Source organism: Pristis pectinata, chromosome 1 (assembly GCF_009764475.1).
Source record: "Pristis pectinata isolate sPriPec2 chromosome 1, sPriPec2.1.pri, whole genome shotgun sequence".
Classification (NCBI taxonomy): Eukaryota; Metazoa; Chordata; class Chondrichthyes; order Rhinopristiformes; family Pristidae; genus Pristis; species Pristis pectinata.
Window position 1 is genome coordinate 135,279,405 of NC_067405.1, and position 132,585 is coordinate 135,411,989.

The following is a 132,585-nucleotide window of genomic DNA, read 5'->3' on the forward strand; positions in this document are numbered from 1 at the left end:
CCAGGTTCAATTCCAGCTGCTGTCTGTAAGGAGTTTGTATGTTCTCCCCGTGTCTGCATGGGTTTCCTCCGGGTGCTCCGGTTTCCTCCCACATTCCAAAGATGTACGGGTTAGGAAGTTGTGGGCATGCTATGTTGGTGCCGGAAGCGTGGCAACACTTGCAGGCTGCCCCCAGAACACTCTACACAAAAGATGTACTTCACTGTGTGTTTTGATGTACATGTGACTAAGAAAGATATCTTATATTAGACACTCAATTATATTTTAAAAATCTCTGTCTTGTAGGCTTGCATCTTTCTGGGAGATACTGTAGCGGCTAGCTACACTACTATAGAATAAAGACACGGAGTCTGTTGCTTAGAGTCAGAAGTCGATTGCTCGACAGGGGCGCGATGCACTTTTTAATACCGAAACTCTTCCCGCGCTTCAGTTTCCGCGCTGACGTCATGCGCGGGTCACCTGACATTCCGGTGCTCGGGCTTTCCTAGCCCAACGATGGAGAAGAAGGATGGCCCCGCGCCATCTTGGGTCGGGGCCTCCGACGACGCTCACGAGCTCGGAAGCCGGTTCGATACCGGTAAGGTGAGTCGCCACAATATCAACATAACATCTTGTAAACAAAAAAGCACCATTTGATTGCTGAGTGGTCATTTAAAGTTGGGTGCTGATCTCAGCACATCACATCCTATATTGCATGGCAATTTACAGATAAATCCCTTGGATTGATGACCTTTCCATCAGAATTCACAGTAGTTAGAAATGAAAAATGTTCAAAGTTTCAAAGGAAGTAGGAAGGCAGGGGAGAGAACAAAATGTGATGTGATGGAGATCAGATTAGATTGAATGGCACAGATGTTAGTGGTGGTAAAGTCTAGTGAGTAGCAAAAGCAATGGTTGGAGGAGGTTTAATCCAGAGCCAATGAATGATATCAGAAGAGAGAGAAACAACGGAATGCAAGAGGTGAGAGACACAAGGATGGAACTGATGATTATTGGAAACTGTTGAATTCAGTTTTGGGTATTTAAGGCTGTAATGTGCTAAGTCAGAAGGTGAAGTGTTGGTCATCCAACTTACATCGAGCTTTGTTGAACGTACAGGAGCATAAGTATAGAGAGAGGGAATGGGATGTACAGTTAAAGTGGCAGCTGACCAGACGCTCAGGATCAACCTTGCAGACTGAATGCAGACGTTTTCCTAAGGGTTCACACAATCTGCATTTCATTTCCCCAATAGTGGTAGGGCCTGGAGAGTGTTGTAGAACAGAGAGACCTTGGGGTACAGATGCATAGTTCCCTGAAAGTGGTGACACAGGTAGACGGAGAGGTGAAGAAGGTGTTTGGCATGCTTGCCTTCATCGGTCAGTGCATTGAGTACAGGAGTTGGCATGTCATGTTGCAATTGTGCATGTCATTGGTGAGACCACACTTGGAGTATTGTATGCATTTCTGGTCATTCAGCTATAAGAAGGATGTCATTAAACTGGAAAGGATGCAGAAAAGATTTTCGAGGATATTACTGGGACTGGAGTGCTTGAGTTATAAGAAGAAGTTGGATAAGCTGAGACTGTTTTCTCTGGAGCATGGGAGTCTGAGGTGTGATCTTTCAGAGGTATATAAAAAAATGAGGGGCATAGATAAAGTGGATGATCACTGTCTATTTTCCAGGGTAGGGGAGTCTAAACCCAGAGGACATTTAAGGTGAGAAGTGAAAGATTTAAAGGGGACCTGAGGGGCAAGTTTTTCACATGGGGGGGTAGCGGGTATATGGAACAAGCTACCAGAGGAAGCTGTAGCGGTGGGTACAATTACGATGTTTAGAAGGCATTTGGACAGTACCTGGATACAAAAGGTTAAGAGGGATATGGGCCAAATGCAGGTAAATGAGACTAGCTGAGATAGACATCTAGGTGGGCATGGACGAGTTGTGCTGAGGGGTCTTTTTCCGTGCTGTATAAGTCTATGACTCTATGAGTAATGAATGTAGAAAGAAATGGAAGAGCACAAGTAACTTGTACCATGCTTCACCTGTAAGGAGTGTTTGATATCAAGCACAACAAATCTAGATCACTTTAGAAATGACCCTGTTCAGTCTTCTTCAAACTTATTTATTAACATAATGAATTGATATGAAATATAACATCGTTAATAAAAATGAATGCAACTATTGTTTATATGATACCTCTCACTCAAATTAGTTCAGCACAACATTGTGATCCAAAAGGCCTGTTCCTGTGCTGTACTGTTCTATGTTCTATGTTCTAATAAAGAAAACCAGCACTTTTCAAATGCCATTTTCTTCAGCGAAAGTAAGTAAATCATAATACTAACTTTAAAAATGTTTTATGAATAATTGGGGATAATATATCACAGTACTCAATAAATTCACCATGTATATAAAAATATGGAATTGTATTTAAATTATTTAAATTCCATAATATAAGGTTACAACCATTACAACATGACACAAAGAAACTACAGTTTGTACACAGTTCAGTGATTTATTCTACTACAAAGGATAAGGAACTGAACCTTCTCCTTCAAGATATCGGACTCTGTAAACTTGACTAAAGTCGGCAAATAGGAATGTGTTGCATTCAAAAGATCTGATATCTGGGCATTGAAGGGAACAACTTATTCCCTTAAATAAAAAGAATATGTTTTAATCTGATGTTTACAAATTCTGTTTTGGTATGTGTGGATTTATTTTGTTTCTGCCACTTTAAAAATGGGAGAACATATTACTTTGGAGACTCAAGAGACCGCAGATGCTGGAATCTGGAGCAGGACCAAACTGCTGAGGGATTCGAAGACACAAGAGGTTCTGCAGATGCTGGAATCCGCAGCAACACACACAAAATGCTGAGGGAACTCAGTGGATCAGGCAGCATTTGTGGAGGGAAATGAACAGTCGACATTTTAGGTTGAGACCCTTCATCTGGACTGAAAGTGTAGGGAGGAGGTGAAGGGAAGGCATGGATCAAGAGCTGGCAAGCAATAGGTGGATCCAGGTGAGGAAGGATGATTGACAGATGGAAGAGGGAAGAGTGGAAATAACGACAGAAGCTGGGAGGTGATCGGTGGAGGCAACAAAGGGTTTCAGCTGATGGAATCTGATAGGAAAGGAAGGTGGGGCATGGAACCAAATAAAGGAGGTGGGCTTTGCAGATGGGAACAATGGGGGGAGGGGACCCAGTGGGAGGAGTGTGCGGGTGATGGGCAGATGGAGCAGGGGAAAGACACAGGTTGTTGGGTGTGTGTAGGAGGAGCTGGGTAAACCAGGAGCAGAGAGAAAGGGACAGAGAGCAGGTTATCTGAAATTAGAGACTATCCGGTTGTAGACTACCCAGACGGAATATGAGGTGTTGTTCCTCTAGACTGCAGTTGGCCTCATCCTGGCAGTGGGGGAGGCTGAGACAGACAGGTCAGTGTGGGAATGGGGAGGGGAGTTAAAATGGCTAGCAAACAGGAGCTCCAGATGGCCATGAGAGATGGAGCCCAGGTGCTCGGCAAAACGGTCAATGGTCTGCGCTCGGTCTCCCCAATGTGGAGGAGGCCACGTTGAGAGCACCAAATGCAATAGACAAGGTGGAAGGAGGTGCATGTGAATCTCTGCCTCACTTGTAAAGACTATTCAGGGCCCTGGATGGTGGTGAGAGGGAAGTGTAGGGACAGGTGTTGGGGCAGGTGTTTTATACCTCCTACCATTGCAGGGGAAAGTGCTGGGGGAAGGGAGTGGAGGAACGGGTGGGACGAGATGAGTGAACCAGGGAGTCATGGAGAGAATGGCCCCTGTGGAAAGCAGAAGGGGGTGGGGAGGGGAAAATATGCCTGGTGGTGGGATCACGTTGCAGCTGGTGGAACTGTCGAAGAATGATGTGCAGGATGTGTAGGCAGGTGGGGTGAGAGATAAAGACAAAGGGAACTCTATCCCTATCCTGTCTGGGGGCAGGTGAGGTGAGAGCAGAACTGCAGGAAATGGAGGAGATGCGTGTGAGGGCTCCATCGATCACAATATATGTGTGTGTGTGGCGGTGGGTGGTTGGTGGTGTGGATGGGAGCCACAAAGGAAATTTTTTTCAGGGAAAGAAAGAGACCAGGTGAGATTGAATAACACAAGTGTTTGTGGTGCTAACGTCTGGTGAATAACAAACGCAATGGCTGGAGGAGGTTTAATTCAGAGCCAATAAATGAAATCTGAGATATCAGAAGAAAGAGAGAAACAACCGAATGCAAGAGATGAGAGACGCAAGGATGGAACTGATGGTTATCTGAAACTGTTGGATTCAGCGTTGGGAACTGAAGGCTGTAATGTGCCAAGTCAGAAGGTGAAGTGCTGTTCATCCAACTTACATTGAGCTTGGCTGAAACACCGTTGGAGCACAAATATAGAGAGAGGGAATGGGATGTACATTTGAAGTGACAGGTGACCAGATATCTATATGCACAGATGCAGCAAAGACAGAAAAACTGAGAGAAAGGAATGGCGTCCTTACAAGAGACAAGGAGGCAGGAGGTGTCGTCTTCTTCGTGGGCAGTCCCTCGGGATTGAGGATGACTTGCTAGTGTAGCGGTTAGTGCAACGCTATTACAGCGCCAGCGACCTGGGTTCAATTCCGGCCTCTGTCTGTAAGGAGTTTGTACGTTCTCCCTGTGTCTGCGTGGGCTTCCTCCGGGTACTCCGGATTCCTCCCACATTCCAAAGATGTACAGGTTAGGAAGTTGTGGGCATGCTATGTTGGTGCCGGAAGCATGGCGACACTTGCAGCCTGCCCCCAGAACACTCTACACAAAAGATACATTTCACTGTGTGTTTCAATGTGCATCTGACTATTGAAGATATCTTATCTATCTTATCACTCCGGTTTTTGAAAATAAAATAAAAACACACTGTGGAAATCTAGAACGAAAACAGAAAATGCTGGAAATACTGAGCAAGTCAGACCGCATCTGTGGAAGAACTTGGTTTTGTGTGTTCTGTGATGGTTGACGAGGCCAGTGTGGGGATGGCAGAGTCTTCCACATATGGGACACTCAATGCATGATGGAACAGATGGATGGGTAGTGAGGTGGTGCTCCCAATGCATCGACTTGAGTTTCTCGATCTTCATTCTGAGTGGTCCTTCGTATGTCAGGGATTCCCAAGAGTCAGTGGGGATGTTACATTTTTTCATGTAGGTTTTCCCTGGTAATTATCACTGGAGATTACCACCTGGCAATCTCTTCCCATGACAGAGCTCAGAACAGAGGCTCTAAATCAGGAATTTTGTGTTGGATATGCAAGCAACGTGACCAACCCAAAGGATTGGCAGTATTTTGTTGTTGGACTATATTATTTTGGGATGGATGAACCTGCCGACAAAACTGGGATAATTAGAAAATGGGGAGCTGATTGCATCCTCAATTTCACTTGTGTATTTCAAGAGGTTAATGGTGAGAGGTGAAAGATCTGAAAGGGACCTGAGCAGCAACTTCTTCATGCAGAGGGTGGTGAGTATATGGAACGAGCTGCCAGAGGAAGTGGCTGAGGCAGGTACAATAACAACATTTAAAAGAGTTTTGGGTAAGTACATGGATCGGAGTGGTTAGAGGGATATGGACCAAATGCAGGCAAATGAGAATCACTTAGGTAGGCATCTTGTTTGGCATGGACCAGTTGGACCTGTTTCTGTGCTGTATTACTCTATGTCCACTATCCATCATCAACGAAAACCATCATCTGGGCCATGCCATCTTCTTACAGCTACCATCGGGCAGCAGGTACAGAAGCCTGAAGTCCCACACCACAAGGTTTAAGAGCAGCTACTTCTCTTTAACCATTTGGTTCTTGAAACAAGATATAAGATATTTAGGTAAACAACCGGCACAACCCTCATCACTACAGCTTAGCAACATTCGGACCGCTTTGACTACTTTGCACTAAAATGGACGTTGATTCTTTTGTTCTAATTGTAATTCTTTCTTGCATAAATTTACGTTTAATTTATGTTTTTCTTGCGAATGCTGCTTAAATGATGCTATGTGCCTGTGATGCTGCTGTAAGTTTTTCATTGCACCTGTGCATACATGCGCTGAGCATATGGCAATAAACCCAACTTTTCAACTCTGTGACAGCGAGTACGTTCCATGTGAAAACGTCCCCAGCCCAAAGGATCTGCACCTTTTGGACTCTATATTTTTTGTGGGGGGGGGGGAATGGATGAACCTGCCGAAAAAATTGGCATAATTGGAAGATGGGGAGCCGAACGCTTCCTCAGCTTCACTCGTGTGTTTCAATACACCGGTGCGAAGAATTCGCCGTCCCTCCACAGCAGTTGCTGATGCGTTCCCAGAATCCTTGCTCCCAAGATGGCGGCGGTGAAAGTGGTCTATGCGGCCCCGCTGCGGCACCCAGGATGCAGTGCGGCGGGCGGCTGCTGACGCCGACAATATGGCGGACGTTGAGTTGGCAGGACGATGGCGGGCTGAGGGCGAGTGACGGCTCGGTCCGGCCCGGCCCTCACCACCACCGCCGCCGCCGCCCGCCTGATCGCTCTCCCAGCGCCGGCCTCCGGACGCCTCTCTCCCAGCGTGGTCACACCGGTGGCGCAGGCTGCGGCCACCCCGCGCTTCCCCCTGCCCGAGTCGAGTGGCCCTGCCGGACGGGTGTCCCCTCTGAGCCCCGCACTGCCCCCCACCCCACCCCACCCCACCCCCATCATGTCGTGGTTGGGGGGCATCAGCTCGGGCCTGGGGCAGGTCGGCGGCAGCCTCTCCTCCCTGACAGGCCAGCTCTCCAGCTTCACCAAGGACATGCTGGCAGAAGGCGTCGAGGAAGTGCAAGGTGAGCATCCCAAAAAGTTTGCAAACAACAATCAAAAATCGCTGTTATTATTATTATTATTGGACTGTTGTCGTCCTTTTCACTCCTGATCTTTACAAATGCACTTTCGGTTTTAGGACATGCATGCCCACAGCAGTTGTCACTGCAGCAGCTGTTAAAGGCCTTTGTTTGTTGTCTGCAGTTGTCTTGCTCTGGAAAAACCCGAGGAGGTTGTTGTATAATTGGGTTATAAATAAATGATCCCGTTTAGGAGTTGTCAAGATCGCAAGAATGGTGGTTTATATGCTTATTTGGTGCCTGTGATTGGAGATTACATTTAGGATTAAAACGACAGGACGCCGGAAGGTCCCGCATGGTAGGCTGGCCTGGAAGGTTCGGTCCCATGGAGTCCAGGGAGAGTTAGTTAGGTGGATTCAAGATTGCCTCCGAGGTAGGAAGCAGAAGGTGGTGGTTGTTTCTCGGAATGGAGGCCAGTGACTAGTGGTGTGCCATAGGGGTTGGTGTTGGGACTCTTGTTATTCGTTATTGGTTTTGGTTTATTATTGTCACTTGTACCGAGGTACAGTGAAAAGCTTGTCTTGCATACCGATCGTACAGATCAATTCATTACACAGTGCATTGAGGTAGTACAGGGTAAAAACAATAACAAAATACAGCCTGGAGGTCAGAAGATCACCAGCCCTGTAAGAAGATTTAAAAGAACATTATTAGTTATATTTAGTGACATAGAATTTGAATTTAAACGTGTGGAACGATTATAGTAAAAGTAATGAGTAGATCTGCAGAGAGCAGCTTGCAATGAGTCGTCATGCTCTGGCGCCATCTTGGATACGTGTGTGATATGATTTGGATGCAAATGCACAAGGCTTGATCAGTAAGTTTGTCGTTGACATGAAATTAGGGGGTGGTGTTGATAGTGAAGAAGGTTATCATAGATTACAGGGGGATCTTGATCAGTTAGACCGAAGGGTGGCAAATGGATCTCAATACAGATAAGTGTGAGGTGATGCATTTTGGAAAGTCAAACCAGCGTAGGAAATATACTATGAATGGTAGTGCACTAGGGAGTGTAATGGAACAGAGGGACCTAGGAGTACAAGTGCACAGTACATTGAAAGTGGTGTCACAGGTAGACGAGGTGGTGAAAAAGGTGTTTTACCTTTCAATCAGTGTTTTGCCATCAGTCAGGGCATTGATTAAAGAAGTTGGAATGTTATGTTGCAGTTGGTGAGGCCACACATGGAGTACTGTGTACAGTTTTGGTCACCCTGTTATAGGAAAGACGTGGTTAAACTGGAAAGAGTGCAGAAAAGATTTACAATGATGTTGCCAGGATTAGAGGGCTTGAGCTATTGGGAGAGGTTGGCCAGGCTAGGTCTTTATTCCTTGGAACGTAGGAGAATGAGGGGTGACCTTATAGAAATGTTTAAAATTGTGATAGGCATAGATATGGTTACAGTCTTTTCCCCAGCTTTGGGGAGTCCAGAACTAGGGGTATAGATTTAGGGTGAGAGGGGGAAAGATTTAAAAGAGACTTTTTCACACAGGGTGGTGAGTATATGGAACGAGCTGCCAGAGGAAGTGATTAGGGCAGGTACAATAGTATCATTTAAGAAGTACTTGGATGGGTACATGGAGGGGCAGAGCTTGGAGGGATGCAGGAAATTGGGACTTGCTGAGTGAGCACCTTGTTGGCATGGACTCAATGGGCTGAAGGGCCTGTATCAGTGCTGTATTGTTCTATGACTCTATAAGAACTCAGCAGGTCAAGCGGCATTTTGGAGGCAAAAGGTGTATGCCACGGTTTTGGGTTGAGACCTTGCATCAGCACCGAGAGGGAAGAGGAAAGATTGCGAGTAGATTAGCAGTATGAGAAGGGGCCATTTTGGCCCATCGTTAACTTAGCTCCTAGAAAAGCAATCCCATAAGTCATAGAGTCACAGAGCTGTGGCATGGAAGCGGGCTCTTCAGCCCAACTCATCCATGCCAACCAAGTTGTCTACCAGAGCTAATCCCATTTGTCTGTGTTTGGCCCCTAGACCTTCCTTAGCCATGTACCTGTCCAAGTGTTCATATTCATTCCCCAGCTCTCTTCAGCAAATTATTCTCTCTCAGATGCCTTTCTAGTTCCCTTTAAAAGGCACTAATCCTCGTTCTTGATAAACATTGGTGTTGGAATTAGCCATTTGCAATCACGTGTCCAACCTGGTAAGAGAGGAAATTATAAATAGTGTTTTGGGCCTTAAGGTGCTTGCCTTGCTTGGATCATTGGAGCTGGATGCTGCTTGAATATGTGGAACCTGAGGCATGATGAACAGCACATATTTTGTTTTGAGTGAGAAGCTAATAAATTGTTTGGTACAGAAGGAGTAAAGAGATCCATAACACCATAAATCCTAGGTTGCAGGCTTTATTTTACTTAGTACAGTGAAAAATGGGTAAAATAAGAATTCCATATAATTACTGAGGAGTTGACAACGTGTGCCATTGAAATTGTTCGGGAAACGTTTAGTGCGCAGAAGACCAAAGACTAGCAAATATTTGTATAATGGCACCATCAAATAATCGATTTAATGTCAGGGTGTACAGTCATAGTGTGTTGTTTGGCTGTGTGACTGAATGTACTTTGTCTATGTTTGGTATCAAGCCAGGTGTTTATGGCGTTCTCAACATGGCAGCAATGAGAGCATTAAGCTTGTGTGCTGGACTTTGTGGGAAAGTGGATGCAGAGCACAATTGCTTGCTCATGTATAGTGTAGTGAAATAGCTATTCATCTACGCATTCATCTCTGCTAAGCTGCTCATTTAAGTCAGAAGGTTCTACGCTTGAGTCCCAATCCAGAGGCTTGAGTGCCTTCGATCACTGTAGTATCAACTGCTTTTTATCCACGAATTCTTCTAACATGGGGTATAAATGCTACCAACTGTGCTACAGCTGGTAACCAGAAGATTAAAGTTAATCTTCTGGTTACCAGAATTAACACATTAATGTGTTAATTCCAAACCAGTTTCATGCCGGAAATTCTGTAAATATTCAGCAGGTCAGGCTGCATCTATAGGAAGAGGAACAGAGCTAACGTTTCAAGTTACTGATCCTTTGTCAGAACTGAAAAGACAAAAGAATCTTATAAGGTTACAGAGAGGGTGAAGTAGGGGGAATGTCTCTGATAGGGTGACCATAAAGGTAAGCTGTAAACAAGGTTATCTGGTGAGTGAATGAGAGCAGTTAGAGAGTGAGAACATAGACAAAAGAATGTGGGAGTTGCACATTGCAGAGCAGGAGGCCATCCCTGGCAGGTCAAGCTTGGCACGTCCTCTTCTCCCAGAGAAAGAAAAATAAGGAACAAAAAAAAAACTAGGCTGAGCTCGTACCACAGTGTTCTTTCCCCCCAGGAGTGAAATCCTTTAATCAACTGTTTATCCCTCTCTTTTTCCCCTGCCACCAGAGTTTCAGTTTGCTCTTGTCAAAGCCATTAATAACATCCTATCTGATTGTGATAAAGATAATCTGTTCCTTCTTGACCTGTGTACAACAATTGACCGAACAGCTTTTGGTTATCTGTCAGGTCAGGTCATAGTCAGTGAATCACCATCAAATGCTTCTCTACCTGCACTTGGTCCAGAACCACCTGGTGTATCCTTGCCCTCCCCCCTTCTTTTTGTCACCTATATACTACTCAGTGACATCATCTGAAAACATGGTGTAACTGTCCACATGTTTATTGATAACACTTAGCTTTACCTGAACATCACTTCTTGTTCCATCCACTATCTCTAAGTCATCAGAATGTTGGTTCAGCATCAAATAATGGATGAGCATAAATTTCCTCTGGCTGAATAATGGGAAGACTGAAGCCATTGTCTTTCATCCCTGCCACAAACTCTGATCCCTAACTGTCCTACTCTCTAATTGTTCTCGTACTGAACCAGACTATAATCCTTGGCTCGTGTACCTCTTTCCAAGATGCTGCCAGATCTGCTGATATTTCTGTGATTTACAGTTTGGATTTTGAACTGTGGGCTACATACCTGTGCTAATGCTAAGGCTACCTATTCTATTCTGCCCTGCCTCAGCTCATCTGCTTGAAAACTTCATGCTTTGGTTGCCTCCAGTCTTGACTATTCCAATGCACACCTGGTTTTGTCATAGCTTGCATCAAGTCCTGTTCATCCATCAGCAGTTGAATGAGATAGGTCAGCTGGCTGAGTGTCGTCACAACAATAACCTTGTGCTCAACATCAGCAAAACCAAGGAACTGATTGTGGACTTCAGGAAGGGGAAGTCAGGTGAACACACACCAGTCCTCATTGAAGGGTCGGCGGTGGAATGAGTGAGCAGCTTCAAGTTCCTGGGTATCAACATCTTAGAGGACCTATCCTGAACCCAGCACATAGATGCAACCATGAAGAAGGCACACCAGTGTCTCTATTTTTCTTTAGAAGTTTAAGGAGATTTGGCATGTCATCAAACACTCTGACAAACTTCTACATATGTACAGTGGAAAGCATTCTGACTGGGGTTCCAGCCTGGAAACTTCAATGCACAGGAACACACGAGTCTACAGAGAGTAGTGGACGTGGCCAGTTCCATCACGGATAAAGCTCTCCCCACCATCAAGGATGTCTACAAGAGGCGGTCTCATGAAGGCAACATCCATCATCAGGGACCCCCACCATTCAAGCCATGGTCTCTTCTCGACACTACCATCAGGTTCTTAAACTGACCTGAAAAACCCTAACACTACCTAGGACAATATTTCTTTCTCTCTCTCAACTTGCGCTAATGTTGTTGTGTTTATTTTGTCATGCAGGTTATATATAATTTATGTTAATCTATGTTTGTCATGTTTGTAATGCACTGCTGCTGCTGCAGAAAGCTAATTTTCATGGCATTTATACCCCGGGTATGTATACCCATGACACTAAACTTGATCTTGCTTCAGTCAAGGAACCCTCCAAGGCATAACCCCCCTTGCTCAATCATTCCTGAATTAAACTACTCCCGATACACTCATGACTGCATGGCCAGATTCGACTCGAACCCCATCTACAAGTTTGCAGATGATACCACCCTAGTGGGCCGTATCGCAAATAACGATGAGTCGGAGTGCAGGAAGGAGATAGAGAGCTTAGTGGAATGGTGTCATGACAACAACTTTTCCCTCAATGTCAGCAAAACAAAAGAGCTGGTCATTGACTGCAGGAAGGGGGGTGGTGTACATGCACCTGTCTATATCAATGGTGATGAGATCGAGAGGGTTGAGAGCTTCAAGTTTCTAGGAGCGAACGTCACCAATAGCCTGTCCTGGTCCAACCATGGAGATGCCATGGCCAGGAAAGCTCACTAATGCCTCTACTTCCTCAGGAAGCTAAATAAATTTGGCATGTCCCCTTTGTCACTCACCAACTTTTATCGATGCACCACAGAAAGCATCCTATCTGGATGCAGCATGGCTTGGTATGGCAACTGCCCTGCCCGTGACTGCAAGAAACTGCAGAGAGTTGTGGACATAGCTCATCACATCACAGAAACCAGCCTCCCCTCCATGGACTTGAAGTCTATACTTCTTGCTGCCTGGAGAAAGCAGCCAGCGTAATCAAAGGCCTCACCCACCTGGGACATTCTCTCTTCTCCCCTCTCCCATCAGGCAGAAGATACAAAAGCCTGAAAGCATGTACCACCAGGCTCAAGGACAGCTTCTCTTTCACTGTTATAAGACTATTGAATGGTTCCCTAATACGAGATAATGGACTCTTGACCTCACAATTTACCTCATTATGACCTTGCACCTTATTGTCTACCTGCACTGCACTTTCTCTGTAGCTGTGACACTTTACTCTGCATTCTGTATTGTTTTACCTTGTACTACCTCAATGCACTGTGTAATGAATTGATCTGTATGAATGGTATGCAAGACAAGTTTTTCACTGTACCTCGGAACAAGTGACAATAATATTCCAATTATTCCACCATTGGAACAGGGCCTTCTCCTGCTGAGGTGGTAATCTCTCACGCTCTCTCTCTGTCCTTCAGCTGTTTCTTTGCCATATCTTTTACCAAGGTTTATCATCATCTACCCTTATAATACTACACCTTTGAAACTTGGAGATATTTCTGCCACATAAAGAAGTGGAAGTTCCAGTGGTCTCTGATCTACCTTTTGACCCGTTGCATGACAAAGATAGTTATGTGTATGCTGGTTCCAAGAGGAATGCAGAAATCTGCTCTCTTAAATTTTAAATGTTTGGTGCATATATGTAGAACTATCTTCAGCCCAGATGTGCTTGTATAAATTTGGGATAAGTTTGTGTTCAGAAGGATCTAATTGTACTACTTTTAATAATGCACTCTGTTGACTCTATGCATTGCCTAATCTAAAGGGTGCGACTCTCTTTCAACAGAAGCCTTGCCATTGCTGTCCTGAGTTAGATTGACATCAGACATGAAAGTTGTACTGCAATTGTGACATTGCTGCAAAATACAGCAAAGTGTGGCTTCAGCAATGCTGAAGTTGCATAATAAAGGGAAATATTAAAGGATAATGTGATACCTTTCTAAGTGACAAAATAAACTCATAGGATGGAGGTATTCAGGGAATGGATAATGTCCTGGATTACCATAAACTAAACAGTTAAAGCAATAACTTAAAGCATTAAGTTTAGTGGCAGTAAAAGGCTGGCACTAAGCAGTTTCAGAATAAACAGGTTAAATTGCTTGTTTGAGAAAGAAACCAGAAGCGTGGACTTTATTTTCAACCTCTTCTGTCCTTACAACAGTTTGAACACATTTTAAGTGGGAATGTGAGTGAGAGGGGAAGCTGGGATTGAATGACTTTTACTTGTTGCTCCTTTTTCTGATGTTGATGAATTGTCTGATTTTTTTTAATGCTGGAGTTAAATGTAATTTGGGCAACACATTTCTTGTCGCCTACAGTGCATGTGTACTCTCCAGCTTACTGGCCTGATCTAGTTACTGATTTATGGGTGGGGGCTCCCTGCAGAAATTGTTACATCTAACCACACCTGCTTGGTGGTGATAGTTGCCAAAGAAAAATTATGTTATAACCTAAGGAAATGTTTCCCATGTTGCTGGTAAGTTAATGTATAGGAATCTGGAGAAACCTCTCACCTAACTCAACAGCAATGCTACTTTTATATGACTGGAAATACATTCTCTGGTGCTTGAGACACCATGTTTGGGAACATAATTTGAAATTCTATATGGCTGCAGTGAACTTCTCCAAAAACAGTTTTCAAAGTTAAAAATCTTGATCATTTGCTTTCATTTCTGCTGATCAATTGGTGTATTCACTCCTTTCATTTTTAGACTGTTGTCATTGCTTGAGATTTAGCATTGACTGCCTAGCATCTTAAAATCAAAAGCATAATATGAGAAACAGTCATTGATTATATCTTACAGAATGTCATGAACCCCACATTTTAATATTTTGAAGAAAAACTCCACGTTTTCCATGAAAATCTATCTCAGTGCACCACCTGTTTCACTAAGTAACCTTACAATATGCTCTCAACTAGCTACTTATGTGGGTTTATTTTGAAGCATTCTAATTCTCTCAGCATCTTTCCTGGAAGTCAGTTGCATGTACTGAATGCTACAAAAAAAAGCAATAAAGTCTAAGGTGAGCATTGGGAATTTGCACCAAAAAGCATTCATTCTAGTTGCAGATAAGAGTTGGATTATCTGTTGACTTGGCATAGTATCCGTCCACTAGATTAACAAATGACTTTTCTTAGGTTGATGGTAACAACCCAAATTATTCAAAAGGTATTGTCGTACCTGCTTTTGGGTTGCTCTGTAATGCTGCACGCATTACCCTTTATAACTAATAGAAAGTATAATCTTGTAAAATCAAGATAAGTGCAAAGGTGAAAATAAAACATTGCGTGTCTAAGTATGGCAGATATTTTTGCTAGTTCTCCTTATGCAATGGTTAATCTTTCATTCTAATCAAGTTGGCACTATGTCATCATTTAAACTTTCTTCATCCACATAACTGGAAAAACCTCAATTATCGTTAATGTATAGATTTAAGTACAATTTATTTTTGAAATTATTAAATGTTGGAATCTTAATTAGGGAGTTCTCTTTGTGTCACTACTGATATTTAAGTGCTGCTGCACTGAACATTGCATTGGTTTTATTAGTGACAGTTTCATTGATTTGCCCCAATTTTTAGATTTAAAGGGATGTTTATCTGGTGGTTGTTTGTCATACATTGAAATTAGAACACTTATTCTGCAGTATTGCACTGAAAGGTGATGTATCTGAAACATGTTAAGACTGAAATGACTTTACTGATGTTTACGATTTGGCACTGAGAAGGCTATTACTGAAATCTGCAAGTTTAAAAGAGAAAAAGATATCAGTTACTAGAATGTACCTTGTTGACGTATCTGGAAAGAGTTTTTTGCTTCTATACCGCCATGCATCACTTCTGAATATCCCAGACTCTGTTGCGGCATTGAAGTATTTTGGACGTACAGTCGCTTGAAGGGAACTCGGCCAACAATCCTTACACAGCCAGCTCCCATAAACAAGGTGCAATAATAACCAAGTAATGTGATTCAGTGATCCTCACTGAGGGATAAATGTTGGCCAGAAAAATGGGGGTATCTTTCAGCTCATTGAAATAGTCGCATCTAAGACAATAAACGGGACCTTGGTCTAGCGTCTCTTCTGAAAGATCTTGGAAGGAAAGGGAGTAAGAAAGCATTGAGTGGAATGATATTGAGAACATGCACGGACAAAGATACAGGGCTACAAAACACCCTAAAAATGCAATTATAATGGTGTAAAACCATGTAAGTGGCTGGCCAAATTAGAATGGGGGCCTAGAGTAGTGAAACAATAATGTTACAGTAAATTTGTATAAGGTTATTAGATATTGAGTGCACATTTGGGTGATTAGTTAGAACATCCATTGTAGACTTAGTAAGCTAATGTTTGATTTTGGTTGAGACTGGGATGCTTTCCGCCTGGTGGAGGAGAGGTGTTGGAAAAAACTTTATTTGAATAAAAAAAAGAAAGATTTTATGCATATTAAGAAAGGCTATGCATTCTGTTTAAGGTGCTAGTGAATTTAAAATCTTCACAAAGACTGAGGCGAGGGAATGAGTTTTTTCATTGTCATGTACTGTGGAATGCTTTGCTTCTTAAAAAGTTGAGCAAGTAACTGTTTTTAAAGAGTAGTTGGTTGAATTAGACAATTTGCAGTAAAGCAACTTGTGATACCAAGGTAATTTAGTGATGGCAAATCTCAGTACAGTGGCGATAAATTTTGCCCCCCACAAATCTCAGGAAGAAAACCTGCTACTTTTGCATGGCTGCATTGTGCAGGTGCGAAATTTTTTTTTGAAGGGAAGCAGGAGCTTCTGGCTTTGATCTGATGCACAAGAGGAAGGAGTGCCCCACCTCACAAGCTACACACTTGTCCATTCTATCCATCACCTCCTGCCCCATCTTTGGAAGGGCCTGCGGTTCCTATATTGGTCTCGTTCACCACTGCAGAACCAACAAGACAAGAATGGAAGCAAGTCATCCTCAGTCCTGAGGGACTGCTTAAGAATGTTGTGTGCCTTATATATCCTTGTGTTTTGCCAAGCAAATAGTTTGCTCTTGTGCTTCCCTTTTTCTTGATTGTTCATGTTGGTCTCATGGGGATCCCTATGCAGTACACTTATTAAATGAGGACATTCATACTAAGTTCCTGGGGGCTGTATCTGTCTACCCTGATTTTCTCTGTAGTGACTGTCTGCTCCATTGTGATTCTGGCATCCAGCATGATTAATATGATCCTAAACACATCTGCAGTTCACAGATGATTCCTGCTAGAATCATTAACTGTAAACTTACAATTTGCATTTCAGTTTCCTTTGTTGAACACATGCAGCATGAGCAGGATGTTTTAAAAGCAACTCCTCAGTGTTCACAAACAAAACTTACTTTGGGATAATAGGATCTGTCATTCCCAGCGCAGGAAAAACTGGGAGTTGAGTTCCTATTCTTTTCCTCCATTTTTAATTTCGGGTTTTTAAATGTTATGATAAAATTGCTAAGCATCAAGTTCTACAAAATTGTTCCTATATAAGGAAAACTCAGAATTAATTATAATAAATAGTTCATTAAACCAAAGCCTTTTCAAGGTTATGGCATCTTAAAGTTGCTATAATTTGTGAATAAGGGAAGTGGGTTTATTGTTGCAATGTGATTTGTGATATTACATGTAGTTTTGCTGTTTATTTATAATCAGAGTCCCATGCAGAATGGATTTATTGCAGCCATTTACTGAAGTTTTCAGTTTCAACACTTACTTCAAGACTCAGCAGTCTCTTTAACCCAGTCTTTGTACCAGTAGCATTTTGAAATTCCACCCTTCCAACAAATTCAAAAAATTTCCCTCCAGGTCTGATGGAACTCTTAATTTTCCCTTCACCAATCCTTTATGTAATTTGCCGGCTGCAAGCTTTCATCTGGCTTAAGTATAGGGATGGCACCATGTGATCAGCAACTGTTGAGGCCTCTTGTTCAAACAAAAAGACGATTAAACCTGGCAATTGCAGGCTAGTCAGTTCAATATCAGTAATGGTAAGTCTTCTAGAAATGGTGAACTGGGAGAAAATCAAGTCATTGGACATATATGGACTAATGAAGAGTTAATTATGTGTGATAAATTTTATTTGTTTTTATTTTGGGAAGCAATTGCAGTGGCCTGTGACTTTCAAGAGGTGTACCATAAAATAGAATATTAGAAATTTAAGCTCATGGGAGCAGGGATAAAAAATCCGATGCAGGATTGAATTGAGAGGGAATCTTTATAGCAGACAGGAAGTGATTTAGTCCACATCAAAAACACGAAGGCATCAGTTTAAGGTGAGAGGAAGGAGTTCTAAAGGGGAAATAGGGGAACGTTTTTTAAACGTACTGCCAGAGGAGGAGGTGGAATCAGCTACAATCACTATGTTTGAGGCATTTCAATAGGCAAGGCCTAGAAGGATCCAGATCTAATACAGGCAAATGGGATTAGTGTAGATTGGGAGAAAGGTCAGCATGGATGTGATGGGCCGAAGGGCCCATTTCTGTGCTGTAGGATTCGATATGACCAATCCCAGCTCTCTGCCAAAGCCACCTACTGCGTCCTATTCCCAGGTCTTTTCCTGCAGCCTTCCATTTTTCTCTACCTTAAGTATCTCCAAATCTCAAAGCCACAGTTGAACCTGCTTCCAGCTTTCGGGCAATGAATTCCAGTTCAAGATGACTCATTGCTTAAAGAAAATTTACCCTTACCCTTACTACATTCTCTTGGTTCTTAAACACTCCACTAATGGAAATGGTTTATCTATACTCTCCTGTTTTAGATGCTTGGTGATTTTGATTGGTGGATGTAGAGACTCACTGATATTTGGACATACTAGGACTCTGATATTTGCAGATGACATATAACTTGGAAATAATGTTGGAAATATCATTCTCTCTTCACCCATTGGGCAGAAGATACAAAAGCCTGAAAGCACGTACAACCAGGCTCAAGGACAGTTTCTATCCTGCTGTTATAAGACTATTGAACAGTTCTCTAGTATGATAAGATAAACTCTTGATCTCACAATTTACCTCGTTATGAGCTGCACTGCATGTTTTCCCTTGTACTATCTCAATGCACTGTGTAATGAATTGATCTGTATGAACGGTATGCAAAACAAGTTTTTTTTCACTGTACCTTGGTACATATGATAATAAACCAATTTAAACTGTGAAGATACTAATAAACAGGCTAGTTTTCGAAAATAAGTCTGCATGGTGTAATTACTTGGCAGATCTAGCAGTAACTGTTGAGAGAGAAACATGTTTAAAATAATTGACATAAGAACCAGAGGCAACATGTGGAAAAACTTATTTACATGATGAATGATTAAAATTTGGGAAGCACTGCTGAAAGGGTGGATAGGAGCCTTCAAAAGGGAATTGAGTAGGTACTTGGAGAAAAAAATTGCAGGGACATGAGGAAAGAGCTGGGAAATGAGACCATTTGGATAGCTTTGGAAAAACTGATGCTGAGTTGGTGGGTCAAAATGCTTCCTTCCCTACTGTACCTTGACATATTCACCTTTTTAAAAAAAAGTTTCAGAAAAATCCCACACAGGGTGGCACAGCTCGCAGTGCTTGCTGCCTTGCAGCTCCTCAACCCAGGTTTGATCCCAACCTCTGGTGTGAAGTTCACATGAGCTCCCTCAACTGGCATTGGTCTCCTGATGAGCTTCGTTTACCTCCCACATCCCAGGGACTTGCAAGTTTGTAGGTAAATTGCCCATAGTGCCCAGGTGAGTAGTAGAATCTAGTTTCAATAGATTATTGGGCAGGCACGCTAGTGTCAGTGCCAGCGACCCAGGTTCAATTCTGGCCACTGTATGTAAGGAGTTTGTATGTTCTCCCCATCTCTGGGTGCTCCGGTTTCCTCCCACATTCCAAAGGCGTAAGGGTTATGAAGTTGTGGGCATGCTATGTTGGTGCTGGAAGTGTGGTGACACTTGCGGGCTGCCCCCAGAACGCTACGCAAAAGATGCATCTCACTGTGTGTTTCGATGTACGTGTGACTAATAAAGATCTTTTTTTTAAGTTTGCTATTAGGTTTCAGAACAGAATTGTAATGCTTGTTCTATAACTAACAGTGTAACAGTTCTATAACTAACTAAATGTAGACATTCAATTTACAGTTAATGATTTTGAACCATAGAACCGTACAGCACAAAACAGGCCCTTCAGCCCACCATGTTGTGTCGTCCATCAAACCCTCACACTACCTAACCCCTTCCTCCTGCATATCCCTCCATCTCACATTCCTCCATATGCCTATCCAACAAGCTCTTGAACCTGTCCAATGTATCTGCCTCCACCACCACCCCAGGCAGTGCATTCCATACACCAACCACTCTCTGGGAGAAAAACCTCCCCCGACATCTCCCCTGAACCTCCCACCCGTAACCTTAAAGCCATGCCCTCTCGTCTTGAGCATTGGTGCCCTGGTAAGGAGGCGCTGACTGTCTATCTATTCCTCTCAATATTTTATATACCTCTATCATGTCTCCTCTCATCCTCCTCCTTTCCAGTGAATAAAGCCCTAGCACCTTAAGCCTCTCCTCATATTCAATACTCTCTAATCCAGGCAGCATCCTGGTAAATCTCCTCTGCACTCTCTCCAACACCTCCACATCCTTTCTATAATGAGGCAACCAGAACTGAACTCAGTACTCTAAGTGTGGCCTAACTAGAGTTTTGTAAAGCTGCATCATCACCTCGCGGCTCTTAAACTCAATCCCGCGATTTATGAAAGCCAACATCCCATTGGCCTTCTTAACTGCTCTTTCCACCTGTGAGGCAACTTTCAATGAACTGTGAATATGAACCCCCAGATCCCTCTGCTCCTCCACACTGCCAAGTACCTTGCCATTTACCCAGTACTCTGCCCTGGAGTTTGTCCTTCCAAAGTGTACCGCCTCACATTTCTCCGGATTGAACTCCATCTGCCACTTGTCAGCCCAGCTCTGCATCCTATCAATATCCCTCTGTAAGCTCCGACAGCCCTCCACACTATCCGCAACACCGCCGATCTTAGTGTCGTCCGCAAACTTACTAACCCAGCCCTCCACCCCCTCATCTAAGTCATCTATAAATATCACAAAAAATAGAGGTCCCAGAACCGATCCCTGCGGGACACCACTAGTCACTGCCCTCCAATCCGAGGGCACTCCTTCCACCACAACCCTTTGCTTTCTACCTGCAAGCCAATTCCTAATCCACACAGCCAAGCTTCCCTGGATCCCTTGGCCTCTGACCTTCTGAAGAAGCCTACCATGAGGAACCTTATCAAATGCCTTACTAAAATCCATGTAAACCACATCCACCGCACTACCCTCATCAATCTTCCTGGTCACCTCCTCAAAGAACTCTATCAGGCTTGTGAGGCAAGATCTTCCCTTCACAAAACCATGCTGGCTGTCCCTAATCAGTCCATGATTCTCTAGGTGTTCATAAATCCTATCCCTTAGAATCCTTTCTAACAGCTTACCCACCACAGACGTGAGACTCACCGGTCGATAATTCCCTGGCCTATCCCTATTACCTTTTTTGAACAAGGGGACAACATTCGCAACCCTCCAATCCTCTGGCACCATCCCCGTGGACAACGAGGACTCAAAGATCCTTACCAGCGGTTCAACAATCTCCTCCCTAGCCTCTCGAAGCAGCCTGGGGAAAATCCCGTCAGGACCCGGAGATTTATCTGTCTTAATATTATTTAACAACCTCAACACATCCTCTCTCTTGATATCTACAACCTCGAGAACATTATCCCTACCAGCACTCCCTTCCGCATCATCAAGACCCCTCTCCCTGCTGAATACCGAAGAGAAGTACTCATTGAGAACTTCTTCCATTTCCGCCACCTCCAGGCAAATTCTCTCACCTTTGTCCTTAATCGGACCTACCTTTACCCTAGCCATCCTCCTACCCTTCACGTACTTGAAAAATGCCTTGGGATTTTCCTTAACCCTACTAGCCAACGCCTTTTCATGTCCCCTTCTAGCTCTCCTCAGCCCTTTCTTAAGTTCCTTCCTCACTACCCTATATTCCTCACGGGCCCTGTCTGAACCTTGCTGCTTATACCTCATGTATGCTACCTTCTTCTCCCTAACAAGTCGTTCCACCTCTCTCGTCACCCACGGTTCCTTCACCCTGCAGTTTCTTCTCTGCCTCACCGGGACATATTTATCCCTAACATCCTGCATAAGATCCCTGAACATCGACCACATCTCCATGGTACATTTTCCTTCAAAAAGGACATCCCAATTTACACTCCCAAGTTCTCTCCTTATAGCCTCATAGTTCGCCCTTCCCCAATTAAAAATCCTCTTGTCCTCTCTGCACCTGTCCCTGTCCATGACAATTTTAAAGGTTATGGAGCAATGGTCACTGTCCCCCAAATGCTCACCCACCAATAGATCCTTCACCTGTCCTGGTTCATTTCCTAAAACTAGATCTAACATGGCATTCCCTCTAGTCGGCATGTCGACATACTGCATCCGGAATCCCTCCTGGACACATTTAACAAATTCCATCCCATCTAAACCTTTGGCACGAAGCAGGTTCCAGTCTATATTTGGGAAGTTGAAGTCTCCCATTATAACTATCCTGTTATTTTTGCTTCTCTCCAAACACTGCTTGCCAATCTGCTCCTCTATATCTCTAATGCTACCGGGGGGCCTATAGAATACTCCTAGTAGAGTAACTGCTCCTTTCTTGTTCCTTAATTCCACCCATACGGACTCTAGAGATGATCCTTCTACAACATCCATCTTTTCCACAGCCGTAACAGTGTCCCTGACCAGTATCGCCACCCCTCCTCCTCTTCTCCCCCCTTCCCTATCCCTCTTAAAACACCGAAAACCAGGAATATTCAACATCCACTCCTCTCCTGACGTCAGCCACGTCTCAGTAATAGCCACGATATCATAGTCCCCCATACTTATCCAAGCCCTCAGTTCATCCCCCTTATTCCTGACACCTCTTGCATTTAAGTAAACACACTTCAGTCCATCTACCTTACTACTTTTATAGCCTGTATTCTGCTTCTCCTTCCCCAAAGCCTCTCTACCTGTTTGATCTAACTTTTCCCCATCCCCTTCTTCCTCTGACCTACTCCTCCGTTTCCCTTCCCCCTCACAAACTAGTTTAAACCCTCCCGAACCACCCTAGCAAATCTCGCCGCAAGGATATTGGCCCCCTTCTGGTTCGGGTGTAACCCGTCCTCTCTGTACAGGTCCCACTTTCCCGAGAAGAGATCCCAATGATCCAGAAATCTAAAACCCTCCCTCCTGCACCAGCTCCTCAGCCATGCATTTATCTGCCACCTCCTCCTATTCCTGCCTTCACTATCGCGTGGCACTGGCAGCAATCCCGAGATTGCTACCCTTGAGGTCCTGTTCCTCAATTTTCTGCCTAGCTCCCTGAACTCACTCTTCAGGACCTCATCCCCCTTCCTACCTATGTCGTTGGTGCCAACATGGACCACAACTTCTGGCTGCTCTCCCTCCCGCTCAAGAATCCTGTGGACCCGATCAGTGACATCCCGGACCCTGGCACCTGGGAGGCAACATACCATCCGGGATTCATGCTCACTGCCACAGAACCTTCTATCTGTTTCCCTGACTATCGAGTCCCCTATCACTACCGCATGTCTCTTTCCCACCCTTCCCTTCTGAGCAACAGTACCAGTCCCAGTGCTAGAGACCTGGTAACTGCAGCTAGGCCCCTGCAGGTCATCCCCCTCAACAGCTTCCAAGGCAGAAAACTTGTTACTGAGGGGAACAGTCTCCGGGGTTCCCTGCTCTGTCTACCTGCCTGACTACTTCTTCCTCTTCCCTCCCCTGACAGTCACCATTCTATCTGCATCCTGAACCTCAGATGTACCTGCTCTAAGGGGGGTGACTGTCACCTGATGGACCGTGTCTACATAACTCTCTCCCTCCCTTATGCTGCGCAGTGTTTGTAGCTGTGACTCCAGCTCATCAACTCTGAGCCGAAGTTCATTCAGCCTCAAGCACTTACTGCAGATGTGGCCATCTTGGACCGCAGCAACATTTCTCGACTGCAGTTATAAAATTTGAGGTTTGCTGCGTACTGAATGTATATGCAGATGAATGTAACCTGGTTTTTACCAAGGGTTTCTGTATTATTTTCATGGGAAATGGACATTCTGGCAAAGAGAACATCTATTTCCCATCTCTATTTGTCATTAATGTTTGCGCTACCTTGGCTATTTGGTAATCCAGTTGAAAGTAAACGTTGGGTCTGGAACGGTATTGACCTGACCAGGCAAGGCTGCCCTAAAGGACATGAATGAACAATGTATCATGTTAACCATTTAGAACATGGAACAGTACAACACAGGAACAGGTACTTTAGCCAACGGTGTTGTGTCGAACTAATTAAGCTAATGACACCTAATCCCTTCTGTTTGCACAAGGTCCATACCCCTCCATTTCTAACTCTAAATCGGCCAAACTTGATGGACCAGCTGCCAGAACCTTTCCATTGTTACACGGTGAGGAGCTGTAATGCTGTTGTGTGGGTTCTCTGTACAAGCTCCATCTACTGAATGGCTGAAAAATGGCAGTTTTTTTGCCTGTTAAACCTAAACATGTTAAACATGGGTGTCCCCAACTTCCTGATAGTTACTGGCTGGCAGATTAATATGGAGTTGTTGACATTGCCCTGCAAGTTCAGACACTTTTTCTTCCTTCATTAGCTTAACTGAACTTAAATTTCCACAACTGGCTTTGTGTCTCCTGATTGATTATTGTAGACCTCTCGATTGTTAGTTTGTCAATATGACCACTACATCCCACTTGATGGAATGTAGTGGTTTTGAATGTGGAATAGGCAGTTTCTGTTTTACCTTGCTTGCTAAAGGAGTATCTCGGCAGCCCAATAATTCAGTATAAGCGTATGATTTGAGAACTATAACTATGAACCCTTTTATTATCCATTTCAGATTCTGTGATCTCACCTACGAACTATGTACATTTCCATCAATTGAAAGATAGCCCTGTCACCCTAGGGTGCAGACTGATCATTGTCCTATGAGCTTGTAAATTCTACACCAAATATATAATTGAGCACAAGATATAGTCTTCAGTGAAATTGGATCCATAACATTAAAAATAATAAATTCTTGCTCTTTGTCTTTTGACATTGCCACTTTAGAAATCTGTGTTGCTGAATTGACTGGAACTCATTCTCTGCTCCAAACTTAAATCTCCAGCACTGTGCCTATTTTTCACCTTGAGAATAAACTGAAGAGCTGATTTATGTTTTCTTACACATCTCTCCTTCTCCCTAGACTCCATGGCAAATTAGCTCACAGTTACTAATCAATTTCTCACTTTCGATCAGAAGCCTTGCCAGTTTGACGAGGTCACCTGTAGGGCTTTGCAATTCACACCAATCTGACATTGTTTAAATTTCCCTGGAATGTGTTAATAACCCTTATTGTCTTAAGCTGATATATGTGAGAAGTACATTTTTGTTTCATGACTTTCTCTGCTCCCTTAGCCAATGGACCCAAATCATATTCTGATTAAATTAATCCATTGTCTGCCCAGATTTATTTATAGCAACACAGTTAATTTGAAATGAAAATCCCTTTTTTTTCTTAAATTTTATCAAAACTGTGTTCTGCAGGGATCTGTTCTGGGACCCCTGCTCTTTGTGATTCTTATAAATGACTTGGATGAGGATGGGTGGGTTAGTAAGTTTGCTGATGATACAAAGGTTGGTGGTGTTATGGATAGTGTAGAAGGTTGCTGTAGATTACAACAGGACATTGATAGAATGCAGAGCTGGGCTGAGAAGTGGCAGATGGAGTTCAACCCAGATAAGTGTGAAGTGATACTCTTCAGGAGATCGAATTCAAAGGCAGAATACAAGGTTAATGGCAGGACTTTTAGCAGTGTGGAGGAACAGAGGGATCTTGGGGTCCACGTCCATAGATCCCTCAAGGTTGTCACACAGGTCGATAGGGAATGTTGGCCTTCGTTAGTTGGGGTATTGAGTTGAAGAGCCGCGAGGTGATGTTGCAGCTCTATAGAACTCTGGTCAGACCACACTTGGAGTATTATGTTCAGTTCTGGTTGCCTCATTATGGAAAGGATGTGGAAGCTTAAGAGAGGGTGCAAAGGAGATTTTCCAGGATGTTGCCTGGATTGGAGAGCATGTCTTATGAGGATAGGTTGAGTGAGCTAGGGCTTTTCTCTTTGGAGAGAAGGAGGATGAGAGGTGACTTGATAGAGGTGTACAAGATGATAAGAGGCAAAGATTGAGTGGACAGTCAGAGACTTTTTCCCAGGGCGACAATGGCTAATACGAGGGGACATAATTTTAAAGTGATTGGAGGACAGTATAAGGGGGATGTCAGGGGTAAGTATTTTACACAGAGAGTGGTGGGTGCGTGGAATGCACTGCCGGCAGAGGTTGTGGGGGCAGATACATTAGGGGCATTTAAGAGACTCTTTAGATAGACACATGAATGATAGAAAAATAGGGGGCTATGTGGGAGGGAAGGGTTAGCTAGATCTTAGAGCAGGATAAAATGTAGGCACAACGTCGTAGGCCGAAGGGCCTGTACTGTGCTGTAATGTTCTATATGCTGGTTGCTTGTACAAAGTGTGCACAAAAACCAGGGTTGTGTTACATTGGCAAAATGTGGAGTACTTTTCACTTCTCGAGAGCTTCCTCAGTGAAGTCTGACATCAATGATAAAATGCACCATTGCCTTTAGTGAAATGGCACAGCCTTTGGTCGATTGATGAAAAGGGTGCTTCAAGGTCAAGACCTCCAGCCTTAGTTCAAAATTATGGTCTGCAGCAGGCAGCAGTGATCCTTGCCCTCCAGTATCCTTCTGAGATCTGGGATACCTATAACATTTGCCTCAAGACACTGGAAAGTTAACATCAATGCTTCCTTCACTAAATTGTCCAAATTCACTGAAAGAACCTGCAAGCCAGCATTAGTGCCCTTTCTGTGTTGAGGCTGTATTTACACTTGGCCCCTTTGGGCAGGCTACATCGTTGGTATGCCCAAAGCAGATACACTATTCTAATCTCTATCATGGAAAGAGATGTCTAGACATGGGAAAAAGATTCAGGAGATGCTCAAAGTTCATTTGGAAGAGATTGCAATATCCCCTCTTGCTTCTGGGAATCTCTGGCCTGTGACAGCTCAGAGCGGAAAAAGAGCATTCCGAATGGCACTGAGAGCCTTGAAAGCATCCAGCAGAACATATAGGAACCCTGTGTGGAAGGCAGAAGAGGTGCATCACCTCACAAGCTACCCATCCTCCAGACCCATCTATGGAAGAGTCAGCAGTTTCCACATAAGCCACCACAAAACCAGATGATAAGCCAGTCATCCTCGATCTGGAAGGACTGCCTAAGAAGAAAATTGTTTTAAGAGAAAATATTACGTTTGTTTTGTTTTTAAAGAGGTATAAGCAAAATAAGTCCCTCTATAACCAAAGAGTTTGGAAACTTAATCAAATTGTATTCTTTTAATTTTAGACAGAAAGTCATTCCCTTCAATGTCCATATAACATCTCACAATGTGACAAATTCATATTTGCCAACTTTAGTCACTTCCACACTGGCATTGTTGTTTCTGAGGTGTGTCATCCTCAATACTGAGGGACAGCCTAAGGAGAAGAGGAGATATTAGTAGTCATTTCAGTGTTACCTTGTTTTTTTTTGTTGTTGTGTGGTATAGGAAGCAGAGTTAAAATAAATTCCAACAAAATAGAGCTAAAACTTAAAACACAAGTGACGAGCGACTCTTTCTGATGGAATTCAATGTACCTGCGATGTGTTTGATATTGTGTAAACCCGTTTCTGGTGTTCCTGGCTGTGACTTCAGTTCAGATTCTTGGGAAAGAAGCTGGAATGAAACAATCATCGGAAACAAATAATTATCAAAGATCTAATAATGAAGTCCACTGGTTTCAACCTACCCGGGAAGGAATGTTCATTGCTCAATCAAATTTGAAGAACAAAGGAGCAAGTGTTGGAATTGGTTTATTATTGTCACATGTACCAAGGCACAGTAAAAAAACTTGTTTTGAATGCCATCCATACAGATCATTTCATTTCAACAGTGGATTGATATAGCTCAAGGGAAAACAATAACACAATGTAGAATAAGGTGTTACAGTTACAGAGAAAGTGCAGGCAGACAATAAGGTGCAAGGCCATAATGAGGTAGATTGTGAGGTCAAGACTCCATCTTACCGTACTAGGGGACCGTTCAGTAGTCTTACAACAGCGGGATAGAAGCTGTCCTTGAGCCTGCTGGTACATGCTTTCAGACTTTTGTCTTTGCTGCATGATGGGAGTGGGGAAAAGAGAGAATGTCCTGGGTGGGTGAGGCCTTTGATTATGTTGGCTGCTTTCCCAAGGCAGCAAGAAGTATAGACTTTGAGTCCATGGAGGTGAGGCTGGTTTCTGTGATGTGATGAGCTGTGTCCACAACTCTTTGCAGTTTCTTGCGGTCATGGGCAGAGCAGTTGCCATACCAAGCTGTGATGAATCTGGATGAGATGTTTTCTATGGTGCATCAATAAAAATTGCTGAGGGTCAAAGGGGACATGCCAAATTTCTTTAGCCTCCTGAGGAAGTCGAGGCACTGGTGAGCTTTCTTGGCCATGGCATCTCCATGGTTGGACTATTTTTGATGTTCACTCCTAGGAACTTGAAGCTTACCATATACGTGGAAGATTTAAAATAAAATCTCCATTCTGTGTTAAAGTTAAAACTGTCCCACATGTCACACAACACTCTCCATAAAACGCCTTTGAAGGCGATCTAATTGAGTTCAATCAACTTTCATGCCTTCAGTGAGCATAATTCTGTGGAAAATATTTATGATCATGTCTGTTCACATCATAGTCTTGGTGCACAAGACATCAACTGACAATGTGTAAAATAGGGTTTCCCCTAGTCTAGGTGGAAATGCCAGTTTTGTATGTCAGACTGAATAGTCAGCATGACTAATACTAGAGTTCTGATACTTGATAGCAAAAGATACTTGCAAACGTGGAGAGTTCACAGGTGATTAACAGCTAACCACTGGACTTTGCAACTGACATTCACATGACAAACAAATGATATGGGTGTGAACATTTATTTTAATGAAACATGGCTCACGTTCATATTAAACTATGCAAAGAAACACCTTTTTTAAAAAAAAGCATTTGGATAAAGTTGGCAATAAAGAGCAAAAAGACTGGCTCACATCACAGGTAATTGAAGCCTTAGAAATAACCAACACTGGATCCATTTCCAAAACAATAAAAGAATGTTTTTGCCTGAAATCCACAATTTACACAACAAAGGATGGATTGTATATCAAGGGCTTTGAGGCATTCTAAGGGGCATAGTGAGGTGGCAAAGAATGCAAGTCTTTTCTGTATTTATAAAGTTAATATCCATTTCAAATAGCTATTGAACGATGCCCAGATCTGGCTGAGTGTTGGCTTCCTTCAAGAAATGTGGTTGAACTAACTTTAGCCAGCTCCATTTATCCACTTGATATTGGATCCCACAAACAGACATTGAGAATATCACATCACTGAATGATGCTTTGAGGTGAGGCAGAATAAGACAATAATGTAAAGGCTTGTTCTTCTCTCCCTACCCAGTTGCTTTTTTCTAGTGGTTTTGTATAACTGATTTTTATATTAGCATCTATTCTATAGGAAAATATAGCATTCTGTTTTTAAACAAGGTTCCACAGATATCTAAGACACATTTAAGGGAAAAATGCTGACTGGGACATCAGGGTAACTCCCAGTTTTTATTGGAGCATAATGATGAGATCTTGGATGACCACCTGGGCATAAGGATGGATTAGTGATTCACTGTGTTGCCTGAAAGAATTCACCATCTTCAGTAAAGCAGTGTCTCAGTGCTGCATTCAAGTATTTACTGGATTAGTTACAGTACTTAAGACTTTAGTAGGCTTTGAGCCCTCAACATTAAGACTTGGCCAAGTTTAAAACTGTAAATTTGAGGAATCTTAATTTGCAAGAGACCACTTTGATTTTGATATATGCCCAAATTGCCACTTTGCCAAAGGATTTAGTACATCCTATGAGAGTTTTCCTTCAAGTGCAGTTATGATGTAAGTACTAGTATGACGCATGAGCTCTGATGGAATAGTATGAGAAAACTGCAGTTATTGCTGTATTCATGTCATTCTCTGATCTCTTTGGACTGGTAGAGGAACCAGACAGTAGTTTAAATGGTTTCATATACAAAAGAAGGAAGAAAGAGTTGTATTTATATCACACATTTTGTGGTTTTTGCTTGTCCTAAAGTGTTTTACAGCCAATTGGGTGTGGAAATCTTTTTGCCCCTACTGTAATAAGGGGCAACAAAACAGCCAATTTGTTCTCCATATGCTCCCACCAACACCAATGTCACAATGACCAGGTAATTGCTTTGGTGAGGTTTATTTGAGGAATCAATATTGACTAGAACACAATTATTGTAGTCTCCTGAATTAACAAATGGGCCTCGAGTTTAATGCTTCATCGATAATCTGTCATGTCTCCTGTTTTTATTCTACTCAATGTACCTGTGTGGATCTGGGCCATAAACTACAGTGCAAAAATGCATCAAATGCAAGAATGGCTGGGGTGATTGAGTCTAGATTGAACTCTAATGGATAAATGTGAGGAATAACAAGCAGAGTGGTGAAAATCTTATTGTGCATTACAGGCTACCAAACAGTGGGCAGAATATAGAAGTGATTTCAGACAGTTCAGGGAGTTGAACAGCAAAAGGGCAATTGTAGAATGATTTGGACATCCCAGAATGCAATGGAATATGTTGTTAAACTGCTTTCAGAGTGCAGTCATTACTGCTTTATTGAGCAGTTTGTATCAGCATAACCAGGGCAGAAACATTGTGTAATTTGGTTGTAGTGAATGAGTGATGGAGGAATGCGAAGTGGACTACGTTATATTTGTTGCATTGAAATCTACATGAGTAGAAGCTGGTAATGAATGGCAAAATGTTAGGATACTGGGCTGGGAAATATGAAGGTTCAACAAAACTTGCCTGAATAGGAACATTATCAAGGGGTTAAGTGGTCAGTGGTGGGAGATATGAGAAGAGTCCCCAGGGTCTGATTAGGATCTATCTCAGTTATTGAGAGAGGCAAGAGAGGAGATTGCTGGGGACTTATCAGAGTTCTTTATATCCCTTTTACCCACAGGTGAGGTCACAGAGGATTGGAGAATAGCCAATGTTATTCCTTTGTTTAAGAAGGCCAATAGGGACAAACCAGGAAATTACAGGCCGGTGAGCCTTGCAACAGTGACAGGTAAATTAATGGAGAAAATTCTTAGGGATAGGATTTACTCGCATCTGAAAAAGCATGGACTTGTTAGAGATAGTCAGCATGGCTTTAGAATCATAGAACAGTACAGCACAATACAGGCCCTTCGGCCCACCACGGCTTTGTGTGGGGGAACATCATGTCTTATGAAGGACTGAATTTTTTGAGGAGGTGATGAAGATGATTGATGACGATAGGGCAATAGGTGTTGACTACATGAATTTTAGTAAAACATTCGACAAGATCCCTCATGGTAGGCTGATCCAGAAGATTTAAGGCACGTGGGATCCATGGACACTTCGTAGGTTGGATTCAAAATTGGCTTGGCCATAGAAGACAGGGCAGTGGTGGAGGTCTGTTGTTCTGACTGGAGGTCTGTGACCAGTGGTGTTCTGCAGGGATCAATGCTGGAACCTCTGTTGTTTGTGATATATATAAATGACTTGGTCAAAAATGTAGGTGGGCTGATTAGTAGGTTTGCAGATGACACAAAAATTGGCAGATATAGACTCGTGCAGGATACCTTAAAGGTTAACCACGAGGTCGGATCGGTGGTAAAGAAAGCGAATGCTATGTTGGCATTCATTTCTAGAGGTATAGTGTATAAAAAGAAGTGTTGATGAGGCTCTACGGGGCACTAGTGAGGCCTCATTTGGAATACTGTGCACAGTTATGGGCCCCATATCTTAGGAAAGATGTGCTGATGTTGGAGAGGGTTCAGAAGAGATTTAAGAGGATGATTCCCGGAATGAAAGGGCTTATGTATGATGAGCGTTTCTCGGCTCTTGGACTGTACTCACTGGAGTACAGAAGAATGAGAGGGGACCTCATAGAGACATTTAAAATGTTGAAAGGACTGGACAGAGTAGATGTGGTCAAGCTGTTTCCCTTGGTGGGTGAGTCCAGGACCAGAGGGCACAGTCTTAGAATTAGAGGGTACAGGTTTAAAACAGAGATGAGGAGAAATTTCTTTAGCCAGGTGATGGTGAATTTGTGGAATTCCTTGCCACGTACAGCAGTGGAGGCCAGATCATTGGAGGTGTTTAAGGAAGAGATAGATAGATATCTAAATAGTCGGGGTATCAAGGGAAATGGGGATAAGGCCAGAAATTGAGGTTAGGCTATTTTTTCGGCCCCCCCCCCCCCCAATTTCTCATTTCTTTTTCTTTTTTCCTTTTCTTTGGAGCAGACTTGATGGGCTGAATGGCCTACTTCTGCTCCCTTGTCTTGTGAGTTGGAAGAAAGGGTGGAGAAATGACATATGGAGTTTAATCCTGACAACTGTGAGGTTTTGCATTTTGGGAGGTTAAATGTATAAGGAAAGTATACAGTAAATGGCAGGACCCTTTGGAGCATTGATGTACAGAAGGATTTTGGGGTGCAGGTCCAGAGCTCTGAGAGTGGCAAAACGGGTAGATAAAGTGGTGAAGGACTTTGCCATATGGACAGTGAAGAAAGTTCTTTAAGAGTATGCTTGCCTTTATCGGATGGCAAGTATAAAAGTTAGGAAGTCATGTTGCAATTATATAAAACTTTGGTTAGACCACATTTGGTATATTGTATCCAGTCACCGTATTACAAGGAGACTTTGGAGAGGGTGCAGAAGTGGTTCACCAGGATTTCTCTGGATTGGGGAATATTAGCTATGGGGAGAGATTGGACAAACTTGGATTTTTTCATCTGGAGCGCGGAGGCTGAGGGACAACCTGATAGAAGTATGTAAAATTATGGGAGGCATAGATAGGATAGATAGTTACAATCTTTTTAACCATAAATCAAATACTAGCAGGTATAGATTTAAGGTGAGAGGGGGAAAGTTTAAAGGATATGTGGGAGGCATGTTTTTTTTGCACAGAGAATGGTAGATGCCTGGAACGCGCTGCCAGGGGTGGTGGTGGAAACAGATACGATAGTAACATTTAAAAGGCATTTAGACAGGCACATGAACTGGCAGGGGATAGAGGGACAGACACCATGTGCAGCAAGATGGGATTAGTTTAAATAGACATAATGGTCAATATAGACATAGTGGGTTTCCAAGGGGGAGTAAATAAAAGGTAGTGCATGTGGTGAATGTTAGGAATTTTTTAAGACTGCTCTGTTCTATGGATCTTTGGGGATCTTGAGGATTCAAAGCCAAGACAGTCAACTTGCCAGCATGACGGCAAGTATGAGAAGCCAGTTACAAGTAGAGACTTGAAATACTGGGATTATTTCCACTTGAGTAGAGAAGGCTGAAGAGAATTTAATAGATACTATTAGAATTTATGAGGGTTTTGATATTGTGAAGGCAGGAACAATTTTAATGGCTGGAGAGTTGGTGATAATTTAACATGGCTGCTGAGTCTTTGAATTTCTTAATTTAGATGATTTATGAGGCATGAAGTGCTTTCCTTCAGTAAGTTGTTGCAGCAGGCATCAGTATCTTCTAAGGGGATTATGGACAAATATTTAAAGTCGTGGGTGATAAAATTGAGGAATCTGTCTCATGATACTCGAAACGGGAACCATTACAATTGGGTCAGCTTTTCTTGTGCAGCAAACTTTAATAATTTCAATGGTTTTATGATCTTCAATATGAATGTGCAAGTTGTACTCTTGCATTTGTGCAACCTTCATACATTTCAAACATTTAAAGAAAATTTGCTGAAGTTTAAGGCTCAAGAAAAAGTGCTGATAGCATGAAAAAGATACTCAACATTAAAACTCCAATAATCTGTCACGCTTCGAACTTTGGTGCCAGACTGGCAGATTTTCTGGACTATTGGATGCTATTTCTATTAATAATCCAATACATTTTTAATTCACTTTTCTTGTATGTTATAGACTATTATAGTAAATTTTCGAGTGAAGTGGGTAAATTTAAAGGGAGCACAAGAAATAGGACCTCAGTGATTGGACAGGGAGCACCACAGATATCACCTGGTGAGCCTGATGCGGCACTATAGGGATTTCCACGTATTCAGAGAGCAGATTTGTCAGAGTTTACTATTTAAGCAGTAGACCTGCAGAATAGCTACATTTTCTCCCCCACTGCAAAAAAAAATGACCATAATAAGAAGCAAAGGGTGATTGGTCATCTCATTCCTCTTAAGATGGTCCTTAAGACCCATCTCTTCGACCAGCATTTGTCCTTGCGTCTCTTCAGGTATTTACCGTTTTAAGAGCACCGTGTAAATGGAAATTGTTATTGCTCCTGTATTGTGAAAATGCACGTTCATTGCTGTGCTTTGCTTGAATTTCAGATGCTACCAGTGAACTGCATGTATCCAATTCCAAACTGAGGGACATTGAAACAGCTTACACTGCACAGAAGTCAGAGGTTGGTATGTGATTTCTTTGTTAGAGACACTTAACTAAAGAGACTTTGAGGCATTGCTACGGAACTTTACCAAATGATGACCTGCTTGCCTAGTTTGTGAAAGTAATTGGCCATTCACAATTTCTTGGTTTGAAACTAATGAAGTTGCAACTATTTTGAAAGACTGACTTATTTCAGGTTGTCTATTAAAAGATGCTCAGCTGCTATTGTCTTAGCACTAATTGCCCATGAGACACAAGAATGGTGTTATGTTTATTTAATTAATTACTTTTTAGGATCTAGCTGTTGCCAGCAAGTCCAGCATTAATTGCCATCAGTGTTTTCTGGTGGAGGTACTTCTGCATTGCTGTTGGGTAGTAAGTTCCAGGACTTAGACCCAATGGCAATGAAGGCATAGTGACATACTTCCAAGTCAGGTGGTGTGCACCTTGCAGGTTGTGATATCCCCATGCATCTGCTGCCCTTATCCTTCTTGGTAGCAGAGGTCATGGATCGAGAAGGTGCTGTCACAATAGCCAGGCGAGTAACTGCAATGCAGTTTTGGTATGCATTGTAGCCGCTGTGTGTTAATGGTGGGAGGGAGTAAATGTTTAGGGTGATAGAGTACTAATCAACAGGCTGCTTTGTCCTGAATAGTGTTGCACTTCTTCGGTGTAGAAGACCTGTGCTGATCCAGGCAAGAGAAGAGTATGCCATCACGCTCCTCACTAATGGCTTGTAGATGGTGGAATGGCTTTGGGATGTCAGGAGAGGAGGTACTTGCTGCTGTTATCCAGCTTCTGACCTGCTCTTGTAGCTGCCATAATTATGTGGCTAGCCTAGTTGAGTTTCTGGTCAGTGGTAATCCCCAGAATGTTGATGGTGAGGAATTCGGCAATGGTAATTTCTCATTTTTCTTTTGCTACATCGGAGGAGGACATACAGGTTCTCAGAGCATTCTCATCAGTCAGTCCTACTCCCCCACTTATTTCCCTGTAACCTATTCTCTATCATGCACTCATCAACAACCCCCACCCCGATCCTCCTATACTAAGGAGCAATTTACAGTGAATTCATCAGTATTTCTTTGGGATGAAACTGAAGTTGGGCGCAACTTTGCAGTATCCATGTTTGATGCTTAGGTTGATTTGCTTTTTTTATTTTTTCTCTGCTTCAGCATAGTGGCTATGGTACAACTGAGTGAAGGTATTTAAGAAATGACCATTTTGCTGTGGGCCTGGAGGACCATGTTGGCCAGACATAGTAGTGATGGCAGATTTCCTTCCTGCAGAGAGATTAATGAATGACAGACTGGTAGTTGTATGGTCGTCGTTACTGAAGCCAGAGCTTTTAATTACAAATGATAAACTGAAATTAAATTCCATAGCTGCCTTGGTGAGATTTGAACTGTTAAGCCTCCAGGTTACTCGTCTGTTAAGCTAACCATTGACATCACCACCACAGCATAAGTGTAACTGATACTCTGGAGCAGGTTTGGATATCATTGTGACTTGGGTGTAATTCTTGTGCTTGTGGGCAACACAGTGGTGCAGCTAGTATAGCTTCTTCCTTAGCTCAGGTGACCTGGATTCAACCTTGATTTCAGGTACTTTCTGTGGAGAGTTTGCATATTTTTCCTCGTGCTCTGGTTTTCCATTACGTCTTAGACATGCAGGTTGGTAGGTTAATTGGCTACTGTAAATTGCCTGTAGTGTGGGTGGGACGAAAATTTGGGGAGAAGTTGTTTTAGGGCACAAGATCAAGTAGCACAGTGATATACCATTAGCACTGTCGTCACACAGCTCCAGTGACCCAGGTTCAGTCCTGACCTTGGCTGCCGTCTCTGTGGAGTTTGCATATGATACATGGGCTTCTCTAGGGTGTTCTGGGTTCTTTCCATATCCCTGAGACATCCTGGTTAATATGGTAATTGGCTACTGTGGTAGGTGGGTGGCAGAAGAACTGGGGGGAATTGGTGGACAAATGAGAAGAAGTAGGTTATGAGGAAAAGAGTGGGGAAATGGAACTGATGGGCATGCTGTGAGAACTGGCATTGACTCAGTGGGCCTAATGGTCGCCTTCTATGTTGGGTGAAAATGAGAAATGTGATGTAATGGGGGAGGGGGGGAAGAACACAGTATGGTAGGAAAGAAAGGAGTTCCTGCTAAATTCACCTAGTTTCTTTCGTTAACAAGAATTTATTTATTAAGTACATCCATTTAGGCATTTCAAAGAATGCATGAAAGTAAGAAGCTACAGGTCAAAATAATTTAAGAAGCATTTGACTTGTATGGTGAATTACACAGCACTTCAAAAAGTGAAATTAGAGTATTGTTTTCACTGTAGTTATACTATTAGTCCATCAAGTGTTTAATTCCAGTATCACATCCTGATATATAACAGGAATAAGTTGGAATTAAATTCCCTGGTGAGGGGCATCGTGCTATACTTTAGTGCCAGTCAGAACATCATGACCAATTTAACCCATGTAAAGGCAGTTGAGCAACTTGATTTTGACTTTGAATTTGTGCTGATCCACCATTAGTATGAAGTGTTGAAGTGCATTGGTTTCTACACTGCGACAGAGAGGCACATGGCACACTTCAGCTCAAGGAATTGGAGAGGGGTAAAAATAGGATGCTAAACCCTTCCAAATAGATTGTCAACACAGACCATAATCTAAATTGATTCTTACAAAACCATGTTATAGTTTACTTTGGAACAAACTGATACACTAATCATTACAATTTTGTTGTTTCTTTAGCATGTCTGCATGTATTCTTAAAGTTGTTATTTGCTTTTAGTATGAACGGCTGAAGAAACTTTACGCAGATGTAGAAGAGAAAGCAGCAGCAGCAGAGCTCCAAATAAAGCACCTCTCTTCCGACTACAGAACCCAGCTACAGCAGAAAGAAGTAGGTCAAAGATCTTGTGTATTTCTCTTCCTTTATAAAGGGCCTTCCGTTAAACATTATTATTTGGATAATCATAAGAAAGTTATTGCAGCTATTTAAATTTTCCTGTTTGCCTCATCCCCAAAGGTTTTCTTTTGAAATATTATGAAAAAACAGTGTGTACACTGGACCATCTCCATGACTCTGCCTGTGTAATTGTATTGCATCTGTAGGCAACAAATGAGTGTTGGCAGACTATTTGATTGTGTGAATTGTCACAAATTGGTTAGATACTGTTCTCTTTCTTGATGCCAAACATTTCCAGCATTGGTTACTGGAAACTGATTAATTCTAGCAACCTCACTTTCCTGTTCCCAGTCCACCTGAAACAAAGCCATTTGTAGCAACCACAACAGTTAAATCAGCTAATTCAATGCCAACAACATTAAACTTCAGACATTTGTGGTCACATGACTTATCTTTTTGTTGCTTAATCAGATCTATCACATGAAACCAAATTGAAACACCTTTATTTCCCCTTCCATTCAGTTACCAGTGGCTTATCCAGTCTGGTGTTGGTGGAAGAAGATTTATTTAATTTCACAGTTTGTGTGAATTGCTATTTCAAAACTATAAAGATATTTTCTGAGGTTATCATCTTTGAAATTCATGTCAATATTCCATCATATAAAGTTTAATTTGTATCAGGAATAAATGTAAAATCTAATTGTTTGGACACAAACTAAGGAAATTAATTATAACAGAAGCTGGTATTGAAATTCCCAAGTGGGAAAATTAATGAATTATAAATGTTGACTCAAATCCCTGTGCTGTGTGTTCAGAAATGAACACACGTTAGCTAGGTAATTGGACTGTTTACGTGAATTATTAGGCCAAATCATGCTGTCTGATTGTCACCGGTGCATATGCTGTCAGGCAAGAAAGTCCCAGATTTATGTAGACCTAGTCTGCATATTAGATACAGGCAATTTGTCACAATGCTGCATTACTTGTCTCCAATGGCGCAGCCCAATCTTTCCCGGATTTCCCAGTGTTACAGTGGAGAATTTGACTCTCCCATCCTATGCTGGAGGGATCTGGTGCAGGATTGGAGTCACCATTCACTTAACTGGATTTCCTGGCTTTGAGATTAGAAGAATTTTTAAACTTTTATTTTAATCAATTTCCTGATTTGTTTTTAGTTAAAATTATTTTATTATTTCGTGTTTTAATCATTTTTATTTTAAGTTTTACAATAGTTTTAATTGCCTCTCAATAACCTGGCCTTGATAGGAAGTGGGGTTCTGACCCCAGCCCAGCAAAAGGCTGCCAGCTTTCTGAGCATGGAGTCTCAGTGGTATGTCATCCGAGACCTATTCTCTGCTGAGACCTGACTATGTCTGGTCAAGTACCTCCAGATGCAGAAGTGACTTGATTGGTGATGTGTACCTGGTTCAAAAAAGCATTAGCACATAGGTTCTGTGGGTGGTGAGTCTAAGCAATGGGTCATGTCCAGTTCAATTTGGTGTTGTGTATTTGAATTGTCAGTTTTAGAGCATAGAACAGAGTGGCACAGGGACAGTGTCTTTGGCCCACAATGTCTGCGCTGAACACAATGCAAATTAAATTTCCTGAATATTCATGTGTCTATCTACCAGCCTCTTGTGTGTGTGTCTTAAATGTCACTATTGTGTCTGCTTCCACTACTAGCCCTGGCAGCCCATTCCATGCACCTACTACTCTCTGTGTATATATACTATATTTGGTTTTAAAAAAAAGCAACTGGTCCCTTGCATCTTCTTTAAACTTCTCCCCTTTCACTTTAAATGCATGTCCTCTAGTACTTGACATTTCTACACTAGATGAGGATTCTGACTGTCCATCCTATGTATGCCTCATAATTTTATAAACTTCTATCAGTTTTCCCCTCAGACTCTGCAGACTTTCTAACCCACTCATCTACATTTTCATCCAAGTCATTGATATATATCACAAACAACAGCAGCCCCAGCACTGATCCCTGAGGAACACCACTGGTCACGGACCTCCAGCCAGAATAACACCCTTCCACTTCTACCCTGTCTTCTATGGGTAAGCCAATTTTAAATATAAACCACCAAGTCACCGTGGATCCCATGCACCTTAATCTTCTGGAACAACCTACCATGAGGGACTTTGTCAAATGCCTTACTAAAATCCATGTAGACAACATCCACTGCCCTCCCCTCATCAGTCACCTTTGTGCCCTCCTCAAAAAAACTCAATCAAGTTTTTAAGACGTGACCTGCCTGCACAAAGCCATGCTGACTGTCCCTAATCAGGCCATATTTTTCAAATGAGTGCAAATCCTATCCCTAAGAATACTCTCCATTTGTTTCCCTGTGAGGCTCATCTGCCTATGATTTCTTGGATTATTCCTATTTCCCTTCTTGATCAAAGGAACAACATGGGCTACTCTCCAGTCCTCTGGAACCTTGCCCATTGCTAGTGAGGATACAAAAATCTTTGTCAAGGCCCCAACAATCTCATCTCTTGTCTGTCAATAACCTGGGATATATCCCATCGGGCCCGGGGACTTACCCACCTTGATACTCTTCAAAAGACTCAACATCACCTTCTTGATCTCAAAATGCCTTGGCACATTAGCATGCCCCATATTGCTCTCACTACCCTCCACGTCCTGCTTCTTTGCATTGGTATTTACCAAGTACTCATTTAGTACCTTGCCCACATCCTCTGACTTCAAGCATAAGTTCCTTCCTTTATCCCTGAATGGTCCTACCCTACCTAGTTATCATCTTTTGTTTTTAGTGCAAGTATAAAATGCCTTGGGATTCTCTTTAATCCTACTTGCCAAGGATATTTCATGGCCCCCTTTGGCCTTCCTAATCCCCTGCTTGAACTCTTCCCTGCTATCTTTATATTCCTCAAGGGCTGTCTGATCTTAGCTGCGTAAACCTTCCATATGCTTCCTTTTTCCTTTTGACTTGTTCATAACCTCTCTCATCATCCAAGGTTCTTTTACTGTGCCATCATTGTCCTTCCTCCTCACTGGAACCTGCTGGTCTTGAGCTCTGATCAGCTAGTCCTTAAACAACTCCCAAATCTGGTTCCTAGTTTGTTATGCTGCCACTAGAATATTAATCACCATTATCATTAGTTGGTATGTAGCCTTATCTGTGAGTTTAAGAGCTCTTGATTGTCACTGGTTTAGCATAGGATATGAATTTGCACTGTTTTGCATTTTTTTTGTCACTTGGATCATGGCACACATTCGATCTTTCAGGAACCTGCTCAGTTTTTCACCAGTTTATATTTTAATGCAACTGGTGGTTAAATGAGAATTATTATTTATTTTTCAATTACTATCAACTCTTTCAGCTTGGGCTTTAAATACATTTGTTATTAGAATGCAGCTAATTGAACTGTTGATGATACCTGATATGTGTTGGATGACAGGGTGTCTCAACCTATCAAGCCAGAATTCAGGTTTGCACCTTGGGATGTGCCAGACATGGTGCAGCACTGCTTTGTAAGGAGGGACAAATGGGCATGCTGACTGCTGCAATGCACTTTCAGGTCTGGTTCTGAATGGTACTGGCAGAGGTCTGACACTCCTTTTGACTGGTGGAGGATCAAATCTGCCATAAAGTTGAAAGTGTTCGAAGTAATAATAACAATAAAAAGTTGTTGGAAACTGTCTGGAAATAAATGCAACACTGCATTCATCTAATGGTAATAATTCTCAGAAGTTAACAATGTTCTCCTTTTGGAGTGGAGGGAACAATGTGGTTAAAATCTCTTTCAAGGGGAAGGATAGTCAAACGTTGTCTAATTTTATAGTCTTCTACTTGGGCAACTAGCTCTTCAGGACTGAGGTGCTTTGGGTTAATTGCCATTGGAAGCTGTTTATTTCTGAGTGCTAGAACTCTTAATTAGTAACAGATTAATTATGGCATTATGTTAATATATTGTAAAGCCATAATACCTGGACAAGTAAAGTTACCACAAGGGTAAACTGCACGAAGGTGTACACTTGGGGATCTCTGCATCTTGTTGGCTTCCTATGATTTTGAGATTCCCAACTCTCAAAAAAATACTTAACCTGTCAAGTCGACATATTTGTGTTTGTATATAATGTGCCTTGTCGCTTACAAGACTCCTGTCAGTTTTAATCAAAAGCAAGAACCTAGCAGCCCTATAGTCGCCTGAAGATGAGGTAGGTGAAAGAACTACATCTTGTTAGTTGGAATGTATCAATGGGGCCAGTGATTAAAACAAAACTTTATTTTCATTGTATACTTGAAGTGAGGTGTAATTTCATCCCCCTTGTGCTAGTGGACTGTATGTTACTTCAATCCATCATCCTGATTCTGGCTCAGTGATCCAGTACGACTTTTAGTTAAGGTGATCTCTCTATGCTACTGCTTGGAGACACTGCAATGCTGATGCTTTTGATGGCAGAAGAGACACCTGGATTCCATTTGTTCCAAGATGGTTGAAATTTTGTTTGCAATGTTGCTTTTAATTTTATCTTGCATAAATTTTAATTTTCATTAAGATTGCTGGGTATGGCTGCCTAATTTATTGATTTTTACTTTAAGGTGATGATAAGTCATTTGAAAGCCAAGCAGATTGCGTTACAGGATCAAGTACAAAAACTTCAGTCTGTCGCTCGGCCAACACAGACAGAAACCAGTGTTACCACATCGACAGCCGCTGCTGCCTTTTTGTCTAATGATGTGCCTCTCACTCCCACGTTCCATGGGGACACCATGGATTTTGGAGATGTCATCTGGTCCCAGCAGGAGATCAACAGACTTTCTAAAGAGGTGTCAAGGTTGGAAGCTGATGTTGTCCATTGGAAAGCATTGGCACAGGTCAGTGAATTGCATCACATGGGTCAACAAGCTGTTATATAATTGTTGATGCTGAAGTTGATCCCAGAATCCCAGGATTTCCCATGCTGCTTTGTTAATCCATGTGATCAGAACATTTGAATACTACCTCTCAGCCACCTCCAATATTCTCTCATATCATAAATTGGATTTGTCTCTGAGGATACAGACCAAATCAGTGCATTAAGATTTCAGTTTTGGTTTGATTTGTATGCTGCAAGTATTCCATACTTGTGCACCAGGCTGGACAGTCCATAACCCCAGAAAACGCATTCAGATGTAATTTTTGGACAAGCATGTAACTCTTGTTGATTCAGTTGCTGGATGCTTAAACTATTTTTGGGGAAGAGTTCTGTAAATGAAGATACATGTACTCACTGCAGATCTTGTCAGGAACTTTGGAGAATTGAGTAGAAGAATACAGGTTTTTGATAATCATTTCTTGAAAGAAAAACACTTAAGTATTATATAACACATTTCTGTTGTATTCTCTATAGACCGAAAGCATGAATAATGGAGATTACAGGATGAATGATGACCAGGATTTTCTGTTCAATGTCTTACTTTCTCTGAAGATCTATTTCTGGTTGTTTGTCTAGAAATAGGACTTTGGAAGGTTACAAGCAAGATATTAGACTGTCTTGCTTGTAATGGCCTTTTACAGAAACAAATGTAAATCAATTTCACTACCCCAATTACTCACAATATCATCTCCTGCTCCAAATATTTATGCAGTGTTCTCTTGAAGGAAGGAGGGTTCAGTTTTCAATTTTTCCCAACAGCAAAGTACTCTAAGTCCAACAGTTAACTAGGTAAAGACATTTCTCCTAATTACTCTGTGGCAGTTTGAAATTAACTCCCTTTGTCACTGACTCCTCAACCAGAAGCAATATTCTCTCATTCCATCCAAATCTATAATTTTAAAATCCTCTATTAAAACTCTTGTTCTTTGCTGTGCTGGTGGATGCTTTATCAGGACTCTAAAGATCTATTTCCGTAGCATATTAGAACAGCATTGAACAACATAGAACATTACAGCACAGTACAGGCCTTTCGGCCCATGATGTTCCCTGGATCCCATGCCTCCCGACCTTCTGAATGAGCCTATCCTGGGGAACCTTATCAAACGCCTTACTAAAGTCCATATACACTACATCCACTGCTCTACCCTCATCAATGTGTCTTGTCACATCCTCAAAGAATTCAGTCAGGCTCATGAGGCATGACCTGCCCCTCACAAAGCCATGCTGACTATCCCAAATCAGACTATGCTTCTGTAAATGCTCATAACTCCTGTCCCAAAGAATCTTTTCCAATAATTTGCCCACCACTGAAGTAAGAGTCACTAGTCTGTAATTCCCAGGGTTATCCCTACTCCCTTTCTTGAACAAAGGAATAACACTTGCCACCCTCCAATCATCTGGTACTACTCCTGTGGCCAGTGAGGATGCCAAGATCATTGCCAAGGGCTCAGAAGTCTCTTCCCTCACTTCCCGTAGTATCTTGGGATATATCCCATCCTGCCCGGGGGTCTTATCTATCCTAATGTTTTTCAAAAGTTCCAGCACATCCTCCTCCTTAACATCAACGTGTTCTAGCTTATCAGTCTGTTTTACGCTATCCTCACAAACGTCGAGGTCTCTCTCACAGGTGAATACTGAAGCTAAGTATTCATTAAGGACCTCCCCTACCTCCTCTGACTCCAGGCACGTTTCCTCCTCTATCACTGATCGGTGCTACATTCACTGTAGTCATCCTCCTGTTCCTCACATACGAGTAGAACCCCTTGGGGTTTTCCTTAATCCAACTCGCCAAGGTCTTCTAGCTCTCCTAAGTCCATTCTTTCCTGGCTACCTTGTAACTCTCTAGAGCCCTGTCTGATCCTTGCTTCCTAAACCTTAAGTTTCTTTCTTCCTCTTCACTTGATATTTGCCATCTCTTGTCAAGCATGGTTCCTTCACCCTAACATCCTTTTCCTGCCTCAATGGGACAAACCTATCCAGACCCCCTGCAAGTGATCTCTAAACAACCTCCACATTTCCATTGTGCATTTCCCTGAGTATATCTACTCCCAATTTACACTCACAAGTTCCTGCCTAATAGCACCATTATTCCCCCTCCCCCAATTAAATACTTTCCCATACTGTCTGCTCCTATCCCTCTCCAAGACAAGGGTAAAGGTCAAGGAGTTACGGTCACTATCTCCGAAATGCTCACCCACCGAGAGATCTGATACCTGACCAGATTCATTGTCTAGTACCAGATCCAGAATGGCCTCTCCTCTAGTCAGCCTGTCTACATATTGTGTCAGGAATCCTTCCTGGACACACCTAACAAATTCTGCCCCATCCAAACCTTTTGCACTAAGGAGGTGACAATCAATATTAGGGAAGTTGAAATCACCCATGACAGCAACCCTTTTATTTTTGCACCTTTCCAAAGTCTGCCTCCCGATCTGTTCCCCAATGTCTCTGTTACTATGGGGGGCGGTGGGGGGGGCGTGGTTGTCTATAGAATACTCCCAATGGAGTGATTGCTCCCTTCCTGTTTCTTACCTCCACTGACACTGACTCAGTAGACGGTCCCTCCAGGATGTCTTCCCTTTTTGCAATTGTGATACTTTCCTTGATTAGCAATGCCACTTCCCTACCTCTTTTACCTCCCTCCCTGCCCCTTTTGAAACATCTAAACCCTGGAACATCCAGCAGCCATTCCTCCCCTTGTGACAGCCAAGTCTCTCCAATGGCCTCAACATCATAGTTCCACGTACTGACCCATGCTCTAAGTTCGTCACCCTTGTTCCTGATACTTGCATTAAAATAGACACACTTCAACCCATTCAACTGACTGCAATTTTGCCCTTTCAACTGCCTATCCTTCCTCACCAACTGCCCCATCCTCTGACCTATCACTCGGGTTCCCATCCCCCTGCTAAACTAGTTTAAACCCTCCGCAACAGCTCCAGCAAACCTGACTGCAAGGATATTGGTCCCCCTCCAGTTCAGGTGTAGCTCGTCCCTTTTCTACAGGTCATACCTTCCCCAGAAGAGATCCCAATGATCCACAAATCTGAAACCCACACATTCATCTGCCAAATCAACCTATCCTTGCCGTCACTGGCATGTGGCACAGGCAGCAATCCAGAGATTGCTACCCTTGAGGTCCTGCTTAAAAAAAAGTAGAAACCTTTTAGCATAGACTCTCCAAAGTATTGCATCACCTTGGAGAATCAATGCTAAAGGGTTTCTACCTTCTGTAAAGTTGCTAAGCTGTTTGTATTTCATAGTAAGGAGCGTGTTTACTGGTCTCTCTGTTTAATCCAGATCTTGCTGCATTAATTGAATTGCTCGTTGTAGTTTTGGAAGAGAAAACGTTAATTCTTTATAATATTATTCTTAGGTAACGAAGAGTCAAGGGACAGTCAGCTCTGATCAGGATGATGTTTACAAATTACAAAAGACAATAGAGGTAAGAGCATCTTTCAAACACATTTAAGTTCTCTGTTCGTAATTAGGACCTCAATTCCAGCAGTAATCTTAAAATATAATGTCTGAGTATAAGGGCATGTTGTGTGGCTATTAAGGGTAACAACGAGGGCTGCTGAATTATCAGTTGAAATAAGTGATTGCTGTTTCCCTGTTCTGGCTGCACTGGCTTTTTTTCATTCTCTTTACTTGGTAGTAATATGGATAGGATATTATTTCTGCTGAAATTCACTTGGTATTTTACCCATGTACCTGTTAATTTATGTAGTGAGTAGTCTATTTCATTATCTTTCAGAAAATGGTAGAATGGTATCATAGATAAAAGCAAATTTTACCTTTGCCTGGCAACTATACTTCCTGGTTGTAGTTGGTTGGTAAGACTCTGGAATGTGATGGAGGTGGTTACCTTCTTATCATTAGGCCATGGGTCCTGAGGCCGATAAAAGTGCCCCTACCATTGACCAACTGAAATCTGCTTACTTGGTTCATCCCATTTGTCGCAAAACTCTTGGATGGTATAAATAGACAGTATATAACAACTATTTTAATGAAACCAGTAATTTACTATGTTCTTTGAGCTGTTTTTGTTGTTGAGCCAAGTCATGGAGTCTATTGGTCAAATTTGTTCAGGTATTCAAATCATCTGCCATATTGTTTAGGATGTGTCCACCATTGAATATCTCTGAAACTATAAAGAATATTACTTGATATTTTAAACAAAATAGCAAAATTGATGCATCTGGCATGTTGCTCAGTTGTTAAGCACAGCAGTAGGAGGATACTAAATTACCAGCAGAGATGATCACCAAGCACCAGTCATCATTACTAATCAGTAGATTAGTAGCTCTTTTTCCCATTTACCACAATGCTGCCTTCAGCACTCAGTTTAAATGTATTTATGCCCAATGTTTTTTAATATAGTTATTTTAATTTTGTCTGTGGGAAAAAGTGAGCACAAACTCCCTCATATGAAAATCTAATGATATGTGAGTTTCACCACTGATTATGGAGGTGCTGAATTTCCAGACGAATTGGACTCGTATAGGTCATGATTAATGTCCCTCGTAAAATATTTCGATTATAGTAATACTTAGTTTGTGCCACTCTAATGATAACCAGTTGTCTCATTATTACAGGAGGTGAAGCAGCAGCTTAGCCGGGAGATTGATGAGCATCAGCATGAGTTGTCTACGCTCCAGGATGTACATCAGCAGAAAATAACTAGTCTTACAAACCGACACAGGGACGAGCTTGCAGAATACGAGGAACGGATTGAGGAGCTGGAGCAGCAGTTGCAAGGTTAGAAGCAATTGCTTGTGCAGTGGAACTCTAAGGTGCATTGTAACTTGGCAGAGGAACTGTTGAGGATTACAATAACATTAAAATTTCAGTGTGATCATGTGAATGTATATTATTTCTCACTGTGCCATGTTTTATTAACTGATTTGTGGAGATGTAAACAACTGTATGAAGGTCAAAAGTGCCCTGCCTTGAAGTCGTTGTTTGAAATTAGTCTTCGTTTATGTTTTGGTGGAGTGGAGAAAAAGAACAAATTTTAGATCATTTATGGGATACTGCAGCTTTTAACACTAATTGACGTTTTTATTTGTTCTGGGCAGATGGTTGCTGCTCATTTATGATATTTGCTGCATTCAGTCTCGTTTATTGGCAGGTTAATTAGGAGCTACCGTAAACTACAGTAGATTTGGCAAAGAACTATGTAACTGAGCCTTGCAGCCCTGAAGAGCATTGGTGCCTCGGCAACTGACCTTGGTCAAGTTGCACAAAGGTACCTGTGTTGGTCTTAGTTATTCTCTTAAGTGCCATCAAGAGGCAACCTTCTGGAATATGTGCATATATAGACAATGGTTAAGAGTAGGATTAGGTTCAGAGAATAAGGTTAGGTTCTTCACACATGAAGAATAGTCCTTTTGACATAGCACCAAAGGAGTGAACATGTACAGAACTGGAGGGGAGAAATTTGGCAAGATCTGGAATTCTTCGACAGGAAAACCTTAGAATTATTTTTCCTAGGGCTTCTACTTGCTTTTCTTTGGTAACCTTGCATCTGGTAGAAACACAGCTTAGAGCAACTTTGACAACTAAGTGAATTAATAGTGTTGTTCTTTTTGAAGTCTGGAAGCTGATGAGCTACTTTCCAACATAGATGCTTCTGAATCTTTATCCCTTGGCACTGTGTGGCCAGGTTAAGTTGTGTGCACCAGCCTGCCATTAAGCTTTAGAAAGCTGATTTAATAATATAATCACTGATTTGCTGGATTGGGAGAGGTTCAAAAGATGCTCAGTTCTGGACTTTGGATGGGCAGAATCCTAGAGAGAAATAAAGTTATGGGTCTCTGCAGTGACAGAAATTTCAGTGAAGTTATTCACCCATCCTACAAAACTATAAAAGTGGCTTTTATTGATAAAGTGTCATACATAACTTTAGAATGCTTCAAACTGCTTTGCAACCATTTAGGTAGTTTTGAAGTTTAGTTACTGTGAAAATTGCAGTACCCCATTTACACACAGCAACACTTAACAGCAATGTCGAAGTTGAATTTATTGTCATATGCTCAAGTACATATATGTACAGATGCAATTTGAACTTGCAGCATTATCACAGGCACATAGCATCAGAAAAGCATAATTCACATGAAAAATATCAATTAAACATATTATACACATTTTTCTTTACAAGAAAGAACACAATTAGAACAAAGAAAACCAAAGTCATTGTAGTGCAAAGTTATCTAAGTGGTCATGGTGTTGCTATATCTACTTTGTTCAGTCCTTTCAACATTCTGAATGTTTCGATGAGGTTCCCTGTCATTCTTCTGTACTCCAGTGAGTACAGTCCAAGAGCAGACAAACGCTCATCGTACGTAAGCCCTTTCATTCCAGGAATCATCCTCGTAAATCTTTTCTGAACCCTCTCCAACATCAGTATATCCTCCCTAAGATAAGGGGCTCAAAAGAGTAAAGTGTCACAGCTACAGAGGAAGTGCAGTGCAGGTAGACAATAAGGTGCAAGGTCATAACAAGGTAGATTGTGGGGTCCATCTCATCGTATAAAGGAACTGTTCAATAGTCTTCTCACAGTAGGATTGAAGCTGTCCTTGAGCCTGGTGGTATGTGCCCTCAAGCTCCTGTATCTTCTGCCTAATGGGAGGGGAGAAGAGAGAATGACCTTGGGGGAAGCTGAGATGAAGACAGTTCGGTGGGTGACCTCATATTTATTCCACGTTACGTTCCACCTGCCCCTCCCCCCCCCGACTCACTGAGTGTGCTTGTGTCCTCTTGAAGCCCCATCGCGTCCTCCTCACAGCTCACGATCCCACCGGCTTTGGTATCACCAGCTGACTTGCAACATTTGATGCCTTCAGTCAGATTGTTGATAGAGATGGTGGCGATCTGGGGCCTAAGTACTGATCCTTGCAGGGCTCACTAGTCACAGCCTGACAGCCTGAGAGAGGTCCATGTATTCTCACACATTGCTTTCTGTCCAATAGCCAGTTCTCCATCTGTGTCATATCACCTCTCAATTTGTCGTAATCCTGTGTGGGCCCATCTCAAAAGCTTCCTGATAAGCTAAGTACATCACATCCACTGGTTCCCCTTTATCTACTCTACTAATCACATAACTCCAGTAGGTTGCACTTGGAGTATTGTGTTCAGTTTTGGTTGCCCTGCTGTTGGAAAGATGTTATTAAACAGGAAAGAGTGCAGAGCAGATTTAAATCTTAAATTTTATTTACAGCGTGGTAACAGGCCCTTCCGGCCCAACGAGTCCGCGCCGCCCATTTTAACCTCAAATTAACCTACCTGTACGTCTTTGCAATGTGGGAGGAAACCGGAGCACCCGGAGGAAACCCATGCAGACACGGGAGAACGTACAAACTCCTTACAGACAGCGACGGGAATCGAACCCCGATCGCTGGCGCTGTAATAGCATCGCGCTAACCACTACGCTGCTGTGCCGGATGTTGCTGGGACTTGAGGGATTGAGTTACGGAGAGAGGTTGAGCAGGTTGGGACTTGTTTCATTGGAGTGTAGGAGAATGAGGGGTGATCTTACAGAGGTGTATAAAATCGTGGGGGGCATAGATAGGGTGAATGCGCGCGCAGTTTTTCCCAGGATTGTGGTATCAAGAACAAGAGGGCATAGGTTTAAGGTGAGAGGGGAGAGATTTAATAGAAAATTGAGGGGCAAATTTTTTTGTACGAAGGGGTGGTATCCACATGGAACGAGCTGCCAGAGGAAGTGGTTGAGGCAGGTACAATAACAACTTTTAAAAAAACAGCTGGACAGGTACACGGATTGGAAAGGTTTAGAAGGTTTTGGGCCAAATGCTGGTAAATGGGACTAGCTTGGGATGAGGCATCTTGATCGGCATGGACCAGTTGGGCCAAAGGGCCTGTTTCCCTGCTGTATGATTCTATGAACGCTATGGAGGGAGTCAGGTGCAAATTCCATGGTCAGTACGGTCGCTCTTTTCTACATTTCATTGCGGATTCTACATGTCTTATGAGGGTAGGTTGAGTGAGCTTGTCTTATGAGGATAGGTTGAGTGAGCTAGGGCTTTTCTCTTTTGAGAGGAGGAGGATGAGAGGTGACTTGATAGAGGTGTACAAGATGATAAGAGGCATGGATCGAGTGGACAGTCAGAGACTTTTTCCCAGGGTGACAATGGCTAACACGAGGGGACATAATTTTAAGGTGATCGGAGGAAGATATAAGGGGGATGTCAGGGGTAAGTTTTTTTACACAGAGAGTAGTAGGTGCGTGGAACGCACTGCCGGCAGAGGTTGTGGGGGCAGATACATTAGGGACATTTAAGAGACTCTTAGATAGACACATGAATGATAGAGAAATGGGGAGCTATGTGGGAGGGAAGGGTTAGATAGATCTTAGAGCAGAATAAAATGTCGGCACAACATTGTGGGCCAAAGGGCCTGTAGTGTGTTGTAATGTTCTATGGTGTTGCTATACTGAGATAGTGATTAGGGTTGTGCAGGCTGGTTCAAGAACTGAAATGATGAAGGGAAGTAGCTGTGTGGTGTGGGACTTCGCAATGTGATTATGGTCAAATAATCAGTTTTCCTTGCACTGCTTAAGTTGGATGTGGACCAGGCAGATTGCACTATTTTTTTTGAAACTCTGCCTTGGGATCTTTTTATAAGAGAGAATCTAATCCACTATCCTTAACGTTCAGTGACGTTACCATCACTAAGTCCCCCAATATCGACGTTCATTCTCTCCACCACTGGCACACGATAACTAGAGTGTCTACCATCTACAAAGTGAACTGCAGTTATTAACTAGAATTACACTGACAGCACCCTCTGCTGCCAAGAAGGGCCAGGACTTCAAGTGTATAGGAATGCCACCACCCATCTGTTCCCCTCTGAGTTGCACATACTTCCGAAATGGAAGTATATCATTGTTCTTTCACCATTACTGCATCTATATAATTGAACTCCTTATCTAAAAAGATTTCATCAGGGTAACTGCAGCTGTTTAAGTAAATAGCTCATCTACATCTCAAGGGCAAGAGGGATGTCACTAATTGGTGACCCTGCCAGTGACTACTTTCTCCTTTTAATGAATGGATATAAACGTAGTAATTAAAATATGTATTGGTTATTTGAAATGTGGAGAGCAAATTACCTGATCGATTGGTTTTTATATTGTGGGAAGAATTATGCCAATGCAAATGGAAGATTTTTAACAGCCAACTATCTAAATATCAATCAGTTTAGTCTGGCAGTAAAGTGTATGCACAAAAACAAAATCTTGCTAAGGTACACTTACTTTCCATTTGATTTCTGCTGGCCATACACCAATCCTAAGCAGTGTGAAAGTACCTTATGCTGAAGAAACTCTACCTATCCATCATTTTTTTTTAAGTAATGTATGTATTTTAGTCAAGGCCAAAATGTGTGCCATTCATAAACATCAATTTAAAATAATTTTGCAAACAGCAGTCAGGCATAGCTTATGAAAACCCTGTATTTTAACTACGTGTGTGGAATCCTGGTTATTTGATTGGATGATTCAGATCATTGTGGGTATTCATTTGAATAACAAACAGACTGGTCTGATTTTGGGATTTAAACATCTTCACTGCTGTGTGAAGCAGTCAGAATAATGGGATGCACCAACTGTCTTGCCATGGTCCTGAAGAATGCCTTTAGATTAATAAATTGTATTTTGTTGGTGATGAGACACACACTGGCAAAATGGACAAAACAAAAAATAAAATTAGCTAAGCTGAGTGGATCCTTGTATTTTCTGCATGCAACTGGAGCAGGTGCTGTGCATTTAGATCATACAGTGCACTGATAAAATACACACCCTTTAAGGCCTTGTGGAAGTTTTACTACGCCAGATATTAAACCTGAACCAAATGATGCTGTTACTTATGAAGAAGGAGCTGCCCATAACATAAAGGAAAATGTAAAATCACTTGGGCTTATTCTTCCAGTGATATTTAGTATTGAAGTTCTGCTGCAGTTTTTCCAGAAATGGATTTTGGCAGTTTCCGGCAAGCCTATCATTCATTGCCCAAATCCAATCGCCCAAAACTAATCGACATGCTAGGCATTTCTAAGGACAATTAAGTATTGGCTGTATTGCTGTGGATTAGTGAACCCGATACATTTTTAATTCCAGATTACTTAATTAAGAATTTATATTTCCCCTGAGTGATTATAACTCCTATCTTTAGTTCATTCCTATGGATAAATTTTCTATTAGGCTAACCTCTATGCTACTGTTTCAACATCTTTGTGGAGATTATAGAGCATATGAGTATTTCCCTTTAGGATAAAGTCACTTTAATTGAAGGGGGTGCATGAGAAGATGTCTCCATTGATTCATGTCTGGTTACAGTACCAGAGACATCATGAAAACTTTGGTGTCATTTTGCTGCATATGCTCTTAAATAAGTTGTGTATTCCTGGTTAAATTGTGGTCAAGCTCAAACCCACCCTTGCTAATATACATGTTTACTGTTTCTGCAGTTTCACCATATTGTCACCATATCGAGGGAAAGGAGTCACGGTTACTTTTTTTTCATAGTCCTCTTAAAGCGAAGGAGCCTGAAGTTATGTTGTCTCCATTACTATCACCATCTTTGCAGATGAGTTAATTTGGCATGTATGTCAGTTAACCTCAATTCTGTTTTCCCTCCACCTGGATGGCAATTTAAAGTTCAATGCCTTAAGAATGTGAGATAGATTTTTTTTATATGCTTTCAGGATTGGTGAATAGAACCTTGAGAATAAGATCAGAATTTAGTGTCCCTACACTTTGATAAAATGCGAGTACATGAATTAATTGAGCTCCTAATTTTACCCCAGTAGTTTGTCTTAATGTCAGGGCCACAATAATTGTTCTATTCGAGTCATGCAGATTGAATCTGATAGAAGAGGCCCCAGTGTATATTGGCTAAATACATATGCTAGAAACTATATGGAGATGAGCCAGAATAATTTTGTGTAACATCCTTGAGAGAGGTTAGCCGTCATCCTGTTAATCTGAACAGGATTTAATCACATCTCCAGAGTTGAAAGGAAAGTGTGCTAATTCACTGCATCTTGTGTGCAAGTCTTCAGTGTATGATTCAATTACATTATTGATAGTGTTTGAAAAGACTTGGTTTGAAATGGTACTTTCATGACTATAAAACTTCACTGCTTTAGATGATGCTAGTGTGACACTACACTGGGCCCAGACTTTACTTAATGATTGGAATCCAGTGGTTTTCTAATGCTATGTCTGTTGTATGTCTATGTCATTTTTGTAAACCTGACAGTAAATTTTTGGTTAAATTATCAAATTGTTAAATCAGAAAGACTTATAATCTGTATTCAACAGCAGGCTAGAATGGTTAAGATTTTTATTTTCAAGTTGCTTCTCATGTAATACATTTTTCATTTGAATAATTTTAAATAGTTCACATTTACGGAAAGCATGTGTCCTTAGCTGGTGAGTTGCAAGGGTGAATAAAGATGGATTTTGTTCCTCAAATTTAATTTTTTTTTCACATTGACTATTACAGATGCAGAGAAAGAACAGAAGGGAATGAATAACTCTCATGATGTATGTATTTGCAGGTGGCTTCCTGAGCAATATGTCTTTTAACTTGATTTTGTGTTTAAATATTCCTGCTCTTTATTCGTATGGGATTTTTAAGGTAAAAAATCTACATTGTATTCAAATTGTCCTGATACTTCCAGAATGACAAATTCTAAATTCCAGTAAGCATTATCCATGAGTGGATAAAACTTGCACATTGTGAGACATTGCAAAATATAACTTAAAATTCATCTGTAAATAGTAAATTAAGAGAAAGTTTAGCCTATCTGAGTTCAGTGTTATGTTCATTTGAAGAGCTTCAAAGGACAAATTTCAATGAGTATCTGTATGGAGTATTAAAATAATAATCAGGTAAGACGATAATCTTTCAGCTGTATGTGTGAGATATGACATTCAAAATAACAAGGATTTTTAGTTTAACGAGGAAATCCAGAAGTTTATTTTATAAATTGTCTGAGTGTATTTGGGTATTTTAATATTTATAGAGACAAAGGGTCATATGCCCCATATCCACACTGATCAGTGGGCACCCATCCAGATTAATTCCACATTCCAGCACTTGGCCTTTAGCCTTCAATACCAAGGCAATTCAAGTGCTCGTTTAGACACCTTAAATGCTGTTAGCGACTCTGCTTCCACCATTCCCTCAGGCAGTGCATTGAAAGTACTCACCACTCTCTGGGTGGAAAAGCTCCCCCTCAGATCCCTGCTAAATCTCTTACCCCTTACCCTAAATCTATGTCCTCCTAGTTTTATTCACCTTTAATAAGGGGAAAAGAATCCTGTGATCTACCCTATCTATACCTCTCATAATTTTATATACCTCAGTCATGTCCCCTCTTAACCTCCTCCACTCCAGGGAAATTAGACCTAGCCTTTCTTATTCTCTTCTCTTAACTAAAACGCTCCATCTCTTCTTGGTGAACCTGCTCTGCACCCTTTCTGGCATGGTCACATTCTTCTTATGGTGTGGTGACCAGAACTACACACAACACTTCAGCTGAAGTCTGACCAATGTTTTATAAAGTTGGAGCGTAAATTCCCTGCTTTTGTGTTCAATGTCCTGACAAATGGAGGCCAGTATCCCATATGCAGCCTTAACCATGTTATCTATCTGCACTGCCACCTTCAAGGATCTTTGGACTTGCACACTGAAGTCTCTCTGATCCTCAGTGCTTCCTGGAACCTTGCAATTCATGGTGTTATGTCCTTGTCTCATTAGTACTCCCAAAATGCACCTTCTCACATTTAACAAGATTAAACTACATCTGCCATTTCTCAGCTCATTTCCCCAACACACCAGTATCCCCCTATAGCCTAAGACTACCCCCCACATTGTCAACAGCTCCACCAATCTTTGTGTCATCTGCAAACTTACTAATTGTGCCTCCTATATCCACATCCAAATCATTCATGTATATTATAAACAGTAAGGGTCCCAGCACTGATCCCTGTGAAATGCCACTGGTTTCAGGCATCCAGTCACCAAAAACAATGCTCTACCATCATCCTCTGTCTCCTGTTGCCAAGCCAGTTTTGGATCCAGTTTGCCAACTTGTCCTATATCTTCTGGGCCCTAACCTTTTGGACCAGTCTCCCAGATGGGACCTTGCTGAAGGCCTCACTGAAGTCCATGTTAGCCACATCTACCTCCCTGCCCTCATCAATACACTTTGTTACCTCCTCAAAAAAGATTCAGATTGGTCAGCCAAGATTTGCCCTTGAAAAAGCCATACGAGCCATCTCTGATCCGTCCCTGCTTTTCCAAGTCATCATTTATCCTGTCCTTAAGAATTTTTTTCCAATTACTATAACATATAGCAAAAACATTTTCCAATTATTTACTGCCTCTTAGAAATTTCTTTGTTTTTAATTGCTTCTGAATGTCACAAATGTTTTTGACAACTACCTATACAGTATACATCGATTTAACCAACTGTCCAAGTTCATTTTGGCTTTTTCATGATTGGGCTGTTTTTCTGGTATCGCTGTCACACCATGAGTGGGTGGCAGCTGATCATAGGTTCTGGGCCTCTGTGTGTATTTTCTTCTCTTAAGATGTAAATATAGAAAAGCTTGAATTGATAAAGTGTACAGAAACTTTCTTCAGATGTTTGAAATCTGAGAAAGCATGCTGAAGTTACAGGGCTGCTTTATTGTGTCTGAGATATTATGTAATGTGACTATTTTGTACCATTTCTCAGAACCCCATTCATTCCTTAGTAGTCTTTTCCCACTGAAGGCGGTTCACACTGTATGTTGTGCACTTGGCATAATTGCAGTCAAATGATCCAAGTTTCCCTCATTATGGTTTCTTGCATTCCATAGTTGCCATTGTGGGGATAAATGCATAAAAGAAATACTCAAAAATTGAGCTCAAAACAATTTTTGAATAGCTTAAAGTTATTTTGTATAAGTTTATATATGAGGGTGATAGTCATAGAATCATACAGCACAGAAAAATGCCCTTTGGCCCATTGTGTCCATGCCGACCAATAAATATTCACCTGTACTAATTCCATTTATCTTTCTATCCTTTGGCAATTCATGGGTGCGTCTTGGTGGTACTTAAATGACGTGGGGGCATTTGCTTCTCCCATCCCCTCAGCATCGATAGTGTTTTACATTTTTTAATCATTCTTGTGCTTTGCTGTAGATGGATTGTGCTCGCATTTCTTTTAGATTGTCATGCTTGTTTTAATCCAGGGCAGGGATTGATCAAAATTGTGCCTGTGTCAGACTTGAGGAGTTGATCAAAATGAAGGAAAACTAAATTAAATATACTTTAAACATTCCTTAGCATACTTCTTTATCAAATAAACAGCTTTAATATTTGGTAGAAATATAATGTAGTTTAATTTTTGCTTTGTATTCTTTTAAGGGTAAGTTTAATGGGCAAGAAGATATTCAGGAGCTGAAGGCAAGTCTGCAGTTGTTGAAGCATGAAAAAGAAGAGCTACAAAAAGAAAAGGTTGGTATTGCATCATGACCTTTTTTCAATTGCTATTAGGATATGTTTAAATCCCATTTTTTTAAGAATGGTCTTTGAAAATCAAGATGGCTTCTGTATTGTAAGCTACTTCATAAAGGCCCCTAATGTTGTGCTGAGGGTGGAGGAAATAAAATCCTTGGTAACAACAGCTGCAAACACCTCTTGCAAGGTGTTTTCAGAAACACATGTTATGTATCCAAAACGTTGTCCTTTGAGGTATGGTATGTGCTCAACCCAGCAGTATGGTAACAGCGCACTACTTTAAGGTGATTTATGTTGTTCAGTATGCTACTAATGAAGAGTTTCTGATGTGTACTATCTTTCTAATTGAGACCAACACCCACCCTGTGCTGTCTAATAATCAACGGCAGGGCCCTGGGGAGTGTTGCAGAACAGAAAGACCTTGGAGTACAAGTACATGGTTCCCTGAAAGTGGAGTCACAGGTAGACAAGGTGCCGAAGAAGGCTTTTGGCACTCTGGTCTTCTTAAGTCAAGGTGTTGAGTATAGAAGTTGGGAAGCCATAGTGCAGTTGTACAGGACACTGGTGAGTCTGCACTTAGAATATTGTGTTCAGTTTTGGGTGCCCTGCTAAAGGAAGGATGTTCATAAACCGGAAAGAGTGCACAAAAGATTTGCAAGAATGTTGCCAGGACTTGAGGGACCAAGTTATAGGAAGAGGTTGGACAGGAACAGACTTTATTCTTTGGAGCACAGGAGACTGAAAGGTGATTTTATAGAGATGTATAAAATCATGAGGGGCATAGATAGGGTGAATGCACTCAGCCTTTTTTTCCAGGGTTGGGGAATCAAGAACTGGAGGGCACAGCTTTAAGATGAGAGGGGAAAGATTTAATAGGAACTTGAGGGGCAAGGGTTTATTTTTAACACAAAGGGTGGTATCTATGTGGAATAAGCTGCCAGAGGAAATGGTTGAGGCAGGTACAATAACAACTTCTAAAAGATAGTTGGACAGGTACATGAATTGGAAAGGTTTAGGTGGTTATGGGCCAAACTCTGGCAAATGGGACTAGCTTGGATGGGGCAACTTGGTCGGCATGGGCCGAAGGGCCTGTTTCTGTGTGGTATAACTCTATGAACCAGTGATTATTCATCTCAGGGCAGAGAAATATAAATGGGTATTTTCGTCATCCATGTGTTTTCCAAAATAACATGGCAAGGCAATTGAAGATCAGAAGCAAGTTAAGCCTCTATGACGGATACATTTACCCATCGTCACAGCAAAGTGCTTGTAGAGCACTGCTAATAATTGAGAAACTTATCTGGCACATTAATGGAATCTGGAGAAATTGACCTATTAGAGTGGTTCAAAATTTCTTCACTGGATTCCAGATAACTTTGCAAAGCAGGATTGTCTGGGTAGGCTGTGGGAAAACTTTAAGTGTGGTAATTTAATTGATGAATTACCACCAGTGTCCTTGTTTATATTATCAAGGTCTCTGAATTTTGGCAAATGTCACCCACACCAATTTCTTAGGTTTGTGTATGTGCTTACAGGTTGATGGTATGAACTTTATGTATAGTTGTGGATTGCTGAATTGTGATCAGAGTTATGCTGGAAATATTCCAGTTTCTGATAGCTGTTCTCTGGAAAATAAGCTAACAACCATGTGAATCTAAATAAGTATTTAACCGTCTTAAAGTCTTCATTGTAAAAATGTACTAATGTGATACTGATGAATTTTGAATGCATCACATGCATTATTTAGATTGGTAGTCTCCATTCTGGATCATCTCTGAATCAATAATGCCCTGCAATTGACAATTTGATCTGTTGATTGTGTTTAAAACTGATCTGCTGTGTAGTATTGAGTGCAAATAAACAGAGAAGTTGTATTCCTTTTAATGGCAGGAGGGTATCCGACAGGAACTCTCAAACCTGCAGAATATTCAGAGGAGTGAATCTGACTTTAATAGTCTGGCCTTGGAAGTGAGTGAACTGAGGCATAATTTGCTCACTAAAGAGAGTGAGCTGACGGAGGTCTCCATGCAGAGAGACACGTTAATGACCGAGTTGGAAGAACTGGACAAACAGAATCAAGAAGCTACTCAAGTGAGCATTGTACTATTCATTGTTTATAATGGCCTCATAATTAAAAGATACTCATTGTAGCTCCTGATTCCATGTGTGTGAGTTGTAACAAACTAATTTCCATTGGCTTAATAATTGCATTAATGGGAGAAAATATTTCCTTCATGGTCACAATAGAGGCAAAAAGGTATATATTCAAATTGCTTTTTTCAGTCAAATGTATTTCCCATCTCATCAGATTGAAAAGCTGCGCAGACAATCGGCTCTCAACCCTGTTTCAATGCTGTAGTATACGCAACCGCTGGAATGATTCAGTTGGTTATTAATTCTTCCCTTCCTTTATGGAAAAGGGCTGTAGCATAACAAGAGTTGAGCTATGATCAGAAACTCATTGGGTACTCAACATGGAACTCTCCTTGTTGTGTGCTTTGTAAATAATTGAAATATAAACTTGCTTTAGCTTTTTTAAAAGCTCACATGTTGTTAAACATTTATCACATTAAGGAAATTTTTAATGATAATTTGGAACAATTTTTGGGTTATTTATTTCCTCCATTTTAATGGAGCATTAATAAGGATAACTTGGGGTGACAAAAATTTGCACCAATAATACTTTTTTTTTCCCTACTTAGTTGTGTACTGCATGCCAGTGTGTGACATACACACACACTCTTACTAAAATGGCTAAATGTTGGAACCAATTTATGCCAATATAATGCACTATAAATAGAGATGCAATTGAAACATGCCTGAATAACATTATAATGTCTTGACTTTTCTGAAGCATTTGATTAGATCCAAGGATCAGCTGGCACAGCAACGAAAAGATTCCGAAAGAAAGATCACACAACTGCAGTCAGAGCTGGAGATCATCATGGCTGATAAGGCATCAATGGTGCAAGAGCTGGAAGCTCAGAGAGGCAAGCTGAGCCAGAGTGCTTTTGCACTCAATGAGTTGCACATGAGCAAACAACAGCTGGACATAAAAGTCAATGACCTAACAGAGAAACTAAACAAATCACAGGCACATAATTTGGACCTGAGGGCTGAAGCTACAAATCTGACGAAGAAGCTACAGAGTGCAGAATCTCAACTAGAGGTGGCCAAAATGGAGTTAGCCCAAGCAGTTCAGCAAACTTCAAACAGTGTATGTCAAGAAGAATTACTCCAAGATAAAGACCGAGAAATTTCAGAGCTAAGGAAACAGGTTTTGGAAACTAGATGTATAAGTGATGGGTTACAAACAGAGCTTTATGATCTCAAAATCCAAAATAAAAGACTTGTTGCAGATAAAGATGAAGCCAACATAGCTTTAGGTAGAGTTAGAGAACAACTTGAAGAAACCGTTTCCAGTAACAGTGAGGTTTCTAAGGAGAACAGCACATTGCTGGAGGCAATGAAAATGGAGAAAGCCCAGTTGCAGTCTGAATTGAGCCAGGCTGAGAAACGGCTGAATGAAGAGGCAAACAAATATGAGCAAACCATCAAGGAGTTAACAGAGGCTCAAAATTTAGATGCTACGACTTTGCAAAAAGAGCATAACCGTTTAATCAAGTTTATCCAAGAGAAGGATTTTGAGATTGAAGAACTCAAACGCAATATACAGCAGTTGGAAGTCGACCATGAAGAGACCAAAGAAATGCTGAAATCTAGTTTGGAGGGACAGCAGCAGTTGACAGACCTCTTGAAGGAAAAGGAGGCATTTGTTGAAATGCTGAAGACGAAAAGTTTAGAGTTGCAGCAAGAAATTGAAAAGAATGTAAAGATTTTCGGAGAATGTGAATCCTTGAAACAAAACCTTGAAGAGAAAGATCGGCAATTAAGTGTGATGAAGGAAGAGAATAACCACCTCAAAGAAGAAATAGATCGACTTGGGGACCAGCAAAGCAGGCCTCAGCCTATTGCTGAACCAAAGACCCTTGATATAATAATAGAACTGGAGACGGAAATAACTGAACTGAACAACAAAAGGAACAGTCTTGAAGATGAAATAAGGCTTCATAAGAAGACTATTGAGGAACAAAAGCAGAATGTTCTACAGCTTCAGCGTTCTATACAGGATCGAGGGGATGAAGCTAAATCCCAGTGTGAGGAAATTAGTTCAACATATGAAAAGTTAATTTCTGAAAAAGATGATGAAATCCGTAACCTTCAGGAAACCATCAATCAGATGAAAATGCAAAGAGAATTTCAGGTTGTTCCCACAGATGCTCCAGTCATTCTCCAAGAGATTAAAGTGCAAACAGTAAATGGAGAAAATGGAAATGAAAAACATGATTTGTCTAAAGTGGAGATTGATAGATTAGTTAATGGTATAAAAGAGAAAGAAGTGGAGATAAAGGTATTAAGTGAGAAGAATTTGTCTCTGATTAAGCAGTTGGATCAGTTTAATATTTTTAAGGATGAAGTGGTTAAGCTAACACAAATCATTCAACAGAAGAACATGGAAATCCAAACTCTTAATGCCAGGATGACTTCTGGCACCTATGGGCAGGTTGGTGCAGATGTGGCCTACTTGCAGCAGCAATTGCAGGCTTATGCAATGGAGCGAGAGCAAGTATTGGCAGTGTTAAATGAAAAGACAAGAGAGAATAGTCAACTGAAGACTGAATATCACAGAATGATGGATATTATTGCTGCAAAGGAAGCTGCTCTTTTGAAACTCCAAGAAGAAAATCTGAAAATGGTCAATAAGAGTGAAAATGAGAGTCAGGATATGGTACGGGAAACTATCCAGAACTTGTCTCGAATTATCCGTGAGAAGGACATAGAAATTGATGCTCTTAGTCAGAAGTGCCAAACTCTAGTCACTGTTCTGCAGACTTCTGGAATGGGGTCTAATGGTGAGTCAGGCCTAGTGAGTAGTAATCAGTTTGAAGAACTCTTGCAGGAACGTGACAAGCTAAAACAACAAGTGAAGAAGATGGAGGAGTGGAAGCAGCAGGTGATCACGACTGTTCAAAACATGCAGCATGAGTCAGCTCAGCTTCAGGATGAGCTCCTTAAGCTTCAGGGTCGATTGTCTACAGATGGAGACTGCAACTCTAGGCTTCAGATAGACTACAATAGCTTAATTCATAGTTACGAGCAAAAGGAAAAGAAGTTGCAGAGTCTAAGCCAGGAGCTTGCAGAGGTCCAGCAAAGCATTGGGCAGCTCAGCAGTACCAAGAATTTGATATTGGACAAGTTGGACAGTGTACCCCCAGAACCACACATGGTTGCAACAAGCACAGGAATGTTGCAGATGAAAATTTCTTCCCATGGATGTTCATCAGTAGAACACTTGAACCAAATAGAAGAATTACAGCAAGAAGTGGAACATTTGAATAAAATATTGGAGGGGAAGGAGGCCACAATAATGGCCCTTCAAAATAATGCTCAATTATCTGCTTCTCAGCCAATGAATGCTAACGCTGAAAAAAAAATACATGAAGATGTGGCTCTGGAGATAAAGCAAATGAAAGAAAAGAATGAAGAATTACAGAGATCATTCAGGGAAAAAGATCTTCTCATCAAATCAAAGAGTGATCAGTTGTCATCAGTGACAGGATGCTTGAGGAACAAGGACAATGAAAATGAAGTTTTAAAGCAGGCGGTCACTAATCTGAAAGAAAGGATTTCGCTTTTGGAAATGGACATCCATAAGGCTCAAGAGGAGAATGACCAAATTATAGCCAAATCAAGAGAAAAGGAAACTGAATTTCGAGCCCTGCAGGAGACTAATATGCAGTTCTCCATGATGTTGAGAGAAAAAGAGTTTGAATCAAATTCCATGAGAGAAAAAGCTTCTGCATTAGAAAAGCTGTTAAAGGAGAAAGAAGAGGTTAGTGTAAAACTCTTTAATTTTTTGCTTTGTAGGTGGAGCAGATTTTAGAAAGAATTTGTAGCATGCTGAGTAAAAACACACTGAAATATTTCCATTCAGAATTGTTAGCATACAATATTTGTAACAAATTGCAAGATTAAATAACTAATGTTTTATTGTGGCTCAGTGTATATTTTCAGTCATGCAAGAACACTCAAATATTAGCCCTCACACCAATGTTTAAGAATGCACTGGTGTTGTCCAAGCTTTTTTATTAATGTTGCTTATTAACTTTCTGTGTCGGTAGTAATTATTTCTGTCTAGTTTTTGGGGTAGCCATGCTGTTGAATGGATGGTAGTACTTGAGAACTGCAAAAATCACTAATCTGGATAATCATTGCCCTCGACACATTGAAAAATTGCTGCCCTATTCCATGATGCCTACTTAATTTGTCCAATTTATGAATGAGAGCAAATCTTTGTGTCAAGGATCTCCCTGATGACCTGTATCACTGTTTTCCAATTGCTCATTAGAAGCTGACGATCCAAAGAGGCACGCAAAAGGATTTCATAGTGCTTTATCCCTTCAGCATTAGTCTATCCTTGAGACCCCTCTCGGAGGCAGCAGGCTAAGCTGATATAAGATTTTGTAAAGCTTCTAAATTGTACAGAGCATAAATTAAGTGTTTGTTGTCTGCCTACACGCACCTCCGTAGTTTTGTGTTTGACATGATCGTGCTACTTCTGTAAATGATATTACTAGTTCAATTAATTACTGCAAATGCAGAGCGAGTATCAGGAAAGCATGTGTCTTTTTTGTTGTTTTCATCTCCAAGGAACTCATTGAAGGGGGAAGGAGAATCTAGAACTTTGTTGAAATATTTTAAGAGCACACGTCCTTCATTTCGTTACTATTTAAAAAAAATAAATTGCCAATTGCAACACTCAACTGCTGTTTTTGAAGTCATTTGCATTTTCCTGCTTGGTGGCTTTGATAATTTAAAAGAATTGTGCACGTACATCCTAGGATGGTTCCATTTCCCCTCGGCCTGAAAGTTACTACTTAGATGTTAGTGTGTTAGAATTCCCTAGATTGAGCAGCTTCAGTGTGGATTTTGATGTAGTTTAAAGCAGACGTCCTCCTTGATCTCCTCCTATACCCACTGGTAATAGCAAAATGGCCCTGGGATCCTTCAAGTGATCACCACAAGTTTGAATAAAATCTTTGTTGTTTCTCAGTTACTATTTCCATGTCAGCAATCAATTGGATGTTTCAAATAGTTAAAGGTGGGGAATATAATGCTTCGAAAGGGTATGTTGTGCCTTCATATTTTTAGGTACCAAAAGAACAATTTAAAATGTGAAAATGTTATTCCTAGTAGTATGATTCATTCTAATAGAATAAAGGGCGCAATTCTAGATTTTGTAAAATGGCAAAAATGAGTTTAAAGAAGAAAGCCAAAACTTAATATACAGTAGTTCTGTAGCTAGAACATAGTTTTTTAAAAATTTTATCTTCCTGGCTGTGAACTTTGTTTTAGAATTGATCAGTTATTTTTCACAACTTGAAGGGGAAGACTGGTGAGTTAAATCAGCTGCTTAACGAAGTGAAATCAATGCAGGAACAAGCAGGGATGTTTCAGCATGAGAGAGACCAAGTTATGCTGGCCCTCAAACAGAAGCAAATGGAAACCACTGCATTAGTGAATGAGGTAAGATAATATGGTTAAGTTCAAACATTATTGATGTAGTAAGGCAGGTTGAGCATGGCTGAAAGGATGTGACAGTTGTGTGTGAGGAACCAGGGTTTAAATCCAGTTTCAAAATAAAATATTGCAGATGCTGGAATTTGGAATTATAACTGAAAATGCTAGAAAGATGCAGCAGATGAGTCATCCCCCTATGGGAAGGGGGAAAGAGAATGTTAATATTTTGGGTTGTGATAAAAGATTTATCAGCCTCCAACTATGGTTCTGTTTCTCTTTCCATAGATGCTTCCTCACCTGCTGAGTATTTTGAGCACTTTCTGGTTTTAATATTAAATCTGGCCCCGTTGTGCAAAGTAAATTCCATGCAAGTTTCATAAAGCATTCCCCAAGTAAATGCAGGCCCACAGCACTCTCAATTGCACAGAACTAATGTAGCTGGTACAGGTACCAGCTCTGTGGTATTTGCCATATGGTATTTAGTGCTTGTGTTCTTTTCACCTTTGTGAGCACATTGTTCACTGAGAGTTGGAATTTGAACTGTCTATTCTAATTCTATCTTTTCTATTTGATGTCGGTAGAAAAACAAACTCTTCACATCTGGTACTACATTACTCTCAGCATTCACTCCATCCATGAATAGCACATTGTGGCTTCCATGTGCCCCATCCACAAAGTGCTCAGGTGTTACTTGCCCAGACTGCTCTGACATCCCCTCCGAAATCTGTGATCTCTACCAATGAGAGACCAGCAGGCATGTAGGAACACCACTATCTGCAGACTCCCCTCCATACCATCCTGACTTATAGATATATTGCTGTTCCTTCATTTTTTTTTGCTGGGTCAAAATCCTGGAGTATGTGAAGTGCCTTCAACAAAATGATTTCCACAACTCAAGAATGTGGCCTGTTGTTTGTTGATGGGTCGTGATCCAGGGTTAGGGATGAGGAGGTATCAACAATAAATGCTGATTTTGACCACTTACTGTAAAATAAAAAAAAGTCTTCATTCATTCCAGGTATATGTTAGTTGCTAGCAATGCTGGCATTTATTGTCCATCCCCAATTATTTCTGAACTGAGGAAGAAGTTAAGTCAATAACTTTGGTGGATATGAAGTCACGTATAGCCCATAGGGGTCGGATGGCAGATTTGCTTCTCTGAATCCAGTAGTTTTATGACCACTTTTACTGAGACAAGCTTTTTACTTAAAGTTCTAGATATTATTTAATATTTTGTATTTAAGATTCCCCAGGTGCCACAATGAGATCTGAACTCGTGTCTCTTGATCCATGTCTGGAACTCTGGCTGTTAATTCAATAACTTAACTACTGCATTACCTTAACCCAGTATGCCTAATGGAGCATCATTCTATTAGCATTATAACATGTTTCAAATGCTTTTGGTTAAAACAGACTTGCAATAATGGGGATATAAGTGCCACATTTGTAGAGCCATTTAGAATTTCTTGGCCTAAATCTGTTATCAGTAGGCACTAAAGCTGTTCTAATGTACTGTTTGTGGCACTAAATGTCTTTTCAGGTAAGAGCACTTTCATTGTCCTGGGCTGCTAGTAAGATTGATTATCCTTGACATTTAGTTTCTGAAAGACTTAAAAGAGAATTATAACTGTGCACTAAAGGAAGCTGACACTATCTTGTCAGATGTTGTCACCATGAGGTTTACTTGGGTGAAGAAGAAGGGTCCAACAATGCAAACTTCAAGGAACTCCAAGATAGTGGTGCAGGTGTAAGAAGGAAAGCCATTGCTGAAAATAATCCAGCTATGAATGGTTAGATGAGAGCATAATCACAAAGAAACTATCTGAACTAGACAATGGAGAATAGATGTTGGGAAGAAAATCATATGGTGGACTATATCAGACAGTGTTGAGAGAATGAGTGGAGATAACCTAGAGAAACCTATTTGAAGAAATTTAGTGGTGGGAGAGCTGGGCATGGATCTTGGAATGAAAACATATCTTGTTCATTTTGGTCTAGTAACTTGGAGCTCAGGTAGAAGTTTGTAAATACAGAGGTTCAAGAGTAAGGAGTTTAAACAATGAGATGAAGATGATGGGTTTTCCCATCCTAAGGGAAGCAATTACAATAAAAACGAGAAAGGAAGTCAAGTGTTCAGCAACTGTGTAAAGTCTGTTGAGCACCTTCGCTCTGTCCGCCATAACAGCCAGGATTACCCGATGGCCAGCCACTTTAATTCCACTTCTCATTCTCACACTGACGTGTCTGTCCACGGGCGCCTCTACTGCCGCACTCAGGCCAGATGCTGGGTGGAGGAACAACACCTCGTATTCCGCGTTGATAGTCTCCAACCTGACGGGCTCAACATCGCATTCTCTTACTTCCGGTAACCACTTCCCTTTGTTTTCCCTTATCCCTCTGTCCCCATAACCCCTTCTCTTTCCCCTCCCCTCCCTTCATAACCTGCCCATCACTCACACCTCCCTCTGGTTCCCCACCTCATTCCCCTCATTCCATGGTCCACTGTCCTCTCCTATCAAATTTCTTCATCTTCGGCCCTTTGCCTCTTCCACGTATCATCTCCTAGCTTCTCAGATCATTCCCACTTACCCCTCCCCCACCTGCCTCTCTCCCCCCTCTCATCTGGATTCACCTTTCTTGTGCTCCTCTCCCACCACCTCCCCCCCCTCCCCCCACCCTTTTATTCTGGCTTCTGCCCTCTTTCCAGTCCTGATGAAGGGTCTCGGCCCAAAACATCGACTGTTCACTTCCCTCAGCTGTTGCCTGACCTGCTGAGTTCCTTCAGCACTTATTTGTGTGTTAAGTGAAAACACAAAGCATGTTTCTCACCAGACAGGCAGAAATCCTCTGAGAGAATACATTCATCGATGGGTAGTACTTAATACATAGCCTGCTTTAATAGCTTGCTAAGGGAGCTCGAAAACAAAGCCATTTTTCCTTTTCATGTTTGTTGGCGTGTTTTTGAGCCTTCTCAGGTCTTTCAAGCTTTCTTTGAGGGGCACAGTTCTTCAGGAGTTAGAAAAACTGAAAAACCTGTATTTTAAATATTCATCATCAACATTAAGTTCTTTCCAAACACAAGCTCTAAAATAAGTTGCTGATTAATTTATGTCATTGAAGGTTGCACCTTGGTTGATAATGCTCCCCAAGTTATATGGACAATGGGACGTGTATGATGGTATGTAGAGTTTTGGTAATATTACATAGATTCAGTTTTAATCTGGAGTTGCCACTGCTCGGTACATTCTGGTCTTCACCATGTATTTTTGCAGTCTATCACACCCCTCAATGATTTAGGCCTATTAGTGGACAGGTAAAAGATTATCACATCTTGTTGCAGTTATGCACCATGCAGCTGGCAACCACAGAATCCATTAAAGCCCAACGTGAAATGAATTATGAGATGTCTGCCAGTGAGACCTATTCGAAAACATGGTTTATCAATTATAGGAACTTCTTTTGTGTCCTAGGTCTGGACATTCAGCATCAACTGGCTTCCAGAGGTGTGCATTGTGCTGTCACATCTCAGGGTGTCTGCTGTTGCCTCAGTTGATTCAGTGAGGCAGAGTTGTGTAAATTGCTTGACTCAGAAGAATCTGGTTCTTTAACTTGAAAGCAGATGACCACAAGTTCGATGATTGCAGTTACACGTAGGAGTGCATTTGGTTTCATTGCTGTCTGGTCCTGGGATTTTGTGTTCTTTTCAATTGATACATGTCTCCTATTTTCATGACATTGGCCATCACGAAAAAAGAAATTATTAGTAATCCTACCTTACACCCAGCATGATAGCAACCCCTGTTCTTCAGTTGCAGCATATGCGTGATAAGGAGCAACGTCTAAACCAGGAGTTGCAGCGACTGCGAAACCACTTAATTGAGATAGAAGAATCATACACCAAAGAGGCCTTAGCAGCTGAGGACCGAGAGACTGAGCTGAGGAGGAAGGTTACATTCCTGGAGGAAAAGTTGGCATCCTCATCTTGTGCTGTGGAAAGTGCAAGGTAAAAATTATCAGTTTTTGTAAATATTAGATTTTAAAATAGTGATTAATGTGAATACGTTGCTTCCAAGACTTTTATGAGTTTTGCTTCACAATGCATCACTAATGTCAGTTGTGTTATTGCATGAAATTTCTGATTGGGGTGACTTCTGTAGCATTGGTTAAGGTAGGTCTGAGGGTCAGTCAGCCTGCTGCTTTAGCAACTGCTAAGTATTTTCAGAAAGAAAGGAGGATAATTAACGCCGTTCTACTACCATAATAAGCTACCTGTCATACCGTAGCATTTCTTTAGTGTTGACCAGATTTATCCTTGTGTTTGGCTTGTACAAGGTCTAAAATCAGTGATATTGCTACTAATTTAACCAAGACAATGCATTTTAGGGATAGTATTCCTTCAAGTGAAGAAAAGGAGAGACAACTTTGCAAAGTTTGCTTGAAATTGTGAAAACTGCACATTTTTTCTGCATATCAGCAGGAGCATCAATGGAATTAATCAAAGCACATTGACAATGAATAAGCAGTTTCACTCTAAATGTTGTACCATCATTTATTAATCAGGCTGGTTGCTAATGGAAAATTAGTTGCTTAAGTATCTGCCCCTTGATTTATTTTCTGGGAGGCATAGGTGACTGCACAGTTACTGTGCTATTATGGATATAATTTCACATTTGCTTCCAAACCATTTTATCCGATAGCATGTTATGTTTTGAAAGTCAGAAGACTATGCATTTCTTCCCAATAGCCACCAAGCCAGTCTTCAAGTAGAGTCCTTGCAAGAACAGCTTCAGACCATTGCAAAACAGCGAGATGAAGCGGTGATACAGTTAAGTGCATCTCAAGAACAAGTGAAGCAGTATGCAATGTCACTGACCAACCTGCAGATGGTGATAGAGCAATTTCAACAGGGTAAGATTTTGTTCAAACTACACAAGCGATTTAGAAATGGGTCAAATCAGATAGGCGATTAAATCAAAGTTTTATATATTCAAATTTTTCCAGTTTCCTTTGTACCTCAATCATTTAATTGCATTTCCTAAGATTGTAATTATTTGCAACACATAGATCTCTGTCAAAGTTGATTTGCAAACTCCTCTTGAGCCAGGCACTGAGGCAGAGGTTGTATCTGTGGAATGATTCTCTCGATTTGCAATTTTATTTCTTCCCCCATCATCAAACTTATAACAAAACTCTGACTTGGCCTCACTTTGTTATTGCCACAAATTGCTTAATAAAGGATGCAGGTTTGCATTATTTCATGGTGCAGGGGCTTGGGTCTGTTCACTCGCACCTTTTATTCCAAGTAACTTGCATGTGGAATAATCCACAGCTACTGATTTAGACCCCTTTTAGACCCCCTTGGTGAACTGCATTCTGATATACCTTGACTTTCATACAGAACCAACATTCTGCTTTCTAGATAACAGACATGTTGAATGTCAAAATTATAAGATTATGAGTTAGAACCAAATAAATATTTGGATGACTAAGTTCTCCAAGGTGAAATATCAACCCATAGCTGGAGTCCTGAGTTCAATCCTGACCTCTGGTGCTGTTTGTGTGGAGTTTGCATGTTCTCTCTGTGATCGCATGAGTTTCCTCCAAGTGCTCCGGTTTCCTCCCACATCCCAAAGACACATGGGTTTGTAGGTTAATTGGCCACTGTAAATTGTCCCTCGGTGAGTGGTAGAATCTGGGGGGAGTTGATAAGAATGGGGGGGAGAACTTAAAATAAAAATTGCTGACAGTCAACACCAACGCACCTCAAGGATGCATGCTTAGCCCAATGCTCTACCCTCCTTACACTCATGACTGTGTGGCTAGGCACAGCTCAAATACCATCTATAAATTTGCCGAAGACACCACTGTTGTTGGCAGAATCTCAGATGGTGACAAGGAGGTGTACAGGATTGAGATAGATCGGCTGTTGAGTGGTATCACAACAATAACCTCGTACTCAATGTCAGCAAGACCAAGGAATTGATTGTGGGCTTCAGGAAGGGGAAGTCGGGAGATCACACACCAGTCCTTATTGAGGGGTTAGTGGTGGAAAGGGTGAGCAGCTTCAAGTTCCTGGGCGTCAACATCTCAGAGGATCTATCGTGGGCCCAACACATTGATGCAATCATGAAGAAGGCATGCCAGCGGCTCTACTTCATTAGGAGTTTGAGGAGATTTGGTGTGTCATCAAAGACTCTTGCAGATTTCTATAGATGTACAGTGGAGAGCATTCTGACTGGTTGCATCACCACCTGGTATGGAAGCTCCAATGTGCAGGATCAAAAGAGGCTGAAGAGGGTTGTAGGCTCAGCCAGCTCCATTACGGGCACAACCCTCCCCACCACTGAGGACATTTTCAAGAGGTGGTGCCTCAAGAAGGCGGCATCCATCATTAAGAACCCTCACCACCCGGGACATGCCCTCTTCTTGTTACTACCATCGGGGAGATGGTACAGGAGCCTGAAGACCCTCACTCAACGTTTCAGGAACAGCTTCTTCCCCTCTGCCATCAGATTTCTGAATGGTTCATGAACCCGTGAACTCTACCTCATTATTCCTCCTTTGCACTTTTTTTTGGTAACTTGTAGTAATTTTTATGTCTTTGCACTGTACTGCTGCCGCAAAACAACAAATTGCACGACTTATCTCAGTGATTCTGAGAGCCTTCTGAAAAAATGAGATTAATATAGAATTAGTGTAAATGAATGGTTGGGGCAGAGTCAGCGGGCTGAAGGGCACGTTTCCATACCAAATCTATCCATCACTCTGTTTAAATATTTTTTGAAGTGAGCGTCAGTCAGCCAAGACCAGCACAGATATGGTTATTAGAAGACCACTTAAAACCAGCGCCCTACAAACCACAAACGCGCATGGTAACAGAAATAAGTAGATTTGTCACTCTGGAAGGACCAGCATAAACAAACCACAAACATTCATAGACAAAGAGTCACATAGCACAAAAACAGGCCCTTTAGCCCATCGTGTCTGTGCCAGCCATCAAATACCTGTCTACACTAATCCCATTTTGCAGCACTTGGCCCATTGCCTTGCATGATATGGTGCTTACCTGCACCACCACCCCCTCAGGTAGGACATTCTTGATTTCAACCTTCCCCTGGGTGGGGGGAAAAAAAGGTCATCCTCTGCTCCCCTCTAATTCTCCTACCCTTCAACTTAAACCTATGCCCTCTGGCTATTGGTACATCTGATAAGGATGAAAGTTATTTGCTGTTACTCTATCTGTGCTCATAATTTTATATACTTCAATCATGCCCCTCCCACTCCACCCCACCCCAGACCTTCTCCAAGGGAAGTAACACAGTCCATCCGCTTGCTGCTCATAGTTAAAATGCTTCATCCCAGGCAATGTCCTGTTGAATCTCCTCTGCACCCTACTCAGTGCAATCACATCCTTCCTATTGTATAGCAACCAAACTGTACACAGTGCTCCAACTATGTACCTAACTAGTGTTTTATATAGTTATACCAGAACCTCCAGGCTCTTACATTCCAGGGCATAGCTAATGAATGCAGGTATCCTGTATACCTTAGCCACTATCTACCTGTGCTGCTGCTTTCAGGGATCCTTTGACAGATCATCCTTTGTACACGAAGGTCTCTCTGTTACTCAGTACTTCCTAGTGTCCAAATATTCATCGTGTATTTCCTAGTCTTACTAGTTCTATCAAAATGCATCACCTCACATTTTTCAGGATTATATTGCATCTTCCATTGCTTTGCCCAACACATGAATATCATTCTGTAGTTGAAAACAATCCCTCTTACCATCAACCTCACCAGTTTTCATGATATGTGCAATTTTATTTATCATATTTGTACATTTACATTCAGATTGTTAATGTATATAAATCATGATGCATTAGTGCTAACTAGATTGTTCTGAAATGTACATTTGAATCTAGAATTGATAACAAATAAATTTGTCTTTCTGGCAGCTTAAGTGAAATGAATAAACCTCTCAGTTTACTTCTTAACAGGATTAGACCACAGCATAAAATTATACAGAGTAATGTTTGTTGTTAATCTCTTCAGTACAGACAAACGAAAATGTCACCCTGCATAAGTATGTTTCTTGACCTTGAATGAAATATATTGTTGGTTAATGTCAAAGGAGCTTTTCTGGTCACATAGCTGGTTCAATTCCTCACCATTAAAATTATTTACCATGAACACAAGTAAAAAGATTTATAGTATTTACTAAAATGAGCTTTGAAATGGAAGGGAAAATAATTAGTAGGTGATCTATGGTAATTGTAGTGCTTGTAAACAAGTGATAATATTTCAATGATGTAGTCATGTTGTAGAGTGTCAAAGCATCAACACATCACACAGATGTTACTGCATCATTTTTCTTGTAATGTACAATCTGAAATACCATCCCTTTCATCACATCCCCTGGCTCCCCAAAATAATTAATATTTCCCTTTTAAATTTTCCCCATTTTTGAAAGGCACCAAGGTATGATTCAGTGCATATTTTCCGATTCTACCACCAGCTCCCTGTGCAGGTGGATTTTGTCAGTCCGTGTGTATCAACAACATTGCAACCATTTTTGTAATTCTTAGATTTGTTTATCACAGGTTTTAAAAGGAGAAATTCAAGTATTGTTATATTAACAGGAATCAAGGAGGGTTGATGTCTGTTGCTGGAATTAAAGATTAGTTGAAGTCAGTCAAAAGCACATAAATTAGTGGAAAGGGGTGGTCAGGAGGCAGTTGCAATTTAGCACGGCTATGTGTAGAGCCAGTATTTCCAGAGGAAATATGTTAACTGATGGATAAGCAGCAAGACCCAGAGCATAAATCGTGAAAGCGCAATTATTGATTGATCAGACCGGGGAGTATAATAACAGGAGCAAAGAAATTGTTTCAGGTGTAGCGGTTGCTACCGCGGAATAAAACAAGACTCCTACTCGGAGGATTGCCAAACAGAACTGGTTTATTTTCCCGCCTTGCACGGGCCCTTTAAGGGAGAATGTTCCCGCCCAAAACAACCAGCAATGACGTAAGTCCTACATCATCAGGACTTTCCCGCGCACGGGTTCTCCCCGTCGCTTGGAAAGACGAGGCCCGCCGCCATCTTGGGCCTCGTCGCTCCGACGCCGCGCGACCCGACTGCCGAGCCAGTTCGCCCGACTAGACGGTGAGTCGCCACACAACCCCACCCAGAACCGGCGATACAGTCCCCAAGATCCGTGGGCTGTGCCAGCTGCCGCTTAGGGGGCCGGCCTCTGCGTCGCGGCGTGGCAACCTCGACAGGCTGTTGCAGATCCAAATGGGCCGGTTTGAGGCGGTCCGCCGTGAAAACCTGTTCCCTGCCTCCAATGTCCAAAATAAAAGTGGATCCGTTATTCCGTATGACTCGGAACGGTCCCTCATATGGTCGTTGCAATGGCGCCCGAGGTGTGCCCCTGCGAACGAAAACAAACTTACAGTCCCGTAGTTCCTTGGGCTGGCAGGATGGGGCTTGACCGTGCCGTGAGGTGGGAATCGGGGCCAAGTTGCCAAGCTTCTCGCGCAGTCTTTGTAGGACTGCTGGGGGTTGTTCCCCTTGGTCCCGAAGGGCAGGTATGAAATCCCCGGGGACAACTAGTGGCGCCCCGTATACAAGCTCAGCTGACGAAGTGCGGAGGTCTTCTTTGGGGGCAGTGCGTATGCCGAGCAGGACCCAAGGCAGCTCGTCAACCCAGTTAGGACCCTTCAGGCAGGCCATCAAGGCCGATTTCAGATGGCGGTGAAAACGTTCCACCAACCCGTTTGATTGAGAATGGTAGGCCGTGGTGGTGTGCAGCTGCGTCCCTAGCAGGTTCGCTAATGCAGCCCAGAGACTGGAAGTGAATTGGGTGCCTCTGTCTGAAGTGATGTGGGCCGGAATGCCAAAACGTGAGACCCAAGTTGTGAGCAGCGCCCGGGCGCAGGAATCAGTTGTGATGTCAGTCAGGGGGGTTGCCTCAGGCCACCTCGTGAACCGGTCCACGATGGTAAGGAGGTACCGGGCTCCTCTTGAAACCGGCAGAGGGCCGACGAGGTCGACGTGTATGTGGTCGAACCTCCTACGGGTAGGCTCGAACTGCTGTGGTGGGACCTTGGTGTGTCGCTGGATTTTTGACGTCTGGCAGTGCGGACAAGTCCTGGCCCACTCACTGACCTGTTTGCGCAGGCCATGCCAGACAAACTTGCTGGCGACCAGTCGGACAGTAGATCTGATGGACGGGTGCGCCAACCCATGTACCGAGTCAAAAACCCGTCTCCGCCAGGCTGCAGGGACTATAGGGCGGGGCTGACCAGTCGCAACGTCGCAAAGTAGGGTCCGCTGACCTGGACCAACCAAGAAATCTCAGAGCTGCAGACCCGAGACTGCGGTTCTGTAGCTGGGCAGTTCGTCGTCGGCTTGCTGTGCGTCAGCTAGGGCCGTGTAGTCGACACCCAAGGATAGGTTGTGGATGGTTGGTCTGGAAAGTGCATCAGCAACGACATTATCCTTTCCGGAGACATGTTGGATGTCAGTTGTGAACTCGGAAATGTAGGAGTGGCCCTGTTGTAATGATGTGGTGTCGTACCCCGTGTGTGGGCCTAGAATTTGTAAACGAAGGTGCCAAAATCGATGGGAATTCGGCTAGGAGCTTGGCGAAATCGTCGCCAGAAAGGGAAATGGAGTCCAGGCGCTGGGCTGGTGGGCTGATTTCTCCCAGGGGATAGGTCCAGAGAGTGCTAGAGTGGACTAAACGCTTCCTTCGCAGGTCGACTAACAGGTTGTGGGCCCAAAGGAAATCGGCTCCTAGGAGTGGTCAGGCGACGGTGGCAAGGGTAAAGGTCCAGGTAAAATGGCTGCCGCCAAATTGTAATTGAAGCGTACGGGTGCCGAAAGACCGTATCGTTGTACCGTTGGCGGCATTGAGTAGAGGACCTGGTGGCCTGTCACGAGTGTTGCGGCCTGTCGGGGGCAAAATACTGACCTCCGCTCCAGTATCAATGAGGAAACGCCGTCCAGATTTCTTGTCCTGAACGAAGAGGAGGCTCTGTCGGCGGCCAGCCGCCATAGCCATCAGCGGCGGCTGGCCCTGGCGTTTCCCTGAAACTTGCAGGGTGGGCGGCATCGACGGGCCTCCGCACCCCACCTCTGATGTTAGAAGCACAGCTGGTCACCCGTGTCGTCGGCTGCGTTCCTGGGGCGTGGTTGCTCGGTTGCTGGGGCCGGGCGAGGCGGGCGTTGGGCTCGCGGCCTGGTGATTTGACTGACGGACGAACCGCTCTCGCGCTTGGCCCTCCACAGAACATCTGCCCGGGCAGCCACCTCACGGGGGTTGCTGAAGTCGGCGTCAGCTAACAACAAGTGGATGTCATCGGGGAGCTGTTTGAGGAAGGCCTGTTCGAACATCAGGCATGGCTTGTGTCCCTCGGCTAATGCCAGCATCTCATTCATTAGGGCGGATGGGGATCTGTCCCCCAGGCCATCCAGATGAAGCAGGCGGGCGGCGCGCTCACGACGGGAGAGGCCGAAGGTCCGAATCAAAAGGTCTTTGAAAGCCAGGTACTTATCTTCCTCCGGAGGCGACTGGATGAAGTCTCCAACCTGGGCGGCTGTCTCCTGGTCCAGAGAGCTAACCACATGGTAGTACTTCGTGGAGTCGGAGGTGATCTGCCGAAGGTGGAATTGCGCTTCGGCCTGTGTAAACCAGACGCTGGGCCGAAGTGTCCAAAAGGCGGGCAGCTTGAGGGCCACTGCGTTGGCTGCTGCGCTGTCGTTCATTTCGCGGGTCCAAAAGCCATTTGGACCGTCGGGGTCACCAATGTAGCGGTTGCTACTGCGGAATAAAACAAGACTCTACTCGGAGGATTGCCAAACAGAACTGGTTTATTTTCCCGCCTTGCGCGAGCCCTTTAAGGGAGAATGTTCCCGCCCAAAACAACCGGCAATGATGTAAGTCCTACGTCATCAGGACTTTCCCGTGCACGGGTTCTCCCCGTCGCTCGGAAAGACGAGGCCCACCGCCATCTTGGGCCTCGTCGCTCCGACGCCGCGCGACCCGACTGCCGAGCCGGTTTGCCCGACTAGACGGTGAGTCGCCACACGGCACATTTAGAGATGTTATGCAAAAAAGCTCATTAAGGCCATAGAGAACAGCAAAGCAAAGACTTAACAGGTTTGGGATTTGGTGTCACGGCAGGGATCAATTTCAAATTCACATGGTGTGAGAAGAGAAGGAAGGAAAAATATTCTGTACATGGGATTGTTGGAGTACAGACTATGGTTGAGGGAGAAATTATAGCATAGGGGAAAATTGCACATAGATATGAAACTGAAGGAAATGCAGGGTTGATAGAAGATTGAAATTAGTTTTGGATTACTCCAACAAAGAACCAATGCAAGCATGATGGGCTGAATGGCTTCCATCTGTGCCATTCACTTTTATAGTTCTCTACATTTTATGATGTGGATCACTGTAAACAAGGACCTCTAACTTTATTTTTCTTTCCCTTCTGTTACTATCACATGGGATATTGAAGCCAAATGTAGCACCTCCAGTATCTCTGATTGGGGTCAGTTAATTCATTGGAAAGCAGGGCTTGAATATTTGACCTTACTGTTTTAATTAACAATGTTTTGGCCTCCACAGTAACCTCTCATTGACTAAAATTTTCTGGTGATTTTTTTTTTGGTCCCCTCTGTTTTCTTCTATGACAGCTTGCTAGATGTCTTTCATTTCCTTTTAATAGTAAGTGTTAGATTTCTGATCCTGCATTATGTAATAAATCCCATGCTAATTATGAAGATAGGCTTTGCTCATTTTGTATATATTTTCTGTGCCAATGTGCAGAGGAGAAAGCAATGTACGCAATTGAACTGGAGAAATATCAGAAGGACACTGCAGAGTGGAAAAAGAAAGCATTAACTCTTGAGAAAGCAGTCACAGAATTAGAGGTAAGGGAAATATTTGTCAGTGTTTTGTAACCAGGTGCAAGTATAATAGTGTTATGCTATAGAAAGTGAGTTTATCTGTAATTCACCATCAGCTATTTTGTGAGATCCTACATCAATGTCTGATACTGTAGTAATGCTAAGGATCACAGAATATTTTCTTTGCACTTAACAGCTGGTTTGAATGCACTAAATGTGCATATTCAATAGCAGTTGCAGATTGTACTCTTCTTCTGAAATTCAAAACCATTGACTTCAGTGGAACCGCTTTTCAGAAGAGGAATACAACACAGCTACGATTAAGTATGCTCTTATTGCAACCGATGGAATGCTAGTTTCTCCTCCTAGGTCTTCTTGGGTTCAGTTTGTGAACACACATGCCATGACATCTGAAGCTGTGAGGAAGACAAAGCATGCCGAAACAGATCTTGACAGCTCAAGCAATAAAGGAGAATAGTGGAAAATTGTGAGGATATTCACTGTAGGAAGAATACAAAAGTATTTTCTCCTAAAATGTTGAGGAACTAGTAAATGTGGGTGTGTGGAGGGATCTTGATGGGTGTGTGATTTATGAAGCTTTTTAAAAAAAAAAATTGAAGTATAGCAAGCATTTAGGAGAGAGGATGCTATGTTATCATTTTTATTATAAAGAGCTTAGAGTATAATTGTAATCACAGCACAACTTCCGGGTTTTGATGAGACCATAGTTGGAGTACTTGACAGGATATGTTTGCCTTGGTATAGCATAGATTCACCAGATTGATCCAAATCTTGGAACACTGCATCCAATGCTAACAGTACTGTGGGAGAACCTTCATCAGAAGGACTGCAGTGGTTCAAGAAGGTGGCTCACCACTGCTTTCTCAATAGCATTTAGAGCTGGGTAACGAATGCTGGTGTTGCCCAGATCCCTAAAAATGAATAAATTTATATTTAAAAAAAAATGCTGTGGATGACTGGAGGACAACAAACGTGGCCCCCTCTTTTTAAGAAAGACAGCAGGGAAAAGTCTGGTAACTGTAGACCTGAGAGGCTAACATCAGTGGTATGGAAGATGCTGGAAAATGTTCTGAGGAAAGGATTAATGATCACTTAGAAAGGTGGGGATGGTGAACATGGCTTTATCAGGAGCAGATTCTGTCTGACCAATTTGATTGAATTCTCTGAAGAGATAATAAAATGTGTCGATGAGGCTTAGGGCAATAGGTGTGATTTATATGGTCTTTAGCAAGCTCTTTGACAAGGTCGCATATGGGAGATTGGTTCAAAAGGTTAGGGACCATGGGATATAGGGCAAGTCGGCAAACTGGATCCAAAATTGGCTTTGCAATAGGAGGCAGAGGGTGATGGTAGAGGGTTATTTTTGCAATGTCTTTAACTAGTGGTGTCCCACAAGGATTGTTGCTGGGACCCCTTCTGTTTGTAATTTACAGGAATTTCTTGGATGTGGATGTGGGAGGCATGATCAGTAAATTCATGGATGACATGAAGATTGGTAGAATTGTTGATTATGTGGAAGGTTGTTTAGGCTGCAGAGAAATGTAGATGTGTTGGTGAAATGGGCTGAAAAAAGACAGATGGAATTTAATACTGAAAAATGTGAGGTGATGCATTTTGGGAGTACTAATGAGACCAGAGGAAGAGAATTAGATATAAAGAGGACCTCCTTAACCCAGAGATTGGTAAGTGCCTGGAATGCACTGCCTGAGAGAGTGGTTGAAGCTGGGTCTCTGACAGCATTTAAGGAATGCCTAGGATTGCTTAGGTATAGAAGGCTGTGGACTAGGTGCTGGGAGATGGAATTAATATGGAAGGGTGCCCGCTGATCAGCGTGGACAAATTGGACTGAATGACCGGTTTCCATGCTGCACAATTCTTTGACTCTGTGGTGGCAGATGACCTCTTAAGGCCATTGCTGAACTAGATTTTTTTGTAATGAGAGTTTGCGAATTTCATCATCATCATTGCTTGATTTCTGTTCCAGGTTAATTAAAAACATGAGTTTAAGTTTCCAAGCTGATTTGATTGCTTATTGCTTTCTTCCTGCTGCAGGAGCACTTGAAGGAAGCAAATGCTGCTTTGGATTCTGCTTCAAGACTAACTGAGCAGTTGGATCTCAAAGAGGAGCAGATGGAAGATCTTAAAAAGCAAGGTAATTCATTATTTTGATCCGTTAAACTAATTTATTAGAAATTCTCCATATTTACCTCCTTAAACTCAATATTTGCAATTAAAAATCATAAGAAAAAGGCAAATGTCTGTAAGATTTGAATATTGATCTAGGCATAAAGTTTACTTTGGTGGGAGCATGCTTATTCGAGTTCATAAACTTTAGTACAAAAAAAGCCATGAATATAAATGTACATCATCTTGGCTGTAGGTCATTGAAATCTCAGACATGCATGGCAGTTTGTTCAAAGCACCTGCCAATACCACTACCATTTGATACTGTTATTGATGATACTTTGGGCCAAACACAGTTGCACAAGATGGTAGTTTTCAGAGCTAGTATTAGTTAATGCGAAGTTCAAATAATTTTAACTTAACCTCACCATATTAGCTGCTTTGCATCTTACAGTTGCGATTCTGCAGCAAAGTGCTAGTTTTTCCTCCTTTACCATTGGAAGGGTTTGCAAGCTCAAGAAATGCCATTAGAAGCTTATTTTACTGTTGTCACTGTTAGGTAGTGTAAATAAATCTACATTAGCGTATTAGCTGATGTAGTTGTAGCTCCTGTTCTTGAGGTTTCCAATTTGAGACATCCTTCAGTCACTGCAAAACAATGTCTATGTATTTTGATCCTAATTCTTTCTAACAGTCTCTTTAAAACCCACTTCTTTAATCAAACTTTGATCACTTGCCTTAACATATGATGTCTTTTTGCTAACACCATAAATTGCCTTTTATTGTTTTGCTACATTATTGTCCTAGGCAATTGTGTCAGATGTTGAATCAGCCAAGTTTGAAAACCTAGCCAACACCCTCTTAAACTGATGGAGAACGATCTCTTTCCCCCACCACCGTTAATTTAGTTTGCCTCTGATGGATAATTTTCTAATTGTAATCATGTGGAATCACCAAAGCAGTCCATTATTCATTTTACTATCCTCACCAAAGCTCCTTTTCCTTTCAACTACTGTGTTAGTGTCCCAAGTTCAGGGATTTGGCACAGCCAAAAGTTCAGTTTCAAGCGAACCTTCCGTTGGATGGCTTGGAGATTGGGAGTTATTAAGGAGTCAGCGCAGGATGGATATCAGAATGTATTGGAGTCATATTCTGTTTTCCAAGAGTTTTATTGTTTCTCTGGAGCACTATATATCTAAATGCTCTCATTTTAAAGTATGTGCTTCCTCTGATAAAATTGCAGAGGTTGGTTCCTGCTTCACTTCTGATTCCATACTTGGCTTATAAACAATGACTCTATGACAGCTCCTACATAAGGCAATTATTAGAGACAAATGAGTTGTAATCTGAACATGAGTAAGCAGCCCAAAGCTGAGTTTTGCATGCCAGAGTTTCCTTTCTCTGCTCACTTAGTCTGCATGAACCAAAGTTTGTCCCATCCATTTGGAGCATTCTTTGCTGGCAACCTTCACCTCATCATCTCCGAGTTTATGCATGCATTCATTCTTCATCTTGCAAAAAAATCAGTAAATGCTTCTTGGTGGGTACTGGCTTTTGTTGGGGGTGGGGGCAGGAGGATGGTGGTCGGCAGAGTTGGGGGAAAATGGTGAAGCTGGAGGTATTAATGGTGGGAAAGGAAAAGGGCATGTGAATATAGAAACCTGCCGGGTTCCACAGTGGGAAGGGGGTGGTCTTTTTAAGCAGTTCCCCTTTTAAGGAACAGGTACTCCTATGGCTTTTCATTAGATGAGTGGAACCAGCTGGATTGCTCAGACATAGACCTGATACTGACTTGATAGGCTGAATAACTGCCCCCTTGTGGTAAGTGTTCTGTGATAAAGGTCAAACCAACATGGACATAAAATTATAAGAAACAAAATTAATTAGAAATTGATGATGTGGCAGCAAGCTGACCCAGATATAGTGCATGGTTGAGTCATGAGCCATATGAATGGTAGATCTTGAGAAGTATTGAGGAATAGAGGGACCTCAGAGTACAAGTCCGTAGATCCTTGATGGTGGCAATGAATGTAGATAATGTGGTTAGGAAGATATATGGGATACTGGTCTTCATTTACTTGGGCCATTAAATGCAGAAGAAGGGAGGTTATGCTCCAATTTGAGAAAACCTTGCTCAGACCTCAGCTGGAATACTTCATGCAGTTCTGATGACCAAGGGATAGGAAGGATATGATAGCACTGGAGAGGGTGCAGAGGAGATTTGCCAGAATGTTGCTTGGGATGGAGCAGTTCAGTTATGAGGGGAGTCTGGAGAGGCTAGGTCTTTCCTCCCTGGAGTGGAGGAGGATGGGGGCGGGGGGGGGCATGTTTGAGGTGTATGAAATTATGAGGGGTAAAGATAGGGTACAGTGCAGGAAACTTTTCCCCATACAAGAGGTAGATAAAACAAGTGGACATTGGTTTAGGGTAGGGGGGAAGAGATTCAGAGAGAATATGAGGAGGACCTATGCCCAGAGAGTAGTAAATACCTGGAATGCACTGCCTGAGAGAGTTGTTGAAGCCGGCTCGCTGACATCATTTAGGAAATGTCTAGATGAACACTTGAATTGCATAGGCATAGAGGGCTGTGGACCAAGTACTGGGCCATGGGGTTAATACAGAAGGGTGCCCACTGGTTGGTGTGGATGTTGGGCTGAATGGCCTGTTTCCACGTGATACAATTCTGTGATTGACGTCAGTCATTGGGAAACAGGCTGTATAGAGTTCAGCCTGAATTGGAGTAGTTTTTCTCGGCTCTTTGCGAGTATAAATCACTGTTCTTATGGCTGATCACTCTCCAACCAGTCATGCTGTAAGTCTGCCTATGCACGATGTGAACAATAACAAGCTTGTCAGTGATGCTCTCTATTTGAATTTTCCTACTGTTACTTGTTGTAAAGGTTCACAGAGAACTAATGGCCATCTAGATGAAATTCCATAGGATGCCTGCTGCCTATGGAATTGTACCATGGCTGGGAATTGAGATACTCCAGAGAAATTAAAGGAAAAACTGCAGTGAAAGGCTTCATGATGAAGAAAAAACAAGGAGTTGAAACACATGGATATTTGGCATACTTGTGTAAGCTCACTAAGACTCACCAACAATATAATATCAGTGTTAGGGTAAGGAGTGGACAGATTTCATTACACCAAGTAAGAGTTGTGTGAGCAGGAATTGGGTGGTACTGAATTACTTTAACCTAAAAAAAACAGGGTGAAAGATACACCAAAGAGTAAATGAAAAGCTAAATCAAAAAGCAAGTAAAGAAAATAGTACTGTGTGTAGGATAATTTGTCTTGTGTAGTTCTGGAGGATGCACGTTTCTGACCAGCAGGAATACTATTAACATTAAAAGATACAACAAGTTTTGTGACATTCTTGATCCATTTACAAATTGGCCTCTTGAACTTCTTTGGATATGAGTGATATGGATGTGAAGCAAATTTGCTAAATATGGACATAGCAAAGGGTGGATAGGTTGAAAGGAAATAAGTAATGGTTTAAAAAAGAAAATGTGAAAGAGGCATGCAGTTGATTGACTGATAGTAAACAGCAGTGTGTCTGGATTGCTGGCAACAAAAGTGGAATTTGAAAAAATGCCTTCTTGGCCACAGATAAAGAAACAATTGGAGTTTATACAAAGGAAGCCAACTAGAACAGGGAAATGAATAAATCAGTTCTTCCTTTTGTTAACTCTTTGAGTACAAACTTTCTTCACTTTCAATGTAGAAACAATTAAAATGACTTTAAAATCTTCTAAGGCTGAACTTTGTGAAGCTATAGAAGGATGCATAGAAGTGCAGACATTTCCCCCTGCCCATGTTCTAGGAGAAATCTGAAAATGATATGAAACAACCTGTGCTTATAAAGCAATGTGGAAAAGGATTCCAAGCCATTTGTAACTCGCACATTTGTAATGCACAAATCAGAGCATGTTCAGTTTAGAGGAAAATATAAAGTGTTGTGCACAGATGTATGAATGGATAGTCAAATCAGCTGTTCTTGCAACTGTAGTGATTAGGTTACTAAACTAGCAGTGAGAATTCTGGGCTGTTGATCCAGAGATATGAATTTGAATCCATGTCAGCTTTGGGAATTTTAAATTCCACATTTATTTAGTTACTCAAAGCCCAAGTGCTGATAATTCGAATGCCGTGTGGGTCATAGACTGATTCTTTCTTAGCATAACATTTTTACGATTCCTGCATTTCAGAACACTAAGGTACAGAACATGATAGAAGGCTAATAAGCATACTGGATATTTGCCAGTTTTGTGGGGTAGATGAAGTTGTGCAGAGCATTTATTCAGAGGATTGGATGTTTTGATGGAATCCGTGATACAATAAATTGTTGTATAGTCCAAGGAAGGAATGAGCTTGACAGTCCAATTGGAATTGGTTTATTATTGTTACATGTACTGAGGTACAGTGAAAAACTTGTCTTGCATACCATTCATGTAGATCAATTCATTACACAGTGCACTGAGGTAGTACAGGGTAAACCAATAACAGAATGCAGAATAAAGTGTATCAACTGCGAGAAAGTGCAGTGCAGGTAGACAATAAGGTGCAAGGTTATAAGTAGGTAGATTGTGAGGTCAAGAATCCTTCTTGTACTAGGGAACCATTCAATAGTCTTATAACAGCGGGATAGAAGCCGTCCTTGAGCCTGATGGTACGTGCTTTCAGGCTTTTATATCTTCTGCCTGATGGGAGAGGGAAGAAGACAGAATGTCCCGTGTGGGTGGGGTCTTTGATTATGCTGGCTGCTTCACTGAGGCAGTGACAAGTACAGACAGAGTCTATGGAGGGGAGGCTGGTTTCCACAACTCTCTGCAGTTTCTAGCGGTACCGGCAGAGCAGTTGCTTAACCAAGCCATGATGCATCCAGATAGGATGCTTTCTATGGTTCATCGATAAAAATTGGTGAGAGTCAAAGGGGACGTGCCAAATTTCTTTAGCCTCCTGAGGAAGTAGAGGCGCTGGTGAGCTTTCTTGGCCGTGGCATCTATGTGGTTAGACTAGGGCAGGCTTTTGGTTGATGTTCACTCCTAGGAACTTGAAGCTCTCATCCTTTTGACCTCAGCACTGTTTTGTTCAGTGCTTTAGTGCGCTTTTGCACAATGAAATAAAGCATTGTGACAACGTGAAGAATCTTCAATCACAACTTGCTGAATGGAAAATTGCATTTGTACATTTACATTAAAGTAGGGAATTGTTTGCTCGAAAGATTCTGCCACACTATAACATATCTATTTTTAAACATCTGTGAAGATTTTTAATTATAATTACATCTATTTCCACAGTTTTAAATGAAATTAAGGATTTGCCATGGAAGTTGATCTATTTCAATTTTTTGGATTAAATGGGGGCATTAAATTTGGGCATTTCTTACCAATGCTTCATGTTGTGGATATCCCACTTAAGCATAGTGCTGAGAGTAGTAGTATGACTCTACAGTGGAAATGGAAGGTACATGTGTATGGTTCACTTTCATTTGAATTCAGAGATTTAAGGAAACCAGCACTATTAAACAATAAAACATGGTGAATCACTTTATACCAGCGAAATATTTGCCTCTTATTTATAAAATGAGGAGATGCCTTATTCTTAAATGAGTACCTTTTGCACAGAAATTGGTAAAGCATCAGTTGACCTTTAAGGTTTTGGCAAATTCTCCTACATGAAATGTTGTGAGACAACGCATGGATATCACGGGAGAAAGGCATTCCAGCTGGTTTAATAATCTTACAGAAATAAGCTGCATCTAAGTGGCATTCGTATCAAATAAGCCAACGGTATTTATTTATTTTCTTGATTGATTGAGCATTATAGGTTAAATCATTAAATATCTATTCAGTGTTAAAATGCAGACTTTTCATGTGTTGAAACTTGTTTTGTAAATCAAGATTGTTGGGCAGCTTGCTTCATTCTTTCTACTTCAGATCATAAGCCAAAGCATTCTGTAATGCCTTTGGTTACTAAGCAGTAAAATATTCAATGAAACATAAACCAGAAAAAATGTTGAGGGAGTTGGGGTGGTAGACAGGGAGAAGTGAAAAATCTCAAGGTAAATATGAAGCGGTGTTAATCGTACATGTTTAATAAGGTTTAGTTTAATATTACTTTTTGGTTTGTACTAAACTAAAGACGATCAAACTAATCCTTATTAAACGTGCACAGAAATAACAGCACTGTCTTCCTCACCCCTTTTGGGCCTGACATTTTTTGTGCACTGAGCAAGTGGGAACTTTCTTGTATTTTCCCTAGTTTCTTGTGGACCATATTCGGTTTGAATTTCATCTCCATGTATTTTTAATGTTGCCGAATCTCATTTATATTATAGAGCAGTCAATTAGCTCTTGCCCTTATCTACATTGTTAATAAGGGTAACAGCTAATTCACTTGCCTCTTGCTTCTAAGTCAAAAGGTTGTGGGTGGCTCCTACTCCAGAAGTTCGGGGGAAAATAATCCAGGCTGCTAGACTGAGGAATCACTGCATCATCAGAGATACTGGTTATTTGGATGAATTATTAAACAACTCCATGTGAGACACTGGAGGAATTTGATGAGGACTTTAAAACTGAGGCATTGCTTTTCATATGCTAATTTGACAACTTTCTCATACAACTCACTGAAGCAGGAATTACCATGTATTTCCCTGCAGCATTGAAGGAGGCTATTTTGGTCCTTCAAGTTGATGCTGGCTCACAGAGTAATCCCATTCCCCCACTAATTTTCCCTGTTACCTTTTCTCCCCACATTCCCATCAACTACCATTTCCCTCCAAGATTGTAGCACTCATCTACACCAGGGGCAATTTATAGTGTTGAATTAACTTGCCAACCTGTATGAATTTTGATGTGGGAGGAAACCAGAACAACTGGTGGGGGTGGGGGTGGGGGGGGGGAGGGAGCGGGGGAATCCATTTGGTCTCATGAAGAACATGCAAACTCCATGTAGGCAGCACAGAAGGTCAGGATTGAATCTGGGTTGCTGGAGCTTTCAGACAGCAGTTTTACTATATGTAGCACTACTGCTCCTAAATTCTAATGGTTAGTTGACATTCTCCAATAATTGCTGGTTCCCCCAGATCAATTTTTAAAAATTAGTTATACTTGGAGTCGTAAAATCACCAAGCATAGAAACAGGCCCGATGGCCCACCATGTCAGTGCTGACCAACATAGTTATTTATGGGCCAGCATTCATTATCTATTCTACCATGAGGTGGCGGTGGTGAGCCACTGCAGTCATGTCATGAAGGTACTCTTGCAATATTGTTCGATGGGAATTCCTGAACTTTGACCTGGCAGCTTTGAAGGAATGGGGCTTGTATTTTCAAGGCAGTATGGTGTTTGCCTTGAGATTGTGTTCTTATGCTGTCTGCATCCTTCTATGCGGTAGAGTTTATGAATGTCGTAAGTGCTGTTTGAAGAAGCCTTGGTGAATTTCTATAGTGCATCTTGTAGGTGGTAAACACACCAGCCATGGTACATTATTGATGGAAGGAGAATGCAAAGGTCAACATAAAATAGAGGGCATAGTTCAAAAAGGGGAATAAGAACAGAGCGATCTTGGGAATATATGTTCAAGGTTCATTGAAAGTGGCAATTCAAGTTGAGGAAAAAAAAGGGAGACTGATTTGAAGCATAAACTACAAGTGCAAGAGGCCATGATGACCCTTTATAAAACACTGGTTCAGTCATGTTCTTGCCCATTCAGATAGCTTGTTGGTGTTCAGAGGAACCTAAGTTATATGTTGGTGGAAGAACACACAAAGACCCCCTGGAAATTTTGGAGATTGCAGATCTAGAGCAAATGAGGAGTCTGAAAAAATTATCATTGTTTTTAAAAAAAAGTTTACAGTGGAGGAATTAATGAGGCTGAATGATGATAAATCCCCAGCACCCTAGGGTTTTGTATGTGTTGTCTGTAGCGGTAGTGGATGCCTTAGTTGTGATCTTTGATCCTAGAATCATTCCCACAAATTGGAAGACAGCAAATGTGACTCCACTGTTTATGAAAGGAGGGAGAGAGAAAGTAGGGAACAATAGACCAATTAGCATGACATCAGGCTGGAACCTATTATCAAGGGACTGCTAACAGGGCACTTGGAAAATAATAATCAGATCGGGCAGAGTAGACACGGTATTGTGAAGGGGCAAATCATGTCTGACAGATCTGTTAGAGCTTGAGGTTGATACTAGCAGAGTAGGTAAGCCAGTTGATATGCTGTATTCTGTCTTTCAGAAGGGCTTAAATTCACACAGAAACTAAACAAAATTAGATCGGGGTTTCGAACCAAAATGTCGACAATTCCTTTCCATTCTCAGATGCTGCTCGACCCGCTGAGTTCTTGCAGCAGATTGTTGCTTCAGATTCCAGCATCTGCAGTCTCTTGTGTCTCCAAAAATAGAATGCATCCTTTTTGGATGGCAATAAACTGGCTTGGATTGAGTGTTCATTAATGAATAGAAAACAGAAGGCATAAATGGTCATTTTCAGATCGGGAGGCCATGACCAGTGGGTGCTGTAGGGATTGTTGCAGGGGCCTCAGCCGTACACAACCTGGATCAATGATTTACTTGAGGGGATCAAGTGTACTGTGTCCAAGTTTTCTGATAACACAGAAGGTAGGTGGCAATGTGAGCTGTGAAGAGATGCAGAAAGACTTTGCAGTGATGTAGATAGGCCAGGTAACTGGGGAAGGGCATAGCATATGGAATATAAAATGGAAAATTGTGAGGTCATGCATTTTGATAGCAAAAACAATAAGGCAGAGCATTAAAGTACTGAGTGACTGAAAGGTGTTGGTGTTCACTGGGACCCAGCAGTCTTTCTGCCTGAATTGATGACATGCAATATGTAGGTTTGACAAGTAGTTATGAAAGCAAATGGTATATTGGCATTTATTGCAAGAGGATTTGAGTACAGGAGTTGAGATATTTTGCTCCAATTATATGAAGCCTTGAGGAGACCACGTATTGAACATTGTGCACAAGTCTGGGCTTCCTACCTCAAGAATGATGTACTATTGATAGAGGGAGTGCAGCAAAACTTCATCAGATTGATTGTTGAGGTGGTCATTTTGTTGCATGAGGAGACATTAACTAGACTAGGCCTTCTAAAACTAGACTAGGTTTAGAAGAATGAGAGGTGATCTTATTGAAGCATACAGAATTCTTATGGGGCTTTACAGGGAATTCATGTTTTCCCTGCCTGGGGTGTCATGAACTAGGGAGACAAAGTCTCAAAATGCAGAGCTGGACATTCAGGATAGAGATGAGAAGAAATTTCTTCGCTCAGATTGCAGTGAATAAGGCTCTCAAGGTGAAAATTAATAGATTTTTAAATACTAAGGGAATTGAAGGATATGGGGTTAATGCAGGGATGTAAAAGATTAACAATTATCTTATTGAATAGTGGAATAGGTACAAGAGCCAAATGACCTGATCCAATTTGTTTTATTTCACAACTCAAGTATCTGCATTTAAATCTGGGAATATGTGGAGATTTTGGAGAGGGTGCAGAAGAGATTTACTAAAATAATTCCAAGAATGGGGACTTTTTTTTTTGTGGATAGGCTAGAGAAGGTGAGGTTGTTCTCCTTGAAACAGAATATTGTGAGAAGATCTGATTGAGGTATTGAAAATCATGAAAGCTTTACACAATGCAGCTGGAGAGAAGCTGTTCCCATTTGTGGATGGGTCAAGAACTGATGGACAGAATAGAGGTGATTGGCAAAAGAACCAATAGTGACATGAGGAAAAACATTTTTATACAATGGGTGATTTGGGTGTGGAATCCTTTGCCCAAGATGGTAGTGAAGATGTATTCCATTGTAGTATTCAACAGGCAGCTAGTCTTAATCAAGATTGTCTTGTTGATTCTCGATATTCTTAAATGCAGTATTTTCTTTCTATATAACTTGATGTATTTTTTTCTCTTATCAGAATTAATACCTTCCAGATTTTAGTTTTTCTTTGAATTATGGTGAAAATGTGAAACTTAACACGGGCATTTTAAATAACTTGTAACTATATATAGCGGACACTGGTTTTCTGGAAGACGGAAGGTGTTCTAAAAATGCAGCAAAATGATTCCAGGTTGTAATCATTTGAACTATGAAGAAAGTTTGGAAAACTAAGTCTGTTGCCATGCAGGTGGAATGAGGGTTTGTGTAAAGGCTTGAACAAAATGCTTCCACATTTGTTCTTACACTGGTGCCCTGCTTAGCGCTGTTCCATGGGGTGCTGGTTCATTATATTGTTCTTTGTCCCAGAGTCTGTATGTACTCCCATGAACTTGAAAAAAAGCATCCATTGGGGCTGTGCTGGGATTTCACTGCGACCCCCTGCCCTTTGGTGGTCCCGAAGAAATGGAATGGTGATCTCAATGTCATGTGGAGTGAACCACTGAAGCAATGTGCAGAGGTTGCCCGTGAGGATTGGTGTTGGGTGGGTTGGAGCATGAGTGCGGCGCTGCACCCTGACCAGAACAATGAGTGCAGGCACCACTGGAGACTAGCAGTGGATGCCAGTGTTTGGAGGTGATGGAAGCTACAATATCCCTTCTCTTTGTTTACATAGGACATAGAACTCTACAGCACAGTACAGGCCCTTTGGCCCACAATGTTGTGCTGACATTTTATCCTGCTCTAAGATCTACTGAACCCTTCCTCCCACATAGCCCCCTATTTCTCTATCATTCATGTGTCTATCTAAGAGTCTTTTAAATGTCCCTAATGTATCTGCCCCCACAACCTCCGCAGGCAGTGCGTTCCCCGCACCCACCACTCTCTGTGTATAAAAAAAAACTTACCCCTGACATCCCCCTTATACCTTCCTGCAGTCACCTTAAAATTATGTTCCCTCGTGTTAGCCATTGTCACCCTGGGGAAAAAGTCTCTGACTGTCCACTCGATCTATGCCTCCTACCATCTTGTACACCTCTATCAAGTCACCTCTCATCCTCCTCTCCAAAGAGAAAAGCCCTAGCTCGCTCAACCTATTCTCATAAGACATGTTCTCCAATCCAGGCAACATCCTGATAAATCTCCTCTGCACATCTGTCCCCAGCCCTCCTCGTACTGGAGATTTTCCTACTGTAACAGCCACCTTCCATCACGGTGGTGGTGGGAGAGACCTTAGGATGGAAGCATTCTGTCAACCAACGGAACAGCCGCTGCTAGTCCCCAGTCATGCTTACACGTTTTGTGCTACGTAGGACAGGTCGCAGTCCTGAGCCCTCCATCTTAGCACAGAGCAGCCCCGTTCCTTTCCCGGTTCATCCAACACCAGCCCTCAAAGCCATTGCATATTGCCTTGGTGACTCATTCCTCACTGAAGCATGCAGCATCGAGGTCATTTTGTTGCCACAGAGGTGCCAGCGGAGAGCTCAGCCCTCAACCAAGTCTCCAGCACCAACAGCAGAGGGGCGGCAGGGCTCACATCAGGCTCCCAGCACAGCAGTGCTGTCGGTAACACGTCTGTGTATATAATGCTCTAAAGACAACTTTTGCAGCTGATTCGATCAGCACACTCATTCCAGGGAACATGTAATATGCACTGTGAGTTGCCTGGGTGTAGTTGTACTGTTTATATTGTACTAGATAATGTAGTAACATAGAAACAAAGTAGAAAACCTCACATACCTGAGGCTGAATCTTTCCCATTCCTCTCCACTTGTGAATGTAACATATCCAGGCTGGTTTGGTAACATCATCTTGAGTAATAGGGCTGTCTCAACAGTGAACCTTTAATTTTAGCTTCTGATTCTAATTGGCTGAAGATGAGTAATTTCCTGAAGCAAGTGTGGTATGAACCACACTTTTCCCCGGTTAAGAATTTTCTGCCTAACCACTCTGACTGTTTAGGCTACTTTTGGCTACTTCCATAAATCGTATCTATTTCTTTTACAGTTGTGGCTCATAAGGATATGTTGGAAGATGCTCAGAGAAAATTATTGAACCTGGTCAACAACAATGAAGGGAAAATTGACAAGTAAGTACCAATACTCATCTTTATATCAGTAACACTTGGATTTTATACTAAAATAAATTAACACCTGGTGTCCAACCTTAATGTACTTAAGTCAAGAGGAGCAGCATTGATAAAGAGCAATATTGGATTATCTTGTAAAATAAATGGCCATAATCTTCATTATCTAGAAGGACAAGGATAGTTAGTTAGGAAAACTACCAAATGCAAGTCCCTCCAAAATCATATGCCATCCTGATTTGAGATATATATCACCCTTTATTGATCTCTGGGCCAAAATCCTGGAACCTTTTATTGCCAACATTGTGAGTGAACATTCACTACAGTCCGTCTCCAGGTTATGACTGCCTGACTTATGGACACCTTTACATAAGAATGAGCTCCCATAATATTAAATTCAAAAGTCCAAAGTACGTACATATATTCATTCCCCTGCACAGTAGAATTAGTTTCCTCTCTCTCATCACTTTTAGCAATTGTCCTTTCTTATCAGTCTTGTGTGCTTTCGATACCATTCATCTCAATACTGTGGAGGTCAGTTACCATATCAAGTGATTTCTGTGTATTTTTCAACTAACGGACAAAATCGACCTGGATGTCTCTAAAAACAACCCATTTGTTACCCAGGAATGGCCTGTATATGGATCAGAACAATTCAAAGGAACAGCTCACCATCACCTGCTCAATGGAAAATGTGTTGGGTAATCTATGTAGGTTTTCTAATAAGATCCACATCCCATCAGTGAATTTAAAAAAAAATGATTCAAACAAAAAAGTCCTTTTCCATTCCTGAAGATCCTGATTTGCTGCTTTGTGATTCTGCTTGCAGTAGCTCTCTACATTATCTCATTCAGTATCTGTGAATCCAGCCTCCTGATGCTAGATAGATTGTTATACGCCTGCAGCTTTCCATTGAGGTGATAATGTATATGAGGTTAAGTATGAGACCTTGACACTGTCTAAATCAAGGTGTATTTAACATTAGCAACTAAGGAAAGTTCAAGGGTGTTAAAATTGCATGAAAATCTCTTATCCAGACATGTTGATTCTATATTTATTGAGTTGTCTCAAATCACACACTGAACACATTGAATTAAGCACACATGCTTTTTAAAAAAAAGTCTAAGTCAAGTTTATTGTCATATGCTTAAGTACATGTATGCACAGGTGCAATGAAAAACTTATTTGCAGCTACATCACAGACACCTAGCATATAAGCAGCATTCACAAGAAAAACATAAATTAAATATAAATTAAGCAACTTTTGTAAGAGAGAACACAATTAGAACAAAAAAAAATCTATTTTAGTGCAAAGTGGTCATGGTGTTGCTAAACTGTCGTGATTAGGGTTTTGCCGGTTGATTCAAGAACTGAATGAAGGGAAGTAGCTGTTCTTGAACCTGGTGGTGTGGGACTTCAGGCTTCTGTACCTCCTGCCCAATGGTAACTGTGTAAAGGTGGCATGGCCTGGATGGTGTGGATCTTTGATGATAGATGTTGCCGCCTTAAGGCAGTGCCTCCTGTAGGTAGTACTGATGGTGGAGAGGAACGTGCCCCTGATGTATTGGGCAGAGTCCACTACTCTCTGCAACTTTGTGCGTTCCTGTGCATACGAATTGCCATACCTGACCATGATGCAAAAGTCAATTCTGATCACTTTTAGGAAAACTTAAAAATATTTTCCCTAATTTAAACAGTTCAATTCAGTATCTTGGAAGTTTCTTTTGTGAGGTGGGGTGGGGAGGGGGGGAGGGTGGGGGTTGTGGAATTACGATTGTACCATATACTTAAAGCAAAATCATTGCTAGTTTGCATGGCAACTAGTCCAAATGCAGATCTGTCTTTTTCCATGTTCATGTCATTAACCCCTTGCTCTTTCTTCCCAAGGGTTTTGATGAGAAATTTGTTTGTGGGTTACTTCCATACTCCAAAAAGCAAGCGCAATGAAGCAATGCGGCTGATGGGAAGTGTTCTGGGACTAAAGAAAGAAGAAATTAGTCAGGTATGACTGAGTCATCCAGTGTAGTTGCTGAATTATAAGGATATGGTTGTGGGGTAGTGGTCAAATTATTGTACTAGTATCCTGGAATAGCAATTAAGAGGTGCACGTTCAAATCACCACCTTAACCATTCACTTCCATGCATTGTATCTGCAGTATGTGTCATCTCTTGAATTTCCTAACATAGGTTGCCTTTCCTACACCCCTTCCTCAACCTATGACTTCCACTACTTAGGACAAGGAGAGCAGGCACATGAGAATGGTACCCCTTCAAGTTGCATGCAATCCTGACTTCAAAATAGACCACCATTTCTTCATGACTGGGACAAAATCATGGAAGTTCTTACTATATTTAAATTTAGTTAATAGCCTGGAATTTAAAAGAAAATGGTCTTGATAGTAACAGTGAAACTACTAGACTGTCATTAAAAACCCATCTGGTTCACCAGTGCCTTTCAATGCAATGTGCCATCCTTACTAGGTATGGCCTACCAAGGATTGTGATTGACTCTTTACCACCCGCTGAAATGGTCTAGCAAGCTACTCAGTTATATCATAACCACGTTGTTAAAACTGAATAGAAGATAAACAGAATGAAGCACCCAACGTCGACCCATGGACCTTTGGTCCAGTTGACTTTGCAAAGTTGTACTCACAAATATATGGGGAGTTGTGTCTAAAATGGGAGTTGTCTTAAAGACAATATGCCAGACTCTTCCATCTGGATAGGTCCTACCCCACCGTCAGTATATACCCACCATTACAATGGTGTACAGACAGGAGTAAGTAGCTGAAAGAGTTCTCCACATGGACTTCATTAAAAGACCACGTGGAGGACTGAAATCTCACAGATCAAACCTCAATAAGAAAACATACTGATTATTACCTACTGTTCTCTCTTAGTGGATGAATCAGTATTACTCCATCTTGAATAGCAATTGAGAAGCACTAAAAGTAGCAAGTACGGTACCCTGGTTGGAGAACTTGGGTGTTCAATAAAAGTAGCTTGACAGTATTGTTACTAATCAACCTAGCAGGGCATGATTGGATCTGGCAGGTAGAGAGCAAATTAATACAAGGGATAAACCGACTTGACCTTGTCCTTGTTAGTCCATCTATGGTATTCCATCTGCCTATAAAAGCATTGATAGGACCAACCACTGCACAATCCTTGTGAAGACAAAGGTCCTTCTTTACATTGAAGGCACATCATGTTGTGTGATACTACCATTGTGCTAAATGGGATAGAGTCAGAGGTCTGGCAGCTCAAAACTGGGCATCTATGTGGTACAGTAGACCTTGAGTAACAACAGAACTGTACACCACCATAATCTGTAACCCCATGGCCCAACATATCACTTACTCTACCATGACAAACAAGCCTAGTTCAATGACGAATGCAGAAGAATATAACAGAGGCAATGCCAGCCGTACCTAAAAATGAGATACCAACCTAATGAAGTTGCAGCATAGCACTACAAATGTTAGTGTGTAAAGAGCTGAGTGATCTAGCAACCAGCAGATCAAATGAATGTCCGACAGTCATGCTACATCTAGTCATGAATGGTGGTGGACATTTAAACAGCTAATAGGAGAAGGAAACTCCAATAACATCCTCATTGTCAATAATGGTGAGGTCCAGCATGTGAGTGCTAAAGGGAAGGCAGAAGTAGTGGCAACCATCTTCAGCCAGAAGTACTAAGTGGCGTGGCACCTTGGCTTCCTCCAGAGATTCCCAATCACAGAAGCTGGTCTTTAGCCAATTTGATTCCCTCCATGTGATGTTGAGAGCACTGGATAAAATGGTGGCCAACAGAACTGACAACATTCCAGCTGTAGTACAGGAGACTCGCTCCAGAGCTAGTTGTGCCTCTAACTAAGCTGTTCCAGTATAGTAACAAGAGTGGCATCTACCAATAGAAAGTTGCCCAGATGTGTTCTGTCCACAAAATGCAAGTCCAAACTGGCTAATTACCAGCAAATTGGCACACACTAATTCATCAGCAAAGTGATGGGAGATGTCGCTGACAGAACTACCAAGCAGCACTTACTCATCAATAACCTGGGGCTGTGGATAGGGCTTTAAACTAAATAATAGGGGGGTGGGTTCTTCAGATTGGAAAAGTATCAATAAAGTAAAAGGGAAGGAGAGTACAGGAGAGGTTACTGAAGTCTCCAGAATAAAGAATAAAACAATGTTAGAAAGGGTTAAGAATTAAGAAGAAGGGTGGTGAATACAGACTGAAGGTGTTGTATTTCAATGCACGCAGTATATGAAATAAGGTAGATGAGCTCATAGCGCAGTTAGAAATTGGCAGGTATGACGTTGTGGGTGTCACAGAGATGTGGTTGAAAGAAGATCACAGCTGGGAGCTAAACATCCAAGGATACGCATCCTATCGAAAAGACAGGCAGGTGGGCAGAGGGGGTGGCTCTGTTGGTTAAAAAAAAATGAAAGCAAATCCTTAGCAAGAAGTGACATAGGATCAGAAGATGTAGAATCTTTGTGGGCAGAGTTAAGAAACTGCAAGGGTAAAAAGACCCTGATAGGAATTATATACAGGCCTCCGAATAGTAGCCAGGATGTGGGGTACAAATTACAACAGGAGATAGAAAAGGCATGTTAAAAGGGCAGTGTTACAGTGGTCATGGGGGATTTCAATATGCAGATAGATTGGGAAAATCAGGTTGTTACTGGATCCCAAGAGAAGGAATTTATAGAATGCCTACGAAATCACTTTTTAGAGCATCTTGTGGTCGAGCCCACCAGGGAAAAGGCAATTATGGATTTGGTATTGTGTAATGAACCAGATTTGATTAGGGAGCTTAAGGTAAAGGAACCCTTTGGAGGCAGTGATCATAATATGATAGAATTCACCCTGCAGTTTGAGAAGGAGAAGCTAAAACTGGATGTATTGGTATTACAGTTGAGTAAAGGTAACTACAGAGGCATGAGAGAGGAGCTGGCTAAAGTTGTTGGAAGGGGATCTCAGCAGGGATGACGGTGGAGCAGCAATGGCAGGAGTTTCTGGGAGTAATTCGGAAGATGCAGGATCAGTTCATCTCAAAGAAGAAGAAGCATTCTAAAGGGAGGGTGAAGTAACCGTGGCTGACAAGAGAAGTCAAAGACAGCATAAAAGCAAAAGAGAGGGCATACAATATTGCAAAAATTAATGGGAAGCTAGAGGATTGGGAAGCTTTTAAAAACCAACAGAAGGCAACTAAAAAAGCAATAAGGGGAGGAAAGATGAAATATGAAGGTAAGCTAGCCAATAATATAAAAGAGGATACCAAAAGTTTTTTCAGACATATAAAGAGTAAAAGAGGCAAGAGTGGACATCAGACCACTGGAAAATGACACTGGAGAGGTAGTAATGGGGAACAAGGAAATGGTGGACGAACTGAAATAAATATTTTGCGTCAGTCTTCACTTTGGAAGGCACCAGCAACGTGCCAGAAATTCGAAAGAGTCGGGGCAGAAGTGAGTGTAGTCACTATTACTAAGGAGAAGGTGCTTGGGAAGCTGAAAGGTCTGAAGTCACCTGGACCGAATGGACTACACCTCGGGGTTCTGAAAGAGGTAGCTGAGGAGATTGTGGAGGCATTAGTAGTGATCTTTCAAGAATTACTAGAATCGGGAATGGTTCCGGAGAACTGGAAAATCACGGATGTCACTCCACTCTAAGAAGGGAGGGAGGCAAAAGACAGGAAATAATAGGCCAGTTAGCCTGACTACAGTGATTGGTAAGACGTTAGAGTCCATTAACAAGTATGAGGTTTCTGGGTACTTGGAAGCTCATGATAAAATAGGCTGAATTCAGCATGGTCCCCTTAATCTTGCCTGACAAATCTGTTGGAATACTTTGAGGAGGTAACAGACGGGATAGACAAAGGAGGGTCAGTGAATGTTGTTTACTTGGATTTTCAGAAAGCCTTTGACAAGGTGCTGCATATGAGGCTGCTAAACAAGATGGGAGCCCATGGTATTACAGGAAAGGTACTAGCATGGATAGAAAATCCGCTGACAGACGGAAGGCAAAGAGTGGGAATAAAGGGGGTCTTTTCTGGTTGGCTGCCGGTGACTAGTGGTGTTCCCCAGGGGTCACTGTTGGGTCTGCTACTTTTCATATTATATGTTAATGATCTGGATGACAGAATTAGTGGCTTTGTGGCCAAGTTTGCAGATAATACAAAGATAGGTGGAGGGTCAGGTAGTGTTGAGGAAGCAGGGAGTCTGCAGAAGGACTTGGACAGGTTGGGGAAGTGGGCAAAGAAGTGGCAGATGGAATAGAGCATAGGGAAGTGTATGTCATGCACTTTGGTAGAAGGAATAAAGACATAGACTATTTTATAAACAGGGAGCGAATTCAGAAATCAGAGGTGCAAAGGGACTTAGGAGTCCTAGTACAGGATTCCTTAAAGGTTAACTTTCAGATTGAGTTGGTAGTAAGGAAGGCAAATGCAGTGTTAGCATTCATTTTGAGAGGACTAGAATATAAAAGCAAGGATGTAATGCTGAGGCTTTATAAGGTGTTGGTCAGACCACATTTGGAGTATTGTGAGCAGTTTTGGACCCCGTATCTAAGGGAGGATGTGCTGGCATTGGAGAGGGTCCAGAGGAGGTTTACGAGAATGATCCCAGGAATGAAAGGGTTAACACATGAGGAGTGTTTGATAGCTCTGAGCCTGTACTCACTGGAGTTTAGAAGGATGAAAGGGGATCTCATTGAAACCTATCGAATATTGTAAGGCCTGGATAGAGTGGACATGGAGAGGATGTTTCCAGTAGTGGGAGTGTCTCGGACCAGAGGGCACAGCCTCAGAATAGAAGGACATCCCTTTGGAACAGAGATGAGGAGGAATTTCTTTGGCCTGAGGGTGGTGAATCTGTGGAATTCATTGCCACAGACGGCTTTGGAGGTCAAGTCATTGGGTGTATTTAAAGTGGAGGTTCATAGGTTCTTGATTAGTAAAGGCATCAAAGGTTATGGGGAGAAGGCAGGAGAATAGGATTGAGAGGAAAAATATAAATCAGCCATGATCGAATGGCAGAGCAGACTTGAAGGGCTGAATGGCCTAATTCTGCTCCTATGTCTTATGGTCTAACCTGCACACTGATGTTAATCTCCTCCTCCTAATTATGCTCTTGTATTTTGCCAGTACCACTCAGCTCCAAACTTCTTCACAACTGTGGTCCAAATTTGAATCAAAGAATTGAATTCTTGAAGTAAAGTGAAAATGTCTTCCCAAGACATCAAGACAACGTTCATCCAGCTTGGCAGCAAGTGCTCTGCTAAGACTGGTCAATGGGTGTCAAGGAGAAAACACTTCAATGGTTCGGTTCACATCTTGGACAAAGAAAAATTATTATAGTTGTTAGAAAACTATCATCCTGACAGTGCCCTGGACCTAGCTGTCTTTACTGCTTAATTAATAACTGTCATTCCATCATTGGGGCAGAAGTGACTATGTTTTCTCATGATTGCACAATGTTCAATTCCATTCATATCTCCTCAGCAATTGAAGCAATTCACACCTATGTGCAGCAAGATCTAGACAACATTCAGATGTGGCTAATGACCATACCCAGCAAGAGAGCTTCTAACTACCTACCTTTGACATTTAATAGTGTTACCATTGACAAGTTCCCCACCATTAGCTGAGATTACCATTTACCAGAAACCACAGAACCAACCACACAACTGTGGTGGCTCCAAGAACAAGCAAGAGGCTGAGTATCTGAGGTGAGTGACTCACCACCTGACACTCCAAAGCCTTTCCATCTGAGACACGCCAATTGTCTGGTAGAACTCTACTTTCTTGAGTGATTGCAGCTCAAGGAGGTCAGCACCATCCAGGATAAAGCTGGCTGTTTGATTGGCATCCTGTGCCAAAAAAGACAAGGACATAGGCACATACGATGCATATTTCCCTGCCCGCTCACTGCAAAGGCGCACACCATCCTGATTTAGAAATATGTTGAAATTCCTTTATTTTTATTGGGTCAAAATCTTGGAACTCTTGTACCTGAAACGATTGTGGGAGTGCCTTCTACTAAAATTGTGATTTCCATAAACTCCCGCCCCTGAGTTTCTTTGTGAAGCAAGTTGCATTAGAGCTTTATTTTCTATTTTTCTCTTTCTCCAAATGTAATATTTCCTACAAAAGCTAAGTGTATGTGAAAAGCATGCTGGTATTTGCTACTTTATTTTAAATGATCATGGGACATAATCTAGTCTTTTTTTTGTTAAGTATTAAAATTACTGTGAGATGCACTATGAGCACATCTGAGGTCGTTGAATGTAGGAGCTGACATTTTAAAGAGCTGAAAGCTATGCATCTCATTTTGACTGAGAATCAGGAGCCAGTTCCTGAATAGTACACTTCTCGAGACACATACAATAATGGAATGATGAGCCTTTGCATTAAACTGCAAAAAAAAGATTGCATTTCTATCAGTTGGTTGTGATAATATTATAACATACATTATATTTTAAATATGTTGTTTTACTAGCTCTTGGATAGTGAATATCGTGGCGTTACTGGATGGGTCACTAGTTGGCTTGGTAGTAGCAGAGCTAGTGGAACCCAAAGTGTACCAAATACCCCACAAAGGCCAAACCAGCAGACAGTCTTCAACAATGTAAGTTCTATTCTGTTCATAAATTCTCAAGTGTTTTGGTTTTTTAAAAAATGCATGAACAACAGATATTTCAGGTTATAGAAAATGAAAGGTAATTGAGATTAACTATAATATGGAGCAACACGCAGAATGTTGCAGGGACTCAGCAAATCAGCATCTATGGAGGGAAATGGACAGTCCACATTTCAGGTTGAGACCCTTCGTCTGGACTTTAGCAAAGTAGACTGTCCATTTCCCTCTTTTGCTGCTGCCTGAACCACTGAGTTCCTCCGCTGTTTTGTGTGTTACTTCAGATTCCAGCATCTGCATTCCCTTCTGTCACTATAATAAGGTGGTTGTCTCGTGGAGGGGGTTCATACGGTACTGAAAATAGAAAGCAGTCGTGTTTTCTAAAAGCCCTTTGAACTCTTGGAGGAAATTATGGCCTTTGATATTGTGTATCAAGGTTATTCTTTGCATATGTATAACATGCAGTTCATATGCTAGTTTAAATTTACTGGTATTTGAAGTTGGTTTGTGGATGGAAATGTAGAAATTAGTGGTAGAAGTGGCCCATTTGTGTTGAATGGCAGAGCAGGCACAATCATGGCTGATCACCAAAATTCAGTACCCTGTTTCTACTTTCTCCATTTATCCCTTGATCTCTTTAGGCACTAGAATTATATCTAACTCCTTAATGATTTGGCCTCAATTGCCATCCGTGGTAGAGAATTCCACAGTTCATCACTCTTTAGGTGAAGAAATTTCTCCTCATCTCAGTGCTAAATGGGCTACCCTGTATCCTTAGTCTGTGACCCTTGGTTCTGGACTTCACCATCAGGGACATCTTTCCTGCATCTTATCAGTCCAGTCTCGTCAGGATTTAAAAAATTTCAATGAGTTCCTCTATCATTCTTCTGAACCCTAGTAAAGATGCAGGCTATCCTCCCTTTACACTCTCAGTCTTGATGCAGGGTCTCAATCCAAAACGTCCTCTTTCCCTCTGCCTGACCCGCTGAGTTCCTCCAGCAGTTTGTTTTTTGCTCTAGGGAAAGAATAAATACAGCTTCAGGAATGTAGCTAGGTGAGTGGTCTGGTAGTCTGGTCACCCAGGATGGATTTTGAGATGTTTTCTTTAAAAGAGAAGTGGAAGAATTTTTGGAGTAAATTCAAGTGAGTAAGACAAATGCAACATTTCCCTTGTTACAAGTAAAAAAAAACCTTCATTTATTTTGTGCCTTTCTTAGCACCACCATGTCCTGAGATTTTTCATTATCCTTAAAAATACTTATGAAATCTGTTGACTATTGTGTACAGTTCTGAGCCAATCCAGTGGTTTAAGGAGGGACTAATGTAACACTTTAGGAATACACTAAGAGGAGCAGGTGAATAGAAATGGAATTTGAGTAGATAGATCTGAGTTAACATTACAAGTATAGCATTCCAAATGGTTTCCTGCTGTTCTAAAATCACTGACTTCTCTGATTTATCACCTATACATATTACTAATTTTGATACCTGCAAACAGATTAAAAGTTAGTTCATACAGATCAACATGATGTGAATTATTTGTGTATGGTATGGATGGAATGAATTATCACACCAAGGACCTTTATGACTTTGACTTGCAGTCTTTCTCAGAAATGTTTGTGAAGTTCCTGGAAATTGAATCTCGACCTTCACTTCCTCCACCAAAGCTTCCAGTTTATGATATACACCCCCTTGGGCCCACACCTGCAGCCAGCCAGCAAACCAGCAGCTTTCCTGCTCATACATCAGGTACATTTGTAATTTACTCTCTGTACTTCTTCTGCATTTAATTTACAAGAATCAGAGATTTGATACAAACATTTGGGTTTATTTCTGGAAGGATAAAATTGAGAAGTTACATGAAGCTTTGTTCAGACTTTGGTTAAACCACACTAAGTGCAGTGAATGGTTTTCATCTTGGTTATTAAAAGGATCCAAAGGCAGCAAAGAAAGGGCAAAGATAATTTACAAGAATGAAAAATTTCTATTGGCGGAGCTCTTCACTAGAAAAGAGGAGGAGGATTGTGATAAGATCCAGGGGTCACAACATAAGGGCTTGGCCATTCTGGACTTGGAGGAAATCTTTGTCCAGGGATGGTGATTCTTTGCAATTCTCCACCCAAGAGGCTTGTGGAGGCTCAGGCACTTTAGTTTGCTCTAGAAAGAGGCCAGTAGACCTGGATATTAAGGGAATCGAGGGATGTGGAGTTAGTGCAGGAGCTTGTTGCTGAGGTAAAAGAGCAACCACTGAATGATGGAGCAGGCTTGATGGGCTGAATGGCCTCCTTGCGTTTGCGTTCTTACAAGTGGGGAAAATAATAAATTCAGTAGAGAGTTCAGGAGAACCTTAATTACTCAAAGAATAGTAAGAACATGAAACTTGTTTGCACAAGTAGTAGTTGAGCCCAATCCCATAGAGGCATCTAAAGGGATAAGCTGACTTGATGTGATGGAAGGTTGAGAGGAAGCTTAGCACATACATTCTGGGTTACCCCAGTTGGGCTGAATGACCTACTTCTGTGCTGTAAATTCCACAGAATATAGGTTAATGCTAAAGGAAAACTTTTAAAAATAGGAAATCATTAGTTTAAGGGTTGAAAAAGTAGTAAATGCTGCAGAGTAGGAGTGCTGGTACAAAAAACACAGGAGGTACAGCCATCGATTAGCAAGGTATTGGCCTTTATTACAAGGGGGCTTGGAGTACAGAAGTGAGGAAATTAGCAGGACCTCATTAGGAGTTCAGTGTGCAGGTTAGTCTTCATGTCAAGAGAAGAATACTTGCCTTGTGAGTCAGTACAACACCAATTCACCAAGTTGTCCTGGGATGATGGGCTCCATGAGGAGAGATTGAGTAAGACTGGCTTATACTCAGGCTAATTACAAAACGTCAGGTGTAAAGGATAATGCATAGAGAGGTGAGGCCTATTAAGGACATAAATGGGAACTTGCAAATGCCTGCCGAGAGCAGTATTACTTTGTAGTAGAGTTGTAGTACTTTGCATCAGTCTTCATCATGGAAGAGGGTGCTTCCAAAGTAATAGGGAAGGAGTTAATTGAAGCACCAGACACCCACCCTGATCTCACCATTATCCATGTCCTTTTCCTCATTGAATACCAATGCAAAGTACTCCATAAGCACCTCATTCACTTCCTCTGGCTCCACTAAATTCCCTCCTTTGTCTTTGAGTGAACCTATTCTTTCCCTAGCTACCCTCTTGTTCCTATTATACATATAAAACATAAAATGCACAGAAAATAAATTCGTATTTTTTCAGCAACACACAAAACACCGGAGGAACTCAGCGGGTCAGGCAGCATCCGTGGAAAGCAACGTGCTTTTCTCTCCACAGATGCTGCCTGATCCGCTGAGTTTCTCCAGCACTTTGTGTGTAGATCCATGTTCCAGCATCTGCAGTCTCCTGTGTAGATATTTTTTTGGCATCATCTTTTGAATGATATGAACTGATTAGAACCAAAGCCTTTGAATGTTTAATTCCTAAGTGGAAAGTTTCAATACCAGCCAGCTGTGTGTTAGCCGCTTTGCCTTCCCAATCAGTCTACCAGTTGTTTTGACTGGAGATGTGATACATTTCAGTCCATGGTTTAATGATAGCACACAGTTATTTGACGAGGTTGAAAATGGGCACTAAAGTGCAATCCAGATTATTGTACTCTAGCAAATTAGATATACTTTAAAATTTTTATGAATCATTTCTGCTTTCAGTGTACGATTTCATTAAATCAAGCCACTAAATTTTATTTACAGGGGCAGCTGGAGCAGGTCCAGTGAAAAAATCTGAATCCAGTCCTTTCTTGGCTCCACGATCTGCTGCTGTGCCTCTCATTACCTCGGCAGCTGCCAGTTCTGCTGGGTCTCCGCATCTCCTCATGAAACCAATCTCCAGTGCCCTTCCCACGTTTACGCCTCTCCCTGTGTCGCCAGACTCCAGTGCCGGGACTGTACTTAAAGATCTCCTCAAGCAATAAAAAAACTAGAGCAATCCACTACAGCACTTTAAAGTGAAAAATACACTATAGACTATAGCACAGAGGGATTTTGTGCAGTCTACACAAAGCTCCCAGAGAATTATTTACATATTGTAAATGTGCAGCTTTCAATTAGACATGCTAAGCCTATGAAGGTTGCAAGAATGCCAGCCCAAAATCCGCTTGGGGAACGATTGACCCAATGTGTAGGAATGATTTTCCCCCCTTTCCAAAAAGCTAGTTATAAATACTTGGTACCATGTATGAAAGGTGAGCTTTATTGCTAAATGCAGGTACTGTATATTTGGTACGTAATCGAGCAAGCACAGCTCAAAAGAAATTCATAGAGGCACAGAATCTCTCCAAAGTCTTAATGTGACTTGCATTGATGCAAGTTGTAATGGATTTTCATAACACCCTTCCACAGGAGGATTAAAGTAAAACCTCCAGTACAGTTCCAAAGAAACAAAATAGCAGTGTTGTGTACATGAAGCTTATTAAAAGCAGAATCTTTCAAGTTATTGTATTTTTAGTCATACCTGCCATGGTATAAAAACAATAATTTTTTGACACTGCCTTTAACTGCATACCTAAGGTAGCTTTAGTGGTGGGCAAGATTTGCTGTGGTTCATTTATCCTGAGTTTTGAGAAGTAATTGAAAATGTTTTGTCTGCCTCTCGCCACCTTCCCACTTTCTTGCTGTAGAGGGATCAAGATTTTTTGGGCTGAAACACCTTAATTTAAGAAAAAAGTATCAGGTATAGTGTCCTAATCAGAATATAAATGAAAGTATTGGTTCTGTTTGAAAAGCTAACTCTTCCTGTTGTGAGTGAATTCCAGTTAAAATCATTGCCTGTCTTTCATTAAAAAGACAGGCCTTGTAACCAATTTTCATTCTTTGTTTCACAATAGAACCCATCAGAAACTTGATTGCAAGCTGCTTGTTTGAACCTTGAAGTTAATATATTCTTAATGGTGGAATCTTCTCGCCCTGTTTATTATAGAATGAGTGGTTTTGCTTTGAGCCTGAAGCGAATGCCCCAAAGGAACAGCAGACTAATTTGCATTCTGGGGTATAGGAAGTTTCACTGAAAACTGAAATTAAAACCAATAACTCCTGCAGACACCTCATCTGCACTGTAACACCCACCAGTCTATTTCAATCATGCCCGAAGAGTATAACCTCAATGTATTTGATGCTGGTTAGTGCCAAGGAATCTGTATGTAAGGGGCAGTGGTTTGGCAGTCTGATGATCTACCAGATTTTGTATTATATTTCTGTTGGAATAATTTGTACAATTCTGGATTTTGGGCTTTTGAATTGCTACAGGCCTTTCTGTTAAGTTATTCTAGTTACAGCTCACTGTATCAGTGAAAGAGGGAAACAACAGTTAACAGCCTGCGACACAGTTCTTTGTATAAATTGTTTGTCTTTTCCATCCAAAACTTGTTTTCCATCTGGCGTATGTCTACAGATTTATAAGGTACAACCTTTTAAGTTCTAAATTATCCATAAATGGTTTGGTATGTTGGCTATTGTTGTATAATATTATGGTTAGCTGAAAGAATGCCATTCTTGAATATATTAAAATCCATTATAGTAAACTTATTTTCCAGCAACAATGTTCAGGTTCATTATTATTATGATTTGGAGGTTTGCATACATCTCAAAATGCAAACTTATCAAAGGTTACGATTAATCTTCTGCATTAGAACCAAACGAGCAGAGATGATTACAGCCAGCTGATAATACTCAGACACCCATTTAGCAAGTGACCAAAGATCCATTTCTCCCTTCAGTTGTTTAATGTTAGCAGTAGATTCAAGCTGAGTATCTCCATTGCTCACCTGTGACATTACAGTGCAAGCCAGTTTTATCTCCGAAATAAGATTTTAATTTTCTTTTCATCCTTCCTTTCCTGAATGGGATGGCTTGCTTTGGGGCATCGTTCCAGAGTGTGCAGCTCACTGCTATCCCATTCAAATGGCTATTGTTTATCATAATTAGACATGGTGACTGTAGGAAGTTACTCATGCCAGCAGCAGCAGCATGGCTCTTCGGAAGGCATCCACGCGTTCCATCTGAGGTGAGAATCCTGGCTGGGTTTGTTCAGTTGCATTTTAAACCCAATTTGTGCAAGTGACAAGCATCATTGGACCCTCATTAAAATGTAAACATTCTTTATTACCTTGAAATTTATTGATCAATCTTCGAAAGTAACAGAAAATTTTGACGATTGTTGTTCAGAAACCTGCTATAATTGTCAAGGTGCCAAGAAAGACAAAGATGATGTGACTCTTTACAGAATTCCTCTGTTTGTTGATGACCATCGGTAACAAACTTATCTTAATCAGGCTTTGTTAAATGGAAGATTTGATTTGGAGGTCCACTCCAGCTGTTGGGCAGATACATAAGTGTGTTACTGAAAGTGCGTTGTACTGCTGGAGTTGGGGACTTTCTGATGAGACAGGACGTGCCTTTTCTCTGTGGTGAGCATGAAACATCCCGTGGCACCATTTGAAATGGGACAGATGTGTTTTCATGCTGTTGATTACTTTATTACCTTTGCTGTCTTTACCATCAGACCATGTACAAATCGGCTCCTGTCAATTCAAGAGTATGTTTTCACTTTCCAGTGGAGAATGTTGAATGCATCATGCCCATTATTGAGCCTATCATTGACTCTCTACCCTGCTAGGATGAAACTCTCAGCCATTCCATCTTTCCACAAAATTCACTTCTACTTGAAATTGTCTCACCTTCATGTGATAAGCTTGCAGAGAAAACCTGTCTGGAAGCATCAAAAACGTCTGAGTTAGGTTCAGAATACAGTCTTCCCAGCAGTAAAGCTTAAATTTAATAAGAATAATTGTATAGTTTCCCCACTCCCACCAACCATTCCCTTAGTTTCTCTATGGTTTGGTCCCATTGATTCTCCTTCATCTTCTGCATCTCATCTTGATGGTTAACAGGTTTGGTGCACAGATAAATGGGGCATATATTCACAATTAATTTTTCCAACCAAGCAGATATAAAGGACCGCTTGCTTAAAAAAAAGTGAACAATGTTACAAATATAATCTTTTCACCAGTTGGAGTTGCATTTGAAAGTGGTGCTAACTCTAAAAAGATGAGAGTTGCTTCTCCTGGCTGAGTGAGCTCCATTCTATATACATGAACATGCCCATAAGTTAATACTAAATGTCGGAGGCAAGCATAAGTGTGAGGATTAAGGAAAGCTCAGCAATGATCTTACTGAGCAGGGTGAGGGTGCCATATGACCAATTTCTATTTTTTTTGTGTTCTTACATAAAAAGTAATATTTTTTGCAATTTTCTGAATGCTTCATTGAGCTTGGATTAAGGCACATTTATCAGGTTGCATTAAAGCTTCATTAGAAATGTATATCCAAACTCTCTGAGCAATACAGTGGAGTGGGTGGAGCTGGACTGGCCATTGTTCAAATTATACTAGGGCACATACGTCTGCTCAAGTAGTTTATTTGCACACAAGACCTTACCGATTGGTGTCCCTGAAGCACTATAGAAATTGTATTTCAAAATTTCTTAAATATGCTTATTCCTTGTGAACTTTACAAAAGAAAAGTGACTGATTGTTTAAACAGTTTGTACACTGCTGATTTTTTAATGAAATGCAGTGGATTCAGTTTTCTCATTTTAAAACAAAACCCTTTTGTATATAGTTTGTGCATTGAGTTAGTGGATAAATGTACTTGAATCACATGGTGTTGAGCCCTGCAAACCATAAAGCTCCCGTCTCATTTTTTAGATCAGTACTGGGCAATGGCATTTGGCCATAAGAGTGCGTGTGTGTGTGTGTTGAGGGAGGACATTGGTGGGGACAGGACTAGCACACCAGTTCTGGCACATGGAGAATGGGTATTTGGATGACCCCCTGAAAAGGATACCTGTGTGTGTAGGAGATTCACTGGTGTAGAAGAGTATTTCTTTCCAGAACTTGGTATTTAAGAGGAAAGAAAGGAGTAATTTATCACGCAAAACACTTGCTGCTTGTGCACTTTATTCATTAATGTTGATGTCTGAAGTACTATAGTGCAATAATGAGGAGGCTGGAAACGTATGGGTCATTGTAACTTCTCACTTGATGAAGAGACTGTTTTCAGAGGTCAAAAATCTACTTGCTTCTGTATGTTGATCTGAAACCTTTCTAGTAGTTGAGTAATCCAGATCAAAACATGCAACCAATCCTGTTGCATGTATCTGAATCTACCTGAAAAGCTTCTAGAGCAACCTGTTTTGGTCCTTAATTTATTTACTTTTTTGTATCATGTTTCTAGCAGATTGAAAAGAAAATAGTAATTTAGCTGTTTCCTACAGAAAGAAATTTGAGGGACAGCAAATATTTTGAATCATTTGTCAGTATTTATTGTTCAACATATTCAATATTGCAAGAATTGTCTGAATTCAACCTTGCAGATAGTATTTCCAGGAATGTTATACAAGAAAGGTTCATTGTCTGACCTTGTGGGACAATTGCTTTATATTTTACCATAGGACATACATCATCTTGTTGCAGCTGTTTATTAATCATTTTTGAACAAAATAATCTGTTGATTCCATTAGCTTTTTCTCACAGGAAATCTTTTGCTTCAATTCAAATTAAACTAAGCTGGTATGACGGTGGGATCAGCACGGTAGTAAAGCTTAGCAGTAACCCAACAAGCCTCCATAATGATATGGTGGAGTGCTAGAAGTAAATATTTTGGATTTTATTAAATGATCTACGTTCATTTAATGAAACAGAAGGACTTTCTGTTTCAGTGCTCGTCTCGCAGCTTGAAGGAGATAAAAGGCAGCTGATGGGAGTTCTGACCAGTTTTGAAGTTGGCGTGAAAGTCTTTGATTTTCAAAGGTCTTCTGTGTTCCCTGAACTGACTAAATACCACATTACTTAAATGTTAATTTGTTTCTGCATTACTATTTTAACATATGCAAGCTCTCACATTTTGACTAGATTATATGCAGTATTTGATTTTAAAATTTGAATGCTTTATCAGGATTTGAACCTTATACAATCAATTTTGTTCCTGGGAGGAAGATATTTTTATGGGTTCATCAGGTAGCATTGATAGTATAATGTAATAAATCACATATTGAAATATCTTCAGTGCTATCAGGACGTTAATCACATTGATTAATTAGAAGTTGTCTTTTAGTGCTAACATGGGCATTGCTAAATATTGGCATAACTTAAAATCTGTAAAATTACATTTTTATAAAAGTTCTTATCCTTGACAACCTCTTGGTATATGGTGCCATGAGCTGTTTCTGATGCTAATTCTGCTTTGATGTTCATGCCTAATTTATTCTAATTGGAGTGTGATACTTTCACTGTTGCCTTCTGACGAAGAATGGACAAAATTGTATTAAATATAAATTTGCAGAGTATTGTGTGATTTTTGTCTTTGCTTCCATCTTCTCAATATTTTGATACCGACAGTACTCCAACCTGCTGTAAGTGAGCTGCAGTTAAGCATTATTATGAATTCGAGTTGGGATAAAGATTGACGCTTGAGTTTTTATTTTCCAGATGTAGCATTGTGAACTTTTTAAAAAAATGTTTATTTTCTACTTTTTCGTAAAGGCGTCCTGCAGCATGACCTAAGTATTTCAGCATTCTCTATTTTAAGCCAGTTGCATAGGCATGAGAGACGAATTGGTTATGGGAAATTGGGTTAAAAGCTTGCCAGTAGATAAACGATGGCAAACAATTAAAGAAACGTGTTAAAGTTATCAGTGAATATACTGCCTATTGAGAAATAAAAACAATGGGCAAACTAATCCGTCTGTGGCTAATTAGAGATTAAGGATAGTTAAGAGAGGCTTATAATAAAGCCCAAAATATGAGGGATGATGGGAAAATTGACCACCTGTAAATTGCTGCAGGTGTGGAGTTGAGTGTTGGATTCTGGGGAGAGTTGGAGATGTGAGGAGAATAAAACGGAATTAGTGTTGGATCAGAGTAGTTGGGTGTTTGATGGTCAGTGTGGACTGTGTGCCAAAGGGGCTGTTTCTGTGCTGAATGACTCCATGATAGCCAAGAAGGTTCAGTATAGGTAGTGTTTTACAGACCAAGAGGCGATGGCTGAAGAAGGAAAATGGTGAAATATTGGAGTAAACCAGCATGAAAAATGGAAATAAAAGAGGAGAAAAAGTAAATATGGAGCTCGTTGAGAGTAGCAGAAAAAAATCATGGAGAAACAGGAAAGAATTGATTCATTAAATGCTTCTCATCAGTATTCACAATGGAGGAGATGAAGAATACCCAGGAAATAATGAAGAGCCAGGGGCATGATGAAGATGAGGAACATAGTTAATACTGGTTAAGAGAAGGCACTGGAGAAATTAAAGGCTCAAAAGCCAACAAGTCGCTTGGAACTGACAGCCAGCTTCCGAGGGTTCTGAGAGTTCAGAGAGTGATGATCCAGCATTTGCTAGATCCTGGAACGTTCCCTGTGGATTGCAAAGTAGCACATAGGAGGGAGAGAGGAAATGGAGAATTACAGACTAGTCAGCTTGACATTGTTTTTGGAAAATACTGGAATCGCTTATCAAGGATTTGGATAATAGACTACTTTAAAATCATAATACCATTGGGTAGAGTCAACATGTGTTTACCAATGAGAAAATGTGCTGTTTGTGAGGGTGTAACTATCAAGTTAAATCGGGAAAAGCAGTGGATGTCACTCAAAAGGTGTAATATGCAATGCAAATGGTTGTTACATAAACTAAAGACTTCCAAGGTGTGGAGATGTATTACAATACATAGAAAACTAGTTGTTGGGACAGAAAAACAGAAATGGTGGGATTTTTTTCAGATTAGTAAACTTTCATTGGTTCATTACCATGAGGTTGTGGATCAACTTTTTATTGCTAAATACTAATTGTATTGTCCTTGCATCTTGTGTATCCAAGTTTGCTGCCAATATAACACCAGATTATTTGGGAATAACTAAATATTCAGAGGGAAACGGTGAGAATTTACGTCAAGGCAGCCGATGGCAGATGGTATTTTATTTTCAGGAATGGAGAATTGGGTTGATTGCTGCCAAGAGTGAAATATATTTCAAACGTGTGGCTCATTATTAAATGAGCTGCATCAGAAAAAAAATCTGGAAGTGATGGTTGAGTAAATATGGAAAATCTCATTATGACTTGTGCAACCATTCAAGTAAATATAATTAAAAAAACATTTTTTTTATATTTAAAAAAATATATATGAATAAGGAGCAAGTGCAGGTACTCAGGATTCTTGAGCACATGCTGACCTTCAACAAAATCCTAGCTCATTTGATTGGAACCTCAACTCCCTGTTCTGGTCTGTATGATAACCTGTCATCCCCAGCTTATCAAGAACCTATCTACCCTTACATTAAAAATACTTAAAGACTCTGTTTCCATTGTCCTTTGAGTTCCAAAGGCCCATGACCCTCGGGTGGGAGGGGGGGGGAGAGTTTTGCCTCCTCTCTGTTTTAAATGTGTGATCCCTTATTTTTAAACCATGGCCCCAATTTCTAAATTCTCCCACAAGAGGAAACACCCACTTTGTCAAGACCTCCTCAAAATCTTGCTCTTACATAAATGTCTTTCACAACCTCGGTGAATTCCACTGCTCTTCCCAACCAAGAAATATTTCTGGAATATCACTGTTGCAATGTATTAAATGCAAAGGTTAATGAGCATAAAAGACAGCAATATAATAATGACCTGTCCACCTGTTATAATAATGTTGGATGGGGGGGGGGGGGCTAAATAGTGAAAAGAGGCGCTGTAATAGCGTTGCGCTAACCGCTACGCTACTGTGCCGGATGTTACTGGGATTTGAGGGATTGAGTTATGGAGCGAGGTTGAGCAGGTTGGGACTTGTTTCATTGGAGTGTAGGAGAATGAGGGGTGATCTTACAGAGGTGTATAAAATCATGGGGGGCATAGATAGGGTGAATGCGCGCGCAGTTTTTTCCAGGGTTGTGGTCTCAAGAACAAGAGGGCATAGGTTTAAGGTGAGAGGGGAGAGATTTAATAGAAAATTGAGGGGCAAATTTTTTTGTACGAAGGGTGGTATCCACATGGAACGAGCTGCCAGAGGAAGTGGTTGAGGCAGGTACAATAACAACTTTTAAAAAAACAGCTGGACAGGTACACGGATTGGAAAGGTTTAGAAGGTTTTGGGCCAAATGCTGGTAAATGGGACTAGCTTGGGATGAGGCATCTTGATCGGCATGGACCAGTTGGGCCAAAGGGCCTGTTTCCCTGCTGTATGACTCTATGAACGTGGAGTAAACACTGTTTTCCCTGAGAGAGTATAGTGAGATCTTTTGTTTCCATCAGAGAGGTTTATATTTAACATCTCATTGGAAAGCTGGCACCCCTGACAATGCAACACCTCCCACGTGTTGCACTGGAGTGTCAGCCTAGGTTTTGTTCTCGCTGAAGAGACTTGATAGAAGTGTACAAGATGATAAGAGGCATAGATTGAGTGGACAGAGACTTTTCCCCAGGGCGACAATGGCTAACAGGAGGGGACATAACTTTAAGGTGATTGGAGGAAGGTATAAGGGGGATGTCAGGGGTACGTTTTTTTACACAGAGCGTGGTGGGTGCGTGGAATGCACTGCCGGCTGAGGTTGTGGGGGCAGATACATTAAGGACATTTAAGAGACTCTTAGCCCCCTATTTTTCTATCATTCATGTGTCTATGTGGGAGGGAAGGGTTAGATAGATCTTAGAGCAGGATAAAATGTCGGCACAACATTGTAGGCCGAAGGGCCTGTACTGTGCTGCAGTGTTCTATGTTCTAAGTGGGACTGGAGCTTGAAGCTATCTACATTGTAGCTTTTGGCAGATTTGTGCTTCCAATGACTGACAAGTGGTTAAATGACATTTTATTGTCTTCAAGTTTCCCTAATACAAAGAAAGGCTGTTAGAATTTGAATCCATTGAGGCAAGTGCTTATCAATGCCATCAATTGGAGCATTATGAGGTAAATAGAAATATTGTTTGGAGAAAGCATAGGTTATTGTGTTAAAAGGAGATAACCGATATTCGGAGCTAGTACCTACAGAAGCACAATGGGCTAATTGACTTCATTCGGTTCAGGGATACCTCTGATCCTTTCAAGAAGCAGAGCTCTCAAGTCAAAGGGCTTGGGGATAAACCTGGCACTATTTGCCACTGGCAGTTCAATAATGTACAGTGCTGGGACCAGAAGTCTCCAGCCCATTTGCTTGTGGGAGCCAGATAATCCACCAGCTGTGTCAGTGAGGATGACTTTAGGCACGCTTCTTAAAAGAAAGAGGCAATCTCTTCATTTAACACCATCAAAGGCAGAAACTTCCAGCAATTCTTGCACCTAATCAGTAGCCAGATTTATTTGCCTTTTTGCCAAGCTAGTGCATTATTAAAATGAGCTGCATCTGAAAAATCTGAATGTGATACTTGATACATGAGCTCCAACACTCATATCCTGTTCAGTCCTATGTCTCTCTGATCCTGACATAGTTAATTCCAAATTTGAATCTGTTGAATAACTATATATTACACTAATTTTGCTCTTAGAATATGCTGGAAATAAGCACATTAAGTTAGTAACTTAACTGTGTAAAATAAGCTATTTTGCAAAGAATGTTAAATGCATAAAATTTATGGAAAAAAAAGTCTTGTCTGGCCATGACTCTGATCCATGCATAGAATTTCCTGGCAAGCCAGTTTTAGGATTAACAGGCTCCAACTGGATAAAGCGTTGCATTGAGACTATGTCCAATGAGCTATGCACTTGGTCATTGTTGTTAGAAATTGGCTGACCCATCAGTTCTCACATTTTGTTAAAAATTAAATGTTAACAAGTTTTCGTATTTTGACAGCTTTGGTATGAAGTTGCCAACACACTTGGGATCATTAACTCCACCACTGGCACTCAAGTTATTTATTTAAGAAAGAAATTGCATTTCTGTTTACTTATCAGCTCGACTTCCATTCCAGAGACTTGAGCGCATAGATCTTGGCTGCTTCTCCTGTGGTGTAATGGAGGAGTGCTATACTGTTGGAAGGGCACCTTTAAGCAGAGGCACTAGACAGACTCCATTTCCTCACTAGACTTGAAAGATCGCATGACATTGTTTCAGGGCAAGCCATGATCCATGAAATATTTATTCCTCATTCAACATTACTGAAATGTATGATTTGATTATTGTTATTTGTGGAAGCTTGAAAATTGGTTGCCACATTTCCTACATTTCATAGAGTCGTACAGCACAAGCCTTCTCAGCCACGGAGTCCATGTCAGCCTCCACACACCCACTTACACCAATCCAACAGTTAACGTGTTTTATTCCTCCACACTCCCATCGATTCCCCTCAAGAACCACGCACCTACACACCAAGGACAATCTACCTGCTGGAGCACCTGGAGGAAACCTATGCAATCACAGGGAAAACATGCAAACTCCACACAAACAGCACTGAAGGTCACGATTGAACCCAGGTCACTTGAGTTGTGAGACAGAGGCTACGCTTCAAAGTACTTCATTACTTGATTATAAAGTGCTTTGGCACTTCCTGAAAGGGATGTGAAAGGCTGTGTATAAAGGCAAGTTTATAATTTGTTTTTTGTGAAATCCCACACAGAATATTCTCTGACTGTTTGTGGTGTTGATAAAATAAAGTACAGAAACAGGTGAAGGCTATTTGGCTCCCCAGTCTTGCCCTATTATTCAGTAAGATTATGGTTTAACATCTGCCTCAAACCAGCTTTCCAACCCAGCACTCTCATTCTCTGAATAGTTGAAGAATAAATACTGATCGTGTAACAAAAGGAAACTTTTCCCTACTCTTGCAGTAGGGCCATGGAATCTTTCATCATCAGAGCAAAAGTGTTCAATGTTTCATCTGAAAAACTGCGCATGTGGTATTTGCAACATCTTCGCTACTGCACTAGAGCATCATTCTGGAGTTTGCATTCAAGCTGCTTGTGATTCTGACATAAAGCAGAAGTTTGTTTTCTGCAACCTGTTGTATTCCATCTTTAATATTCAATTACATTTGACTTAATAGCAACCAAGTAATGGGAATACACTAGGTGTTCTAATTCTGTGGTGCCCATTTAGGGTTACAGCCACAAGACACTGGGTTCATTGGATGTGAACTTCACTAGTGAGGGTAGGGAGGGTGTTTACTTCACTGTCCTTGAATTGAGTAGCTCACTGGGCTTCTGAGAATGGTTAAGAGTCGGCTGCTGAATTGGGTCTCACACTTCTTACATACCAGAACAGGTAAGAACATGTCTGAAGGGCATTAATGAACCTAATAAAGAAAGGAAACTTCAGCAGTCTTAAGGATTATTAAAAATAGAAATAATTGGCATTTAGGGGATTAATATAGAAATGGTACACTATTAAGTCTGGAAGCGGATGTGCAATAACTAAACTTTGGGAACCTCCAGTGGAAGCAACTTCCTAAAATTTCCTCCTTTTGATTTTGAAATACTTTGTATATTGTTGATTAGATAGACATTGATGGAAAGACCTTGGGGTCGAAAATGTTCCTTCAATTTCCAAAGCCTTTGAGCTATGATGTATTTATTGAAATGTTGGATAATTAGTCTTGGCATTTCTCCACTATCACTTTTGCCTTTTGAGGTCCAAGATTTGGGTTGTGTTTTTTTTAAAAGACAAAGCACATCTTATTTTTCTGCTCGCTCTTTCCCAGCAGATTCTCCACTCAAAGACACTGCTGATCTCTGTCAAAGTCATGTGGTATTGCTAAGGATACCGAGCTTCATTTTTTTTTAACTACGGAAACACTCCCTGTCAGGCCACAGCACCTTGGAGCCAAAAGCATAAGTATTCAAACTGCCTTTTTGTTTGGTAAATCTATTAAAATGTTCTGCATTATGATTGGCAAGAAATTTCAGTTTACCTTTGCAATGGAGTTATAGTGTAAAGTGCCTTCAATTAATGTGTCATTATAGGAATGTTTTTTTTATTAATTGAGTGGATGTGGAGGCAGTTAAGAACATAGAACATTACAGCACAGTACAGGCCCTTCGCTCCACGATGTTGTGCCGACACTTGATCCTGCTCTAAGATCTATCTAACCCTTCCCTCCCACATAGTCCTCCATTTTTCTATCATTCATTTGGCTATCTAAGAGCCTTGTCCCAAATGAGATAGGACATCACTGATAATATCAAGTTGATCTCATATTATCCAGTTGGCAGCCTGATGTAAAATTCTCTGCACAAATATCCTGGCAACCAGGAAATGGGAGCTACTGGATCCCTTGGCTATTCCCAGTGTGCCAGGATAAGCAGGAGCAGCTTTAGTGGGTGGGCTAGGGGCTGTGAGGGAATTCTGCTCCTCCATCTCTCCCAAAGTCCATGACCAAAAGTTTACAACATTAAAATTGCCTTAAAAGGTCTAAAGGGCATTGCAAACTTGAGAAAACATACTAGTTTTGGTATGGCTTCTATTATTTCACAACTACTAAGGGTTAAAATTAATGACCTTCGGAAAATCTTTGCTCAAGGAAGCCTGTAACAGAAGTCTTCCAGAGGTGATTGTAAAATTCTGATGAATGATGAAGGCTTCAAAGAAAATAAATCATTCACTTAACTAGTTGTGTTATCACCAATGCCTGTTTTACTTCTAAATCATCCAGAGGATTTGGAACCATCGGCAGCTGAAGCACCAGCTGTGGAAGCATGAATGTAACATTTCCAATTTGTGATGATCTATCACTAAATTCAAGCTTGTAATGATGTGTGATTGAGGAGTGATTTACCATTGCCGTTTATCAAATGGAAATGGTGATAACAAATAGCACCATATCACTTTATTGCACAGTACTGTTCTCTTATTGAAAGGTACGGTTCCATCAAAGTGAAGGATGGACATGGGAGGAGAACAAAATGCTTCTCACCTTTCAACAAAGAGACATTTGGACAGGTGAATGAACAGGCAGGGAATAGAGGGACACAGACTGCATGCAGGCAGGTGGGATTAGTTAGATTGGCGAGGTCAGGGCAGACACAGTGGGCCAAAGGGCCTGTTCCTGTGCTGTACTGCTCTATGTTCTATCAAAGTGGATGTTCCAGTTCCATAATCAGGTACAATATGGGTTGGATGGAATTCAGAACCGTCTCCATCCTTGTGACTTAGATACACAGGGGCTTGCATGGGAAGGCATGCAGCGGAGAGTACGATACTGACACTTCAACCCTCTTTTTTTTACTCTACACTTTCCATGTAAGCTCACTTTACCCACCCACAGAGCTACATTTCAATAAACACAACAGTCGCTCCCGATGGATGCATTGCAAGTTGTGGATGAGATGAGAGACCACTAAAGCCTCCCGAAAGCACCCCTGTGGAGGAAGGTATAAACTGGCATAAGCTCCACCAACAGCAAGGAGAGCATGCACAGAGAGTTTTGATTGATTGCAGGCTTTGATATGAAGCTTGCCACCCCACCCCCCATTTCACTGTTCACATCAGGACAGGTGTTATACCATCTGAGGCCCAGTTGCGATTGAGTCCCTGCCACTTGCTTGAGGAAGCAGAGGGTCAGTAAGATCAGTCCACATCTGGACCAGGTGGGCAGGAGCCACATACAATGATTCCACGCCACTGGCTGGGTCCAGGAAGATGCCATCCCATGAAGTGCACTCAGTTCTCTTTTGAACAGAAAACACCCAGTGACTTTAATAAATAGCAAACTGTGTCACCCTGCAAGTGTCTCAGCATCACCTTGGAAGAGGCCCATCAAATGAAGATGATGCCCACATTCACCTTGACAGCTGCTGGCAGTGTGGTGCTTGCTCCATTCTGAGATTGCTGTTGCAGCTAAAGTAAGTTGCCGAATTTAGTGGGGACATCCTGGCTGGTGTGCACCACACATTATTCTTTGCTGTGCTTCAGGTAGGAGAACCGCTTCCTAAATATCCTAGCAGATATAGACCTGCAGGTGAGGGCCATTCCCCCCATCTTCTTCCTGCTCCTTCCTCTCATCTTGTTCTATGTGTTCTCTGCTCATTCTACCAGTTATAATATGTTCCCAGAGGATTGCATATGAATGGAACTGTCCCTAGAAGCAACAAATTAATGCAGAAATCTGATCAAAGAATATCTCTCATCATCAGACTTATTGCAGGAATATAGAAAGTACCAGACAATTATAGAATTGTAGCAACAGCTGGTAGATCTACAGATGTGCAGTGGAAAGCATTCTGACTGGTCGCATCACGGCCTGGTATGGGAACTCCAATGCACAGGCACACAAGAGGCTACAGAGAGCGGTGGCTCAGCTGGTTCCATCACGGGTACAGCTCTCCCCACCATCGAGGACATCTACAAGAGACGATATCTCAAGAATGAACATCCATCATTAAGGACCCCCACCATCCAAGTCATGCCCTCTTCTCATTGCTGCCATCAGGCAGGAGGTACAGGACCCTGAAGACCCACACCTCAAGGTTCAACAACAGCTTCTTCCCCACTGCCATCAGGTTCTTGAACTGACCTGAAAAACCCTAATTCGACCTCGGACTATATTTCCCTCAACTTGCACTAATGTCGTTATGTTTATTTTCGTTTATTCTGTAAATTATGTATAATTTGTATAATTTATGTATAATTTAAGTTATATGTAATTTATGTTTGCCATGTTTGTACTGTACTGGGCTGCTGCTGCAAAATGCTAATTTTCATGACAGTTATACCCTGGGTATGTGTGCCCATGACAATAAACTTGAACTAGAAATCAACCAACAATTTACCTGCAAGAGGTGGTGATCCCATTGCACAATGTTGGTAAGGTGGGGGTGGGGGAGACTGTGGTCCTTTCTGCCACTGGTCTGGAGTTATTCATGTTCGGCAAGGTTATGAGGGGGTCTAGCTGGAGTGTTCAGCTTCAAAACTGCACTGCTGGTGATAACCGTGGGCATTCTGTTCCGCTTACAGTTCACACTGATGGGTGTTAGGGGCAGTGGGTACTAAAGTTCTGATGACTGGTGTGATTCATGCCACAAATGTGTGCCTGTGCATCAGATGCCATCTTAGAGTCGATTCTGAACTCAAAAGCCAAAATATGCATGAAACAGAAACAAATAATTTTCATAGTTCCTTACAAAATAGAAGAACTTTTGGCCCGTTGAGTCCATCTCCTGACTAATTTTCCCTGTAAATTATACTTTCCAATTATCATTCCATCTAGACTAGGGGGAATTCACAGAAGCCAATTAACCCACCAATCTGCAAGTCTTTGGCATGTGGGAAGATACCAGAGCACCCGGGGCAAACCCACCCAATTGTGGAGAATATGCAAACTCCACACTTGTGGCACCTGAGGTGAGAATTGAATCTGGGTCACTGGAGCTGTGAGCCAGTGGTCCTGTGAGCTGCACTGCTGTGTTGGCCTCTGGAAATATTTGGATCAGGCAACATCTCTGGAAAGGGAGAAAAAATGTTGCCAATTGATGATCTTTTTCAACAGAACTCTTTCGTCTCTAGTACAAACTGATTATCTGAAATTGTTGAATTCATTGTTGAGTTCTGAGGTGTGTAGCAGGAAGATGAGATGCATTTCCTCAAGCTTTTGCAAGGCTTTGTTGGGACAGTCCAGGTATGTACAACAAGGTTAAAATTGGACTTACGAAGTAATTAAATATTGCAATAACTTGTGTTGCTGCTTAATCTAATTACCAAAGCCTTGGTTGCTGTGTTATATTCTGGTATTGCAAAATATTTCTGAGACACAAAAAATTCTGCAGGTGCTGGAATCTGGAGCAATACACAAAAAGTACTGGAGGAACTCAGCAGGTCAGGCAGCATCCATAGAGGGAAATAAACAGTCGATGTTTCGAGCTGATACCCTTCATCAGGACTGGAAAGGAAGAGGGCAGAAGCCAGAATAAGAAGGTGGGGGGAGGGGGAGGAGCACACACAGGCAGGGGATAGGTGAGTTCAGGTGATAGCTGAGTCCAGGTGAGAGGAGGAAGGCAGGTGGGTGGGGGAGGGGGGAGAAGATGTAATAAGCTGAGAGGTGATAGGTAGAAGAGGCCGAGGGCTGAAGAAGGAGGAATCTGGTAGGAGAGGGCAGTGGACCATGGAATAAAGGATGGGGGCGGGGAGGAGAGGAGATGGGCAGGTCATCAAGGTGGGGGAAAGGAGCCACAGGAATAAGGGAAGACGAGGGGTGGGGGGGACCAGAAGTTAGAGAAATTGATGTTGAGGCCATCAGGTTGGAGACTCCCATATGAGGTGTTATTCCTCCATCCTATGTCTGGCCTAACATCTCCCCCCCACCTCCCACCCGCCTACCTTCCCCCTCTCACCTGGACTCACCTATCACCTGAACTCACCTGTCCCCTGCCTGCATGTGCTCCTCCCCCTCCCCCCACCTTCTTATTTTGGCTTCTGCCCTCTTCCTTTCCAGTCCTGATGAAGGGTCTCGGCCGGAAACATCAATGCTTATTTCCCTCCATGGAAGCTGCCTGACTTGCTGAGTTCCTCCAGCATTTTTTGTGTATTGACTTCTTAATGATTAATTTCTTATTTAGAAAGCCTTTTTATTTTTCTCTCTGGTGAAAAGTCTCCTAGAAACTTCATCTTAAATTTCTCAGGACTTCAAGTGTGTCTTGGAAGGTTGGTAACCCCATGATACTGAGGCCTGGGAACAGTTGGTTTATACAGAACTCTATGGTAATTAGTCACTCCCTGTTGTGTTTACCTGATCTCTGGTTGACTACAGTGTGGCGCTAGGACATAATGGAACATTGTACCATACCACTAGAACAAGAGCGATTAAAGTATATGAACAAAATGTACAGCAGAGTCTAGAAATTATTGCAAGGATGTAAAATTAGGAGCAGGAGTAGGTCATCTGGTCTTCTGTCATCCTCAGCCATTCATCAAGATCATGACTGATCTTTGACCTCAGCTCCATTTGTTCTGGTCTCCCCACATCCTATGACTACTTTGATATCTGGAAATCCACCGATCTTTGTTCTGAATGAAACATGGACTCAGAATTCCAAAGATCTGTCACCACTAAACCGAAGCAATTCCTCTTCATCTCTGTCTTAAATGGCCAACCACTTATTGCACTGTTCTTGTTAGTCCGAAACACCTCAGTCAGGTATGACATCCTCCCTGCATTCAGCCTCTCAAGAGAACCTTGTAAGTCTCAATGAGATTTCCTTTCATTCTTCTAAACTCCAGAGAATACAGGCCGGGTCTACTCAATCCCTCCTCCAGAGCATACAGGCCGGGTCTACTCAATCCCTCCTCCAGAGTATACAGGCCGGGTCTACTCAATCCCTCCTCCAGCGGATACAGGCCGGGTCTACTCAATCCCTCCTCCAGAGTATACAGGCCGGGTCTACTCAATCCCTCCTCCAGAGTATACAGGCCGGGTCTACTCAATCCCTCCTCAACTCCAGAGAATACAGATTGAGTCTCCTCAATCCCTCCTCCAGAGAATATCGGTCGCGTCTATTCAATCCCTCCTCCAGAGAATATGGGCCGAGTCTACTCAATCCCTCCTTAACTCCAGAGAATTCAGGCTGAGTTTACTCAATCCCTCCTCCTGTCGAAAACTGCCATCCTTGCAACCAGTTTAATGAAGGTTTTTATTAGCATATTCTGATCCTGGGTGTGATCAGCTTTAAATGGATGCTTCTCACCGTTCATTGCAATTGCCCATAAAATTCCTAGGGACATTTGCATTCAAATGTGTTACTCTGAAAATTGAAATAGTGTCCTCCTGCGCAGAACTGAGGAGCTGGGACCGATGTGAGCAGGAAAAGCAGCTACATATCTCCTCAGCCAATCAGATTGAAGAATTTTGATAGAGCTTACACAGTACCTCAGTACAGCGCAATAGTTTGATGGAAAACCAGTGTATTATTGCCTAAACAAGGGAGATGACAATGGGATGACGGAGGAGTTGGCTAGTGTAGACTGGGAACACAGGCTATGTGGTGGGACAGTTGAGGAACAGTGGAAGACTTCCAAAGAGATTTTTTGCAGTGCTCAACAAAAGTATATTCCGGTTGAAAGCAAGGACAGTAAGGGTGGGGAGAGCCAGCCTTGGATAACTAAAGAAAAAAAAGAGGTATCAGGCTTAACGCTCATGCATACAAAGTCGCTAAGAGTAGTGGGAAACTGGAAGATTGGGAAAACTTTAAAAAAAACAAAGAACCACTGAGCAAGTAATAAGGAGAGGGAAGATACATTATGAAAGTAAACTAGCACAAAATATAAAAACAGATAGAAAAAGATTTTATAATTATATAAAGCAGAAAAGGGTGGCTAAAGTGAACATAGGTCCCTTGGAAGATGAGAAGGGGGAATTAATATTGGGTAATGTGGAAATGGCCAAAGCCTTGAATGACTATTTTGTGCAGGTCTTCATGGTGGAGGACATGTCTAACATTGCAAATAGACAGGTTATGGATGTGATGGGAGGTGAGGACCTGGATACAATCGCTATGACTAAAGAGGTATTGAAGAGCAAACTGGTGGGCCTAAAGGTAGACAAGTCCCCTGGTCCTGATGGGATGCATCCCAGGGTACTGAAAGAAATGTCGGAAATTATAGTAGATGCACTTGTGATAATTTACCAAAATTCTCTGGACTCTGGGCAGGTCCCAGCGGATTGGAAGACAGCGAATGTCATGACACTGTTTAAAAAAGGATGGAGGCAAAAAGCAGGTAACCACAGACCAGTTAGCTTAACGTCTGTAGTCGAGAAAATGCTTGAAACTATTATTAAGGAAGAAATAGAGAGACATCTGGATAGAAATGGTTCCATCAGGCAGGCACAGCATGGGTTCAGGAAGGGCAGGTCCTGTTTGACAAACTTATTGGAGTTCTTTGAGGATATAATGAGCACAGTGGATAGAGGGGAACAGGTGGGTATTGTATACTTGGATTTCCAGAAGGTGTTCAATAAAGTGCCATATAAAAGACATCCATAAGGTAAGGGTGCATGGAGTTGGGGGTAATGTATTAGCATGGATAGAGGATTGGTTAACCAATAGAAGGCAGAGAGTTGGGATAAATGGGTCTTTCTCTGGTTGGCAATCAGTGGTGAGCGGGTTGCAGCAGGGGTTGGTGCGGGGTCCGCAATTGTTCACGATATACATTAATGATTTGGAAGACGGGACCGAGTTTAGCGTGTCTAAGTTTGCTGATGACACTAAATTGAGTGGAAAAGCAAATTGTGCAGAGAATGTGGAGAGTCTACAGGGAGATATAGATAGGTTAAGTGAGTGGGCAAAGGTCCGGCAGATGGTACAACGTTGGTAAATGTGAGGTTATCCGCTTTGAAAGGAAAAGTAGAAGATCAGATTATTATTTAAATGGTGAAATATTGCAGCATGCTGTTGTACAGAGGGATTTGTGCTTGTGCATGAATCACAAAAGGTTGGTTTGCAGGTGCAACAGGTTATCAAGAAGGTAGATGGAATGTTGGCCTTCATTGCTAGAGGGATTGAATTTTAAGAGCAAGGAGGTTATGCTGCAACTGTGCAGGGTACTGGTGAGGCCGCACCTGGAGTACCCCGTGCAGTTCTGGTCTCCTTACTTGATGAAAAATATACTGGCTTTGGAGGCGGTGCAGAGGAGGTTCACTAGGTTGATTCCGGAGATGATGGAATTAGCCTATGAGGAGATCTTGAGTCTCCTGGGACTATACCCGCTGGAATTCAGAAGCATGAGAGGGGATCTTATAGAAACATATAAAATTATGAAAGGGATAGATAAGATGAAAAGGTAGGTGAGACCAGAACTAGGGGACATAGTCTCAAGATTCGGGGGAATAGATTTAGGGCAGAGATGAGGAGAAATTGCTTTTCCCAGAGAGTAGGGAATCTGTCGAATTCTCTGCCCAGGGAAGCAGTAGATGCCACCTCATTAAATATATTTAAGACACAGTTAGATAGATTTTTGCATAGTAGGGAAATTAAGGGTTATGGGGAAAAGACTGGTAGGTGGAGCTAAGTCCACGGCCAGATTAGCCGTGATCATATTGAATGGTAGAGCAGGCTCGACGGGCCAGATGGCCTACTCCTGCTCCTATTTCTTATGTTCTTATGAAACAAATGTACCGTTAATTCATTACCATGGGCATTGAAACAAGAAAAATAGAAAGAGGAAAAGGGGGAAAAAAGAGGCAAATAAAAAATGAAGAAGAGGATTGTACATGTTTTCAAATCTAAAGGAAAGAGTCTCCTCCGTCAGGGAGTTTGTTTAACATTATTAAGACATTGTAGTCATAAAACTTTATTTTGACTGGAATGGGAAAGTCTAAAATTAACTGATGAGTTTAATAGTACTTATTCCTTAAAGGCAGCTACTTCATGCTGGCGTATATATTTCAATGATACATCTCTCACTGAGCTACTGTTCAGGCTGAGTTCCTGGAGGAGAACAATTCAGCTGGCATTTTCCTGATTTCTACTTTTAACTGTGTGTAATTGCTGGAGGTTGCCCTTTAACAACGATCAGAACAACATACCAGTAAGAAAGTGACTGATGCAATCAGTACAAATGTGTTAAATGGGCAATATTAGCTATACAACTATAGTGCTAAGAGATGAAGTTGTTTTCGCTCCTGGTGACTGCTGAGAGTGGCATCGTCTATCCTATCCTAAAACCCAGGCCAGAATGTTCACGTAACATTCACAGAACATTCTCCTCTGCATTATTTTAATATCCTTATGGTTAACACAATGGAAATAATTGAGAGAATGTTATATGGGTGGATTATGCCAGTCTAGGTTAAGGCTGCAAATTTAACTTCTGTGCCAATGTGTTCAAGTAGTGGAATTACTTACACCATTTATGAATATCAATACATAGCCATTCCTTCCAGAAAAAAGTAGACGTGGAAAAAAATGAAATCCGTTTCTCCAACATCACAGCTGTGTGTTGCCAATATTCAAAGGTTGCTGTGGGCTCTTCACCCAATCCTTGTGGCTTTGCAAATGATGAATTGGAGACTAGTCCAGCTTTATTTTATTCTGGGTGTGATAAAGGACAGTAAGTCTCCTTAATCCTACAGCATTTTTGATGAGAGCTGGACGTCTGTCTGTGCTGTAAAGTGTAGCCACTTAATACTCTTCACGAACCACTACACTCAACTACCATCAATGCCCCCTGCCCTCGACATTCCCAAACAACCACTTGTAAAAGTTGTACTAGGTTCCCACAGCACCCCATAAATTTAAGGAAGAAAAGCTGTGCGAGTTATCCCATGTATCCCGTTTACTTTGATATTGGTCGATGCAGCGAACATCAGAACGGGCTGGCGCTTTTCCATAAGTTAATTTTAATTTGATACAAATTCAGGTCTCATGAGCTAACATGTAAAAGCAATAACATATCAGATGCTGGAGTTTAAACATGCTGAAGGTCTCAGCCTTTCCAGAAAGACAAAGTGTGGAGTCCTAAACTGCCAAGATCCACAAGCTGGTTGTGGGAACTCACGCCAATTGGTGCTCTGTAATTTAAACCAGCTGTCAGAAACATACAGGCCCCATTTGCATTTTTAAGCGTGCTTCAAGAGCAAAGTGTTCATTTTTAGCATTCTTTGCTCAATTGGCTTAATGCTGAATTAGAAGGGGACGAACGAAGCCAGGTGCCGCTCACTTCAAGACCAGCACCTCCGAGATCTGGGGGCAAAGACTGTGAGGGGTGGGGGTCCATCTGCTTTTCTCAAGTTCAAATCCAGCCACTACGCAAAGCTCACAGGGGCTCGTTAAGAGAGAAAAGGGAAGTACAAACTGCTTGTCCAAGCAACATCAGTTCTTTGGATTTTAATTCTACTTTTCAGGAATATTCAACAGCTGAAGTGGAAGATCAGGTAGGTTTAATCTGTAAGGTAGCAATAAAATACTTTATCCAGCTAAACCCAGGAAAGTTAGCTAATCACCTTAGCAGATTTTAAACTCAATTTGCTGTGGAAAACAATGTAATATATTGAACATTAATGGAAAATTCATGCAAAACCAGGGTGTAATGAAACACTGATTTGTTGATATACATCAGATACAAAACAATCACTCTGAGTAGCGTTTTAATGCTGAAAATCATAAGTTACAAGATAGCTGTCAAGTTTTGTTCTACTCATTTATGGATTGTGACCACTACTGATAAGCATCTTTGGGGTTGCCGTTACCTTTAATCTCTGTAGTCCTTCTGGTGAAGGTACTCCCACACTGCGGTTGTGGAGGGAGTCCCAGAATTTTGTCCCAGTGACAATGAAGAATTAAAGTTCTGTTTTCAATTCAGGAAAGTTTGTGACTTGGAGAGGACCTGCAGGTGTCAGTGCTTCTGGGTTCCTTCCAACCTTTGTCCTTCAAGTTGACAAAGGTCACAGGTTCAGGAGGGGCAATCAGAGATAATTAAGGAAACTTTCACTTTGGCAAAGTGAATCTTATTTCCAGTTAAAGCCTCAGATTTATGATGCTTTTGTTTCAAAATCATTCTCCAGAACCAACCATAATTTACACTGTTTGAATTAGCTGTGCGACATGCCATAAATCATTGCAACTCTTATTTAAAGTTTGTAATCGGCTTTTTAAATGTTTTGCCATTGAATTGGACCTTTTTGAATAATGAACTGCTTTACCTTGGTTATTATTTAACTTTAGCTTTATTTTCTATTTGATTAAATATTGTTAGTGAATAGAAGGGATGTTGCGATCCCAAGAGGTCTAACCTATCGCAACACTTCCATCTGCACTTGGGAAGTCAGGATAAATTAGATCAAGGGTTTTGCTTGGAGACCTTTTGTTATACATTGTAGGACCCTACCAATCATTGGATCCTTTTTGGCATAGGAAGAGGTGTAATGTCACATGACTTGGGATAAATTCTGCTACTGCCTTGATGGTTGCATCATTGAAAACATTAATGGAGTATAGCCTGGTTATTTTTATGACATCCTCCAACTGTTCCAATGAGTTGGTATGGATTGATTATCCTTTCTTAAGCGCGTGTTAGTTTGGAACGACTCCCTTCATTCTCCTGTGAATGGTTATGGTAATTTTGACTTTCCTCCTTGACTCAGTCCACTTCTAATCATATTTCTGTCTGTTTTTTAAAAAAATTGTAGAAGTATGAATTATTTTAAAACTTTATTTATACAGCACGGTAACAGGCCCTTCCAGCCCAATGAGTCTGCGCCGCCCATTTAAACCCATGTTAACCTAACCCGTACATCTTTGGAATGTGGGAGGAAACCGAAGCACCCACACAGACAGGGGGAGAACGTACACTGTCCTTACAGACAGTGACAGGAATTGAACCCCGATCGCTGGCGCTGTAATAGCATCACGCTAACCGCTACACTACCATGAACATCTGGCACGACCTCTGGTATAAATGAGCTGAGAGAGATTTCACTTATAGAATATGCAAACACTTCATTTTTTTTTTAAATGTCCATTTTGGTACCAAATTCTGTTTTCCACAAATTTGGAACTCATCACTGTAGCATGAGTGTGGAACAAACCAATTCCCTCCCCAATTACATGCACAGGATCTAGGTTAGATCCTGAAATGAGAATGAATTGATTTAGAAAGCCCAGGATCCCTCTTTCTCAACCTGCCCGGCCACTTTCGACAAACTATGTACATAGATACCCCACTCTCTCTGTTCTTGTGCCCTGTTTAGAATAGTTTACATTGCCTTGTCTCACTCTTCCTACCAAAATGTAACACTTCACACTTCTCAGCACTGTTTCATCTGCCACCTACCCGCCCATTCCATCTCTGTGAAGTCTATTACTGTCCTCCTCACGTTGACCATGTTTCCAAATTTTGTGTCATCTGACAATCTGAAAGTTCTTACCCTGTACACCCAAGTCCAAGTCATCCAAGTAACCATCTATATTAATAAAAGCAGAAGTCCTCGTACCAAACCCTGGGGAACTCTAGTCCAATAAACAACCTTTCATTACTAATCTCTCTTTCCTGTTTCCCATCCAATTTACTATCCATTCTGCTAAACACCCTTTTCATCCATGGCCTTCAATCTTGACTACAAGTCTATTTTGTGGCAAATGCCTTTTGGAAGTCCAAATATATCACATCAACCACAAGTGTCAGCCTAGATTATTGTGCTTCGGCAGGATGAGTGCTGACAACTGAGCTAAAACAAATTAAGTGCGTAAAATGAAATCCTACTCATGTGGAAACAATTTAGCATGTTGCCTTTCATTTTGCATCAAGTCTAATGTTCATGATTTTCAGTGTTGCCATGGATGAGAATTGAGGAAAGAGCCATTCGGGACCAAGAGGAAAGAAATTTCTTCACCTCAGAGAGTAGCGAATCTTTGGAAATCTCCACCCAAGAAGGCTCTGGAGGCTCAGTCACTCAGTATTTCAAGAAAATGTGGGATAGACTTTTAGAAATTAGCGGAATAGAGGGATATGGGGTAGGTGCAGGAAAGAACAGTGAGATAAGAGGTCACCCATGATCTTATTGAAGGAGACATGTGGGTCTGATGGACTAGTCCTGCTTCTATAGCTTATGTTCTTGTATTATCATGTGCGGTTTTGGTGTCTTTACCGAAAAAGGATATACTTGCCCAGAGGGTGTGTGATGAAGGTTCACCAGACTGGTACCTGGAATGGCAGGTTTGCCACATGAGGGGAGGTTGTATTCTCTAAAGGTTGAAATGTATAAAATTCTTACAGGGCTTGATTGGTTGGATGCAATAGAGAAGATATTTCCTCCCTCTGAGAAGTCTAGAACCAAGGGTCACATTCTTCGAATGAGGGGTAGGCCATTTATGACTGAGGTGAGGAAAAATGTCTTCACTCAGAGGGTGGTGAGTCTTCAGAATTCTCCAGCTCAGAGGGCTGCAAAGGCCCAGTCTCTAAGATCATTCAAAACAGGGATCTGTAAATTTCTGGATATTAAGGGAATTGAGGGATATGGGATGGTGCTAGAAAATGACCAGCTGGCCTTCTGTTGTTCTTAATTCATATGTTCTAATGAGTGAGAGTTTTGAGGAAATTAAACATCAAAGGATTATGTACTATGATATTACCCATCTCAGAACAATTCGTTGTCAGAGACAAAGGTGAAAGAGTTTACAAAGTTTTACAAAGTCCTTGCTGTACTGTGACCATGTCCACCACTCACTCTGTCACCTGTGAAATGAGTTAGCCGGGGTTAATGCAGGGGATTTATCATTTACAGGCAGACAAGCTAGTCCAGGATTCCCTGCAGGTTCAGGTACCCAGCCTCCTATATGGTTCCATTCTTGCACTTCAAACAACTGAGAAATCTATTGGTGAAATTCACTCGGTGGGTTAGTTGGGGAAGGAGAAAGTTGGGGTCTCTGTGTCAATCACAGTCAGCAGATCAGTGGAAACTCTGGACAGACATAGTTCTGGGTGAGACATGGTGGTGAGACTGAGGGAAGCAGCACTTCTATGGGTTGGTGCCACACAGCTGGGGCCTAATGTTGGTGCCGTTTCACTGCTGTCACATCAGTTTCATCCCCTTCACTTCTTGGAGTCCCTCCTTCAGAGCAAAGTTATTCAGGATTCACCATCACAATTCTGGACAGTCTCTCAGACCAAACTGTAGGAAGCAATTGGCCAACCCTCACCCCCAGGACCGGGGAATCATTGTTAAGGACTCCCAGTGACCACTCAGCGATCTGGCTGAGCCATGACTGTTGTGCCTTCTGTTTTCCACAGGCATTGACAAGGTACAGAGTGGGACCATGTTTGCAGCAGATATCACTGTTCTCTGAGCAGCCACCCTGAGGTGTGTTACATGGAACATATAGAACAGTACAGCACAGGAACAGGCCTTTCGACCCACGATGTCAGTGCTGAACATGATGCTAAATTAGACTAAGTCTCTTCTGCCTGCACAGGATTCCTATCCCCTCGATTCCCTGCATATTCAAGTGTCTATCTAACAGCCTCTTAAACACCACCAGCGTATCTGCTTTCAGCACCATCCCTAGCAGCCCGTTCCAGGCACATGAATATAAAACTTCCACTGCACATCTCCTTTAAAATTTCCCCCTCTCATTTTAAATGCATGTCCTCTAGAACTTGACATTTCCACCCTGGGAAAAAGATTCTGACTGTCCACCCTATCTACACCTCTCATAATGTTGTAAACTTCTATCAGGTCTCCTCTCAGCCTCTGACACTCCAGAGTAAACAAACCAAGTTTGTCCAACCTCTTCTTATAGCTCATAGCCTCTAATCCAGACAGCATCCTTTCCAAAGCCTCCTCATCATTTGTTGTGTTGCGTGTTGTTGCTTGCCACTGTAAGAAGAAACACTGGACTGTCACACGATATCGGCTTTGTAAGAATTGCTTGGGAGTTGGGCGCTAAATTGGTTAGACCACTGTCAGTAATCACAGAGCACCCGGGTGTGTAGGGGTAAAACCCTTTGCATTCACGAAGGTTCCACAATTGCAGACATAACAATGACAATCTGCTTGTAAAGGGTGATCCAGTGGCAGCAAATCTTCCCACCATTCCCTACATCCTCTTGGGATCCACTAGGAATTAAGCAAACTAATTAATTAATTTATTAAGTAACTAATAGGAATTAAGCAAGGCAACAGAGAGATCTGCATGAGAGTGTGTTTTGTAGGAAGAATCAGGTGATGATTTGTTTGAAGCTTTCAGTATCCGAATCAGATTCATTATCATTGATTTATATGATGTGAAATGTGTTGTTTTGGGCAGCAGTACAGTGCAAAGACATAATCATCTATAAATTACAAAAATAAATAAATAGTACAAAATAAAAAGGAATAATGAGGTAGTGTTCATGGGTTCATCTGATGGTGGAGGGGAGGAAGCTGTTCCTGAATCATTGAGTGTGGGTCTTCAGGCTCCTGTACCTCCTCCCTGATGGTAGTAACGAGAAGAGGACATGTCCCGAATGGTGCGGGTCCTTAGTAATGGATGCCACCTTCTTTAGGCGCCACCTTCTTTAGGTACCGCCTCCTGAAGCTGTCCTCGGTGGTGGGGAGGGTTGTGCCTGTGATGGAGCTGGCTGAGTCTAAAATCCTCTGCAGCCTCTTACGATCTTGTGCATTGGAGTCTCCATACCAGGCGGTGATGGAACCAGTCAGAATGCTCTCCACTGTACATCTGTAGGAATTTGTCAGAACCTTTGGTGACACAGCAAATATATGTGAAGAACAAAGGATCTTGGAATGCAAATACACCTATCAAGAAAACTTGCGCTCACCCCCTCCCTCACCTGCCTATCACTCCCCTCACCTGGATCCACCTATCACCTGCCAGCTCTTGCTCCACCCCTTCCCCCCACCTTTTTATACTGGCTATCTCCCCTCTTTCTTTCAAGTCCCGATGAAGGGTTCTGACCGGAAACGTCAACTGTCCATTTCCTTCCATATTGCTGCCTGACCCGTTGAGATCCAGCTCCTTTATGTGTTGCACCTAACATTGCACCACAGGTTACCAAAGACACAAAGAAAGCAAAACAAGCGATGGTCTTTATTTCCAGAGGGGTAGAATTGAGAAGGAGGGAAGTTTTGCTAAACATGGAATCTTCCTCAGATCACACTTTAGAGGACTACACGTAGTTCTGGACACTGAATTACTAAAAAAGAAATAGAAGAAATGGAGAGGGTGCAGAGAAGATGCACAAAGAAAGTACCAGAAATGCAAAAGAAAAGATGAACTGTTTTAAGTTTAAAAAAATTTTTTTTTTTTTTTTTTTTTTTTATTTACAGCGTGGTAACAGACCCTTCCGGCCCAACAAGTCCGCGCCGCCAATTTTAAACCCAAATTAACCTACCCGTACGTCTTTGCAATGTGGGAGGAAACCGGATATATTTTCTTCTGAGAAGAATAAGGAGAGAACCAATAGAGATTATTCAAATAATGGTGGGTTTGAAAGATTGATTGACTGCAGGGAGGACGTCCCCACTGGGGGGGAAGGAGAGCATAGTTAGAATCCATCAGTGTAAGGTAGTCATCAAGAAACCCAATAAAGAATACAGAAGAAACTTCTTTATCCAAAGAGTGGAGAGAATGGGGGGACTGACTTACACAGAGAGTGGTTGAAACGAAAGGTATAGTTGCATTTAAGGGAAGTCTGGACAAACCAGAGGGCATGCATTTAAGGTGAGAGGGGGTAGGTTCAGAACAGACGTGAGGGGTACATTTTTTACTCAGTTCTGGAATGCGTTGCCTGATAGGGTGGTGGAGGCAAATTCATTGGAGGCTTTTAAGAGGGGCTTGGATGGGCACATGAATGAGAGGAAAATAGAGGGATATGGGCATTCTGTAGGTAGGAGGGATTAGCTATGTCGGCACAACATTGTGGGCCGAAGGGCCTGTTCTGTGCTGTACTGTTCTATGTTCTATGTTCTAAACAGACGAGGGAGACAGGAACGAAGGTTTACACTGATAGATTTCAAAGAGGAGAGATGGTAGGAGATTCAAATGGAACATACAATGCCTGAAAGGACTCCTTGGACCAATTGGCTTGTTTCTGTGCCACTAGGCTTACATATTTAATCCTTTAGAATATTCAATTACAATGAGGGTAGTATGTTTGATTGTTATTGAGGGCAGTATGTTTGATGTAATCTACGTGGATTTTAACAAGGCTTTTGCCAAATTCCCAAATGGCAGTCTGGTCAAAAAAGTAAAAGCCGATGGGATCCAAAGGAGCGTATCAAATTGGGCACAGAATTAAATTATCCATTAGTGCAGATAAGTGGCAAAAAGAATCAAAGAGGAATTGATGGACATGTGAGAGAGGAACATGTGATGGACATGTAAGTCAATGGCTGCAGAGAAA

The 132,585-nt window shown here is 41.7% G+C and overlaps 1 protein-coding gene across 3 annotated transcripts; it reads left to right on the top strand.

Annotated features, from left to right (window-relative positions):
* The first annotated feature begins 6,412 nt into the window (after nucleotides 1-6,412).
* On the top strand, nucleotides 6,413-109,131 carry trip11 (thyroid hormone receptor interactor 11). Of its 3 annotated transcripts, XM_052014776.1 has the most exons (20): nucleotides 6,413-6,820; nucleotides 34,025-34,101; nucleotides 36,885-36,995; nucleotides 41,579-41,854; nucleotides 45,272-45,340; nucleotides 46,494-46,656; nucleotides 53,424-53,464; nucleotides 56,343-56,432; nucleotides 58,326-58,526; nucleotides 59,290-62,328; nucleotides 63,882-64,022; nucleotides 67,826-68,019; nucleotides 68,761-68,924; nucleotides 76,855-76,958; nucleotides 79,008-79,107; nucleotides 91,001-91,082; nucleotides 92,967-93,081; nucleotides 99,594-99,722; nucleotides 101,333-101,480; nucleotides 103,498-109,131. In XM_052014776.1, exons 1-20 carry the CDS (start codon nucleotides 6,697-6,699, stop codon nucleotides 103,716-103,718), a joined length of 5,589 nt encoding a protein of 1,862 aa, XP_051870736.1. In that variant the 5' UTR covers nucleotides 6,413-6,696; the 3' UTR covers nucleotides 103,719-109,131. The 3 variants fall into 3 exon arrangements, with proteins under 3 accessions (XP_051870736.1, XP_051870745.1, XP_051870753.1); XM_052014785.1 differs by lacking the exon at nucleotides 58,326-58,526 and having other exon boundaries at nucleotides 6,425-6,820; XM_052014793.1 differs by lacking the exon at nucleotides 6,413-6,820 and having other exon boundaries at nucleotides 34,025-34,105.
* Nucleotides 109,132-132,585: the final 23,454 nt, after the last annotated feature.

Coding starts and splice junctions, on each gene's coding strand:
- trip11 (XM_052014776.1), top strand. CDS start 6,697: ATGTCGTGGTTGGGGGGCATCAGCTCGGGCCTGGGGCAGGTCGGCGGC. Junction 91,083..92,966: donor AATGAAGGGAAAATTGACAA/GTAAGTACCAAT, acceptor TTTCTTCCCAAG/GGTTTTGATGAGAAATTTGT. Junction 101,481..103,497: donor CTTTCCTGCTCATACATCAG/GTACATTTGTAA, acceptor TTTTATTTACAG/GGGCAGCTGGAGCAGGTCCA.